Source organism: Chlorocebus sabaeus, chromosome 20, assembly GCF_047675955.1.
Source record: "Chlorocebus sabaeus isolate Y175 chromosome 20, mChlSab1.0.hap1, whole genome shotgun sequence".
Classification (NCBI taxonomy): Eukaryota; Metazoa; Chordata; class Mammalia; order Primates; family Cercopithecidae; genus Chlorocebus; species Chlorocebus sabaeus.
The window spans coordinates 118052098-118177127 of record NC_132923.1 but is presented as its reverse complement, the minus strand read 5'-3'; the positions used below and the strand labels follow the sequence as shown (position 1 = coordinate 118177127).

Sequence of the window (125030 nt, the reverse complement as noted above, 5' to 3'; positions counted from 1 at the left end):
CCCTCACCATCTGGTCCAGGGCCTGCCATCCTCTTGCTCATACCTGTGTGGCTGCCAAGGTGACCAACAGCCATGACAGACTTATGCAAAGTCCACGGGGGAGGGAGAGAGGGGTGAGCCATGGAAACAGCAAGCCAGGAGCTGCCCATTTGCCTTGGCATCTGCTTCCCCTGAGGTGCACGGAAAGGAAATGGGCATGTCAGCTAGAAGGGGCTGCCCTGAACATCCTTCTTCCCCCTGCCCTGTGGTTGGATGGGGGCTGGGGCACAGGGGGAGCCCCCAAGAGGGTCCTGATGCTAGGGACTGGGGGATACATCAGCTGCTGCCCCTGCCCCACCCTCTGATCTGTCTCTGTCTCTCTGCTTGCATATCTCTCCATTCGCTCCTGTCTCCTCCTGCCCCACCCACCATTCTCTCTCTCTCTGTTTCTCACCAGCACTCCATACTCCAGGACAAACCTGGGCTGCTAGAAACCCACCTCCAGTCTGGCTTATGATGGGGAGAGGGCGAGCATGCAGGGCCACCCCAGGAAAGGTCTGGGGGATGAGCAGTCCCTAAGCCAATCCACTTGGTTCAGAAGCACCTCGGAGGAGGGTTGCTGGGAAGGCCTCAAAGCCAGTTCTCAGAGGGCCCAGCCTCATCGGCACTCCTCACCCGACTCCTCTGAGACAAGAAGTCCAAGGAGTGGAGTGGTGTGGGCTCCTAAGACCTGAGGAAGGGACTCTGCTGTGGTTGGGGTACTCTTTTGCACTCAGGGATCCACTCAAGCCTCCTCACCAAACTTTGCTGAGTGATGGTGAGCAGGTTGCCTCTCAACCAGAAAAAGAGCTGGAGGTCTCAAATAACCACAAGCTCAATAAGAACCAACAGGGTAATAGTAACTAAAGTCTAAAGGAAAGGAAACAGCTTTTATGGAGCCTCTGCAACGCTTTCAAACATTACCGCATCTGCTCTCCAAAATGCTGTGAAGGATTTTTTATCCCCCTTGTACAGATGAAGAAACCAAAGCTCAGGGAGTTACGTGGCTTGTCTAAAGTCACTGGGAATTGACTCTTTTTTTCTTAAGAGAAAGGATCTTGCTCTCTTGCTCTGTTGCCCAAGCTGGAGTGCAGTGGCATGATCATGGCTCACTTAGCTTCAACCTCCTGGGCTCAAGAGATCTCTTGCCTCAGCTTCTCAAGTAGCTGGGAGCACAGTCACACACCAGCATGCCTGGCTAATTTTTAAACATTCCTTTTTGTAGAAGTGGGGTCTCGCTACATTGCCCAGGCTAGTCTGAAATTCCTACCCTCAAGTGATCTCCCTCCTTGGCCTCCCAATGCGCTGGGATTACAGGCAAGCACCACCGCGCCCGGCCTGAATTCACTTTCATGGAACTCCAGAGCTCTTAATCTTTCCATTGCATTAGTGTAAGCCAAGTGAAATTTAAGATTATAGCCAAAAGAGCAGATTGTCCAGAACAAGAGAGGTGATCATCCTGCCGTGTGATGTGGTGATCAGACCTCACGTGGGTGCATGACCTTAACAGTACTGCCTCGTGTTGACTGACCTGTTCCTAGCCACCAGGCCCAGCACTAAATCTGTTTTCATGTTTCAGATCATTCAATCCTCCTAACAACAAGGGATGAGTACTATCAACATTACGTCCCCATTTGACAGCAGGGTAGACTGAGGCCCAGAGAGGGGATGTGATTCAGCCAAGGTCACACAGCCTGGATCCCAGTTCAGGATGATTCCAGAATGTACTCCCTGGCATCACCAGAGCAGGTCACTAGGTAGACGAAGATCCAGAAACTATAACCCACAGAGAGTAGCTGAAGGAATAAAAGATGTTCAGCCTGGGAAGGAAGAGGCTTAGGGAGATCTTGATGGAAAGTAAAGGGCTGGGATGAGGGCGAGGGAGTAGTCCTATTCTTTGGGGCTCCTGAGGCCCCAGCCTGGCCCAAGGGACAGGGGACAAGCAGGCTTTGACTCCTCGAAGCTTCCCCACCTGTAAAATGGCCACAGGCACCCTCAAATGGTGATTAAATGAGGTAATATATCAAGCACCTGCTCAGTAAATGCTCACCAATAAATGATGCACTCCAGTGCTGATGGCCTCATGCCTGGCATGGTACTGGCAAGGGACCTCCAATTTTTTTTAATTTTTATTTTTGAGATGGAGTCTCACTCTGTCACCCAGGCTGGAGTGCAATGGCACGATTTCAGCTCACTGCAACCTCCGTCTCCCAGATTCAAGTGATTCTCCTGCCTCAGCCTCCTCTGTAGCTGGGATTATAGGTGCCCACCACCACGCCCGGTTAATTTTTGTATTTTTAGTAGACATGGGGTTTCACCGTGTCGGCCAGGCTGGTCTCGAACTCTCGACCTCAAGTGATCCTCCCACCTCAGCTTCCCAAAGTGCTGGGGTTACAGGTGTGCCCTCAATTTCAGCCCTAGTGAAAGGCTAGGGTCTATGACTCTCTGTGACTGTCAACTAAGACTCTAATCTGACTCACTGGGGTTTCAGTTCTGGCTCTGCCACTTGCTGCGTGGCCTCTTCTGGGCATTTCCCTCGCTGAGCCTCACTCTCCCTCCAGCGATGCCTGCCCCGATGCACATCCCGGAGCAGGTGCCCAATAGAACGTCAGCTCCCTCCAACCTCTATGGACCAGACGCTCAGGGAAAGAGGGCAGCTGCCTGGCCACTTAGGGCTGAGGGAAAGCATGGCAGAGGCCTGGAATAGCTTTTTGCTCTACCTTGGGTCCCTGAGGGGCATGTGGTACCTGCTCCATCATCCAAGGGGGCTGGCAGCCCCCCAGACACAGAAGGACAAGGCTGGCTGGTTGTGTTCAGAGCCATGACATCAGCAATGCCTCCTCCCACCTATGCACAGACCACCCAGAAGGATGGATCCCCATGAGGGACGAGGACAAGGGGGTTGATGGTATGGTCATCAGAAACAAGTTCTGTTCTTCTCTGTCCCTTACTAAGCAGGTCTCTCTTCACCTCTGTCAGCCTCAGTCCTCACCCGTGAAATGGGGCTAAAATACTATCTCACAGGCCGGGTGGTCCAAGGGAACTCGTAGGAACAATTGACCTATGAATAGGTGCTCATGTAAATCTGGCTTCTTGTCTTTCCTGTACACACCTATCTAGGATGAAGAAGTGTTGAGGTTGAAAATTAAAAGTTCACATTGATTGGGCACCTCGCCCCGGCAGGCCATGGGATGCAGCGTTTTGTTTTTAAGGATTTCATGTGGTCCTCAGCTCCCAGAGGAGTCTGAAGCTGGGAGGTCAAGGCACAGGAACCAGGGGCTAAGGATGGGATTTGAGCCCAGCGCCTGTCCAGCTCCAGGGCACCGTGCGGTGGTGGTTATGGCCAGGGGCTTAGGAGTCAGAGGTGTGGGACTGAAACCCAGTCTGCTCATTTCCTACAGGCATGTTAGTTACTTAACCCATCGGTGCCGCAGTTTCCTCCTCTGTAAAATGGAAGTAACAGCACCTACTTTATGAGATTGCCATGAGGATCCGAGGCCATGATGTCCGAAGCATTTAGCCCAATGCCTGGCACACAGCCTGTGTTCAAACAACGGTGGCTTTTGTTATTCACTAATCCGGCCCCTAAACAGAACACCCAGGAAATAAGATGATGAATTCGGGGAGATGAACTAGTGAAAATGAAAACTCTCTGCAGAGGGTGGGTCTGCCTCCTGCCGCTTCCCCTGACCCCACCCCCCCGGAGCTCTGGGTCAGCCTGGTGGCCTGCAGCCAGCACAGGTGGCCCCTCATTTCCTTAGAGGGCATGCTCCACTGGCGGCCCGTGGGACAGTGGTGGCAGGGACATCCGGCCTCAGTCAAATGGTTCATGCTCCAGGCCCTGGCCCTGGCCACAGCAGGGAAATGAAGGGGCTTCTTGGGCCACCGCAGACATAGGGACTTACTGTGGTGACCATGCAAAGAGGCCTCAGTTCCCCGAGCAGTCACTGGGCCCTCAAGAGCCATCAGCCCCAAGTCTAGGGGATGAGGGAGAGGAGCGAGAACAGGGTAAGCAACAGCTTTGACTCACCCCTAGTTCAAAAGGAGGCAAAGGCGGCAGGTTGGGGAGGGTTGGATAAAATAACAGTGGGCGAGGAGGAGCTTGGAAGTCAGGGGCCCAGTGGAGCAGGTGGCGAGGAGCATGGGCTATGGGCACCCACAGACCCGAGTGCAAGCCCCAGCCTTCATCCTAACCAGCTGCATGAGCTTGCGCTAATTATCCCGCCTCCGACCTCCATGGGTCCTCCCACAGTTACCTGGTAAGGTCACTGCCAAGGCTCTAAGCAACCAGGTAGGTAAAGCATTTAGTAATTAGCCAAGTCTGTCTCAGTGTGATCTTGAGCAAGTCACACCAACGGTTCAAACCCATTCACAGCCTGCCAGTCCCATGACTATAAATGCGGTTGCCACCCTTCCCTTCTGTACTCTAGCCTAGGGCACTCTGGGTATTGCCTATTGTCCCTGGAGGTGTCACTGTGGTTTACAAAACAGCCCCTTTTACATCATGGGCAGGTGGGGACAGGCCAGGTCACACGTTTCCGCCCCTCCACAAGTCACCTGGCCTGCATGGTGGCCCACAGCCCTGGGCTCAAGCTAAATGGCCACAGTGGCTCCTCTCAGTCATCGTTTGGCCAGCTGAGTGTCTTTCCAAGACAGCTCAGCACTAGCTGTGGACATCTGGGTGAAGGAGAGAGAACAGACTTTGGAATCAGACAGACCAGGGTTTATGTCTCAGCACTACCATACCCCCAGGAAGTCCCCTGACCTCTGTACCTAAATTTCCTTCTCTCCAAAATGGGAATGTGGCAGAATTTCCTTCCAAAGGCTGTTGTAAAGAAACATACCCTGGGACTTCGGCACACATATTCATCAGGGTCCTCCAGAGACACAGAACAGGAGCAAGACAGAGGTTTTAAGAATTGGCTCATGCGGCCGGGCGCGGTGGCTCAAGCCTGTAATCCCAGCACTTTGGGAGGCCGAGGCGGGTGGATCATGAGGTCAGGAGATCGAGACCATCCTGGCTAACATGGTGAAACCCCGTCTCTACTAAAAATACAAAAAAAAAAAAAACTAGCCGGGCGTGGTGGCGGGCGCCTGTAGTCCCAGCTACTCGGAGGCTGAGGCGGGAGAATGGCGTGAACCCGGGAGGCGGAGCTTGCAGTGAGCCGAGATCGTGCCACTGCACTCCAGCCTGGGCGACACAGCGAGACTCCGTCTAAAAAAAAAAAAGAATTGGCTCATGCGATCATGGAGGCTTACTAAGTCCAAAATCTGCACGGCAGCCCAGCAGGCTGGAGGCCCGGGGAAGAGCTGCAGCAATTCAGCGCGAGGGCAATCTTGCTGGCAGAATGCCTTCCTGCGTGGACAGCTCCTGCTTCACTCTATTAAGACCCTCAGCTGATGAGACCATGCCCACCCACAGGATGAAGGGTCATCTGCCTTGCTTTTTACTTTTAAAACTCCACTGATTTAAATGTTAATCTCATCCAAATACACCTTCACAGAAACACCCAGAATGTTTGACCGAATACCTGGGCACCATGCCCAGCCAAATTGACACATGAAATTAACCATCACAACACAGGATAGTGGTTCTTACAATGAAAATGGGTAAAGGGTAACTTTTTTTTTTTTTTTTTTTTTTTTTTTTTGAGGCAGAGTCTTGCTTTGTCACCCAGGCTGGAGTGCAGTGGTGTGATCTCAGCTCACCACAACCTCTGCTTCCCAGGTTCAAGTGATTCCCCTGCCTCAGCCTCCCCAAGTAGCTGGGATTACAGGTGCATACTGCCATGCCTGTTTTTTTTTTTTTTATTTTTAGTAGAGATAGGGTTTCACCATGTTGGCCAGGCTGGTCTCAAACTCCAGGCCTCAAGTGACCCGCCCATCTCAGCCTCCCATAGTGCTGGGATTACAGGCATCAGCCACCGCACCCAGCCTTATGGGTAATATTTTTGAATCATTATGTGTCTGGCACTATTCTAAGAATGTGTATGTATTAACTCATTCAATTCTCATGATGACCCATGGCAGGGGGAGGGGGCGCTTACCCTATCTTATGGATGAAGGGATAGAAGGTCAGAGAGGTTGCATAACTTTCTGGCAATCATCTGGCTGGGAGGCAGTGAGCCAGGATGTGAACCCAGCCCCACTGCCTCCAACAGACAATTTCAAACATCACCACCTTCTGTTCCTCCTGTCACACTGAGAGCACTGTGCCCGTGACCGGCTGACACACTGGCAATGCCACCAGATTTAAAAGATGTTGGCTGCCACCACCATCCCCTCCAGAAAGACCATCAACCTCTTTGATTAAGTAACAGGTATTTTATTGGGTGGCATCAGAGCAAATCCCATTGCCACCTCACAGTGTAGAACCAGTAGAATGGAGAACACTCCAGCCTGTGCCCCCCAGCCACCTGCCCTGGCCCCTCATGGGAAATGACACAGATCCTGGAAGGACACAGAACCCACAGCCAGCCCAGGTGGCACCGGCACCCACCCCCATCCATGAGCCGGTGGCACTTGGGGAACGGCCACACCAGCTCCAGGGGGGGTCCCATGCAGGCATCCTGGAGGAAGTCCCAACACTTTCACAGTGCCCTAAAAACCGTCCTTGAAAGTCATGCTTTATGGATCCCTGACCACTCAGAATCCAAGCAGGAGCATCTGTAGAAGGAATCGTGGTCACAGATTGGCTGTGTCAAAAAAAGAATGGGCCAGTGAGGGACTGGTCCACACAGAGCCACTCCCACGCAGAGGAGGAGGATTCTACAGGCAACGTCCTAAGCCCAGGCTGAGGAACCCAAGGCCAGGCCTCTGGGGGGTGGGAGAAGGGAGGGGCAATGTCTGCCTCGGCCTGTGTCACTATGGCATGGTGGTGGCTGAGCTCCTGCAGGGAAATCCCAGACCCTGAGACTGGCTCTAGGAGTGGAGGTCTCTAGAGGTAGGGCCTGAGGATCCGAGGGAAGGCTGACGTAGGACGAAGGCCCATCCAAGGTTTTCCAGCATCACGGCCCATCCCACGCCTTGGCAGGTGGCCTCCAGCGGCCCCCCAGCCCCGCCATGTGGCACAGACCAGGAATCACATGGGCCTTGGCCGAACACAGGCACCTGGAGAAAGGCATGCCGGCATCTAAGGTGTATGGCTGGGTACAGGGGCCTACTGGCCCAGGTGGGTCTGGGCAAAGATACAGTGAGGAAGGTAGACAGCCCAGACCAGAGAGGGTAAGGCCAGCTGGTGCCCCCTGTGCCCCACAGGTCAACCTGAGTTACACTTTACCCTGGACACCTGGAGGGGCAGGGATCAAGGCCAGGAGCCTCTGTGAGTGGTGAGGTTTGCCAAGGGGCCCAGCATGGTCTCCATTTCCCCAAAGAATCCCGAGAGCTGCTCCATCTCCTTCCCCCGGGTCCCTGAGCCACTGGGCCCAGTGGAGGGGAGAGGGAGAACCTGCCAGGCACCACCATCATACCTCCCACATGGCCAGTGGGATAAGGGGTAGTGGCCCTGTTTCTCCCTAGCACGGTCTCAAACCAGAGCCTGAGGCGTGGGAGAGGCCAGAATACGGTGGTAGGAAGGAGGTCAAGCCTGGATTCTAGAAAGGCAGCTGTGCATGAAGAAGGAGTGGAGGGGCTGGAGCGGGGTCTGTGCAGTGAGGTCGGCTGCCTGGACGGACAGACAGCAGGACGGTGGAGTCCGAGCAGGGCTCACTGCATGTACGCGTAGCTCCAGTCCCCCAGGGGCTTATGTGTCTCCTTGATGACCTGGGGCGACGTCCAGCGGAGGATGTAGTGTGGGCCCCCTGGCTTGTCATTGGTTCCTGCAGAAAAGACACTTCTGTTTTTCTCTGAAAAGACACAACAGCCTGGGCAGAAGGGGAAGGGAGGAGATGATGGAATCAATGGGCCAGCGGCGCGGGCAGATAGCAGCGGGCCTGCTGCCAAGCTTGGGGCATGCAGAAGAGCCAGAGGGATGGACAGGAGCCCCTGTCTCCAGTCTCCAGTCTGTGGGGAAGCCTCCGTTGTTCTCTCCACATCGCACCCAGCCTTGCATCCTTGCTGGGATGTTAGCATGTCTAAGAGGCAGGGTGCAGCATGGAGAGGGCACTGGACTGAGAGGCAGGGACCTGGCATGGTCGTGGGGTGCCATAAAAAGTACATGTCTAGCCTTCATCCCTGGTTCCTAGCCAGAGCTCCTAAAGCTCTTGGAATTTCCTGAGTGACGGGGGTTATTCATAACAAGCCCCTTCTAATCACACATGAGTTTATGCTAATGAGGGCTCTTGCAGGATGGCGCTGATTGGCAAAGGAACCAACCCTGTGATTAGAGGTTTGGAACCTTCCGCCCAGGGAGGGCAGAGGGGTTGGAGGTTGAGTCGACCCCGATGGCCAATGATTGACTCAATCGTGCCTGTGTAATGAAGCCTCCATAAAAACCTCAAAGGACAGGGCCAGGAGAGCTTCCAGATTGGTGAACACATCCACATGCCAAGGGGGTGGCACAGCCGGAACTCCAGAGTAACGGAGGTGCCCATGCTGGGGACACTTCCAGTCTTTGCCCTATGTGTCTGCGCGTCTGGCTGTTCATCTGTATCCTTTAAAATCCCCTCTGCAATACATGGGTAATAGTAAGTATGCTTCCTGTGGGTTCCGAATACATGGGTAATAGTAAGTAAGCTTCCCGTGGGTTCCGTGAGCCATTCTAAAAAAGTATCGACACTGAAGTGGGAACTTCTGATGTGTCACCAAGTCAGACAAGGTGTGGCTAACCTGGGGTCCCAGTACTTGCGATTGGCATCTGAAGTTGGGGAGTCAGTCTTATGGGACTGAGTTCTTAACCTGTGGGGTCTGCACTAACCCCAGGCAATTAGCATCAAGTTAAACTGTAGGATGCCCAGCCAGCATCCACCAAGAACTGGAGAACTGGTTGGTGTGGGAAACCCCAGCACGCCAGGGTTCAGCCCTGGCTCTGCCAGTCAGGAGCAGTCACCTTTGGCAAGCCAGTGCTCCTTCTGAGCCTCAGTTTCCCACTGTGAAGTAGAGCCGGTTGAACTTAAGGGACACTGGCTATGGTGCAGAAAACACGGTTGCTGGAGCCAAGGTTACAACCCCACCAGGGCCATGTGGTCTTGAGCCTCAGTTTCCTCCTCTGTAAAATGGGAAGAATAGACCCTTTGCTCACAAGTGCGCTGACAGGACCCTGAGCTAGCGCACTTGCTTGGCCCACAATCAGCGCTCAGTAAATGGTATCCTTCCTGTTACTCTGAAGCCCCTCGAGACACAGCACTGAGGGTCTCCCACCAGGAACTCAGCTCCCCTGTGGGAAGGGGGACCCACTCACCAGAGGCTCGGGCCCCGCCGAAGGGCTGCTGGCCCACCACCGAGCCAGTGGACTTGTCGTTGATGTAGAAGTTGCCAGCAGCATTCCTCAGCACCTTTGTGGCCTCCTGCACGACGTCCCTACAAAGCAGGGCAGTGGTGACAGAGCAACCAGCTCATCTCCCCTCCAGCCCCAGCTCCAGCCTCAACACCCCTGCTGCAGCCCACACTGGCTTTCCAGGCTCAGCACGAGGCCGAGTCAGGGATGAGGGATGCTGGCCAGCTGTTGGCTGTGGGCCTTCGGTCAGGTTACCCAGTCTCTGAACCCAGCTTCCTCCTCTGGGGAGGGGCTTGGCACGCCTCGTTGCAGGGCTACCATGAAGTTCAAGGGAGTGGCCTGTCCTGGTCCAATGTTCCTGTCCCTCAGGAGCAGGGGGTCCTCCAGCTCCCAGGCCCCCACCCTTCCTCCCTCTCCAAGCTCACCTCCACTCGCTCACAGAGGCAGACATGGGGGCAACCAGTGCCATGGAGGAAAGAAGAGGCGAAGCCTCAAGTTTAGCCTTATGGGACCCAGGTTCGAATCCTGCCTCTGCAGCCCCTGGCCTGCCCTGCTCTGCAGCATGGGACAATCGCCTCGCTCAGTGTAGCCCCACCAGATCCTGCAGAGCCGGTCAAAGGCACCAATTCCCGGCCCTGCCCCTAGAGGTTCAGATTCACTGGTCCCCAGTAGCACCCTGGCACTGGCACCACCAGTACTGGCAACAAAGAGCCTGATGCTGTGGGCCTATGTGGGGACCCCTGGCTGCCTGCCTGGGCTGAGGGGAGGGGACAGAGAGAAGGTAGTGGCGGCATTATTACTGGGAGCCATGTCCAGGAGGTGGGGATGGGGTGAGGGCCGACAGGGACAGGACACCCAGAGCACAGCACCAGGGCTGCAGCCTGGCCACTCACTTATCCTGGGAGAACACTGCCCCCGTGAGGCCATAACTGGTAGTGTTGTCAACCAACTGCAGCGTCTCCTTGTACTTGTCATCCGGGTAGACGTACACAGTCAGTACAGGCCCGAAGATCTCCTAGGAAAGAAGCCCCAGCGTCAGGCCCTCCACGGGGCCAGGGCCCTGAGCCCTCCCAGTGCCCCTGCTCTGAATCCCCTCTCCCCAGTCTCTGGGCCTCAGTCTACACTTCAGTGTCTGCAAGAAGGGTCAGGTGCCACCTCCTCCTGGGTTCCCTCCAGGACAGCAACGTGCCCAGCTCCCTGCCCTGTCCATCCCACTGCAAGCCGGCAAAAGATGCAAACATTTCCTGGCTCTCCCTGCCAAACCCACACCCGGAGAACAAAGGGTCCAGGTCCCAGAAGCTTCCAGCAGTAGCTGGCATGAAAGTTGCCCAGAGATACCATTCCCTCCAGAAGGGTTCATGGTTCCCTCTGCCACCAAGGGGCTGGGGGAAGATCTTCTCAGGCAGACTCCAGCCCTGCACTGCCAACTTGGGCAAGTGCCTTGACCTCAGTTTCTCATCTGTAAAATGGGAACAGTAACAACCACCTCATCTCAGCCAAGTGCACAGCCATGGCTGGTCCCACAGTAAGTCTATCAATGTCAGCCATTATAACTGCGGTGGCCGTGGCTGCTGTGGGCCGTGGAAGTGCTCAGACCCCGCCAGGGCCACGGACACAGCCCTGGATTTGGAGTCAGGCAGCCTGAGCTCAAAACCTGGTTCCCCCCTCTCCTGGTAGGAGGCATTCCCTTTTAGGGTCTCCCTTTAGGGCCTCATCTGTGAAACAGGAGAATGTCTCCAGGAGAACTGTGTGTGTGCTGTGCTCCGGTAGGACTGTCCTCCTCTGGACCCCAGGCTGCCCGCCCCAGTCACCTCCTTCATGATGGGCTCCTGAGGGTCCTTGCTTTCCACGATGCAGGGTTCCACAAAGTAGCCCACGGAGTCATCACACTTGCCCCCGGCCAGGATGGTGAGGCTGGGCGAGGAGCGCGCGTGCTCCAGCCACTTCTTGATACGGGCAAAGGACTGGGGTGGGCAGGGAGGGAGGTCAAAGAGGCTGGGAAGTCATCCCTGCGGTAGCCCCCACAGCACACTCACCCCGAAAAACCTGCACCTGAAGGGCCCAACTCCTGAAATAGGGGCAGTGGTGGGGGACACCAAGGGCAAAAGCCAGGGTCTGGCTGAGCCACAGCAGAGACAAGGACGGACACGCACTCTGTGTGTGTACACACGCATGTGTACGTGTGTTAGTACTACAGGGGCACTCCCATATAAACAGACACACATCAATCAATGCATATATAGGCATATGCATGGTCACATATCTCTTGAAGCATAAAAGGATCTGTATGCCTTCTACATGTACATGCGTGTGGCTGGACTTACTGACATACGCATGTGTGTGCTTATGTGCAAATGGATGTGCAAAAAGACCTACATGTGTAGCCACACAGAGCCCTATATGAACACATTCATGAGCACATGTGTACATGCACACATGCAAATGCTATTAGGAGCTCGCTGAGCCTGGTTCCAGGGTGGCCACGAGATGAGCTCTTCTTGGCTACGGCTGATTCTACCCTTTCTGAAACTGGAGGTGTATGTGCGGCTGCTGAGCTGCCTTGATCAAAGCAGTGGGGCTGGGTCATGCCCTGGGTCAGGGTCCCCCATATCTCTTCCTCCCTCTCCCACCCACTCCAGGGCTTGCCCCCCCCTCGCCCCAGGAATGCCCACTTCCCACCCCGTACCTTGGCATCAATCACTGCAGAGAAGAAGGTCCCAAAATCCTCTGCAGGCTGGAGGCATGGGAGGTGCCAGAAGAGATGAGCCGCTGCAGGCCGAGACAAAGGGAGCCCCCTCCCCACACACCCCAGCCCTGGCTGCAGAGGAGCCTCCCGGGGACCCAATCCCATCAGCCCCCCGCTGGGCCGCGGCAGGGGTGACAGTGCCACTCACGTCGCCCACTTTGATCCGACCGTGCTCCTCCAGCAGCCGCCCTTTGATCTGCGGCCACAGTGAGTGTGGCACGTAGAGACGCGAGCAGGCGGAACACTTCTGGCCGCCGTACTCGAAGGCTGAGCGCAGGGTCCCGCTCACCACACTGTCCACGTCGGCCGAGCAGTGCACAAAGTGGAAGTTCTTTCCGCCGCACTCTACAGGGGCCGGAGATGGGGAAATGACCAGGGGAGCCAGCTCCCCCAGCTGCCTAGGGACCCAAAGCACCACCTATGCCATCTATGGCCCGGGACCAACACGAGCACAGAGCAGACCAGAGCAGGAGCAGGCTCAGAGTGAGCGCTGGCCAACATCCCAGAGGGCCAGGCCTATTCTCCCACTCCACAGACGAGGAAACTGAGGCCCAGGGAGGGGTGAAGGGCATCAGAGGTGATCAGGTCCAACAGCCCCATTACACCAATGGGAAGACTGAAACTACCCAACACAACGGCAGACGACAGATGAGAACCCAAGGCCCCCGAAAGCCAGTCCATTCCCAGAAGTGGGCACAGCTTTTTGTGAGGTTCTCCTGAGCCCTTGTCCACGAGGGACAGGGGAGCCCACCCCATGTCGGCTGCCAGGGCTGGGCCCCTCCTCCTCACCCATGCTGGAAACCACTCCCCCATTTCCCCAGTGGGAGGGAGCTTCAGGCAGGTCACTTCACCCTCCTGGCCTCAGTTTCCTCCCCACGTGGGAAGCAGCAGCTAATAGCAGCTGGAAGCACTTAACAGCTGCCCAACTCTGGACGAAGTACTCTACGCTTGATCCGACCGAAGCCTCGCAACAACCTCCCATTACAATCCCCAATTTCAAGCCAAGAAAACTGAGGCACAGAGAGACGAAGTCACCTGCTCCAAGTTGGAAAGTGGTAGCCAATCGCCTCTCTCAGGGAGGCAGGGAAGGAGGCTCTGAGAGCAGAAAGCCACACAGCTGACCCTGAGGAACGTTCACCTTCCCTGACATCCCCATCTGAGCTCCCACTAGTCCAGGAACAGGGTCCAGACTCCCCGGTGGGCCCTACTTCACCCCAGAGAAACATGCTGAACCACCTGTCCCAGCTCTGCTGGTCACGTGCTAGCTGCAGCTCTTCCTCCCTCTATGTCTCAGCACATTCCCAAAATGTGCTCCACAAAACACTTGGTCCATGGGGTCTTTGCAGAAACGGGGTTCCATGGCCCAGTGAGTGTGGGAAACACTGCATGGCAGACCTTGCCCTTGAAGATGTGCCATGCATATTAGAGCAATCAAGGCTCTGAGAAGTTCTGCACGGGAGGAGCCCATTTTGCTTTAATACCACACATGCCAAATTTCCTTGACCATGAAACGGTTTCTTTGTGGGAAAATTTTAATATGCCAACAAGGTCCAGCCACGACTACTTCTCAGCCCGTATTCTCCTGCCAGCCTTCCTCCCTCCCTACTCAGGGGCCTTGCTTTGTTTCTTCAAATACAAGTTCATTCCCACTTCTGGTATCTGCATTTGCACTTGCCTCAGCTTAGAGCTGCACTGCCTGACACAGCAGCCACCAGCCACGAGTGGCTACTAAGATTTAACTTAATTAAAATGAAAGAAAACTAGATATGCAGTTCCTCAGTCACACAGGCCACCCTTCAAGGGCTCCATGGCCTCGTGTGGCTGGTGGCTGCATATTGGAGAGTGAAGGTCCTGGACGCATCCCTCATCACAAAAAGTTCCATTGGGCAGTGCTGGTGCCTGAAATGGTTCATCCACCTGACTCGAGGCTGGATCCCCTCTACCTCCCTCCTCTTTCATAATGGCCAGGGGAGGGGTCCTTGGGGCCACAGGGGAGGAGGAGGTGAGGCAGGCCTTACCTCCAGCCAGGCGTGGGAAGGTGCGGAACCGGTCCAGGTTCTGGGCTACCTGCTTCCACAGGTGTTTGAAGGTGCTGGAACCACAGGAGAAAGGGTGGGGATCAGGGAGCCAGGCCAGAGGAAGGGGGCAGAAAAGCCCAGGGAGGAACACTGTGGGGAGCAGCCCACAGTGGGAGGTGGGAGCAGGAGGTGGGAGCCAAGTCGGGGATGGCAGCTGGGAACAGGCTGCATTCCAAGACTACAGGGAAGGGGCAACAGGGGGCTAGGCAGCAAGATGGTGCAGAGGAGGTCCACGTTCTGCAGCCAGGAGGACACTCAGCACTGTGTGATCCTGGGTTCATTACTTAACCTCTCTGAGCCTCGAATTCTGCACCTCATCTGGGAAGCAGGGAGAACAATCCTGACCTGGCAGGGTTGTTTAGTGATGAGTGCAAGTGTAAGGTAAGTGCTTAAGACATGCTGGGCACACTGCAGGTACCTCGAAGGGGACAGATCCCGCTGTGGTCTGTGAAGGATCCCCGCCAAGCCCAGAGCCCAGGACTGAAAGGCCAAATCAAGCAGAGTCCTGGGAGAGGGAGCTCAGGCCCCACCCGAAGCTGCCACCCTGGAGGGCCTCGCCTCCTCCCCAGGCTCCAAGTGTGACCAACCTCAGCACCACAAAACAATAAAAATGCTAATCACCCGGGAGCCAGCGACACAGTAGCTAATACTAATTTATGGCCTTCCCACCTTTAAGCCCGCTGCTCATCAGAGCGTGGAGAATGGGGGCCAGGCCCGCTCCGCCCGCTGATAGGCGGGGAGCCCGGGGCCCATGGCTGGCGGAGCAAGTCTTTTGGAAAACGGCCCTTCTCAGCAGTTCTAACGCTGCCACCACCCACCCCCACCCCCGGCAAAGCTGCAGGGAAGGGGGTGGCAGAGCTTGGGGCCTGGAAGAGGAGGTAAGAAGGACCCCGAGCTGCAGACCCAGGTCTCTGGCTGCCTCCAGGCATGTCCACTCAGATAACACCTGAAGTGACCAACACAAGATTCATCTTCCCCCCGAGCCCGCTCGCCCTCCCAGGTGCCCATCTTGAACATTCTCGCTGATTACCCCCCTCATCCCCACACCCACACCCACCCCAACCCCAACCCCAACTCCAGGACAGGTGATGGCCCCTGTGCTTCCCTGCATCCTACTCACCTGAACCTGCCCCCTTCTCCACATCCCCCGTCTCTCCCCTGGTTCAAGCCCCCCCGCCCCCCGCCGGAGGTCGACAGCTCCTGGCTAGTCTCCTGCGTCAGGCCACAGAGAGATCATTGAGGATGAGGGTGCAAACACAGGGACCCAGAGGAGTCAGCAGGGAAAGGAAACAGGGTGGATCAGGTATGCAGAGAGCCACAGCGCACCCACTCCTCCAGCCAGTGGTGCCACCAGGAAATGCAAGATCAGAGCACCCAGATCCAGGGCACCAAGACAGGCCAAGATTTGGATTTATCTGTGAAATTGTCCCAATTATACAAACTCGGGCCATCACTGTTAGGAGTCAAAAAAAGTAGAGCCTCTTGCCAGAAACAATTTGGGGGCCATGATTTGCAATCTCTGCTGACACAGAACTCTGACTCAGCCACTCTCCCTGCTTGATACCTTCCATGGCTCCCATCACCTTCAGGATAAAGGCCAGACACCTTTGCAGACTCCTAAGTATCTTATGGTCACTGGACTAACCACCCCCGGCTGCCACCTCCAACCTGAGAGTTGGGACCTTGTCCCTGGTGTGTGCTCATCACTGGGCCTTAGTGTGAGCTCCAAATTACCTGCTCAGCCAGTGAGTGCATGCACGGTCGAGATCAGGTAGTGGCTTGCCTTCCCTACCTCAACTCGAACCATGCCCCGCCCTCACTCTCTTGCCCTGTCGCCCCCAAACTCCACACTCCAGCCACACAGGATCCGGCCATGCCCCAGAACACACGTTTTCGCCTTGACGACATCGTATGTGCTGTTCCCTCTCCCACCATATATATTCTTCTCCTGCCTCTTCCCCTCTGCCTGGCCAACTCCTCTGCTTAGATGCCACCTCCTCAAGAAGCCTTCCTGACTCCTCCAATTCATTCTGTGCTCCCCTGTGTCCTCCCCAGTAGCAGAGGTAGCACTGAACTCAATATCACCCACAGCCGTAGGGTGCACTTCCAGCCTGCGAAGCTCTTTCCTGTTCATTAACACGTTTAATCCTTGCAATGACTCTGCAAATTAAGGATAATCACTCCGTGTACAGATGAAGAAACGGAAGCGCACAGAGGTGAAGTGGCTCACTCACAGCCACACAGCAAGTAAAGGAGTAGGGTCAGTGTATGACCCTGGGTTCCCAGACAGCAAGTGACCAGGGTTGCCTGTGAACGCCCCCTAGCCACCCCAGCCTACACCATCCCCAGGGACTTACGACACACTGCCTGTGAAGTTGATGCCACAGAGGTGCTCTGAGCTGGTGACAGTGTCCCCAAATAGAGGCCCATCCGCTGGCACAAACTGGATGATGTTGGGGGGCAGGCCGGCCTCCCGGAGGACGCGGTAGACGGCATAGCTGGCCAGCATGGCGGTGTCACTGGGCTTCCACAGGACCACGTTGCCCTGCACGGGAGGTGTTCTGGTGATGCATGAGGATGGTGCCACCAGCCCCCAACCCCCACCCCCACCCTACAGCATGGTCGTCCCTCACCTGGAACCACCAGACCCTGTGCCAACCAGGACATCCCATACCGGACCCCACTCCTCCAAGGCGTCTGGCCCCGTCTCCAAAAGTCCCTGCCAAGGAGGCCATGGCACGGCCCGATCTACCCCATGCTCTGGCCAAGGCTCCCTTTCCCCAGCAGCCTGCACCAACCAGTCCTGCCATCACCTGGGCAGGTCTGTTCTTTGTGCTAGTCACTGAGTGCTCACTGGGCGCGGCAGGGCAAGTGTACACGGGCTCTCTCAGCACACATCCTGGGCCAGGCATGTGCAGCAGCCAGGCACGTGGATGCCTGGCCATGCACCGTGTTTGTCTTGCACAGATGCATGAGGATGTCCCCAGTACACACCCTGGCATCAGCATCCAGCGCCCCTGTCTGGGGCTCGGGGTTCCCGATGACTATGTGGACCTCTCCCGCCCAGGCTGTCTGGGAGCTGGGCTGAGTCTCCTCCATAGGCCAGGGACTTCATCCAGTAACAGCCACCCTCATTCCGATAATGGCAGAGGAGTGACTTGAATACCATCAACCCCGAGAGAGACTCTACATCCAAATCCTTCTCTGCTCCATCATTTATTTACTAGTCACTCAGTCTTGCCAAGTAAGTCACGGCTGCGTGTCTCAGTTTTGTCATCTGGCAAAGAGGCAGAGTCACAACTCCCTCTCGGAGCTGCTGAGAGGATGAAATGAGATCATCTCCATGCCGTGCTTGACAGCAGCAGGCACGTGGTGAGCACCGAAGGTCAGCGGTAATTGTCATCAACAGAGCCGCCAGCACTCAGCCAGCTCCGGGCCAGCCCTGCCTGCTGCTGGATGTGTCTCATTTGAGTCTCACAACCCAGTCACGGAGGCTTTCCTATTATTTCCACTTTGCAGATGAGGAAATTGTGCCTCAGAGAAATTGGGGGACTGCCAGGGTCTCCCAGGTAGAGAGGGACGATGCTGGGATTCAAACTGGGTCTCTGGTCCCAAAGGCTACCCACAGCCCCAAGCGGCCTCCACCTTCTGTGCCTCTCCCCGTGACTAGGCTGAGACTCAAGGGGCTCAGGGTGGTCTCTGTCTGTCTGTTGGGACCAGGAGGACAACCAGCTGCCGCTGTCCCAGCTCTGCCCACATCTCACCATCAGGGCTGGTGCCCCTGCCAGGTTGCCGCCTATTGCAGTGAAGTTAAAGGGCGAGATGGCCGCCACGAAGCCCTGGGGAAGGAGGCAGCAGTGAGCCCAAGCCCACGGCGTTGGGCTGCCCCGCGTGTCCGCCCACTGCCTCCTGCAGGTACCTCCAGACCCCGGTACACCGTGCTGTTGGTGCTCGGGGGGACGCTGATGGGCTGCTGCCCCTCCAGTTCCACCGCATACTTGGCATTGAACCGGAAGAAGTCAATGAGTTCCGCTGCAGCGTCAATCTCCGCTTGGATCACGGTCTTACCCTGCAAGGCAGAGGGCCAGGGGTCAGGAACAGCTAACAGCCTCCTGTCCATCCTCTTCTCACATCTGACCCTGTGCCCAACGCGAGCACTGAGCCAGGCCCCAGCAGGGACCAGGAAACATTTGGAGGGCTGACCAGGTCCCATCCCGGAGGCTGACAGGGAAAGGATTCTCAAGCCCTTGAGCCAGCACCTCCTGCAGCCGGCCCTCTGGGCTGGACGGGGATCAGCAGAATTGACTGATCCTCTGCAGCAGGCCAGGTACTTCCCATGCACTGTCTTCGTTTCATAGCAACTCTGAATGGTGGAGGATGGCAAAGGATCTATGGTCAAGCCTCAGACCAAATTCAGGATCAGAGCCTTCCAGACAGAAGGGCAGACTAGCATGAGCCGGAGACTGGCCACTGGAAAACCAGGACAGAGACTCAGTGTGTGGGAGGCGGATGGTTCCTTCTCCAGGAATGATGTTCGGCCTTGCTGGTTAGTTTGGGCCAAAAACCAAGAGGAGAGTGACTGTGATTCCCTTAAACCGTCCATTGTTACTAACAGCAAATGTGAGCTGCAGGGAAAAAAATCGTGTACAGCCAAGAACAGGGCTTTTCCAGATTGACGTGGCCCCCTCTTGGCACCCAAGGTCACTGGCAGGTGCATGACCTATTAGAGACACACAGCCCAGGAAGCTGAGCTAAGATGTGTACCTGGCTTCCTAGAAGTTCCTGAGTCTTAGGCCAAATACAGAGAGAGCCTAAACTGATCCTAGACTGCAATGTGCGGCTTCCCAGCAATGTGCGGCTCACCGGGAACACGCAGAGCCGGACACCCACCCCAGAGGGCTGCTGAGCCAATCTAAGAAGGCATTCAGCAGGATGAGGGGCTGCCATACCAGCTCTGTGCAGCAGAGGGGGTGCTCACCATGAGGCCCAGGGAGCAGGCGGTGGCAAATGCCTGATCCAGAAAGCAGCCTGGGTTCCGGCTCCTGCAATTTACCCTTCAGGAACCCAGGTTAGTTGGCAGCATAGGGCTCAGGTCCTGGAGGTGGTGAAATAACCCTTTCTCCCTCGGCTCCTGTCCCCCGCACACTCTGCCTGCTAGAGACACTCCTCACTCAACTTGCATTTAGCAGGGTGAGAAGCTGTCGTGCCAGCTCTGTGCAGAGAAAACCATTGATCAGGGGCTTGCTATGCCTCCTGAAAGGTATCATGCAAAGACAAGAAAAAGACTGAGAATGTCAAGACATGTTTACTATGTCCAAAAAGCTTGTAAAGGGGCAGTACCTAGGAACTCAATCTACTCCAGTGCAATCTGAGCTGTAACTGATGCAGGAACAACATGCTCTGGGGAAACAGGCAGGAATAGTCCTTTCGGCTGGAGAAGACTCAAGAAGCCTCACGGAGGGGGTGACATCCAGGCTGGACCAGGAGGTAAGAGTTCACTGAGCACGGAACAGACAGCAAGCATTCCAGGCAGGAGGACACAGTGGGCAGAGGCAGAGAGGATGTCTGCCGTGACCAGGGAGTCCTGCTAAGTCCCAGATGGCTACACCATGGGTGGGACCGCTTGGCAGGGAAGGGCAGGATAGCGGGCGAGCTGGACAGAGGTGGGCAGAAGGGCCCTGGATATGGGGCTCAGGTCTTGGGACTTGCCTCTCAGCGGTGGAGAGGTCTGGGTGGGTCGTAAGCCAGGAGTGACATCCTGGAGGTGTTGGAAAGACCACTGTGAGGGCGGCGAGGGGCTGCCAAGCTGGGAGGCAGGGAGACAGTGCAGGCCACCACCAGTCCAGGCAAAGCATGACGAAGCCTAGGAGCGAGGGCAGAGGGATGGAGGACAGGGGACATTTCCGAGGCAGGACACACGGGCTCTGCACAATAATTTGTGATCATCCATCCCAGCTCCTAGGCCTTGTCCCTTGAGGACATCTCTGGGTCCCCACAAGGGCTTGAGACCCAGAAGCGCTTCAGCTGATGTCTGCTGCCATGGGTGGGGCACGGCTGACTCCCAGCCCACCCCGCTCCACCCACCCGGACCCACCAGCACCTCACCTGTCCCACCATGGTCTTGGCGAGGATCTCAGCCCTGTGCGGCCCACTCAGCATGTCTGCCGCCTTCAGGAAGATCTGGGCCCGGTCTGCAATGGGCTTCAGGTCCCACTCTTTCCGGGCAGCCAGGGCAGCCTCGATGGCTTTGTTGAGCAGGCTCTAAAGGGAGAGGGAGAGGTTGGGAACTGCCGCCTGCAGCGGGAAGGGCCCTGGGGAGTGAGCGAGGGAGGAGAGAGCTGGAAGGCCACTCTCTTCCATGCAGGGACAATGCCTGTCTGCCTGGTCCCTCAGCCCCCTGCCATCACAACTGCCAACAGCGTCCCGTCAGAGCCTGTAGCGGTTGCCAGTCTGAAGCCTGAAGGGCCCGGCCAGGTTGGTCAGCTCTCTAAGGCCTTGGCGCTGAGTCCCACAGCTGTTAAACTGGCTCCACTTTCTCTCTGGTCTAATCAAAACCTCACCTTATTCTTGGGACCTGGTGGCCCTGAACCCACCATCCAGAAACTTGAGGTCAACTGGAGCCTGAGACATGGCTCTGCTGCTGGCCTCCAGACCCCAACTGCCCTCATCGCCACACAATGCCAGCTCCCGGACCCCCAGTCACCCCAGCCCCTCCTGCTGGCCCTTTCCAGTGCCAATTCTCGGCCTGGCTTTCCATCGATGGTGTCTCCAATTGCCCTGACTCAGCCTTCCAGAATCCACCTCCTCCCCAGTCCAAGATCTGCCCCACCACGGGCATGTCAGGGAACGTCTCGGCTCTGGCTGAGGCAGCTTGCATTTGGCTCAAGTTAACCTTTGCATGCCTGGCCCAGTCAAAGACATCACGCAGGGACTCCCTCAGTGCCAGCCACCCCCTGCCCACCTATCTACCATGGCCAAAGAAGGACACAGCAACTGATGCCCACCCCCATATCAGCAGTTGGCAGGGCAGGGCAGAGGCAGCAACCCTAACCTCCCGGTCACCAGCAGCAAGGGCTCACTCACCTTGTCTGCATAACAGAACTTGGCCACCTTGTGTCCATGGTTAAAAGGCTGAAAGGAGAGAGAAGTGAGGTCCCTGTCCAGGAGGGAGGTGCCAGGTAAGGATGGAGAGGGCCGGGCTCAGAGCTGGTTTTCCAGGAAAGTCCTGGACACGCCTGCTGTCCCTGGCCTGCTCCCATGAAGCCCTCCCCAGTGCCCAGGCCACAGGTTGCTCCCTATTAAGGGTGCTGGTGTACCCACTATACGATGAGTAAGACATGGCTCCTTCTCCGAAAGGCTCACCGTCCAGGAGAAAGGCATACACCACAGGGTCTTTCCAGGAAAGCACGGACCTTTGTGGTCAGGGAGACATCGGTTCGAATCCTGGCTCTGCCACCTACTAGCTGTGAGGCCCCAGGTAAGCTCGCTTCCTCCCCTAAGTCTCCTCATCTAGGAAATGCGGGCTGCCCTCCCTGTCTCTTAGCATGGACAGGAGAACCAAAGGGGATCATGGATGAAAATTCTTTGGTCCAGCATGAGGCTATGACCACGGGCAACATGACCAGGTGAGGTCAAAAAGAACGCACCGGTGTTGTGAAATGCTTGGGACTTCTGCCCTGCCCCGAAGCCATTATGGACAGAGCAATTGCTTCCTAAGCCCCAGATTTACTAATCTAAATAGGAAGATCCTCAACAAACATTTATAAACAGAACCTGGTGTTGGTTCAAACCGCACCATTTTGTAAGCTCCCCACTATTTTTCAGACCTTGGTCCAAGTAAAACATTTCATGGGAGCTCAGGTCATGAGAAACATCCGGCTCAGCCACCTGTGACCGCAAGGCGGACAAAGGCCCACCTAAAGAAACTTCCCTATCAGCCGGGCGCGGTGGCTCACGCCTGCAATCCCAGCATTTTGGGAGGCCGAGGCGGGCGGATCACAAGGTCAGGAGATTGAGACCATCCTGGCTAACACGGTGAAACCCCGTCTCTACTAAAAATACAAAAAATTAGCCGGGCGAGGTGGCGAGCGCCTGTAGTCCCAGCTACTTGGGAGGCTGAGGCAGGAGAACGGCATGAACCCGGGAGGCAGAGCTTACAGTGAGCCAAGATCTCGCCACTGCACTCCAGCCTGGGCGACAGAGCAAGACTGTCTCAAAAAAAAAGGAAGAAAAAAGAAACATCCCTATCATATCTTGCTGGGTAAAGGTATAAGGAACACCACGATGACATCCCACTGGAGGGGGCCAAACCGCCTGATCATAACAACATCTTATCAATATCCTGCCAGGCAGTAAGCCATACTGCCCAGACCCGTCCACGCATACCGATGAGTACCCCAGCCTGGAAGCAGCAGTGGGCCCTGGCATTAAGCTGGTCCCCCACTTCCTCAGGTTTCTGCAATATACGGTGTTGCTGCCTCAGCCGCCCTCTCTGTGTGTGTGTGTCTTTCTTTAACCCTCATCTTCCCTTCAAAACCTAATGCCTGGCAGTGGTGAATGCCAGCACGACCAACGGAGCAGGGAGAAATTTGACTTCTTTCCTTCCCAGGGCTGGCAAGAGAGTTTATATCACAACAGCTAACACTTTTGCTACCTATCCATCTTCTGGTGAGTTATTGGAGCTTTCCTGTCTAAAACAGTAGCCACGAGCCACATTTCACATGCTGGACAACCACACGTGGCTCGTGGCCGCTGGAACAGACAATGCAGATCTGGCACATTTCTGCCATCACTGGAGGAAATTCTATTAGCCAGTGCTGGTCTAGGCTTGAGTAGAAAGTGACCATTCTCCTTCACGTTAAACCTTGGCACAGTCACTGTGTATTCTGACCCTACCTGAGATTGGCCTGTGATGCTTAGGGGCTGAGAAGGTGGCTGCAACCTGGGCCCCAGTGGACTGCAGAGCCCCGTCAGCGCTATGTCCCAGCAAACATAGATCCTGCCCTCACACGCCCCAGTACCCCAAATGTCTGGTGCCACAGTGATCAGCACATGGCCAGAACCTCCAGCCAGGTCGGCGAGGCAATGTGGGAAATGAAAATTAGCAGTATCTACCCAGGGCCTTATCAGAATGCCGGAGCCTCACTGCCTGGAAAAATCCCAGCTGCCATGCGGCCTCGGACGCCCGGGGAGCTGCAGGTAAGGGCAGGCTCTAGGCAGTTACAGAGACAACCAGGGAGCTGGGCGGTGGGTGCTGCTGTCAGTTGGCACCTGCACACACACCCAGTGCAGACAGAGTGACCTGGCCAATGCCTGCAGACCCCAGGCCACGCTTAGACAGCTCCAGGCAGTCCTGACCCAGCGACAAGAGCTCCAGGACACCTCTGTGGTCAACTCCTGTCCCAGGCTGTCCTGGGAACCTTCAGACTGGGGGACCTGGGTCCTCCCGCTCAGTCACCCCTCCCCCTGCACACATCTGCCCAGGGTTTCAGCCAGACAGAGCTAGAATGTGCTTGCCCTGTTTGCAAAAGGCCTGACCTTTTACTCTCCTCCAAATCACAGACCTATGAGTTTCCTGGCCCATGTAAAGTGCCTGCCAGTTTCTGGAAGGATAAACTCCAAGCATGGGAGCTTCTTAGGCCAATGCCATCTGAGGAGCTCATGGCCTGGGGCCCAGCTTTTTGCCATTAGCTCCCAAATCCCTTTGGCAAGAAATCTGTGAGGAATAACAGAAGATGCTGTGTGGACCCCTCATGGCCTTTCTTGCCCAGACACAGGGTGCCGCTAGCAGCTGGATGCAGTGTGGGTGCCGTCCTTTGCTTTGGGAAGTTTTACTGGTCCACAGAATTCAAAATCTGGGGTTGGGAGGGGCACTATAAAGGCCTTGAAGTCAGAGCCCACACATTATAAGCTTACGAGCTGTCAGAGAAAGAGGTCACATATTCAGGGGAGGGGCTGAGCGCTGCCCACCCGCTGGACATACCGACACCTGGTACTGCACGTCCGATGTCCACACCTCCTCATCCCCCACCACGCATGGGATGGCTTCCGTCCGGCCCTTCAGGTCCTTCAAGGCCTGGGGAGAGGGACGAGAGCGGGTATGGTCACTGCCTTCCTCGCTTCCTCCCATCTAAAACCCCAAGGCAGAGTCCACAGACAGAGATGCCCAGGCTGACACAGAAATGAGATGGGGGCCAGGATGGGTCGGCGGCCATCAGAGAACATGTGCTCCCCTCAGGGGCAGCCGAACTCTGCTCCAGCCATTGTCACCCTGCAGGAAGGTGAGGTCTACCCATGACACAGAGATAAAAAAACTGCACCTGAAACTTATGTGAAATCTCATGATCTTTAAAATGCTGGCAATTAACTGGAAAACATGTTTAAGTATAAAACAACTGGGCTTATGACATCTGACCTGGCCTGAGAAGCCCCAAAGTAGCTCTAGGCTGCCACCCTGGTCCTCACAGCTGTTCCCACACTCCAGACCCACAGCCCTCCCAGGCTTCCTCCCAAGGCGGGGAGCAAGGGTAGAAGTGGGTGATGGCTGCAGGCACGGAGCACTAGCTCAGGGCTGCTGGACGTGGCCTCTGCTCCATGCCCTGCACCTCTCGGGTGCCCCCCCCCCACCCTCCCGTTACCTTTTGCAGGGCCTCTCGCTCAGGGCTGCCTTGCGTGAAGGCTAAGACGGGCTCGTTGGCCACCTTCAGGGAGGAGGTGTGCTTCCACCGCAGCCTGGGACACAAGGGCAGGGGACAGAGGCAGAGAGGTCAGTAGTGGCCCCATCACCAGACCCCGACCCCTCTACCTCCAACAGGGGGTCCTAGGTGGGTACCCAGGGCCTGAAATCCAATGCAACTAGAAAGTAGGGGCTCAAAAACCCACCTTGGGCTGGGCACGGTGGCTCAGCACTTTGGGAGACCGAGGTGGGCAAATCACTTGAGGTCAGGAGTTCAAGACCAGCCTGGCCAACATGGTGAAATTCTGTCTCTACTAAAAATACTTAAAACATTAGCAAGGTGTGGTGGCGTGTGTGCCTGTAGTCCCAACTACTCGGGAGGCTGAGGCAGGAGAATCGCTTGAACCCAGGAGGCAGAGGTTGCAGTGAGCCAAGATCATGCCACTGCACTCCAGCCTGGGTGAGAGAGCGAAAAACTCCGTCTCAAAACAAAAACCCACCTTGGGGGTCCACAACCCAAGGTTCAAGTCCCAGTCCCATGGTTGTGTGTCCTTGAGCCTGTGACTTGCCTCCTCTGAGCATGGTTCTACATCTATCAAGTAAAAATAATCGCACTGAACTCATGTGGTTGTTTGAAGTTTAAACACATAGATGCAAAACCATGTTTAAAGTATTTTGCACATGCAAAGTGTTATTCTCCCTTTCTTCTCCCACAAGGCAGGCTTTATCCTGAAAAGACCCAAATTCCTTCTCTTTCTAAGCTGAAAGGGCAGCACATTCCAGAACACAGTCTCCTCAGAATGTGAACCAGCTGAGATCCTCTTGGCACAAAGGGCTGAGAGCTCCGGGTGGGCAGGAATGTCCAAGATGTGGACCATGAACTTGGAGGGCTGCCCCGAGCTCAGCTCACGACCCAGGAGGGCTGGCCCTGGGGGTGAGGTGTCTGATTCCAGGGCACTGAGCCTCAAGAACTCCTTGCTCAAATCCACTGACCTCTTTCCACCACCCCCGACCACATCTGAGGGTCACAAGGTGGGAGGTCAGGTGGCTCAAAGCTAGGACGCTGGGGTCAGTCATTCCAGAGCTGGAGCCTCAGCTCTGCCACCTCCCAGCTGTGGGACTTCCCCTTCAGGCCTGTTTCCCCCTCTGTAAATGAGAAGAATCATGATGACAAAGTCAGCTAACGCCCAAAGGGCACTTGAAATTGACAAACTTCCCATCTACCGTGGCATCGGATGGGCCCCACCAGCCACCTCTCTACAGAAATAAGGTCATTTCGGTCCTAAAAGGAAAATGACTAGTTCAAGATCAAGAGTAGGAAAAACCTGCACTTGAGTCCAGAAGGCCCAGACATCATCTCTCTCGGGTGTCAATGACCCCAGACAACCCAGAACAGCTGGAGGTGCACAGGTGGGGCTCACTGGTCGGCACAATGAGGGACACAGCATGAGGCACCACAGGGCATCTCAGTAAGCTGCTGTTAGGAAACCCATGGGGTTTGGTAGGGTGACTTGAGGAGGGTTTCAGGAAGCCAGGGTGAGCTCTGGATTAGCTGCTGTCAGAAAGTGGGGGTGAGGCTGACTGGGAAAAAAGGAACATTTACCAAGATATTTGGTGCTTTGTGGGTGGCACAGAGATCTTGTTTTTGTCTGTGCTTAGACAAAAATCATGAAGAAGAGGCCGGGCACGGTGGCTCACACCTGTAATCAAAGCAGTTTGGGAGGCCAAGGTGAGCGGATCACTTGAGGTCAGGAGTTTGAGACCAGCCTGGCCAATATGGTAAAACCCCGTCTCTACGAAAACTACAAAAATTAGCTGGGCATAGTGGCCTGCTCCTGTACTCCCAGCTACTTGGGAGGCTGAGGCAGGAGAATCGCTTGAACCTGGGAGGCAGAGGTTGCAGTGAGCTGAGATCATGCCACCGCACTCCAGCCTGGATGACAGAGCGAGATTCCGTCTCAAGGAAAAAAAAAAAAAAAAAAAAAATCAGGAAGAGGGCTTATTGTGTCTCATCTGATTATAGTCTCAGAGGGACATGGCCTGAGGCTAGTGTTCTGAGATTGTTTATGCCCTATAGGAGACAGAATGGCCTGGCTATGAGTGTCAGGGGCCAGGAGTCTGGGGCTCAACAACCCAGCTGGGAAGGTCTGAAGGAAGGACACAAAACCAAGGGAGCATGGCCAGACCCTATGTTCATTCCGCAAGGTTGACTGATGACCTGCCGGGTCTCTGGTGTCATCTCAGACCCTGGAGATAAAGCAGTGACAGAGACAGCAAGGCCTCTGGCTGCACACAGGTGACCTTCAGTGTGAGGCCTGGTCAGGAAATAAGCAAGGTAACTGTCAGGCCTCTGAGCCCAAATCAAGCCATCGCATCCCCTGTGACTTGAAGGTATACGCCCAGATGGCCCGAAGTAACTGAAGAATCACAGAAGAAGTGCAAATGCCCTGCCCCACCTTAACCGATGACATTCCACCACAAAAGAAGTGAAAATGGCCGGTCCTTGTCTTAAGTGATGACGTTACCTTGTGAAAGTCCTTTTCCTGGCTCATCCTGACTCCAAAATCTCCCCCACTGAGCACCTTGTGACCCCCACTCCTGCCCATCAGAGAACAACCCCCCTTTGACTGTAATTTTCCATTACCTACCCAAATCCTATAAAACGGCGCCACCCTTATCTCCCTTCGCTGACTCTCTTTTCGGACTCAGCCCGCCTGCACCCAGGTGAAATAAACAGCCATGTTGCTCACGCAAAGCCTGTTTGGTGGTCTCTTCACACGGACGCGCATGACAGTAACCACAGATGGTGAGCATGGCAATGAGTAAACAACGGGGAGAATAGGGCTGCTTCAGCCACGGTGGTCAGGGAAGGCCTCTCTGAGGAGGTGACCCTGAGAGAGACTTAAAGGAGGCTTGAGAGGAGCTGAGAAGAGCATCCCAGGTAGAAGGAGGCAGAGGGAGGGGCTGAGGGGCCTGCATGGTTGAGGCAGAGGGAGAGGCAGGGGCAGGGGCCAAGATCCTGGCAGGTAAAGTGAGTACATGGGACCTTCTCTCCCTCCTCATCCACATCCACCCTGGGCCAGCAGCTCTGCACGCCCCACCCTCACTTTGCCTCCAGCAAAGTGAGCACAGAAGACCTTCTCTCCACTCCCCTCCCCTCCCCATCAACCTCCACCCTGAGCCGTAGCTGTGTACCCCCCCACCCCCACTCTGCCTCCCACTAGCTGTGTGACCTTGGGCAAGTCACTTGTCTTGAAGCCAGTTTCCTTCTGTAAAACACTGACACCCCCTCATGGGGTTACTATGGAGATCTGATAACGATAAATACATTAAATCTGCATTGCCCTCTCCCACCTACTGTCATGGGAAGAATGGAGAGGCAGCCGTGAGTCTCCACAGTCCCTCAGGAAGGGGCAAGGGGGTGTCAATCCCCTGGGACCATCTGGAAGCTTCTGACAGGCACCTCAGCTAAGCTCCTGACCATGTATTCCAGCAGCGCTCCAGGCCTCAACAGCACCACACCCACCAAAGGTGGTGAGCCAGATATCACCATCAACTCTTTCAGCCGAGAAGTGGAACTCTGTCCCAGTCTCCCTTTGGAGCCCAGGTCCTGGTGGACGGGAAAAGCACAGGACCCAGAAGCAGACAAATCTGGAAGCAAAGCTCACACCTGCTCCATGACCTCAGTGCATTCTTAGAAAGTCTGCGAGCCTCAGTTTCCTCACCTGGAAAATGGGGACAATACTACTGAAAAGAGAAAAATAGCTCAGAGCAGTGTGAGCTATGTGAAGTATGCAAAATGTTATGAGGCCCGGGGAGACACAAACACAGACCTGAGTCATGCCCTTTGCATCCACGCCCGGTGGCAATTATTTCAAGGCATTTTGTTTCTGACTAGCTGCCTCATCCATTAATTTTATGATCCTGGAAAGCGTCACACAAAGAACAACGCACAGCCAATCAGTAGCTTTTTTTTTTTTTTTTGATTCGGAGTCTCATTCTGCAGCCCAGGATGGAGTGCAATGGTGCCATCTCAGCTCACTGCAACCTCCGCCTCCCGGGTTCAAGCAATTCTCCTCCCCCAGCCTCCCGAGTAGCTGGGATTACAGGTGCCCACCACCACACCCAGCTCATTTTTGGTATTTTTAGTAGAGATTGAGTTTCACCAGGTTAGCCAGGCTGGTCTCGAACTCCTGACCTCAAGTGATCCACCCGCTTTGGCCTCCCAAAGTGCTGGGATTACAGGCGTGAACTTGGCCAGTAGCTTATATTGTTTTAATACAAATTTTTGGTAAATGACTTAGAAACTGCCTCTTTCCCCTGCACCTTAAAAAGCCCACTTGTTACTACAGTTAATCGGAGTGTATATTCAGGGTAACGTGAATCTATGCTCCCCGGTGGCCATCCTCAACTTCAGAGCCTGAATAAACTCTACTTAATCCTACTTTCTGAATCTCACTATTTAAGGTTGACGCAATGCACCTTGCAGGGTCATCAGGAGGATTAAAAGTGTTGGCCTTTCCTTACCCCTCCTGCTCTTGCTTTCCAAAGAAAACTGTAAAGGTCTCAGAATGCTATGTCACATGGGCTCCCAGATGCCCCCAAAAATCACAGCCTCAGGGGCTGGCCCAGGTACTGAGCAACTACTGGAGGAATCCACAGCACCATATTCCATCCCCAGGTTAAAACGTAGTAGGCAGGCTGCAGTGGTTCATGCCTGTAATCCCAGCACTTTGGGAGGCCGAGGTGGGCAGATCGCTTGAGGTCAGGAGCTCGAGACCAGTCTAGCCAACGTGGTGAAACCCCATCTGTACTAAAACCACACACACAAAAAAAAAATTAGCCAGATGTGGTGGCGCACACCTATACACCCAGCTACTCAGGAGGCTGAGGCAGGAGAATCACTTGAATCTGGGAGGTAGAGGTAGCAGTGAGCCCGATCATGCCACTGCACTCCAGCCTGGGCAACAGAGCAAGACTCCGTCTCAAAATGAATGAATGAATGAATGAATGAATGAACGTAGTAGCAGCCAGTTCTCCTTTCTCCATTCCCTCTCAGGAAACGTCAGAGATAGAGATCCTGTAGGCCTCTCTCCCCCTTCCACAGGGCAGAGACCCAGATGCCCACTGTGACCTCAGGATCACATGCCCCCATGGCTTTCTCTGTGCCTGGAAGTCTCCAAGCACCGGCCCAGCTGTCCATCCATCAGTCTGAGTGTGGCCTGGAGAACAGACACTAGTTCAAAGTTCAGCCTGAGTCAACTGCAGCTAAAAATAACCTAGGGACTCCCATCAATGTTTTCTTTTTTATTTTTATGTTTTCATTCATGAACCATTTTGGACTAACAGGAGTACTCATTCACTGGCTGCTAGGGTGAAGGCAGAGATGAATCAGTCACAGGACTTGGGGCCTCTATGAGGATCCATGAGGACCTTCTTGGCATTCCTCATCCATTCATGCATTTATGCAGTCAGTACACATTTATTCCACATGGCAAGGATGCAGAGATAAATCGGATCAGGTCAATAACAGCTCCCTCAATAATTCAGCATGCGTTTTCCAAGTACCCAGGAAGTGCCTGGCTCTGGGGGGCGGATATGGATCCAACTCAACCTTTCTCAGAGCAGCCCTCAATCTTCCCACTTAGGGAAAGTGGCACAAGACAGAGTCTGAATCTGACTCAGGTTTCCCTGAAAATCTGCAGTGCCCTTTCTGCTCGTGCCCTAGGCCTGAGACCTCGAGTTCGTCCCCCTCGAGGGGGACCAACTTGTAGACTTGTTGGTCTACAAGTGGGATCTGATCTGCGAAGGCCATGCACCATTTCACCTCCTGCACCGGAAGATGTCAGGGCTACAAGTGCTGGCATCTGATCCACGAAGGCCATGCACCATTTCACCTCCTGCGGCGGGAGACGTCAGGGCTGCAAGCACTGGGATCCAGTCCATGAAGGCCATGCACCATTTCACCTCCTGCGGCGGGAGATGTCAGGGTTACAAGTACTGAGATATGATCTACAAAGGCCATGCACCGTTTCACCTCCTGCACCAGATGTCAGGGTTGCAAGGAGCTGTAGGCCAGCCAATGCAGCTTCAGAAATCGACAGAGGGAAAAACTGGAAAGACACAGAGGGCCCGGCCTCCACCTTGTCCAAGACACCTGGTCCGAGGCACTATTCACTTTCACCTGGACTCATGCCATGCCAGTCCTGCTCCAGTCTCCAAGTCCTTCAAGTCCACACCGCAACCAAAGTTAACATGGAAATCTGATCATTAGAGAGATGGCGCAGTGGGGAGCTCAGTGAGAAACTACTCAGTGGCTTCTCATTTCTTCTAAAATAAAGACATCAGAATCCTTACCAAGGCCTCCAAATGTATTCCCCGTCACTCTGCCCCATTTGCTGCAACCCAGCCACCCCGGTCTTTTCTGGGGTCCCCTCAGCTTGAGATGGCCTCCATTGGTCCAACCTCACACAGCTGGAATGGGGCTCCTATCGGATCCTCTCATAGCTCTAGACTTTTCTGGAAGCACTAGTGACAAGCCTATTATAGAGCTCTGACTGACCACCTGTGTGCCCGCCAGTCCACAGGCTCCACACAGCCAGCCCGTACCCATTCCATTCACCACCAGGCACCCCAAGCCTAACACACGGACCGGCCACAGTAAGCACCTGAGAAATACAATCAATGTATGAGTGTCGGAGCTGACGCCAGGCCCCCAGGACTGGACTCCAAGGCCAGTGCTCTTCTGCTATCACCTGGGGCTGCACACAGGCCCCCTGGGTTCCCGAGTGGCTAGGGTGAGGGCTTGCCAAGGACAAGGAGAGGAGAAATTGAAAGGAAATTATCTTTGCTTCATTTAGCCTCCTGGATTGTCCAGCTGTTATCTGGAGCCTGATAAGGCTAATCCTCCGTATCACTGAGATAAAGGCAACACCAGGTGAGCAGAGAAAGTGCAGTGCCCAGAGCAGGGCCAGGAGGGAAAGAAAGGCCCGGCCGGGCACAGTGGCTCACACCTGTAATCCCAAAACTTTGGGAGGCCGAGGCGGGTGGATCACTTGAGGTCAGGAGTTGGAAACCAGCCTGGCCAACATGGTGAAACTTCGTCTCTACTAAAAATACAAAACTTAGCTGGGCATGGTGGCACGTGCCTGTAATCCCATCTACCTGGGAGGCTGAGGAAGAAGAATTGCTTGAATCCGGGAAGTAGAGGTTGGAGTGAGCCAAAATCATGTCACTGCACTCCAGCCTGGGCAACAGAGTGAGACGCTGTCTCAAAAAAAAAAAAAGAAAGGAAAACCCGACACCAGACGCCAGGGATGAACTGCTTCAGCCACTGCCCAGCAAACAGGCAATGTTTGTCAAGCACTTGCCACCACATGCCAAGCACTAACCTAAGTGAGACAGGATCACCTCACTGAATCCACCACACAAATGTATGAGGGAGGCATGACAGGTTGAGCATCGCTGATCCAAAAATCCAAAATCTGAAATACTCCAAAATCTGAAACTTTTCTGAGTACCAACATGACGCTCAAAGGAAATGCTCATTGGAGCATTTTGGACTTTGGAACTTGGGAGCAGGGATGCTCAACTGGTTCAGCAAATTCTCCAAAATCCAACAAAGTCCAATATACAAAACACTTTTGGCCGGGCCCAGTGGCTCATGCCTGTAATCCCAGCACTTTGGGATCCCCTGGGGTCCCCTCTGCTTGAGATGCCCTCCACTGGTCCAACCTCACACAGCTGGAATGGGGCTCCTATCGGATCCTCTCAGGCCAAGGAGGGCGGATCACTTGAGGTCAGGAATTCGAGACCAGCCTGGCCAACATGGCAAAACCCCACCTCTACTAAAAATACAAAAATTAGCTGGACGTGGTGGCGTGTGCCTGTTGTCTCAGCTACTTAGGAGGCTGAAGCAGGAAGATGGCTTGAGCCCAGGAGGAGAAGGCTGCAGTGAGCCAAGATCTTGCCATTATACTCCAGCCTGGGCGATAGCTCGAGACTCCGTCTCAAAAAAATAAAAACCCAAAAAACGAAACACTCTGTTCTCAAGCATTTCAGATGAGGGATATTCAACCATAGAATGATCTGTTTACAGATGAGGTTCTGAGTTACTCACTCCTGGCTCAGGTCACAGCTCATGAGTGACACAGCAGGATTTGAACCCAGGTCTTCCTTACTCAGGAGACTTACAGTATGGCTGAAGCACCTGCAACATCTCAGAGGCCCACGGTCAGGTGGGGTGATGGGACACGTTCATCCTCCTCACCATACAGCTAGAACCTCATTTCCACCTGAGGAAAGTAGCCACCCCAAGGTCGGCAGTGACTTGCCCAAGGTCACTCAGCTGTCCATTGGCACTGCAGCTCAGCCCAGGGCGTCTTCACTCCACGCCATGACCTCTGTCAGGAGAGGGAAGGTTTGGGGATTAAGGAGCCTGCAAGAAGGGGAGAAATCTCTTCCATCCCGAGGTGAGCAGGGTCAAAACCCTAATAGAAGGTCAGGCACGGTGGCTCATGCCTATAATCCCAGCACTCTGGGAGGCCAAGGCAGGAGGATCACTTCAGCCCAGGAGGTTGAGACCATCCTGGCTAACACGGTGAAACCCCATCTCTACAAAAAAAATACAAAAAGTAGCTGGGCATGGTGATGTGCGCCTGTAGTTCCAACTACTTGGGAGGCTGAGGTGGGAAGATGACCGAGCCCAGGAGGTTGAGGCTGCCGTAAGCTGAGATAGTGACACTGTACTCCAGTCTGGGCAACAGAGTGAGACCCTGTCTCCAAAACAACAACAATAATAATAACAGAAGGGGTTTGGCATCTGGGGTACTTAATTGGAATAAAGGGAAGAGACCGAGGACATCTGAGTTCCATACCTTCCCTCCTGCCACCATCCTTCACTGCTGGGACCCTGCCGTCTTGATATTCCTGATCGAAGATGATCATTCCAGGAAGCCCATTGGTGGGAGAGGGGATCATCATAACTGCAGCAGCATTTACTGAGTATTCCAGATGCTGGGCACTCCAAAGTGCTTTTCATGTGTGAGACCACTTAACCCACAGGGCAATGCTATGAGGTAACTACTACTGTCATCTTTATTTTCCATATGAGAACATAAAGGAGCCCAGAGAGGGTGAGTAACCTGCCCAGGGCCACAGAGCTGCCAAGAGTTGCAGCCAGGATCCAAGCCATGCTGTGTTCTCAGCCATCTCAACAGCAACTGTTCAACGCCTACTGTGTGCTGGGCCAGAGGCAGGCTGCTCCCGGGGTGCCACTGTCAAGCACTGCCTCAGTGGCGCTTTCACTACTTTAGAAGTGTGAAGATAATCACATGTTTTAATTATTCTTCCACTCAAATACTCACAGAGCACACATTCGGTACCAGGCACCCAGGAAACCACTGGTCGCATCACTGCTAATCCTTGCAGCCACCTGCTATGTGGCTGTTAATACATCCCCATTTTGCAGATGAGGATACTGAAGGGACAGAAGCTGCCTTGCCAAGGCCACAAAGCACTGGATGGGCTCACCGAGGTGGCCAGCAGCACATTCCAGGCCAAAGGCACTGCCCCAGCCACTGGTTGGAGGAGTTCAAGAGCAGAGAATGTCCAAGGAATGGTGGGAAATGCCAGCCACCGACCCAGGGCAAGCTGTGCCCATCCAAGGGCCGGGCAGACTGGGAAACGCATTGGGTGCTTTTGATATTTTGAAAATTAAACCATCAGGTAGCCTGAGAAGAGTACAAAATCACCTAGGATCACTGCAGGGGACACGGTAGTAGCCAATTCTGGCCCATAAGGCCCCTGATGTCAGATGGGGTGAGCAGGAGTCATGTCTGGGCTTGGCACAAGAAGGAAGGAACAGAAATGAACTCTTATAAGCCTACTACATGCCTGGGCTGGCTATTCATCTGTATCCTGCCTGTTTCCAAAGAGAACTGAGGACACCAATGGTAAAGCTGATTGAGAAAAGAACAGGAAGTCAGGGTTAAAGGAGAAAAGAGGCAGTCAGTTGGGAGGTGTTCACCAGCTCAAGGCCTTGGACAAGTTTTTCTTAATTTCCATGGGCCTCAGTTGTTAAATCTGTGAAATAGGGGTGGTAACCCCTACATCACAGGCTGCTGAGAGGCTGAGTAAAATAATCCACATGAAAAGTAAATGGCAGTCATTGTCATCAGCCGCCATCTCTGGGCCCACCTATGAAGGCCACATGCTTATGGTGATTGTCCTGAGGCCGGGCTGTGATAAATATCGGTTGACAAGCAAGGGCTCACATGACAAGTTCATTCATTCCCTAAATGTTTGCCAAGGGCTTACCAGGTGCCAGACACAGTTCCAGGGCCTGGGAATATACTGTAAGGCAGACAAGTGTATAAAGGGAAAAAACAAGCTACAATAAAGTACTGGCAGATGAGCTTGTTTCTATGAGTTTCTTTTTTTTTTAAAAAAAAAGCATATATATTCATGGAAAGTTAAAGGACATGAATCAAAATGTTAACAGTGGGTACCTCTGTGTGGTACAATTTAGGTGATTTTTCTATTTTTTTTGCCCTATCTGTAGTTTTCACAATTGACATGTATTAAACTAAAAGAAAACATGTATCAAGGGTATTTTTTAAAACTGGCAGAGATTCCTGGCACTCAAGGCAAAAAAAGAAAACACTAAGAAACATCTCCCATACCCATTCCTCAAAAGCAGTGGTTTTTCTCAGGACTAGAGTTTTACACATAGGACACTGAGGGATGTCACTGAAAACGCCGGGCAACTGTTTCCCCATAAATGCAGACACGGCACGCCACAGGTGTGCCCTAAATGTTCGTTGAGTACATGAACAAGTGATCGAATACCAAAGCTGTTCCTCTAGAGCAGTGGCTCTCAACCAGAGGTGATTTTTGTCCCCCAGGGAACATCTGGCAATGTCTGGGAACTTGCGTTTCCTGTTAGGGCCAGAACTTCTTTTGTAACTGTCAGGGCGGGGGGTGCCCCTGACATGGAGTGGGTAAAGGCCAAGGACACTGCTAAACATTCTACAGTGCACAGGACAGACTCCATAACAACAAAAATGTAGCCCCAAATGTGAATCGTGGTGAGGGTGAGAAATCCTGTCCAGGGCATGCGGCCAGCTGCTGCATCAAAGGAGTAACCTGAGCCCAGGGAAACGGTTGCGAAACGCTCTTTCTCTTTCCCCTCTCAGTTCAGGAGGCCTCATAATTCAGAGCATAAATCTGGATTTAGACCAACTGTAATTTCAGTCATATATCTCTGAATGGCAGATCATTTCCCATGATAATACAGGAATGAGACAGTACTTATCGGCTCGGTGTTAAGCCCGTGGTGCTTGATTGCTTGATAATTATTATTGTTATCATGGGCTTATCTTTTAGAATATGGATTGCTTTTTACTAGATATCGGAGGTTTTTTCTATGCATTTCTCCCCTATTAAGCTGAAAACTCCTCAAAGGCCCCACCCCATGTAAATTCCCTGGGTACTCCTCACCTCTAGGGTGTTTGGTAGAGCATCAGCTCACAGTAGGCACTCAGTATAACACTGGACTCTATCAGCCCCATCTTCCTGGGCCTCAGAGTGCAGGCAAGGCCTGCAAATGGCATCGCACAGGGAGTATGGCAAGTGTGGCCCCAGTCTCAGCCTAGAAGAGGAACTCTTCTGTCCCATGTCCTCTTTCTGCACCTTTTCCTATCCCCTCCTCACCCACAGAGGACACACAGCAGGGTTGAAACTCACTTGTGTTCAGGGCACCACCATGCCATCCCTTGGGGGAAGGGAGAGGGCCACTGATTAACTCAGAAAGGGCACAGCTCATCAGGAGAGAGACAGCCGCTAACAGCCCCGGAGGTCAAGCAAACAAAACTCAAATGGGAGGAGGTGCTGACCCACAGGTGGGCAGCCCCGCCAGACTAGGATCCCCTCTGGGGCAGGGTCTGTGTCCCACCCACCTCTCCAAACCTAGCCCCGAGTTGGAGGGGCTCTCTGAGAATATTTGTCACTGAGTGGGCAAGGATCCAGACACCCGGCTCCACAATGTCAGGGTTTGCAAATCTGGATTTGAAGGGCAGCTCCACCCCTGAACTGCTCCTGGTTTTCTTCATTATTTGGAATAATATCTGCCTCACAGGAGTGAGAAGTTTAAAAAGAGGTGATAATGATGATGATTATGGCGATAATCACAACCGGGCGCTGCCTTTGTGCCGGGTACTGTTCAGTGTACTCCTCGTGTAATAACCACTTAATCCTCATGGTAAGACACCTGCCAAGTGCCTGGCCAGCATTTGGTTCATTATAAGCACTCCATAAATATGATTATTCCACCTACAAGAAAAAAGGAGTCCCTCTTTTCTATCCAACATTTAACTTGAAAAAAAAAAAAAAGCGGGCGGCGGGGTGCGGGGGGAGCGGAAAAGAGAGAGGCAGAAATCCTGGTAGAAGGAGAGGAGGACTCGGGGAATCCGGGGCGGGATGGGGGCACTGAACGTGGGACGAGGGTGGGGAAGTGAGATGTGTGGTGTGCTAAAAAACAGACGTGCCCCTCGGGGGAAGCTCGCAAATTGTGAAGATACAGTATTAGGAGTGATACGAGTGACTACAGAGGTTACTTTCCGAGCGTGGGAACCGGCAGGGCCCCGAGGCACCCTACTCGGTCGCAGGATTCGGGAAGAGGGGTCCCCTCGCTAAAGCAAGGTGACTACCTGAGGGAGGAGGCTAAGGGATCTCAGTGGGAGAAAGGCCTGTGTGGGGGTCGGAGGGGAGCCCCTGAGGAACCCGGCGGTGACCGAAGCAGCTTGGGGGTACGGCATGGAGGGAGTGCAGCGCGGGGGACGCCCAGTGACTCCCAGGCTCCCGGGCCCCAGGCGCGCGCTCGGGCCGCCCCGGGCCCCGTGCTCACTCACCCGGCCCCGGTCCAGGGGCGGGACAGGAGGGCGCGGCGGAGCGCGGACGCCGGCAGCAGCATCTCTGGGTCGCAGCGGGGTTGTTCGCTTGCTGGGCCGCCCAGGCGCCGCTAGAATGCACAGCCCGTCCCGAGCGCACCACCTCGATCCGCGGGGGGAAACGGATCACGCCGGCTGTCCTCCGAGCTCGGGATCAGCCGAAGTTCCACTATATTTAGCTTCGGCTAATAAAAAGCATCTGTTCATGCCATAATAGGGGCATAACACAACACAGGGCAAGGGAACCCGAAAGCGAAGTCCTGAAATGCATGCGTTTTCCCCTCCTCTCGTTATGGTATGACCCGAGAGGGCGTGAACCCCTCCGACCAATCAGAGTGACACACCAAAGCTTCTGAACCAATCAACGGTGCAGTCCTGTTGCAGCCTTCCAAAGTGGAGCAGAGAGGGGCTGAATAGAGCCAATGAGATAACCGGAATGGGACACGTGCTGAAGCGGGGCGGAAGGACTCGCTGCGCCCGGCCCTCTGGTGTGCGCCCGGAGTCCGGTGGGCGTCAGACTGACTTCTTTCAGGCCGCCAGTGATTTGTGCGAGGCCGGAAACCTGTCCGCTACCAGACTCCTCGACCCCGCAGGGCCACAGCGCAGCCAGCTCCCTGCTGCTTCCCGGGGACTGCCCCTGGAATGAGCCTGCCTTCCAGCCTCATTGGCCAGGACCCAGCCACCCTCCACCTACCCGCCAGGCCCGGCGCTGGCCAGCTTCTTAGCTTTCTTGCAGATTACGATCAATGCAAGATAAAACCTGAGCTGGCCAACGCTTAGCTTTTCATTTTAAAGCGTTTGGCCGCAAAACCAGTTGTTCCTGAGCCTTTTACCCCCAAGTAAAAATGTCAGCTTTGCAAAATGTTGTGTGCTTGGTAAACACTGGAATGCTATTTAAAACTTGGATTCTGAAGTCTTCTCTGATGACGAGGTCTCAGGGACCCAATCTATTCCTAAAGTAATGTTACGTTTCCTTACTCTCTCTTCTAATTTGTTTATATTTCTTCCAGCAGCATGAACCGGGCACCTGCTTAGGAGTCAGTTCCGATGCTGATTCTGGTTCCTCAATAGGGCACTAGGCAGACTACAGATCCTTTCTGGGCCTCAGTTTCCTCATCTGTAAAACGGAGGTAATAATACCCAACTCACAATGCCTCCATGATCTTAGGCCACTTCTTTTTCTCCAGATTACACCATTTAAGATACTTTGGGAGAATTTAAACATTTAAATGAAGAGTCGGAGAGGGAAAAGTGCCAAGTATTAGGAATGGCAAAAAGCAACTTGGAATTGGTGGCGGCTATTTGTCTTTATCTTTGGAGAAGACCCTAGACAGGTGGGCTCAGTTCACATTAGGGCAATGTTGCCCTGAACGTGCCCATTAACAAGAAAAACTAGAACGTTGGATACTGTCAAATGCAGAGCCTGGGGAGGTGACCTCCTGTGGGCACGTTGGAGAGCCTGGAGAAATGGGGACTTTGTGGTTAAAAGGCCATCAGTTCCAAACCAGGCCAAGCCAGTTGCTGAGCCTGTGATGTCTCGGGTCCTCTCTTCCCCTTCAGTAAGATGTGTGTAATGATTCCTGCTTTATCATCTTCCAAAGCTTTTATTGTGAGCTACAAATGTAACAGGTGATAGGACATCCCCTATTTTATGGCTAATTAGCTAATGAGTTTGAGTGTTTCTGTGACCCTCAGTCCTCTTACCCCTCCCCCATCAGCAGATTCATCTTCTATTTAAAAACAAAAACATAATAAAAGCACCATCAGTTCTAAGACACTTCACTTTATTTAAAAGAAGCCAATATACAGGATATAAAGGGCATGATATTTACAACAATAAAGTAAACAGGTTGGTTTCCGGTAGGATCAGTAGTCTTTCCATGAGTATAAACCCCCCTTCCCTGTGATGCTAGACCCAGCTGGCAGACAACAGCAACGGTGGGGCAGGATGGAATCACGGGGTATAAAGTTTCCCTGGATGGGGCTAAAAATCAGGTAGATGCAGAAATGTCCACAAGGGGTCTTGCAGGGAAGGGCTTTGCCTCGTTTCTTTGAGGGCTTGGGAGGGAGGGGTCTTGGTGAGGGATTTGCCCAGAACTAACACACAGCCCACCCTGAGCCTGGAAATCATCCATTCATAGAAAATTCCCTTCCAGAGAAAATCTGGCTTTACCTGCACCCACCCAGCCCCCTCCAGACACCCCACTTCAGGAGAGAGCTCTTCCAGAGCCAGAGCTTGGTGTCTCAAGGGGGAAGACCCCTATCCTAGGAAACCCCCAGCACCCTGATCCCTCCGCCAGGACCCTGGGGGGAACACAGCAAGGACTGCAGCCCAGGCTTGGCCTGCAGTAGGCACAGCCAGGGCTGGGCTATGAGCATCTTATGCCATTTCCACTCCTACTCCAGCTGCCTGACCACCTGGGACCCACGAAGGCCCAGGCTCCAAGGAAGTCATGTACTCCCACTGTCACCCATGCTCTGCTGCCTCCCAACCCTCTCCCAGCGCAGCTGAGTTGGAAATGGATCTCAGCAGACCAGAGTCAGAATAACTAATCAGAGCCTACCCCCAGAGCCCAGCTTGTCCCCTCCCTAGTGTGCCTTGGCCCTTCCCCCACCCACCACACTTCTGAATTTCCTGCAGCCTACCCCAAGACTTCCAAGAAACTGAGGGGTCAGAGGAGAGGAGAATGGGGTGAAGTGGGACCTACAGTCTGCTGAAGCTGCTCATGGGTGTTAATGACCAAAAGTGAGGACAGAAGACGAGGCATGGGGAGGGGAATGGGTTCTATTCAATCCGGCAACAACATGCACCATTTGTCATCCACAGGAGAATGCTGGGCTACCACAACTGCCTACCCTAGATTAAAAAACCCTTCCTTTCATAAAAATAGATGAGAGTCTCTTGCTTTATAAATAGATTACATTTAGCTTAAGTTACATCTTATAATCTTCCCCCACCCCACCCCCTCTCCTCCCATTCCAAGCGTAAGTGGTTGAATTCTCCCTAGGTCATCTGAGTTCTACCCACAGAGTTAGTCCACGATGGATTTGGTCCTTCAGGGACCTCAAGACATTTTCTCAAGATAAGAAAGAAAATGTTGGCTTGCCAATAATTTTTTTCTCTGTTTGGAGTCTCAGAGGAGTGTGTGTGTGTGTGTGTGTGTGTGTGTGTGTGTATTTCACAACCAACCAGGGAGCCAAATGGATGCTAGTCTTCCTATCCCTCCCCAATCCTCTGTTTGTATAAAACCCCCAAAAATAGGAGACAGAGGGCAGCGCAGGAGAGCCCATCTGAGAACAATTCTAAAATACCAGTGTCAATATGACACTGGGCTTAGAAATAGAAAGTCAAGACTAAGTATTTACAGCTTTACAAAGGATGGACCAATTCGTCCCAGCTAGGACTGGTGCTGCCCCAGCGAGCTTTGGGCTCTTTCTTGGCAAGCTGTGGGCTCATGGTGAGGGGACAAGCACAGCCCACTGGCATTAACTGAAAAAAAGCATGTGGTGGAGAGGCAGGCAGTCAGGCAGGCCGGACCCCGGAACCAGCCCAGGAGGCAGGCCCATCACACTCTGGCTAACCCTCTCCCACCCACCTGCCCCAAGTCCTCACTCCCAAGAGGAGAGCAGATATTAAAAGCTAGCAAGAAGGGACTTTCAGGCCAGGATCTCTTTCTGGCTCCTGCCATTTTCAAACTCCCTAGAGTACCCTAGTTCTCTTTTTTTTTTTTTTTTTTTTTTTTTTTTTGAGACGGAGTCTTGCTCTGTAGCCCGGGCTGGAATGCAGTGGCCGGATCTCAGCTCACTGCAAGCTCCGCCTCCTGGGTTCACGCCATTCTCCTGCCTCAGCCTCCGGAGTAGCTGGGACTACAGGCGCCTGCCACCTCGCCCAGCTAGTTTTTTTTTTTTTTGTATTTTTAGTAGAGACGGGGTTTCACCGTGTTCGCCAGGATGGTCTCGATCTCCTGACCTCGTGATCCGCCCGTCTCGGCCTCCCTAAGTGCTGGGATTACAGGCGTGAGCCACCGCGCCCGGCCAAGTACCCTAGTTCTCAAAGACAAATGACCTATGTATACAAGGAGGAAAGTAAAAATAATACCGCCGGACACTGATCACCACAGTAACCTGTTACCCTCCAACACTAACACTGCTGCCTTACAGTCTTAATTCTTAAAGATACGTCTGTCACCCTCCCACCACCTTGGGGAACAAACCAGGGCTGGCTTCCACGCTGCCCACGAAACTCCCACACCACATTGTCCAACGCCTCCCTCAGCCCTGGACGGAGGAGACCCACGAGGGTGGATGTTTTCCTGCCCTCGTGGAAACGGAAAATCTTTTTAGCAGCTGAGGTTCAAGCCCAACTGGCTCTGAAAACCTTTGGTTAAAATAAAAATTCAACAACAATAACAACAAGAATCAGGTATGTTTGAACCCTGTAACCTTTAGAACAAGGGTCAGTGAGGAGGAGAGAGAAGGGCCGTCTCTCTTCCAAAACCATTGTCCCTCCAAGTACCTGCCAAAGGGAACTGTTTGGCTAACAAGAGATGCTGACTATGGAAGAGTCACAGCCAGACTGCCGCAGGGGACCTATGGGAGGTGCCCCCAGCAAAATAAAACAAAGGAAAAAACTCATGACGAAGGCCACCAAATCGTGATAAATTACATCACACGTAGTCACTAACACATTCTCACGCTCTCTCTCTCTACGTGTATCTATTATGTACAGTATTTTTAAGACTGTAACACAGGTGGGGGAAACAGAAAACAGAGAAGACCCTTAAAGGCCATGGACCTCTGGGGACCACAATCCCAGTCAAACCCAGAGCCCCCTCCTCTGCCTCCAGACGAGGCAGAGGGACCCAAGTTCTAGTCCTTGGGCACATTTTGCTACTTTTACCACTAGAGGGAGCTCCTGGGACAACAAAAAATTAAAATTGGCAACAGACCCACTGCAGTAGGTAAAAAAGGTTAAAAAATAATAATAAAGCAAAGCCTGCTCAGCTGGCTCCAAGCTGAGATTTGGAAGGGGGAGGGTCGCCATACAGTGCCCTTCAATGCAGGCCCAATCAAGCCATTCAAGTCTTGGGGGATACTGGCTCAGATCAACACCCTGACTGGCCAGTCAAGGGAATTGCTGAGAGAGACTTGCGTGTGTCCAGGAGCAGAAAGAGGATGGCCCTCACTCCAGCTCCTGCCCTGCCAGCAGCCCAGCAGGCCTCTCTCCTGCCAGTGGCCAAAAGCGGGCAACTGCCGGACAGTCCTAACCCAAGGCGGGTGGAAGGGAGCAGAGACCGGGCCTGGCCCCTTCAGACTTTCTCACAGAGAAATTACAGATCTCTAACCCTCTATTGTTGACTGGCGACGGAGGGAAGAACATCAAGTTATCAGGGCAATAAAAGACCCCCTTGCCCCCTGCCCTGAACCCGCAGAGGCCCCGAAGACAGCAAGCGGTCAGGCAGGCCAGTGCCTTGCGGGAACCCCGGCCTCCTGACCAACCTCAGCCAAACCCACGCTACCCAGTCAGTGCTGCAACACAGATCACCCTAACCCCGGCCTCCCTCCCAGCTCCAGGGGGAAGCCAGGAGCCCAGGAGAGGTCCTGCCTTCCACAATGATATAAGGCAAGCTGCTTTTGTTGTTTGTTTTGTTTTTTGCATAGTAGTTTAAACACAGTGAGGCTCCGCCTTCCCCTCACAGTGCCTTGTCCCTTCAACTTTGCCACTCGATCCCCCCAAAAAATTAAAATGTGTCTTCCTTCCCTTCCTTCCACCTTTCTCTCCTTCAGGGAGTGAGAAAATTGGGGTGGTCCCTACCCAGGCCCAGAAAGCTCACAGAGGCAAGCGGCTCCTTCCTGGGGGTTGGCAGAGCACCCCAAGCCCCAGGCCGGTCTGGGCTGGCTCAGGAGGAAGGGAGGGCGTAGCCCATGGCCAATCAGAGGAGCAGGTGGGACGGACGGCAGAAACCACATTACGCCACGGCCAGCCGGCCCGGCCCTCACCTTAAAGTTCTGTATAAAAACACCTGCTAGGAATAATTCTTTGGAGCTCAAAGTGGCTCAGCTTAAGGGAGAAGGCACAGTTAACACTGCAAAGTCCGCACAGAAGTCTGCATTTGTAATGTGGAGAACAATAGAAATTGACAGCACCATTCCTTGGGTGGGTGGGGGATGGAGACGGGGCACCCGTTGGTGGTGTGGAAGGAAGGAAGGAAGCAGCAGTCCCTCGGGGCCTCCAGAGAAGGGAGGGCAGAGAAAGTCTGTGTGGTGCGGCTTCGAACCCCACTCCAAGGGGCCTTCCTGGCCCCGTGAGGAGAGGTGGCAGGGCCCCATCACCAAGACCACCAGGCTGGCAGGGCCTCAGTCATCAGCTGACCATGGGCTCCACATCTGCCTCCCGCTCGAACTCATCCTGGATCTCATCTGTACTTCCTGAGTCGCTGCTGGCCACGGAGCTGGGGGACGGTGAATTCCTGAGAAGCACAAGAGAGTGGGGAAATTCAGAGAGCAGCCCTGGGCCTCTGAAGGGTCAAGGAGTGGGAAGGCTGAGTTGCCACTTCTATAAGATCTACCCTTAGAGGAGCCTTGCCCTGAGCTCCTGCCTCACTCAGCTATCCTTAAGATCCTTTAAGCTCACGAGGTAACCCCCTGCACCGCCCCCTGCTTGGTCTGGCTGTGTTGACTTCTCTAGGAAGAAAACCCCTTGGGAGCTGGACCGTGGATCAAGTTTGACTGTTACCCTCCAAGCACTTAACCCAGGTCTGGGCACATAGTAGGTGCTCAGTAAACCCTGGATGACTCAGCACTCAAAAGGAGGCCATGCAGGATATGGTTAACATCACTGGGCTGCAGTTATGATTCTATCTCAGATGAGCTGGGGGTGGGGGAGCTTAGGCAAACTGTTTAACCTGCCTAAGTGTCTGCTCTTCTGTCTGAATAATGGAGATAACCACAGTGGGTTCTGTGGGTTCAAGGAGTTAAAGGTCTGAAAGGCAAGGCCACGGCCCTGCACACAGATCTGCTCCCCACAGGGCTGTCCCTCCCTCTCATACAGTAATGCAGCAAAACGAGGAAAACAACCAAAATGTATTTGTGCTGTGTGGCAGGCATTCTCTGCATATTAGCTCATTCTCAGCATGGCTGTCCCCCGACAAGGCTGTGTGTCCTTGAAGGCAGGGGCTCTGCCTTGTGTGCCATGCCTGACACATGTCAGTCTCCTGGGGACAGGACCTGGGTTGGAAGAAGATGATATGGTTTGGCTGTGTTCCCACCCAGATCTCATCTGGAATTGTAGTTTCCATAATCCCCACATGTCATGAGAGGGACCAGTTAGAGATAATTGAATCATGGCGGCGGTTTCCCCCATCCTGTTCTCGCGATAGTGAGTTAGTTCTCATGAGATCTGACAGTTTTATAAGGGGGTTTCCCCTTTGCTAGGCACTCATTCTCTCCCCTGATGCCCTGTGAAGAGGTGCCTTCTGCCATGATTATAAGTTTCCTGAGGCCTCCCCAGCTGTGTGGAACAGTGAGTCAATTAAACCTCTTTCCTTTATAAATTACCCAGTCTCAGGCATTTTTTTTTTTTTTTTTTTTTTGAGATGGCGTCTTGCTATGTTGCCTAAGGTAGCCTTGAACTCCTGGGTTCAAGTGATCCTCCCACCTCAGCCTCCCAAAGTGCTGGGATTACAGGTATAAGCCACCACGCTGAGACTCAGGCAGTTCGTTATAGCACCATGAGAACAGACTAACAGATGGCAAAGGAAGGGAAATCACTTCCTGTGAACTGCTCCCCAGCTCAGCAGAAAATGGGGCTTCAGCTCCTCAAGGGCGAGGGCTGTACTCACCGGCCCCACCGTCTTGCACAGAGCAGGCCTTTGACAAGTATCTATTGAATCAACAAGGGGCAGGGTGGTGGTGGGACTTGCATGAGGTTAGATATGTAAGGCATCTGGCACATAGGTGTGCTAATAGTCACTGGATGTATGTATGGATGGATGGATGGACGGACAGACAGACAGAGAGATAGGTTGGGAGTATGAAACATGGCCGAGTTGCAGCCTTGGGAATTTCCCTCCAAGGACGCCATAGCTGAATCCCCTGGGAGGACAGGCGGGTACCTGTCTGCGGAGCCTTTGATGAGCCGGCGGCAGGTCTCCATCTGCACGTCCAGTCCTCGCTTCATGCTGCACATCTCCATGTACTCATGCAGGTGTCGGTTCATGTCACTCTTGGCTGTGGCCAGCTCCAGCTGGGAGGAACCAATGAGGAAGAAGGGTGAGGGCAAGTCATCCTCGTGGCAGAAGCCTCAGCAACCTCCCCTCCTGGATTCCTCAGGGAAGGTGCCATCGAGTCCACCACTGGACACCACATCATCAGGACTCGGCCTCTGGACATCAACCTCCCCCACCCTCTGCTCTCTGCACATGGGTCCACGTCCCCTAGAACTCCTTCTGGCCAAAGGGGAATGGTTGCTTAGCAACCCCAGCAGCAGCCTGGCTCTGATGTGCCCCACCCGGTTCTGAGAACTCGGCATCTCTGGGTCCCTTTATCCAGACCTGATTACAAAAATCCTGAAGGCTTTTTCATGTTTCTGACTCTTGTCCTCTATCAAGTGATACTTCCTCTAGGGAAGGAGCTGGGCTTCCCTTTCTCCTGCACAATAGCAATGACTGTCATTTATAGAAGTGATCACGTGCACAGCCTCTGGAGCCAGAGAGAACTGTACTTCAATGCTGCTTCCTGGCTGCAAGGCCTTGGGCAAGTCACTTGGTCTCTTCCAACCTCATCTCCTCCTCTGTAAAAGGAGTGCATGGTGCCTACTGCATAGGGTAGAGGTAAGGATACCAGGTGTACTTAGCACCTTGCGTCACTCACTATCACTCCAATGTCAGCTCTGTGGTTATTATGGGATCGTCTTCTCAGCTACATATATTCTTTTTAATTCTCTGAGACAGGCAAGGATCACCACCCCCATTTGACAGATTAGGAAACTGAGGCCCTAAGAAATATGTTAGTCGCCCCTGAGGCCTCCTGACTCCCAATCCTATGCCTGTCCCACTCTACCAGCCCCTGCCCATGACACATGGGCATTTGGTTGCCAGGATCTCAACCACGTGGACCTCAGGAGAGCCTCACAAGTGGGCTCCACGTCCCGAGCCCTCACCTCGATCTGACCTATCGTTTCCTGGTACTCCTTGTCTCTCGTCTTGAAGAAGGATTCGGTCTCGTGGATCAAGTTGCCCAAGTTTTCCTCTTGCTGGGGAAATAGAACAAAGAGGACAGTTTATTTTATTTATTGATTTATTTTTGAGACGGAGTCTTGCTCTGTCACCCAGGCTGGAGTGCAGAGTACAATCTCGGCTCACTACAACCTCTGCTTCCTGAATTCAAGTGATTCTCCTGCCTTAGCCTCCCGAGTAGCTGGGATTACAGGTGCACACCACCAGGCCTGGCTAATTTTTATATTTTTAGTAGAGATGGGGTGTCGCCATGTTGGCCAGGCTGGTCTCGAACTCCCGACCTCAGGTGATCCGCCCGCCTCGGCCTCCCAAAGTGCTGGGATTACAGGCGTGAGCCACTGCGCCTGGCCCAAAGGGGATAGTTTAGCTGGGTGGTGGGGGCTGTAGAAAAATAACAGGGATGAGGGACCATTGAAAGGAGGTGCCCCCCAGGTCCCTAGTCCTGGCCTTTGGGAAGCCAGGCGCCGGGCTCACCTCGCCCTGCAGGTCGATGGTCGGATTGCAGTTGGTGAAATCCTCCCAGAGCAGCAGGGTGTCTTCATTCTCTTCCCACGTCAGGCTGTCACAGTCATCGTCAAAGTCAAAGGTCTCCCGCCTGTGGGGGTGACACCAGAGGGCATGACTGAACAGAAACCAGGCTCCAGGGACCCACACAGGGGACAGAAAGGGGCAGCTGCCCAATAGGTACACACCTTCAAGGCTGTCCTCAGAAAAGACAGGGGTAGCAGCCAAAGGCGACATTCGCCGTATCCAAAAGGAGTTTAACTCTTTTAAAATGCAGAATGTATTTATGTATCATTTGTACAATTAAAAATGTGTATTTTTTTTAATGTCAGGCTTTAATTAATTGGGACTAAAGATATTTTCCTCCAAGTCCAATCTTGCAATTTTCCTCATTCATTTAACAGCTATTTCTTGAGCCCCTAGTTTGAGTGAGATGCTCAATATAATATCGTCTTCTCTGCAATTTGGGAAGGTTGGTATTATTCCTATTTTACAGATGAAGAAATGGTGGCTCAGAAAGGATAACTCAACTGTCTAAAGTCACACAGCTAGCATGTAGCAGAAACAGGCTAGAATGCCGAATGTTTCCTACAGCTTTTTCCTCCCCATCAAAACACTCCCCAAGCACCCGTTAGGTGCTGGGCACTGGACCAGCCACTAAGCATGCAGTAAAATGCAACGCCCTCAAAACAATTCCACCTCAAAACAATCCCATGAGGTAAGCATAACTATCATTCCCATTTCACAGGTGAGAAAACAGGCTCAGAGGGATTGAGTGGCCTTCTAGAACAATACATGCTGGAAATGAGATTTGAATTCAAAGCCTGGGAGATGTCAAGACCTCCCTATTGGCCAGAACCAGAAGTAGGTTGACCAACCATGCAGGTTTGACTGGGACTAAGGGGTTCCCAAGATGCATTGGTTACCCCAACTGGAGGAGACCTAAAGATCAGCTCATCCAACATACCCCTCTTTCCAAGGGGAAGGCTAAGTCTGCAGGAGTGAAATCACTTGACCCAGTGCATCGGTAGCACACGACAGTGTGGACCCTGCCCTCCCAGGGCTCTCCCCATTGCCCGCCCTCCCTCAACTCCTTCCTGGATCCTCCGGGGCAATGAGTGTTCCCAATGGACTGGGTTGGAGACTGGGCAGGTCCCAAGAAGGCTGTCTGGTAAAAAGCTGCCTCGAGCGCCCCCTGGAGTCAGGCAGGGCTGGCTCCCCTCCAAAAGCCATTCCCACAGGAGTCCATAGGTGGCTCCCCGAGTCCAGGGTCCTGAGCTGGGGGGCGGGTGCTGGAGAGGGCCGTGTGGCCAGGAGCCGCCAGGGTCCAGCCCTCACTGCATCACATACTCGATTCCTGACTTCACTTCCTTCCCAGCGTCTGGGATCTGAAGGAAACCCCAGCCGAGGGACAGGAAGCTGGAAAGGACAGAAAGACGGGCAAGAGAAGGAACTCGGAAGAGACCCCCACTTCACAAATCTGCAAGGTGGGGCTGAGGAGGAGCCTTGGCCCTGCCAGGGGAGAGCTGCACGTTCCCGCTCTTCTTCTTGATCTGAAGCCCAAACAACCGACTTGGATCAAAACAAAACACGGCTGCATTACTCAAACACTTCATCAGATCTGGCCAGGGGCAGCCTGGCTAGGTAGGTCCTGCCCACAGCTGGTGGAGATGTCCACGGGAAAGGCCCAGGGCCCCGCCTGTGGTGGGGTCAGGGTGACCTACACAGAACTGCAGAATGGGGATGGGGGTGATCAAAGTGATCAGAGGGTTCATTGTTTGTTTTAACTTAGGTAACTTCACAACCAGCTAAATCTAATTCCATAGTGAACCCAATTCAGCTCTATCAACACTGAGGCGCCCGTTCCTGCAGCCAGTCTCGCCTGACTTGGATCTGAATGCTGTTTCCACACACTGGAGCCTTTGCCCACGGGGCCTCCTGGCTTCCACTCTGATCTGTCTCCTTTTGTAGCTCACCCCATTCCTGGTCAGCTTAACAATGCCCTGGGGACTTTACAAAAGCAGGGACAATAATTTCTTCAGAGAAGCCCTTTAATTTAACCACGTGGACCCAGCCTGGGGTCTCCAGGGCATACAGTCCTGTCTTAGGCTCAGAAATGCCCAGGGCAATGTTCAAAAAACCTAGTTCCAACCAGTGGTTCTTTCCAAAAGCCCCTATTGGCCGGGTGCAGTGGCTCATGCCTGTAATTCCAGGACTTTGGGAGGTCAAGGTGGGCGGATCACTTGAGGCCAGGAGTTTGAGACTAGCCTGGGCAACATGGTAAAACCCCATCTCTACTAAAAAAGTACAAAAAAAAAAAAAATTAGCTGAGTGTGTTGGTGTGTACCTATAGTCTCAGCTACTTCGGAGACTGAGGCAGGAGAATTGCTTGAACCCAGGAGGTAGAAGCTGCAGTGAGCTGAGATCGCACCACCACACTCCAGCCTGGGTGACACAGCAAGGCTCCGTCTCAAAAAAAAAAAAAAAAAAAGCTCCTCTTGGCAGGCAGCAAAAGATGAGAAATGAGATGGGGGGTATCAAAAGAGGAATCAAGAATCTAGGGGTCTCCTTATCACCCTTAAATAGCAAACCCCCAACATACAGTTCCCATCTCAGTTCTGTTTCAAAGGAATGGCAGGTCCAGGAAGTATCAGGCAAAAGAGTTCCTGTCCCCACCCAGTTCCAACCCTGCCCCTGCCTCCTGTCTACCTTAAAAGTCAGCCTACAATAGGGACAGAAGAGAGAATTCTCTTCCGAGTGTGGCATGGGGGGCAAAGCACTGGACCAAGAGTTGGCAGCCTAGCTCTGTCCTAACTCCACATGTGCCCCTCTGAGGGGCCGGGTGGAGTGAGCTCTGGACCCTGGAATTCTGAGCCAGCCTCAGAGCTCTGCAGGAAGGTTAGGAGAGCCCATGCCCCTAGCTTTTGAAACAAGTGATGTCAAAGGCATCTGCTAGAAGGAATATGCCCTTTCTAGGGGGGTTCGGAAGGCGGCAGAGCCTCCCAGGCTCTGATTGGTAGCATTTGCCAATTTCCCGCAATAGCAAATTTTAAGGTACTAACATGACATCACTGAGCCTGGAGTGGGTATAGCAGCTTCTAAGAGCTGGCACCAGCAGGTTTGCCCACCACTGACCATACCCAGCCCAGACCCTGCCACCACCCCCAGCAGCATTTCCTACTGAGAGTGCACTAGTGTGGGAGGCGGCCTGGCTCTGAATCTCAGCTCAGCCACATACTAGCTGAGCGGTGTTGCCCAAATCCCTTCTCCTCTCAGAGTCTCAGTTTCCCTGTCTACAAAAGGGGAGTGATACCCCATCTCCTAGGTTGGGCATCTGGAGTCAGCAAAGTGACATTTGTGGGGCCCCCTCCAAGTGAACGTCAGGAGCCATTTCTGCAAGCCATGTGGTCAACATAGCCAGCCCACCAAGGGCAAACTAGTGCAGGTGGGTCTGGCTAAGGTCTGCTCAAGAATGGCCCACAGGCTAGGTGAGGTGACTCTTGCCTGTAATCCCAGCACTTTGGGAGGCTAAAGTAGGCAGATCACTTGGGGTCAGGAGTTCGAGACCAGCCTGGCCAACATGGTGAAACCCTGACTCTACTAAAAATGCAAAAATTAGCCAGGCATCATGGTGCATGCCTGTGATCCCAGCTACTTGGGAGGTTGAGGCAGGAGAAACACTGGAACCCAGGAGGCAGAAGCTACAGTGAGCCAAGATCTTGCCACTATACTCCAGTCTGGGTGACACAATGAGACTCTGTCTCAAAAAGAAAAAAAAAAAGAAAGAAAGAAAGAAAAGAAAAGAAAAATAGCCTACAAATAAGACCACATCTGCCATTGCCCTTTCTGGGTTCATGACATCCTTAGACACAGACATGTTTACACATGACCAGGGAGGGGACAGCCCAGCCCCTGTATCTCATGGGCAAGAACACCCCTTCTCCCACCGCTTTTTTGGAGGAAGTTTTCAAAGGAAAGACAGGAGAATGGCAGACGGGGAACATAAAGGATGCTGGTGAATGGAAGAGTATGCGCCTGTCCAGATTCAGCAGCTGCCATCCAGCCCTGTTAAACTGTGCCCCAGGTTCAGCACTGCCTGACCTCTTTAAGCTTCCAAGAGAGGCTGAACATATGAAATTTCCCAAATTACAAATGTTGAAATGAATCTTGGCTGGGTGCAGTGGTTTACCCCTGTAAGCCCAGCACTTTGGGAGGCCGAGGCGGGAGCATCGCTTGAGCTCAGGAATTTGAGATCAGCCTGGGCAACACGGTAAGACCCTGTCTCTACAAAAAAATTTTAAAATTAGCTGGGCATGGTGGCACATGCCTGTGGTCCCAACTATTTGGGAGGCTGAGATGAAAGGATCCCTAAACCCAAGAGGTTGAGGCTGCAGTGAGCTGTGATCATGCTGCCGCCCTCCAGCCTCCAGCCTGGGTGACAAAGCGAGACCCTGACTAAAAAAAAAAAAAAAAAAAAAAAAGGAAATGAATCCAAATTCTTCCAGTGCTGCGGGCTACTCTCAGCCCAAGCCTCCCATTCACTGCCCCTGCCCAAGCAATCCGGGGAAACGGAGAGTGTGCGGGCCACGGGGATACTCACAGCTGGTTAAACATGCGCTTCATCTCATCGGTGATGTTCATGGAGCCGACCTCGTCGTCCGAGAACCGGTTCACCTCCCCGTCCTGCTCGGAGATGTCATCATCGGAAGCCACCTTACGTTCTTTCTTTTTGGGGACCACCTGAACCAGAAAGGAAGCAATCAAGGTAACTGGGGGGCTCAGCTAGGATGGAGGGGAGGGGTGAACTGGGAAGGGAGCCGGCATCTCACAGGATGATGAGCGTGACTGGGGCCGGCCAGTGCCAGGAAAGGTGCAGGTCCTCTAAGAAGCAGGCGGCATTAGCAGGAAGCGTGAGGTGGGATACATGCAGGGGGACACAGACGGGCTGGACTCTTCCCTGCCCTGGGCGGCCTGGTGGGTGCGCCGGCTCAGCTCGCCCTTTTACCACAGAAGCAACTCCACAGTTTGGAGAGAGGAGCAGGCCAGACCAGGACACAGAGTCACCTGGGATATCTCAGAGCCAGCCAGAGAGACGGAGAACCCCTGACAAAGGCCATACGGCCCCATGCTGCCCAGAGCCCTCCTGCTCACATGCAAAGGCAAAGGACAGGCGGCCCAAGGTTCACCAAAAGCTTCCACTCCAAGCAGACAAGCCACGAGCAAACGAAGGCTGCATTGGCCTCCCCTGCTTCCCGGCAGAGGGACAGCAAGAAGGCATGGAGGTGGAGAGAGGGCCCAGGGAGGCCCGGATCTGGCCCAGCGACGTCAGAGTCACACACACAGAGCGACAACACACCGTATTGCCCTGGGCTCAAGCAAAAGCCAAACCACAACCCGAAACTCAAGAAGCAGCCTTTGGAGAATGACATGTGCCTCATTCGGCTGGACTGGCCCCCCAAGCCCTCTCCAGAAGACAGCCTCACTGGCGCTAACCTGATCGCCGTCTCTCGGGGGCACCCACACTTGCACGTTAGGTCGGGGGGGTATCGAGAGCCTCTTTGGGGGGGAATGAAACATAGTCAAAGGCCAACAGCTCCCCTTCTGAACTCTAAGGTCCCTCTACCAGAGCTCAGGCCAGCTCCCCCAGTTCTCCCCATAACCTGGCCAGGGTTCCCCAACCATGGGGATGATGCCCAGTCCGAGCACCCAGAGGAAGGAGCAGGAAGTAGGGCAGTGGGTACAGTGTAGGCTGGTGGACCAAGCCCTGGAGGGGCAGGAGACTGATTTCTGCCACTTCCTTCCTTGAGCACAGCGCATCACCCTCCGGGCCTCGGTCTCCCCAGCCACAGGATGAAGCAGTCAGACGAGCCTATGAGTTCGTGGGTGCCTGATTCTACATTTACCTGGGGAGGCCACAGGGTCCGGTAGTGCTACCTCTCGGGGAAGGGGAGGGAGTGAGTGGGATGTGGAGGGAAACAGGGGTTGGCTGGGCAGGGCTGGAGGCCAGGGCTGCTCCGGGAGAGCGGGGGGTTGGCTGGTGAGCAGGGCAGCCCTAGTCACCTGGAAGATCTTGGACACGTCTTCCGAGTTCCGCTGCTGTGCGACATCGCACAGCTTGGCCGTGATATCGATTCGGCGGCAGATGTCCATGTCCACCTTCATGGCCTTTTCTTGGATCTTTGTGTCCAGGTCTGTCATGGGCTGCAGGGAGGACAGCAGGGTTTACATGAGCGAGGGATGGAGCAAGCCTGGGGGGCTGGGCATAGAGGTGGGGAGACCCCTAGGTGTCAGCAGGGGTGGTGCGGGGAGGCCTCCAGAGTCCGAGGGTGCCTTAGGCTTTTCCGTGGAGTGGAGGGCTGCGGCGCTGCTCAGGGTGGGAGGGGTCGGGGCCTTGGGAGTCGGGGGCCAGTGTGACACGGTGTGTGCTGCTCTCCCTAAGGGCTGGAAGGCATCCTCCCAGCAGACACAGGATCCATGTTTACTTTGTTAGTGCAAAGGAAAAAGAAAGCCAAACTCCCGCTGGAGAAAGAGAGCCCTTCTTTTCCCGCCCGCACACCCCGCCTGTCCCCGACACAGGCAGCTCTCTCTCTCGGATGCCTCCCACGACCAGCAGTGGGAGTCACTGAGGAGACAGGGTGGATCCCCTTGGACACAAGCGAGAGGGAGCCCAGTGGCCTCCAACTAGGGTCCTGGGAGGCTTCTACCAACCTCACCCAGCTTCACGTCCCTCCACACCAGGAGCCACGCCAGGCTCAGTCACCCATGTTCTGGCCCCTTCTGCCTTCTGGTGGGGTCTCCCCCTGTACTGCCCACTGTTGGAAGGAGGAGACCTGGGTCCCCAGCAGCAAGAAGCCCTTTGCGGCCAACAGCTCCCCCCACCCACAATACTCAGAGGGGCCCCGGATTGTCAAAAAGACACGCACGCCGGCCTTTCCTGACCTCACGGAGCAACCCTGCCGAAGGCCGCTGGGCCTGCGAGTCTCTCGGGCCCGCACAGACCAGACGGCACCCGGCCCAACCTGCCAGACACCCCGCTGCGCCCAGACACCAAGGCCTGCCCTCATCAAGGCGAGCTGGGAAGGAGTGGGAGCAAACACACACAGACCATCAGGGGAGCCCGGGGCAGGGCGGGATGGGTTAAGCGGCAGATTAATGCATCTCTACTCAGACCAAGGGAAGCAGAAGTGGGGAGGGGGCGGGAGGAGGGTGCCTGGTCTCCGATGCATCCAATGCATCCGTCATCCTCACAGTCAAACACAGCCAGCCAGGATTCTAACTAGAAGCCGAGCTCCAGAGCCTCGGAGGGAATGAAGCATTTTGCATGATGGGTGTGGGGGAGGTCATGACACCCAGGGGCGGCGGGCGGCACTTACGTCACTCATAAGCCCCTTAAACACCACCAGCTCGGCCTTGAGCCGCTCGATCTTCTCGTTCATCTCCTCCTGGATGGCATCAGCCTCCTGTGCTGCCTGCGGGGACGGAGATGGGGAGGCTTCAGAGGGGCCAGGTCCTCTGGGGATAGGAGGGTCTGGACACCTGAGTCCAGAGCCCTAGGCACCCGATGTCCACCCCAGCTGGGCACCTGCATGCCAGGGAAGGGGCGCCAAGGACCTCATCCTGCCTGGTTTCCCACTGAACACTGCTGACTGCTTAAAACACTTTCCGAAGGATTATCTATTACGTGGGAAAATCCATGGCAGGTATTAAAAGAGCAGGTTAATTAACAAGCAATCCTATTACATGAAAAATACGAGATCAATCCGTGTGAAATTGCCAATATTGGGCCATCTCTGCTTTCAAAAATGACAATGTCATGTGTGTCGATCTAACATGCATCTAAAGAGCGTGGGTGTGCGTCTGCAGACAAGATCGGAAGGTCACACGCCAGTTTTTCAACTGTGGAGGGGTGGAATTGGAGATCATTTGTATTTTCTTTGTGCTTTTCTATAGCTTCCACATATTTGACCATGAACCCATTAAATGTATAAAGAAAAAAGCACTTTTGTTATAAAAGAAAGGGAGACATTCAAACTTTTCCTTCTACCCACTGGCAATTATCTTAATCTGTCTCTTTCTTAGACGAGAAATGCTTTCAGATCAGAACACAATTTCTAGACATTTTTGGAAGAACTTTTCATGCCTTCTCATGGGGTTGCTACTTTTGTTCCCATTTGACAGAGAGGAAAATAGAGGCTGAGAAGATGAAGTTTGCTGCTCAGGTTACACCACAGGCGGGGGAGTTGCAGAGCCCAGAATGCAGAGATTCCAGCTAGAGCGGCACGGGGAATGTTTCCAAATGCCCACCACAGAGAGCCTGCTCAGGCTGGGAGCCCACCTGTGACATGCCCACCTGCCCTCTCCAAGGCCTTCAGCCCCAACCAAGGGCACCCTTCTTGCTTGGGGGCTTACAGACCACCTAGTCCAAGCCTCAGGTGGGGAGACGGTGACTGGTGAGAAGGGTCGCTGGTCCCAGCTCTTACAGCAGCTGGGACTTGCACCCTGGGACCCAGACCCAGGCTTCTCAACCCCTGCATCAGAGCTCGTGTGCAACACTGTGCCGGTCCATTCCTAGCTTCCAAGCAGAGGAAATGGAAGAGATCTCTTGGCTCCATAAAGGAGAGACTGAGGCAGTAGGAGGTAACAGAGTAGGGGCTGTGCAAGAATTTCCTGGCTTTGCCACATGAAGACTGTGCCCCTTGGCCACAAGGCTCTCTGGCATGCCTCTCCTGGTCGGGATGTCTGAGGGCTCTTACCTCCTGCAGCGTGTCCACCATGGTCTGAAGGTTCATGCGCTTGGCGAGCTCCTCCTCCCATCTGCAAAAGCCAAGAGGAACAGGTGGTCAGAAGGTGAGCTCCCTGTGCCAGTCCAGCCCTCAGACACAACCCCAACACCCACCCGGGGCCTATCTTGAGGTGGGCAAGGAAGGTGCATTGGGGCATCCATCCCTCCCTGCCCTCTGGGAGCTCCCAGCCTAGGGGAGGTGGTGTGAGGGGACAGCCAGGCTGATGTATAACCAGAGTACCAGGTGGTGGTGACAAGTGCCACATTAAGGCATGAGCCCAGGACTTCGTGAAGAGAGAGGTGGGAGGGACCACCACCTGCCTGCATGCAAACTGTAAAGTGCTGTGCAAGCACTGCCTGCTGCTGCTTCTGCTGTTGCTGCAAGATGCAGTAGCAAAGCTAGTCCTTAGAAGCCAGGCTGCAGCCAGCTCCACTCTCAGGATCTTCTTTGCACCCATTGTGCTAAGCATTGCGATGCCCTACAGCCTCCCTAAACCAACACAGAAAGCTCCTATGTCAGTGTTATCATTCCATTTTACAGTTGTGGAAACCGAGGCTCGGAGAGGTTAAATAAACGTCTTGCCCAAAGACACACAGCGAGTCAGTGGGTGGGGCTGGAATTCAAACCCAGGTTTGTTTTATTACATTAAAACAAAACTCAATAAATACAGTTCCCACTGATTTAGCGTTTACTATGTGCCAGGCCCTGTTGTTCCAAGGGCTTCCACACCACTACTTTCACATGCATACTGCCCAAAGCTGAACAGGAAAAGCAGGAGGGGAGAAGGCAGAGGACGGTTCAGCGGACCCCCCTGCCCTTAACCGCAGGAAGGGGTGGGAGCACTTCCCTGGGGCTGGATGATAATACCAATTCCAGAACCACCTTCGCTGAGACTTACTTTGTACCAGGCACTGTTCTACATGAAGTTAATTCAATCCTCATAACCCTGGCGTAGGTACCATCATTATCCCCAGGTGCAGAAAGCAAGGCCCAGAGGCACAAGCTGAGCCCAAGGCCAGGGTGAGATAGTGTGGAGCTAGGACTGAAACCCAGATGGGGAGGCTCCAGACTGGTTGCTCAGAATCCCCTTGCGGAGCTCCTCATAGACCCAGGAACTGTCAAAGCCTGAAGGCCCTAACCCAGCTCCTCCAACAGAGTTCCTCCCTCCCTGGAGGCAGTTGGGGGCAGGTTCTTTCCCTATTGGGATGTCTGTCCATCCTGGGACAGACAGAGGAGCTTCTCTCCTTCCTCACCCGACTGCTACCCTCCCTACATGGCCTCGGAGCAGGGCAGTCTGGAACCCTTTTAGGATGCTGTCGGGGCCAGCTAAAAATAGGCCAGAGGGGAGGGAGGGGTGGAGAGCCGGTTACGTCACCGGCTTTTGGAAACAAGAGAAAACGGATAGTGTTTGCACACACAGAGGAAAATTCCTCCTCTCTCCCACAGGAGACAGCCCCAGCCAGGGCTCCTGGAGGACACACACTCTCTCCCTCTCCCTCTTTTCTCCGGCCTTTCCCAGCCCTAGCGTTAGCTGCTAGGCTGAGATCTGCGTGGGTTCCAGGGTCCAGACCTGGAGGGCAAGGGATTCCTGCCAGAGCTAGAGGGCACAGAGGAAGCTAAGAGGGGGCAGGGAGGGAACCTAAGGGCCTAATCCAGCCGGGACCATCTTACTGAACCTCCCCCATCATTGTACAAATGGGGAAACTGAGGTCGCATGGTCAAGCCACTTACCCAGATAACCCAGTATATCAGGAGCAAGGCTAGGAGTCCAGTCCCAGGCCATCTCTCACCAAGAAGAGCAGGCCCCATGTTGGGGACAGGAATCACAATGGGGGGAAAGTTCCCAGGCCACTCCACCCCTGCCCAGGAGCACAAGGCATCTGGGGCCTCCCTCGGGGGTGAAGGCTGGAGCACAGGTCCCAAGCTGAATCATCTCTCCTGGCCACGCTGCTCAGAGTGGGGAAGGCGACTCAATTCCAAAGCCACTGAGCAGGGCAGGTGCAAAGGCCAGCCCCAGCGTGGCTCTGGCTGCAGCCTGGTGTCTAGAGCCAGCCCTCTAACACATCTTGCAGCAAGAACAGGAGTAGCAAAGAAGGGCACAAAAAATAAAGAATGACATGGCTCCTCCCTTGGATGCAGGCACCCAGGGGCACCTCCCTGACACTCCCCATTCCCCAGAGGGGCCCTTTGGAATGAGGCCCAGCACCCCTCACTTCTCCTTTGAGCAACCATCTCATGAGGAAGGTGAGGCGGGGCCAATAGACCCCTTGTACAGATGGAGAAAATGAGGACCGGAGAGGGAATGAGACTTGCCCCAAATCCACCCAAGGTGACAGCGGGAGCCCAGACCTTTGGCTCTCCAGACACAATAACAGCAACAGCACCAGCAACCATTAACTGGGGGGTACGGTCTGGGTGCCACACACCCGGCTCACTGCCTTGGACACACATCACTGGCTTTAATGTGAATTATTAACCCTCCTGGGGAAAGAATTTCTAACTAAGCCTATCTTGCAGATGAGGGAGCTGAGGTTCAAAGAGGTAACGTAACTTGTCTAAGGTCACACAGCTAGCAAGCAGGGAGCTGGGACTCAAAGCTAGTCCAGTCTCTAAAGCAGCGAGTCTCAGCCTAGAAGGTGCACACCAATCACCCAGGCATCTTATTACCATGCAGATCCTGGTTCAGCAGGCGAGGGCTGGGGCAGACAGCTCCCTAGTGATGCTCGGCTACAGATGGCACTGAGTGGCCAGGCTCTGAAGACCACACAACCCAGCCCCTCCACCTCTCCTCTCCCCTCCTGCCCTGAGTTCTGCCCCACCCCCTCCACCCTACCACATCTCAATCATGTTTCCTGAGCTGCACACACCACACCCCCAGGATGAACTTGCACAAATGATTTCATGGGCTTTTTATTTCCAAAGCCAGACTGGGTTGGCAGCCGGCTGGCCTGCTCCCAGGAGGTTGAGGACAGACCCCGTATGTGGACAGCAGCTGGCTTGACTGAAGAGCCTGTCGTCCGCCCTGACATCCCTCCCGGCAGTGGTGGAGAAAACCTGGCTCAGCCAGCTCCAGTGTTGACAATGCAGAAAAGCTCTGTCCTTGGACCGTTCTGAGGACTGGCGTGAAGGGCCAGGGGGGCGATGTGCTTCTTATGGCACTCCAGACACCCGCGTTCCCTCCCCACCCACCCAGAGCCAGGGAGCACTCAGCTTAACTGAGAACTGGTCAACCAAGTTGCTGGCACGGAGATTTCAACACCTGCTTCCCAAGCACAACCCTCCCTCTTCCCTGGGTCTGCCCACAAGAGTAAGGTTTCAGTGGGGAGGGTGTTTCAGGCAGAGGAACCAACAGAAACAAAGAGGGCAGCAGGAAGGGACAGGCTAGGCGCTGTCTGCCACCAAGAGACGGGTGCACCTACTTTGAGTCAGAGGTTTGCGGATATCATTTCCTTTCAGCCTGCGCAAACCCCGTTTTCAGCCCCAGCCCACGGCTGAGTAAACGACTTGCCCAAAGACTGCCTAGGAAATGGCAGCACCTGGATTCGAATCCAGGTCTGGCAGAATCCTACACCCGGGCCCTTTAAGGCTGAGAGGAAGGAAGGCTGGAGTGAACATAAAGAGATCACTTTGAGGGTACAAGGGCCAGTTTCCTCGAGTCTCCCTCAGCAGTCCAGGAGCTGTTCTGTTGGCTGGGGAGGGGTCCTTTCTGGTCTTTTGAAGACTCTAGGATATTGACTGGCCTGTCACTGGAGGAAAATGAGGTGACAAACACATCCCAGTGTTCTCTGAGGGGCAGGGCCTTTCCATAGATCCCCTCCATCATACTGCACATGCACTGGGCTGGAAAGCTACTCTGTCCCCACTTTACAGGTAGGAAAATGAAGACCTAGGGCCTATGGACAACTCCAGCCACAGCCAACATGGCTTGAATCACTGAGAGCCGCCCCTGCCCACCCTGACTCGGCAGCGCATAAAACTTCTAAATCTTTCTCTCTTCTAGTGCTGGATGAGAGAAGAGACGTGTATTGACTACCTTCTCGATGGTGTCCACCATGTTAGGTACTCATACCTCCCTCTATAAAATCCTGCTGAGCCCTCCCCTGGGGATCGTCCCCATGTTGCAGATGAGGCTCGGAGGTCAGGTAACTCATTTCCCCTCTTCCTCTCTCCTCCGCAGCCTCCTGAAACCCTAGCCATTCTCCCAGGTTTGTCTCAAATGTCACCTCTTCCCTAAGCCTCGCATCCACGTCCACTGTTTGCCCCACAGCTGAAGGCAGCGGAGGCCCCAGGATCTCCTCTTCCCCAGTGGCATGGTCGTGGGATCCCACGGCACACAGCTCTCGCCCAAAGGAGCCAGTCCCATGATGCCAGGGCCAGTGATGGCTCCACCGGGCGGTCACCACCACTTCCACCTTCCCCACCACCACTGGGGACTGGTACTTATCTCGGGAGGTCTCAGGCACAGAGATGGGGGCAAGGAGGAAGCAAGAGGCAAGGCCCCTGGCCTAGGTGGGAAAACAGGCACAGGAGCCAGGTCTCAAGTGGGGGTCCAGTCCTTCTGCAGGCCCAGAGATCTGGTTATGATCATTCCTGTGCTTGCTGCTGTATCCCTGTACCTAAAACTGGCTGGGCACTTGCTAAGGAGTCAGACATTTATTGAATGGATTGGTTGGATGGATGGATGGATGGATGGATGGATGGATGGATGGATACATGGATAGACGGATGGATGATTGAATGAATCCAAAGCTGCACTTACTCCTCAGTGCCCTAATGGCCCTCGCCTCCAGCCAGAGCTCCTTTCCCCCAGAGCATCCTTAGCCTGAACCATCCCAGCCCAGGGGGCTCACGGGAGGCAAATTCCCAGCACAGCCCCTGCACTCAGCTTCATCCATTCGGCTCCAGAGCCTCTCCTGGGAGAGGCCAGGCCAGGCCAGGGGGAGGGATGGCCAGGGCAGGAAGCAGGCAGGAGAAGGAGAAACCTTCCCTTTCCCACTTCCCACAGCCCTGGGCCAGGGAGGGGAGGCAGGGATGTCAGGACAAAGAGTGCAGGGAGAGGAAATGACTCCACAAAAGCACACAGCAGCTGAGATCGGGGGCCTTGGCCACCATCTTAGCAGAACAAGCACTCTCTGGGGCTGGTGGCCAGGAGGGGGAGGTGGCAGCACCACCCCAGCCAGATGTGGTCTCTTCGCATTCCTGAGGAGCCATCACTGGAACCACGTGAGGGACGAGAAGTCTCTGCTGGCCACTGGGGAAAGGGGGTGGGCAGATTCTATGCCGGTCCCCACCCCCACCCCACTCAGGGTCAGTGCCTCCCCCTCCCCCGTCAGCTCAAGATGACACACAGACCTGCAGGAAAGGGACTGACAAGCCTGCCCTACAGAGGGGCGGAAACCCAAGCTGAAGTCACCAGCAGAGGGGCTGACTCACAGATTTTTCACTTCCTGTGCAGTCAGGGAAAGAGGCTGGAGGCTCCCGCTCAGGAGGAAAGTGGGTGCGGGTCCAGCAAAACAATGAAGGCTCCAGGGACGAACCTGGGGCTCCTGGAGTGAGCATCCCAAGACTCCAGGGCAGCAAGAGAAGGGTCCAAATTCTGCCCCATCGCTTCCCAGTTGCGTGATCTTGAGCAAGTCAGTTACCTTCTCTGGGCCTCAGTTGTCCCCTGTGTGAGTCGGGAAGCCAGCCACCCACTTTTGAAGGTGGCTGTGAGAACTACAGGAAGGGGACGGTGCGGGTGAAAGCACCCCTGGCACCCAGCAGACCACGGGTATTCAGCAGCTCCATGCGAACTGCACAGCGCGTGGCCGCCTCCCACCTCCAGAGTTGGGAGGGAGGTGTAGAAACGGCCCACCCCTTGCGGGCAGACGAGTGGCAGGCACGCCTCGGCCGACTCACTCAGGTGAGGCTGGGCTGGAGCCCTCAGTAGAAGACTTCATTCTGGGCCAAGCGTGGGCCTGGCCTCTGGCAGAGGGCAGGTGGGGGCAGACAGCAGCTTTCTTCCCAGGGGGTGGAGGGCTGGCACCCTCTCAGCTCCACCCTGGCCTCAGGGAGCTCACCCCACTGTAGCAGGGCTGGGTGCAGGTGGCCAGGGGCGTGCTGGAGCCTGGCGGCTCAGACCACGGGAGATTTTGCCTGGCTGAGTGCCCCTCAGCTCTGAGCTGCCCCAGCTCCTGTGTTTGCCCACCTGCAGATGCACACAGGCATCCCAGCATGGACAGTGCCTCGCCTCAGGCCTCACAACAGAGCCAGGGCCAAGCCTGGGGGCCCCAACCGGCTGTTCTTCTCCAAAATAATATCTGAGCTGGAGGAAGAGGTTGCAAGCACAGTGGCAGACCACAGGAGCCCTTTCTTCAAATGCAGTTTCACAGAAGCGGATGGGTTGGGAAGACCAGAGAAGGCTCCCCGGTGGGGTCACGGCTGCGCGCCCCCAACAGCCCCCACTTGCTTCTGCTGAGCCCTTCTAGAGAACCTGAAAACCACAACTGAGTCAACTTCCTCCTTGCACACCATCCCCCTCTAATACCACAGACAATTCATATTTAAGGCAGAAAAAAAATCCGATAAGGGAGTGGGAGTGGGGCAGCACTGGGAATACAATGTGGAAATCCCGCCACTGCTGCTAACACAGGGCTCACCTCCCGGGAAGCTCAGCACTGATGCACATGTGGACGCGTTGCCTCCTGACTTCCTCTCCCACGTGGCACACTGCAAGCCTGTCTTCTCCCCCGAAAATGGACAGCCAATAAGCTCAAGCCCCTGTGTGTGGAAGAGGCCCCCTCCTGCCTACCCTAAGCCCCACCCCCCCACGACACCTGTCACCACCTCTTGTGGCCTCCCAGCTCCCATCTCCATGGAGCCCCTGATCCCCAGGAAAGGCTGCCTCGCAGACATGCCCATCAGAGCCCGGCTGCCCAGCTGTACTCCGCTGCTCTCGGAAGGAAAGACAAATTAAATGCCAACTGATCGTCTCCACGGAGGAGGTATTAATTTAATGTGAACACTTAACCAGGGCGGCCGATTCCATTACAGGCGGGCAGTAATGGCCCGGGCAGGACCGAGCACAGGCTGCACGCTGGGGATGGGGGCCAGGTTTGAGAAGCCGCTAATCAAGTGTGCCCCAGCACACTGCCACCCACACAGACACACAAAGCTGCTTTCAACCAGAAACAGCAGCCTCCTCCAGGGATCCCAGCAGGCCAGGTCTGTGCAAGGCTGCTCAGGGGAGAGGCAGAGGGGTCTGACATCCACAGGGAAGTTCCCTGTGGAAGAGAGGGTACTGGGCTAGGAAGCAGGAGGTCCTGGTTCACGTCCTGGCTGTGTTGCTAATTCGCTGCCTGACCCTGAGCAAGTCCTTTTTCTGCCCTGGGCCTCAGTCTCCCCATCTGTAATAGGATCTCCCAAAATCCCTCTGGACATGATATTTGCAGTGCTATTTGCACACCCTGGATAGGGCCCTTCCTTGGAGTCCAGAAGAGGTGACAGCTTCAGGGACACTAACTCCATCCAGAGTTATCCTGAGTGCTATCAGGGCTCTGACAGGCTGCACTCAACAGCAGGCACCCGCTGGGTGCCCTCTCCCAGAAGAAGCAGCAGCGCGGTGTGGGAGCAAGCATTCATTCGTTTGCCCCTCACTCATTCATTCCATAAACAGTTCCTGAGGGCTTGCCACGAGCCCCGCAGGCCTTAGAGGGTCAAAGGTTGTGGGCATTTCTGCAGACCTCTCTAGGAAGGGTAGGTGAGCTGAGAAAGTCATCTGCCTCTGTGTGATCCCCTGAGGGCCTGCCTACCTCAAGCTAGGAGCCTCAGTCTCCACCTCTGTAAAATGGGGATAGCAATCCCACCTCGTAGGGCTCATGGATGGATCAGGAGAGGCTCAAGTGAGGCACACAGGCGCCCTTGAGAGATGATGCCCATGCTCTTCACTGGTGTCACCCTGGCTCTACCTGCCTGGGGGAGGGAGGGGCAAATGGGTGGGTGAAAGTCTGGGCCCCCTAAGCAAGGACACTTCTCCATCCTGTCCTGGCCCTCTGGGGACCCAGGAGCAACTGAGAGAGGTGGTGCTGAAATCGAGTTGCTAAGGAGTTTTCCCAGCAAGGAGGTGAAAGTGAGTCCCATCGCCAGGCAGAGGGAATGAGCTGTGTGGGGTCATCACATTCCCCCCACCTGACATTCCCCCAACTTGTTTCCTGGTGACCAATGGGGCCCTTTGCAGAAAAGGTAGCTGGCCTCTGGGCTGTCTGCGGTGAGCCATCAGGACTTGAGAGAGGTGAGTGGGAGAGAACGGCAAGCCCCTAAGTGGGCTCCGGCCCCCAGCCACACACTCCTTCAGGCAACGAGGCAGCAGCCTTGTGCAGGAAGTCCTGAAGCTAGTCCTGCCTCTGCCCCAGCTGGCTGCATGATCTGGGGCAAGTCCCTTCCCCTCCTCTGGCACCAGTTTCCCGTCAGTAATGCAATGATGTCAAACTGGATGAATTCTAAGGGCCCACCCATCCAAGCCAGAAAACAACTTCCATGATCCCTGGACAAGCACCCTACACTGACCACAAAGCCACCTGACAAACCACAAATGCTCAAAAGCCAGCTGGGATGCCAGTCCTTGCGTTCCAACCAGTGTGTGTAGTGGAGAGGGGAGCAGGGGCTCTGGAGACAGAGGGTCCTGGGATCCAATCCCAGCTATCCATCTTGCAGTTCTGTGACCCTAAGCAAGCTATGACCCTCTCTGGGCCTTGGTAATATCGCCCAGCTCTGAGGGGTTTTGCCCGCATTCCGTGGAATAGCATATGAAAAGTGCCCAGAACAGTGCCTGGTCTACCACGAGCATGCCATTGGTGTCATCATCCTCATCCTCGTGACCTCCCAATTACAGCTGCTCAGAGAGGCGGGGAGAGGCTGGGAGAATGCGCTAGGACCACACTGTAAGGGAGGAGTCAGACTTGAACCCAGGGCCATCTGACCCCAGAGCCACTGTCTGCATAACAGCCATGTTGTTGATGGTCATAATAATGAGCTAGACGCTGCCTTCACCTGGCTGGGTGGCTGGCACTGCACGGGGACGGAGTGGCAGAAGGAAAGAAGCCAGATGCTAATGCCACAGAATCCCCATGCCAGCAAAACCCATTGAAAGCCCTGTTTTTGCCCTCCACACCCCATAGACGTACCCCAGAAACTAACGGGCATGCCCAGCCCTTTGAGGTCTGTCCTAACAAAGGCCACGATGGCAGCAGGTGGGTCCAGGGCAGGAGAGCCCAGCTGGTCTCATGGCACCTTCCAACACACACAAGGCATTTAAGGGTGTTCACCCAGGCCAGCTGTTGGCTTTTTTGGGCAACGTGGGGCCCAGGGAACCCCCGGGTCACCTGCCCCAATGCCAATCTGAGGTTTCAGTTGTTTTCTGAGGTGCCTGTTCAATTCCCCTATGTCTATATTTGCTCAGATTCCCAGCATCACTCCCACTTGGTATCGCTTATCGAAAACAGCTTTGGAGAGGCTGAACATGGGGGCTCATGGCTGTAATCCCAACACTCTGGGAGGCCGAGGCAGGAGGATCATTTGAGGCCAGGAGTTCAACACCAGCCTGAACAACATATTGAGATCCCATCCCTACAAAAAAATTTTTAAAATTAGCCAGGCATGGTGGCACGCACCTGTAGTCCTAGCTACTTGGGAGGCTGAGGTTGGAGGATCCCTTGAGCCTAGTAGTTTGAGGTTGCAGTGAGCTAGGATCAGGCCACTGCACTCCATCCTGGGTGACAGAGTGAGACTCTGTCTCAAAAACAAACAAAAAACACCTTTGGAGAAACTGCAGCTCTGTGGACACTCACAATCCCACGCAGCATGCTGGCCAGTGCCCTCCTCCCACTGCTTCTGTCCAGAAACTACACCCAGGTGGGCACTCCCCCCACCCCTAAAAAACCAGGCCACTCCAAGGAGGAAATTGTCTCAACCAGCATCTCACAGGGAGGAAAAATCTGCATCGTAAATTGCAGGCCACCATGAAGTTTCTGGAGCACCACTGCCAACCTCTTCCAGGCTTGGGCACCCCTTCATCATCTCCTCCAGGGAGCTTTCCATGACTTCCCCGGAATAAGTCACTATGCCCATTTTGATGTTCCCAGTCCTGAACTCACACCTTCAGTACTGGCACCCAGGGGCTGTAAATTTTCACTTCCCTGTCTCTCTCATCAGACTCCACTCTTCTACAAGAAGGGAAGAATTTGCATTTATTGTAAAATGCTGATTAGGTGCTAATCATTTGACTCCCACAATCTCTAATTCTCACCACAGTTCTGCGAGCCGGATGTTATCATTCCCACTATACACGCTCAGGTGAAATGACTTGCTCAAGGTCAAATCCAGGTCCGTATGGTTCCCAAGCCTCTCTATGGTTTGACAGTGTCTCGTCGGCTCCATAAGTCCCACTCCCTGCCCACACCCCAGCACATCACTTCAAAAATGCCCCCGGATTACAATGCCAGGGTCAGACGCACAGATGTGTACACACGGGGTCACAGTCACTGACCCAGAAAAAAAGTCACTTTGCCCATATACTTATTTCTCAGCGCCAGAGAACCCAGGTGCAGGAAGGCCTCGGCACACCACCACCTCCACTGCCAAGGTGATGAGCTGGGGCCGGCACGTGGTGAGCGAGAAAGGCGCCAAGCTCTGGAGCTGGATGGAACAAGGTTCAAATCCCAATGGTACCAACCACACGCTCCTGGGCAAGTGATTCCAATCCCTGAGCCTCCCCATTTGGTCATCATAAAGATCCCGCCGCCTCTGGAGGCTGCTACAGTTTGTGAAAAGGAGGGTATACACAGGCTCCGAATAAATGGAGGCTCTCGTCCCTTCTCTGCCTTCCCTGTCACTAGCTCCAGGGTCTGAGAGAGCAGCGCCCTTATTGCTGTGGTCTGGAAAATGTTCTGTTTCTTTCTGGCTCCACTGCGCTATGGAAATCATGGGGTTGCGGGGAGGTTGCAGCTTGCCATCCGGCCCCCAGGCACTGAATGCACAGATCTCACCCCTGGCCCCACTAGACTAGGATGCCAGGAGCGGCAGAGGGTCTGCACTTCTGAGCCGTGTGCCTTTGGGCCAAGTACTTAACCACCTGTGCTCCAGGTCCCCTAGCTTTGAGCAGGGGCTAACGGAAGCACCTGCCTTGCCAGGTTGTTGTAGTAGATGAGTCAACACACATTTCACACTTAGCACAGTGCCCTGCTCCCAGTAAATGCCCCATAGATGGAGGCTATGATTAGTCATGGAACACGGCCTTTCTGCTGCCCTCCCTGCCATGGAAAATGGTAACTCAGCTGGAGGGCAGTTCCTCTGGGTAGACTGGCCAAGGCCCCAGGGACAAGGCAGGGTACCTGGGTGCCAAACCAGCCTCCTCTGCTACCAGTGCCCGGCAACACACGGGCTGTCAAGACACACAGGAGGACATCCCATCTCCCTTGTGTCCAATTCGGCACCACATCCCAGTGCCTGGCACAAGATCTGGCACTGAGAGAGCCTTCGTGAGCAAGGATTGGGTGTTTCTGGAGACACCCAGTCCTGGCAGCCCGGAATATTTCCCACAGCCCAACTCAGGCTGGCTACCGGCTTACATTTCATCTTCTTCCCCCAGGACAGAATCAACAAACATTTCCCAAGTGCTTACCCAGGAGCCAAGTGCTGGGGACACAGAAGTGGATTAAGAGAATTCTCTTCTCACTGAGAGAGGGGAGGCGAGTTCCGGAGCTCTCGCCGGGGCAGGACCTCTGGCTCCTGCAGCCTCAGATCCTCAATCCCTTCAACCCAAGAAGCGTGGGAAGATCTGGGCACTGGCTGCCCTGTGCCAGGCAAGCGGGGATGGAAGGGAATGCTCGCCCTGGGCCAGGGGGCATCTTCCTCTACCCATGAGTGAAGGGCCCCATCCAAGTTTCCACTGCCCATTTGTACCCAGGGGCAGGAGGGAGGAAACCAAGCATCCACCATCACACTGAAAACATCGGTTCCCTCCATGGGGGACGTGGGTGACTGGGGATTATGGGGTAGAACTGTCACTCTGTCCCCTCTGTATCTTTTCTTAATACACATAAGAGGCCAGGCACGGTGGCTCACGCCTGTAATCCCAGCACTTTGGGAGACCGAGGCAGGTGGATCACTTGAGCCCAGGAGTTCAAGACCAGCCTGGGCAATATGGTGAAACCCCATCTCTACAAAAAATACGAAAAATTTAGCCAGGTAGCCAGGTGTGGTGGCACCGCTTGTAGTCCCAGATACTCAGGAGGCGGAGGTGGGAGAATTGCTTGAGCCCAGGACCTCAAGGCTGCAGCGAGCCAAGATTGCACCACTGCACTCCAGCCTGGGTGACAGAGCAAGACCCTGCCTCAAAAATAAATAAATAAATAAACCATACAACACACCATCTTAACCATCTTTACAGTGGCATTAAGTGCATTTGCACTGCTGTGCAACCATTACCTCCATCCGTCTCCAAAACTCTTCCATCTTGCAAAACTGAAACCGTACCTGTTAAGCAGCAGCACCCCATACCCCTCTCCCAACAGCCCCTGGCAACCACCCTTCTACTTTCTGTCTCTGTGGATTCGACTCCTGGGTACTTTGTATAAATAGAATCAGATAGTATTTGTCCTTCTGTGAATGGCTTATTTCTCTTCTTTCTTTTTCTTTCTTTCTTTTCTTTTTTTTTTTTTTTTTTTTTTTGAGACAGGGTCTCACTCTGTTGCCCAGGCTGGAGGGCAGTGGTACAATCACAGCTCACTGCACCTCCACCTCCTGGGCCCAAGCAATCCTCCTGCCTCCGCCTCTGGAGTAGCTGGGACTATAGGCATGAGCCACCACACCCAATTCATTTAAAAAATTATTTTTTGTGGAGACGGGGTTTCACCATGCTGTCCAGTGGGTCTTAAACTCCTGGGCTCAAGCAATTCTCCCACCTTGGCCCCCCAAAGTATTGGGATGACAGGCGTGAGCCACCGTGCCTGGCCTGGCTGATTTCATTTAGCATAAATCGTTCATCCATGTTGTAGTGTGTGTCAGAATTTCCCCTCCTTCTGTATCTTTTTAAGTTTGAATGATGTCATATATACCTGCTCAAAACATCAAAACCACTTAAATTTTTAAAAGACAAAAATACCTGCTCATGTTACCCTTGCTTTAAATTGCATGAGTGTTTACAATGATTACACAAGACATAGAAAAGAAAAAAACAGGTAAGCCAGATAAAACCAATGTAAAACCCACCCAAATGAATCCCCCTCCCTGAGACAATTACAGTTAACATCGGCTGTAGATCCTTCCCAACTTTTTCTTATGAGATTTTCTCTTCTTATGAGATTGTTTTTTAACGACAATGGGATGCGACCATATGTGGTTTTCAAAGGTGTTTTTTCCACCTAACAATATACGGCAACATCCTCCCGAGCAGGTGACACAGCGGGTGGCTGCAGGGCCAGTGGTTTGATGGGTTCTCTGCTGTCACCGCAGAGTCCTTGCAATCTAAACAAGACCGTGAACACCTTCATGCCCTCACATTTGCATACGTGTCCAGGTATCCCTCTGGGATACCCAGATTGGGCTTCCGGATCAAGTGCGCAGATGTGGAAAGAGCTTTTGTGCCCCTCTAAAGAGCCATGTGTGACGAGCTGGAGAGAACGCTCTCCGGCATTCTCTACCACAGGCTCCCAGTTGCCCAGGGAGCCAAGGAAAAGCAGGGTCCTGGGTCCTTACTCTAGCTCCTGCAGCAACAATGTTTTGTGCCTTAGTTTCCTCATTAGTCAAAATATTGCCTTCGTCTACCTTCCCCAAGGAGCGAGGGTTGGGAGATCAGGCTCATCTGAGAAATGGGCCAGACACTTCTTCTCCAAAAGGGTAGAGAGAGGTCTCACCTGGTGGGTGATAAGTCCTGGAGAACAAGGCCACGTGCTAGGGTAGAGTAAGGCTGAATAGCATCCCCACCACACCTCCAGCCCCCCTGTGCCAAGCTCCATCACACCTCCAAGGCATGTGCTGCACTCTCTGCCCAACAGGTTCTACACCCCTTCCCCTTTGTCATTTTCCTCTCTCTCTCCCTTACCTGATGTGACTTCATGACCCAGCTTATAACCCCCTCCAGGAGGCTGCCCCTGACTCCTTGGTCAGGGTCAAGTGCCACTCTTCTGAACTGCAAAGCCTCTGGGCCACTTGGTACTGAGGTATCTGATCCCCTGCTGGTCTCCTCTACTTAACTCGTCTTTCTTTTCTCTCTCCCTCTGTCTTTTTTTTTTTTTTTTGAGATAAGATCTCGCTGTGTGCCCAGACTAGAGTGCAGGGGCGCAACAAAGGCTCTCTGCAGCCTCGAACTCCTAGGCTGAAGGGATCCTCCTGCCTTAGCCTCCCAAGTAGCTGGGATTACAGGTGCACGCCACCACACCTGGCTAATTTTTCTGTTTTTTTGTAGAGACGAGGTCTCACTATGTTGCCCAGATTGGTCTCAAACTCCTGGGCTGAAGCGATCCTCTCGCCTCAGACTCCCAAAGTGCTGGCATTACAGGTGTGAGCCACTGTGCCCGGCCCTCATGTCTTTCAAGATCAGGCCCATCTCTGGGTCACAAATTCAACTCCAGTGCCCAGCACAGAGGCTGGCACAAGGAGGGCCCGTATATATTCACTGGATTAAAAAGGCCCAGTAAGTGTCATCTCCAGGACCTTCTCTAGGAGATCCAATCTAGGCCAGTGCAACCCTGTCGCCTTAGACGTGGCCTCCCTGCCAGCCCCTCCCTGCCAGCCTCAGTTTCCCCAAAAACCTCCACAGTCCAGGCCAACTCTGCTACTCTCTTCTCTGCACCTTGAAGCCTGGGCCTACCTTGCATGGGGCAGATGATGGGAAAGTTGGTATCCACGGCTCTCCATCCCCGGGACATTGTCTTTCTGCCTAGGCTTGGCCAAGCCCCCAGGGACCCTCCACCCCATCCCCATCCCCAGTGTCTGCCGGCTCTCAGTCTCCAGGGCTCCAGCTCTTGCTTAAGTGGAAGCCAGAAGGGGGTCTGGGCAGCAGGTCTGGGCACTCAGGTCAAGAGGCAGGAGGCCCAGAGGGTCTGTGCTCAGGAGAGTGTGAGAGGCCCCCCGGCCCAGGGATATGTTTACAGCTTTGAGAAAAACAGCAACTCCCAAGGCTATTTTGGAAACCTAATATGTACTTTGGGTCTCTCCACTGTTTATTCCAAGTGACTGTGCTGCCCTGGAGGTAAATGTAGGGCACCTCAGGGTAATCTCCCGCATACTTACTCACCCGCAGCCGCCCTGGAGCCAGCTGCCTGGGAACCCAGATTCTCCTTATCATGTGCAGCCTGAAAAAAATGAGGGGCTGGCAGCCAGGCAGAGCCCACCAGGCGAGAGTCAGCACACCTCGGTTGAAAGCAAGGCTCTGCGGCCTTAAGCCAAGTCACTTCCCTAGGGCTCAGTCTCCTCACCTGTAAAATGGGTGAGAATGACCCCACTTGGATTAAATGAGGATGGGCAAACACAAACTGGCTCCAGGTGTGGCCAAAAAAAAAAGCACAGAACACAGGATCCTAGGACATCAGACGGGGACATCCAGGTTATTCATAAATGAGAAGTCTGAAGCTCAGAGGTGGGATGTGATATGTCCAAGGTCCCACCCAGGCAGTGGCTGGCTCAGTGCAACTCCAGAGACTAGGAGCTGCCTGCCATGCGGCTGGTAAGGGGAGAACATTCTAGAGCAATCTCCAGGAGGGAGGAGGGAAGAGTGACAAGGACCCAGCCAACAAAAGACATGTGGGGCTTGTGCAACCAAGGATGGGTGACAGGGCAACGGCCACCTGTCTGTGCAGCGCCATCATCGTCCTCACTGGTCGGGAAGGGGCAGGTTCCAGCGCAGCTGAGACAGGTAATTAGACTGCAAACACGCGCACAAAAGAATTAGTGACTAAATCCAGCTCAAGGGGATGGACTCATTACTTAATCCCAGGCTCCTGTCATCACGGCTGGCCCTGGCATTCCACCTGATGTGAACCAGTGGGGAGTGCAGAGGCAGGGCACCAGGCAACCCCACAACACACGAACGAGAGTGTTCCTCCCACCGACCCATGGGGCTGGAGAGAGAAGTCAGTCCCCTTAAGATGGGAGGGGGAATGAAATGGAGCAAAGCCTCCCAGGGACCCTTCTGTGACTGCAAAGCCCCTCGGAGGGCATCTTTATTGGAGCTTGTCATCTCCTCACCCCCATTCTGCTGATGGGGAAACTGAGGCTTACCAAGGCACAGTGACTCACCCAGGGTCACATAATCATAACAGCATTATGAAGGCTCCCATTGGCCTGGCCCAGCCCCCACTGGGGGGGCCAGAGCCTTGGGGCCCTCAGATAGATGGAGGGTCCTCCGAGGGGAATCCCCCAAGTGCTGCCCAGATACTGCCGGGCACCCCACACAGGGGAGGCAGCCCCAGCTATGCAAAAAAACCGGCAGCAGCACAGCCTCTCTTCACAACTCCAACCCAGCGGGGGGCTCTCTTCCCCCTGAGATTTGGGCCTCCAGCCACAGGATTCCCAGCCAGGACTCAGCAAAAAGCCAAAAAGGAGATGGTCCAGGCCAGCGCAGCAAGAAGGAGCCAGCCTGGGGCAAAGCGGGAGGCCATTTGCAGCCGTCCCCTGCCCCTTATCCCAAAACGCTTTGACATCAGGCAGAGCTGGGATTGGTGTCCAACTCAGCCGCTCCCCAGCTGGTGATCTGCTAAAGCGACTTTACCTCTCTGAGCCTCAGTTTCCTCATCTGTAAAATGGGAATAACAACAGTACCTACACCTCCCTGGATGGTGAAGACCCCACAAGATCATAAACACCAGTGCTTCACATTATTTTGCTCCTCTTAGCGAGCAAGCCCCACCTCTAGCTGCTGGGAAGGCTGAGAGGGAGGCTGCTGGGAGGGCTGCTGCAGCATCCAGGGCCCCGGGCTTGGCTAAGCTGCGCCATGCTTCCCCTTAGAGGCTTTGCCTCTGGGTTCCCTCTCCCATGCTGGGACTGGGGAACTGTCTGGTATCCAGAGTGACCAAGTGCCCAGCACATAGTAGGCCCTCAACCGGTACTGACTGGATGAATGAGCTTGTGAGCTGGAGTCACAGTGCATAGCCACCAGCACAGTGCATAGCCACCAGCTGGGGGAAGCCCAGCTCTGCCTGTGCTGACTTACTGTGTGGCTTTAAGCCCATCCCTGCACCTCTCTAGACCTTCTGCACAAGGAAACTCCGACCACATCAGGGACGCAGACTCCCCCACCTCGCAGCTAAGGAGACCCTGCAGGGAGCGTGGCCAGAGGACAGCCTGCCCAGTGGGGAGCCCCTTCCCAACTGGCCTGGCCCCCCAGGGACAGACAGCAGGGTCCGCGCCCACCCCTGCAGGCCCTCAAAGGCAGTAGGCAGTCTCCTCCTGGTGACTTTGCCTTGGGACAGATGGGATACAGTGTGGTATCTGTCAGGCCAGATGGCCTGGTTGGCCCCAGGGGCTGGGACACCAGCTGGGAGTCCAGCCCTGGCAGGCAACACTGCTTAACCCCTTCTTGTCCCAGCCAGAGGAGCCAGTGTCCCCCTGGCAACTTCATCACTGCTGGACACTCAGGCCTCCTGTCCTCTCCCCTTGGAGGTGAGGGGCCTCCCTGGCACCTCTACGGCCAAAAGGGAGCCTGGGAGGCTGTGGGAGAAAGGAAGCCACAAGCTGGGTGGGAGCGGAGGAGGTGCCACTGCTTGGCCCTGAGGGCAGCCCAGGACCGCCAGGAATCTGCCAACCCAGGGAACCAGCAGGCAGGAGCACTGATTCCAGGCCAGGGAGCCCTCTGGGCCCACACGGGGCTGGCTGTTCTGCTTCCAGGACATCTGTCTGCGTCAGGGACCACCAGGCCAAGAGGCCACCAGCCACCTTTATCAAGCCCCTGCCCAAACCATAGAAACAGCATTGCTGCATAAAGGAGGACATCCAACTCAGACAGGCTGGCTGAATGGCTGTGGATGTGTTGCTCAACCTCTCTGGGCCTCAGTTTCCCCGTCAGGAAAGATGGGACCAGAGTGATCCCTGGGATCCAGGCCACTTCTGGCTCAGAGGGCTCCATGACTCCTGAAAAAGGAATGTGCCTCCCTCCCAGAAACTTGTGGGATCCTACAGGGAGCCACCAGATCTTTTCTACAGGAAGTTTGTGTCTCAACTTGTATCTGAGTCAAGGCACAGTCTCTCAGGAAATGGAGAAAAGGGAGACTGTAGGTGGGAAGAGGGTACGCAGCAAAATAATGGTGTTGCCTTGAGAACCACCAGGGAATTGATGTCCAACCACTTTCCTCCTCTGTGAAAGGCTAAACAAAGGGGGAAAGGCAGCAGTAGGGATCATGGTTAGACACCAGGAAGCACTTCCCTGGAAAAGGCCATGAGGACACTGGGCGGCCTGTCTCAGAAAGGGCTCTGGAGTGTGCTTCCTAGGCAGTAAGATCTTCAGGCAGGATTTGCAATGGTCCTAGCCCCAAGATGAGGAAGGAACAGATGACCTCTGGAGACCCCTGGAGGAAAACAAGCCAGTGTTCAGTAGGGTAAAGTAAACAGGGCCTTGGAGTCTCTCCCCTCAGGGGCTCAGCCAACCTGCTGTTCCAGACGCGGGAGGGTGTCATCTCAGGGCAGAGCATGGCCAAGCTTGGCCCCAGTGTGGGGCCTGCATGCTGGTTCAGTAGACACCTCTGGAAATCTCTCAGAACAGAGTCTGCCAGCAACTCCCAAAAAGCCAAGAACACATCAAAACAGCAGAGGAGGGAAGAGCTAGGTAAGGGGGCTGCCGGCCAGGAGTGAGAGCTGTCTGTTGACACAGTGGAGAAGCAGAAACATGGGGCTGGACCTACAGACCTGACTTTGAGCCCTAGCTCCGCCACTTGCCATGCAACTTGGGGCAAGTCACTGTCCCTCTCTGACATAAGGGAAAGAAAAGATCTAACCAATCTCTAAGGACTCTTCCAGCCTTGATTTAACAGTCACTTGGCAAGCTCCCCAGATTCCGCAAACTCCTAGTTCAGGCAGCATCATCCCCAAAGCCCAAGCGTAGGGCCTGAGCACAGTGGCCCAGAAAAGGATAGATGGATAGACAGACTGATGGACGGATGGACGGATGGATGGTTGGATGGATGGACAGACGGACGGACAGATGGATGGAATAATGAATGATCAAGTAGGGTAATCCTGGCAAAGAAGAGCAGAAGGTCCTAGGTGTCCCCTGGGATGACTCCTTACACCCTCCCACAAGGCCTCCCTGGAATCATCTGCCAGTGATACAGACCCTCCAGTATCCAATTCCCTTCTTTAACTTGTACGTACATGTGCAAATACCTACATGTGCAGATACAAATACGTAACATGTGCTCAAAGCAGTGACCCAACTCTGAATCCTGACAAGAGAAAGCTCCAGGTCCCCCGCAAAACCCATGAGGTTTATCTGCTCCAGTCTGATTCTAGGGTATCTTGGCTTTTAGAATTCCTCTTCCAAAGCTGGGTGCAACACGAGACTCTAGTGGTGGAACCCAGTGGTGATCTTGGAAGCCAGAGACCTGAGGTCACGGGCTCACTCTGCCGCTTTCTAGCTTTGATAAGGAACAAGTCATTTTACCTGGCACGACTCAGTTTTCTCATCTGTACAATGGACATACCCACAGCCACCTTGCTGGAGTGGTGCGATGTTCCAGAGAACACATGTGTGAGGCTTCAAACACTGCAGTGGGTAGACAGGGTGCTCTTGGGAAGTGAGCAAGATGGCTATAGAATTATGAGATCCTGGCTCCCTTCTTAGAGGGGCTGAGCAGAAGCCAAGCCTTCCAAGGCTTCTCTGTTTGGGCCCTGCAATCCCTTCCACCTCGTTTCCCACCTTGGGGGGTGATGTGCTTGGGCTTAAACCGGGCAGAAGCTACAAAGCAGCCTTTGTCTCACAGATGAAACCCTAAACCAGCTGCCCTGACGTCAACCCTGGAAAAACAATGCCAAGCCAGCCTTCAACGTCACTCCTCTGCCAAGGTCTGAGAGTGGGCCCTTCACCCACAAGGCCTCGCAAGGCAGTCTATGAAAACACAGAAACCATCTACCCATCGCCTACGGAGGCCCAGAAGGAGGAACAGCTGCCTTTCTGCTGCTGGGCGCAGGGCAGGGTTTGAACCCCTGTCTTTCAACTCCCGTATCTCAGCGTGCCAGAATGAGCTCGCGTGTGTGGCAGAGAGTACTTTCGGTAACAGTCTGCAAGAGGCAGGTTCGAATCCTGGTCCTGGCCCTACCTCATAGTGAGACCTCAGACCAGCAATGTGACCCCCTGAGGTTGCTTCCAAATCCACACAAGGGGGAGGCTGAGACAGTCCACGATCCCCAGGGAGGCGGGGACAGGAAAGACTACCCCATTCATGTCCACATTCCATCAGGCCCTCCTAGGAGCCACAGGCTCCAGGCGACACCCTGCGCTGGACACAGCCTTGAATGCCAGGTCTTGCCTTCCCGGTCACCCTGTGTTGACAGTCTGCTCGAGAAGAGAGGGGACATGACCTCCTCTTCGCTGCCCAGGCAGCTCTACTGGGGAGAGGAAGTGCTCAGAACACAAAAGGCCAGTCTTCAGCCAAAGGGGGAGGGAGCAGGCAGTTCTCACTATGCCCCGTTTTCCTTTTGTATGAGATGGGATGGAATGATGAGACCCACAGGGTGTTGGTGAGCCTGGCCCAGGAAAGGCTGCCCTGTCTCCTCATCTCCGGGGTAAGCCCTGGAGCTGGAAGGCTTGAGAACTTTGCCTAGAATGTTGGAGTTGGGTGAACCATAGAGGCTGATCCTTCATTCCCCACAAAAGCTATGTTTCCAGAGCTCCTCGTCTGGGGATGTGGCCTGACAAATAGTACTTTGGGATTTGCACATATTTTTATATGTACAAATTGGGGCCTGGGGGCTGGTGGGAACCAGGCCAGGGCAGGAGGGAGGGAGCGGTAACAGCTGAGGGGCCAGCGGCACACTTAGCACTCTGCAGGCAACATCAAATCCTTGCAACCTCATCAGCTAAGACTGTCATCCCCATTTTACAGATGAGAGAACTGAGGCTCAGAGCAGTAACACAACTCCAAGCAGTGTCACCTCAGAGCCAGAGCTCCCACCCAAGAGAAGGCCCAAATCACGGGCCAACAGGAAACACGAAGCAAGAGCAAATGAAGCAATTTCTTTTTAATTCCCCACAATTGAATTATGCCTTAGGGCTCAGAAAAAGAATAACTTACAAGTTGGAGGTCCCTCAACTTGGCACCAGGTTAATTCTGGCTCTGCCAGCAGTAGCTTGCTGAGTTCAACCCTTCAGTCTCCAAGTCAGATGAGTCCTGATGTTTTATTTTATATTATTATTATTTTTTATTATTGAGATGGAGTCTCATTCTGTCGCCCAGGCTGGAGTACAGTGGCAAGATCTTGGCTCACCGCAACCTCCACCTCACAGGTTCAAGACATTCTCCTGCCTCTGCCTCCCAAGTAGCTGGGATAACAGGCGCGTGCCACCACACCCGGCAAATTTTAAGTCCTAATGTTTTAAATCCTAATATTTTCTTTAAAGGCAAGTGTGAAACCAACTGCAATGTAATATCAAGACTCGGCCAGGCATGGTGGCTCATGTCTGTAATCCCAGCACTTTGGGAGGCCAAGGCAGAAGGATCACTTGAGGCCAGGAGTTCAAGACCAGCCCTGGCAACATAGCAAGACCCTTATCTCAACAAAAATTATTTTTTTTAAAAAAATTAGCGGGTGTAGTGGTGTGTGCCTATAGTCCTAGCTCCTTGGGAGGCCAAGGCAGGAGGATTGCTTGTGCCCAAAACAAGAAAGAAAGAAGGAGAGGAAAGGAGAGCAAGACAGAAAATGAGAGCCAAGAAGAGCATGAGGAGGGAGGAGGGGACAAGACAGGGAAGAAGCAAGCACAGGACAGGCCAAGTTCTGGCAGTGCCAGGCTCAAGCCCAGGAACCAGGAGCAGCTCCACACTGTGTCCTGCATAGCAGCTCAACTCCAGGCTCTTGTACAAGCTGTCCTTTCTATCTGGAGCACCCTTTCTCCTTCTCTTCCACTCTTACTGAACCTTCCAAAAACAACCTAGGTGATGTCACCTCCAGGAAGCCTTCCTTGACTGGCTCTAAACTGGCTTGGGTACCTTTCAGAATCCCTGGGTTTGGGGCACCCCAGGGCTCACCAGTGTCCCACCCAGACCTCCAAGACTCTCTGGTCCTGACTTTGCAACAAGCTTTCCCTAAAGCTTCCACTACCACCCCCCAAGATGGCCTTCTGCCTATTACCACAGTGGGTCAGGAGCAAAAAAGGGGTGCCAGTGGGCCCTGGGAAGATGGGCTGACCCTATACAGAGAGGAGTCTGTCTGCTGGGGAATTTCACAAGGTCTACTTAGACCAGTAGCTCTTCCCCTCCCCCAAGAGAGCAAACAGGCGGCAGCGAGCCAAGAACCGTCTTAAATAACCCAAGTAATAAAGATGGCCAATTAAGAGGGCGGAAGGCGCTGTCTCCACTGCAGGGGCCTCTCTCCATCGAGCAGCAGATGAGCAGGGTCTGTGTGAACACACATCCCAGAGTCGGAGCACGCAGGCCAGAGAGCGCTGAGCAAGCATCTCAGAGACAGGCCCCACCCACAGCACGGCCACGTGGAGGGGCTCCTGCCAGGGCAAAGGCCCAAATGCCATTCGATTCCTGCCCAGCTCCTCTCCCCAGAACCCCCAGCCTTATTTAGTGATTTTTGCCACGGCAGCCGGAATCAGAGCACCATCATCGCACTTGCCTTCCATGCAACGTAACCATTCCCACTTTCCAGATAAGAAACAGAGGCTCAGAGAGGCAGAGTGACTCTCCCGAGGTCTCAGAGCTGACAGGCAGCAGAAATATATGCTGCAGGTTCCTCTCTTCCCAACTTTTGGGTTCCACATAAACCTTCTCCCCTAAGCTGTCTAACATAGCAGGTTTCTGTCCAACATCCCATCCCAGGATCCAGGGGAGGTGTGAATGTAAAGGCAAGAGAGGACAAGGCATTGCATGGAGCTTCACAGAGCTTCAGGCTGCGCGGGAAGTTGGAAAAGAAACCGCAGAGCAGGTAGAGCTCAGGACTCCCAAGGATTTAGTCCCTACAGACACTCCACTTGCCAGTTTTCAAAGTGCTCCACAGGTATCATTTTAGACAGTCTTCCAAACAGCCTCATGAGGTCAGATTTATTACTCCCATTTCATAGAAGTGAAAACTGAGGCTCAAGCAGGAAAGCTGCTTACAATGGGCATGGCCCTTTCTGGTACTGCACAGGTTTAAGGTTGGAACTGGAGCCTGACTTTCTGGGGTCAGATCTGGGCTTGCCACTTTCTTTTTTTGTTGTTGTTTTTCTGTTTTTTGTTTTTTGAGATGGAGTTTCACTCTGTCGCCCAGGCTGGAGTGCACTGGTGAGATCTTGGCTCACTGCAACCTCCACCCTCCAAGTTCCAGTGATTCTCCTGCCTCAGGGTCCTGAGTAGCTGGGATTACAGGCGCCTGCCACCTCGCCTGGCTAATTTTTTAAATTTTTTTGTAAAGACGGGGTTTCACCATCTTGACCAGGCTGGTCTTGAACTCCTGACCTCATGATCCACCTGCCTCAGCCTCCCAAAGTGCCGGGATCACAGGCGTGAGCCACCATACCCAGCCTGGGCTTGCCACTTTCAAGGTGTCTTGGTCCAGTTCCCTCCCCCGTCTCTGTGGCTCAGTTTTAGCATCTCTAAAATGGGCTAAGGACAGTACTCAACTCACAGGGTTATTAGAGCTTCCATGAATTAAATGTTTGCAAACCGCTTTGAATGAAGCCTGGCAAAGAGTAAATGCTGTATAAATATTAATGAAATTCATTAACTAATACATGTTTATTGTGCTCCTACTATCCACAAGCACTGTTGGAGAAGGTACTGGGCACATGCTGTTATCACGTGATGCTGCCACATGGCATGACACATTTGTCTATGTCCCCAGATTCTGAGTTATCGAGGGCAGGGGCCTGACCCATGGTGGGTGTTCAGCCACTGTTCTGAGAACACCACCTCTTTGGCTCCTCAGACATCCACACCCGGCAGTCTCATCTTCCCCAACAAGAGGCGTCAAATGATTGTAACAACTTCCCTGTTCCCTGGCAAAGTTCACAGCACTGACTGAAAGCAAAAGCTAGGGAGACTCCAGCCCAGGGCGGAGGCGAGCTCCCAAATAGCCACCAGAGCGCCCAAGGCCCTCTGCTGCTGGTGATCCGTGGATGAGAACCTCTGGCTGGCTGCTGCCCTGAGGACACTCAAGGGCCGGGCAAGATAAATAGAGCATTAATTCAGAGTCTGAGATCCACAGCCTGCCCCAGCTTTGCTAGATGACATTTCACAGAAGTGAAAACTGAGGCTCACAGCAGGAAAGCGGCTTGCAATGGGCATGGCCCTTTCTGGGTACAGCACAGGATAAAGGTTGGATCTGGAGCCTGACTTTCAAGTTACTTCTCCTCTCTGAGCCTCAGTTTCCATCCTGCAGTGCCACCACCGGGTTTAAATGAGACCCCATGGAAATCCCCAGACAGGTCATAATATGTGTTCCCTGTTCCCCAACTCTTCCCCTGCCAGCCCTGCCAGCCCCCAGTGAGACCTTCTCCAAAGAGCAGGGGCCTGGACAGGCCTGCTACAGTGGCCCGGGAGCCTCATCTGCCTGCTACTGCCAGTGATTCATTTGCTTTCTCAAGAAATAATTACTGTAAAGTGACAGCAGGGAATCTTCCCAGTGCAGCAGCCGCCTCCTGTTCTGCCACCCGCCGTGGCAATATTGTGACAGGTGCTGGGGAGACCCCGTGCCTCCTGCCTGCCTCCTCACCCAGAGCCAGCCTTCGCCAACCTCCAGGGACACGGGACAAGGCCACCTCCTGGGAGGAGCACTGACCTTGGGGTCCAGAGAACCAGATGGACTCATGGCGAGATCTGGGACAGATGTCTTCACCTCTCTGAACCTCTTATTTGTAAAATGGGCATAATCACTTCCCACCTCTTGGGACTGCTCTCATAATTATCACTGCACCTAGCACAAAGTAGGTGCTCAATAAACAGAAGCATTAAGCCATATTGATTTATTTTCCAACCCTTTTGCAAAATGTTTTCCTACTGCACTGTTTGAATTGATTTTTACCTCCACCCTGGGAAGCAGAACTTGTAGGAAGCCACACCCCCATTTTAGAGAGCAACAAACTGAGATGCAAGCAATTAAATGGCACGCACGGAACTGTGCTACGTTACAGAGAGAATGCAGTCTTCACAGGGTTGCTGAGCAAGCCCACTTTCCCACTGTCCCCATTCCCAGGTGGGCATAGTGAAGACCAGACCACACTGCAGGCAAACCCAGAGCAGAACCTGGGCTCCACGGACCCTCGAGAGAACCAGGCATTGCCATTTGCCACGTTTACTGTTGGGTGACAAGTACCCTCTCTTGTACCAGATCTAGAATGAGAAACCACATCCTGCCCAGGAAGCCATGCGCCCGGTGCCCAGTGTGGGTGGGAGGATACTCCCCCGGTGGGCAGGCGGCGGCAACGTCACAAACCTTTAGCAGCCTCCCATCTGGCCTGGAATTTTCTAAGCACCTCACAGTCTGGCAATGCTCAAAGGGCTGTGCAACCCACAGATGCTGCCAGCAAAGGGCACGGGACACCCTCTCCCGGTTTCCAGCTTGGTTCTCAACCTCTGCCCACCCCACAGGGCCAGCGCAGCTCAGCCTCTGTAGGGCACCCACTCGCTGCCCTGTGAAATCATTCTGAACTTGACCATTTACACGTGCTGTGCTGTAGCTAGGTGAGCCCATCTACTTCTTCCACAACCTCTAGACACAGAGCTTTAGCATCCCTGTTTTACAGATGAAGAAACTGAGGCTCGAGAGGCAGTGACTAGCCCAAGCTCACTCAGCTTTTAACTGCTGCCCTGGGGCCCCAGCACCCAGCACTGCCAGGCTTGGGGGTTCATTCAAACTTTGAACTTTGGCCCAGACCTTCTGATTCCAAGTGCAGGCCATCCCCTCCACAAGCAGCCGAATCCCTGGACGTGGTCTATGTCGTCCGTCTCCTGTCTCATCCTCCTGGAGGCCTACTAGCTCACGGCAGCCAGACACAGAGGCCTCCCTGCTGCATGAGTATTTACTCAGCATGGACCTTGGCCAGGTCCTGGCTGGGCTCTGCCAGTGGCAGATGAAGCCAGAGCTGCAGCCGGCCCCCACAGAGCTTCCAGTCGATGCAGGCGCAGACACATGCCAGGTAGTTACAGCTCCGGGTGTGGAGGGCTGTGATGTGGGAGGTGGTGGGCGCTCAGGACCGCCTGACGACAGAAAGTCAGGAAAAGGCAACACATCCCTAATCCTGAGTACAGGGACGTGGCAGGGCTGCCTCCTCCCCATCCCGGGGCTTCAGCCATCCGCGACATAGGAAATAAATGGAACGCCAGCCGGCTTTCACCTCTCAATGCGATCAAAAGCCAGGACTGCAAATGCAAAGCCCACAGCCTCCGGTGTCACTGACACATGGCACAGTTTAAATCAATTCTCCTGGAAGGCAACGCATCTCGTTGCAGCAAAGGGCGTGTTCAAATTCCGGGTCTACCCTTCTGTGTCCTTCAAACACAGTCATGTGTGGGGACGTGAGCTACAGGACTGAACGGAGAGCCTGGTGTGTGCATCTGCATGTGTGTGTGATTGTGTGTGCATGTACATGTGTGTGAGACTGTGCATACACGTGGGGGGAAGGGGGACCCAGGGGCCCCGCATCCGGTCTCGTTTGCCAAGGCAAAGCCCCGCCTCGCATTCCTCTGAGAAGGAATCTTCAGCGTCAGCTGTCTCCCTGCTTCCTTTTCTTTTCTGGGACCTTATTCTCCTCCCTCTAGCTTGAGGCTCTGAGAATCGCTCCCAAATTTGTCCCCAGTGAGAATGCCAACCCAGCCAAGGGATTCTGTAATATAGTTCTCAAGAGACCCGAGGCGCTAGATGGAGGGGTTTGTGTGTTTCTCTTAAAGGAAGTTGGGAGAAAGGGCTGGGGGATGGCGAGAGATTTCCGGAGGCACAAATCAACGGCTAAGAGTAGGTCAAACAGGCTTCTTAGATGCTGGACAAAGAAGCAGCCCTTTCCCTCCACCCCCAACACCACCTCTGGCGCCTCCGTGGGACAGAGAGAGCGGCAACGTGCCCTGAAATGGACTTGTTAGGCAGTCAGGGCCATGCTGAGAAATCCTTGTAAATTAAAGGAACAGACTTTGCCAGGGGAAGGGGGCTGGGCTGGGGTGGGGGTAGGCATGCCCAAAACCTGCCAAGCCCCAGGTACCTTAACACCAGACCTCATTTGTTCCTTCTCAATCCCTGGGAGAGCAACAAGATGACCCCTCTTTTACAGAAGACAAAGCGGGGAGCTCCACGGGCAGCTTGGAGTGACCAAGCCACTTGCCCACGTTCACACAGACAGTGGCAGAGCCAGGATGTGAAACCCTGTTCCACCATCGAAGGCTGCCTCACTGGAAAATCAGAAATCAAGAATCCGTATCGGTGCCATCTTCAGAAATAACGAAAGTGTCAATGGGAGTGGCAGGGAACAAAGCCCTCAGCTTTCTATTCCAGGGCAGCATTCGAGCTTTGGGACATTCAGGGGCCAGCACCCACCTGCTTGAGGGCCCCCCTGGGGTGTGACGAGAACGGGCAGGGGACACTCCAGCTGACCCACCCACCATCCCTTTTTGGAGTCCTTCATTCCGGCCGACAGCCCAGCCCCTTCCGGCTCACAGTCAGAAATAGCTGTGACAAAAGTCCCTCCCATCCCAGAAAGTGGCTTTTTAAAAAAATGTTTCAAACAGACACACAAAAAGATGGAAAGAACATAACAAAGCCTCGACTGCGGGAAGATGATGCGGGCAACACGTCGAGGTGGGGAGGCCAGCTCTGCGCAGCAGATGGAAGATCTGCCCAGTTCGGCACAGAGGGCCAGCCCCCTCTGGGCCTTGGTTTCCCCACCTTTAAAATGAAAGCACTCAGCTGAATCAGCAGTTTCTTTCTTTTCAAAAACTGTAGAACACTTTTTAAAATGGAATCTTTTTCGGACAATCTGGGAGTCAGAGAAGCATGGAGTTACGATGGGCAACATGGGTCAAATCTCAGGTACTCAGCCTCCCACTGTCCCCGAAGTCTCCCAAGGCGCCCTGCTATGGACTCCAGGGCTCTAAAGAGCCCACTTGAAAACCACCAGGCTGAATGATCACAGTGATCTCTCCAGGCTCCCAAACCACCCTCCAATCACCCCAGGCACCAGGAAAAAAGAAACCTAGCCTCCAGGCTGACTTCAACTGGGGGGCGCATACACTCAGCCCCTCGCATGGGAAGGAACAAGGCCAGCCAGCTGCAAATCACACTGGGCCTGAGGGGGCCAGGATGGCTGGACAGGCTTCTGGACAGGGGCACCAGGCCCCCAAAAGAGTCGCCCTGTCTGACAGGCAGCTAGGCCAGCACTACCATGCTGGGCAACTTCCTCCAGCACAGGGCAACTTCCTCTACCAGCCCAGAGCAACTTTGCAGCAGCTGCCAGGCTGGAGGGACCTTTTTCTTGACAACCTGAAAGCTTTCCCACGTCCTTCCTTGGAGCCAATGAAGAGAGGGGACACGGTTGAACCAGTTAAGCCGGGGGATGGGATGACCAGTACTGCCCATGCCTGGAGCCTGGACCCTAGTCATCTGGGGCAGAGACAAGAGAGGGAAGGGGGAGCCCAGAACAGAGAAAGGCTTCAGCGAACACACTGTGGTCTCCAGAGGCAGAAACATCAGCCACGACGCGAGCCTCTTGGAGTCACAGACCTCAAGTAGAGAGCGAGCTGAGAGAGCTCACCTACAGGAACTCCTGCATGTAAAGGTGGAGGATCTGAGGCCCAGAGAGGGCAGCGGTTGGCCAGAGGTCACACAGCACCCAGTGGCAGAGCTGGACCTAAAGTCCAGGTCTCCTGGATGCCAACTCAGGGAACTCTCCACTGTTGAGTTCAGATAAACTCAGTGGGAATCTCCAGGGAAAAGCCCCCAGCTTGCAAAGTCAGAACAGGATATTTTAGTGGCCCTGGGTGGTGACAGAGTAGAGATGTTTGTTTTGGTTTCCAAATCAACGCTTGACAATCTTGTCCTCATTGCGGCTTCAGCGACCACATTTCCCACGTGGTAAAGACCTGGTTGGGCCAAGGGAAAACCAAAGCAGTGGTGACTGGGGCCAGGGCCCAGGCACCCCAGGCCAGGGTCTCTGGTTTGGGTTGGTGTTTCCAAAGCACGGTTCGTGGACCACTGATGGCACATGAGATGACGCTAGGTGGTATACGGTTGACGTTTTAAATTTAAAATATATTGAATGCCTGGGTGGATTCATAAACAAAATATGGGCTACACTACAGAGGAATATTTTTTGCTATAAAAAGGAACAGCCTACGAATACATGCTACAACATGGATGAACTTCAAAAAAACATTCTCTAACTGAAAAAAGCCAAACACAAAGACTACAGAGTGTATGATTCTATTTCTATGAAATGTCCGGAAAAGGCCAATTTCTAGAAAGACAGCAGGTCCGTGATTACCTGGGCTGGTCTTGGAATGGGAATTTTCTGTAAATGGACATGAAGGATCTTTTTGGGGGGTGATGCAATGCTCTAAAACGGAATTGTGGTAATGACTGCACAACTCTGTGAATTTGACTTGTACACTTAAAATGGGCAGCTTTTGTGATGTGTAAGTTGTACCTCAATGAAGTTGTTAAAATATTTTATGTAAGCAATAGCACAGGTGGTAGTACGTGGACGTGGCCAGAAATCATGAAGGTGGAACTCAACAAGCCTCCGGCTTGAAGATCGCTGAGTTTCACATCCCAAATTGTCCTTTGGGGAAGCAAGTGGGGGTCTCTGGAGCTGCAGGTTCCTCCAGGTGGACCAGGAGAAACCCTGGAACCTTTCCCTTCTGGGTTAGGCTCCTTCTGGGTGTCACTGCTTGGAGTTCTGTGATAGACATCCTAGGATGATTTAAAACCCTTTGTGGCCACAACAGTACAGGCAGACACCTGGGTCTCATCCCTTAGATGGTGACTTCTCTTATGGCCAGGTGATCAGAAGCGGGCTGGGAGCTCAAACTCAGATTTATATATTGCCAAGGCTGGGAAGACCCTTTGAGATCATCTAGCCCAGTGGTTTTTCAAATTTTTAAAAAATGTTTATCAAATGTCTGCCCTCCTTCCCAAAGAAAATTCTTAGGAGGTACCCAAAACATACTATTAACAAGTTAGGGTGTTAGTGGAACCCAGTGAGTTAATATTAAGAACTTAAAGGTGAGTGAGCACATTTTTATCACTGTATTAATGTCTTAATGTTATTTTAAATGATCATTTTTATTAGATATTCAAGGAACCCCAAAGCATCTCTAAGAAAGCCTGGGGTTTCAAGGACTACAATTCTAGCCCACCTACCTCACTTCACAGATGGGGAAACTGAGGCTCCAGGAAAGGAGTATACTTGCTTTGGAAAAATTCAACGTAAGTCTTGAGTCAACTTCAGAAACAACATGGAAGAAGAGGTGTGCGCGCATCCCAGAAGGGCGGGAAGAGAGACGCCCGCACTCCACCTGTCTCAGCAGCACCGCCTCATTCCAGGCCAGCACCAGAAGCTGACATCACACCCCACACCCTGGGTGCAACTTGAATAGAGCATTGCTCAATGCCAACCCATCTCCCTCCAAGACTGGGCACGGTTTTCCCATCCCCTTAGTAGCCAGGTCCAAAAAGCATACACACAATAAAACAAACATAACACAAGCCTGAGGCATGACGACACGATCAACAGTGGCAGACAGGAGGGCCCGGCCCATCCCTCCCCAGTTTCACCATCGAGAGCAAGTGCCTGTTTCCCTAGCCTGCCCCAGTGACATTGACCATGAGGGGCGGAGAGGTGGCCTCTATGTGGCAAAGCACCAGGTGGGCCATTCTCAAGTACCTCCAGAGAAAGAGGTAACCCAGGAGAGAAGCCCAGCTCCCAGTGGAGTGTAAGACCTACCCCCAGGAAGCTAGGCGCTGCATGAGAGAGCTTGAGGACCCTCAGCGTTTCTACTCCCCGCTAGCTTGACAAAGTGCCTATCATCTTCAGTAACATCAGCTTGATTTACTTTATGCCTTCCGAAGAGCATCACCGTCCTGCTCTCCCCTCAAGCAACTGTGGGCAGATTTTATTATTCCCATTTCTCTGATGAGCAAACAGGATTTCAAGTGGTTTGATAATCTCACCAGCAGGTATAAGGCTGGCATTTGAATCCTACCCAGTTGCTAGCCTGTCCAATGGGAGAATAAGGAAGGAGACCTATGCCCAGCTCCCTGGGCAGACCTTCAGAGATGGAAGGAAGGGTCCTTCTCAGTACATCCTCCAAGCCCTGGAGTTCAGAGCCAATAACTCCCAGTGGAAGGCTGCCCGTGCCTGGAACAGCGACTGCCAGGGCCAGAGGGCCCCTCCCCCAGCCGGGTATGAGATGCCAAAGACAGACCCCTCTACCCTTATGGGAAGAGGAGGAGGATAGGAGACCCCTCTCCTCTCATCAGAAAGCCAAGCAGACAGTATTGTTGGCCAGACTGCGGGCAGGAAGCAATGACAGTTTCCCAGCTGGGGAATCTGAGCTGGGCAGGAATGCACTGGCCAGTCCTGCAGAGTCTGGACCCCAGTTCTAGCCAGAGATGGTGGTCTCAGTCCATTCAATGTCCAGTCTCCAGCCCAACATTATCTTCTCCTGGGGATTTTTAAGGCTGAGTTTGTTAGGGCTCAATAAACCATGAAACTCAGGGAGTGGGGAGAAGAGGGATGAAAGGAGGCATTTTATAAAAGCTTGTGAGCAGTCTGCTATAGTTGTGGTTATCCAACCCAGCAAGCTGGACGTTACAGAGCTGGAGCAAGACGGCAGACACTGGCCCCAGGGGGCAGGGGCAGATCCATCCATTTTCAAACACATGATCTCATTTAATTCAAGAAATAAAAAGGCAGTGGGTTGGTTAGAGTTTTTCTTTTCATCTGTTGAGGGAGGGGAGCCTACTTCCTACTTCCTTGGGAAAAAATACCTATGCTAGGAGACAGACTAGCCAGGAGTGGTTAAAATCTCTGATTGAAATCCTGGTTTCACAACTCCTTCGCCACGCCACCTTAGGCAAGTCACTTAGCATTTCTGCACCTCGGTTTCCCCATCTATAAGATGAGGATAAGTCTGCCTTACACGCTGTATTGTGCTGAGAATTAAATGAGATCACATAAAACACAGATAGTTATTATGTCACCTAGAAAACAATGTGCCTAACCAGTGACGGCATCGAGGTGGCCCCCACGGTAGCCAGCGCCCACCCCCATCCTGGGATCTAGATAATTGGGCCTTCCTGGCATGTGTAAGGCACTCTGCAAACACAGCTTCCAGCCCACCTGCCAAGACCAGCTGCCCGCCCGGCCCCCGTCCCGCACACGCATTCCGCGGCAGCCTGGACCTGGGCGCCCCCTCCCAGGGCGGCGGGGGAGGGGCGGCCACTCACCTCCGCTTGTACTCGTCTCGCTCGCGCTTCACCTTGGCCAGCACGTTGTAGAGCGCGCGGATCTCCGGCGTGATGGTGTCGATCTGCACGCCTACGCCGTCGGGGTGCACCCAAGACACGCCGGGGCCCTGCACTGTCTCCACGCCGCCGCCGCCCGTGCGCCGCACCTGCGTGTAGCTCCAGATGGTCCCGGGCAGGCGGCCGTAGTGCTGCGGGTGCGAGCCGCCGCCGGGGGGCAGGCCGCCCAGGGCCACGGCATTGGCGTTGACGCCGGCCGCCGCGCCGCTGCCGAGGCCGTGCCCGCCGCCGGGCGCCGGGGGCCGCAGCAGCTCGGGCCCGGTCTGCACGGCCTGCTCGCGGGAGAAGGTCTTGTAGCGCAGCCGCCGCTCGCGCTCGCTCTGCTGCTGCTCCAGCTGCTTCTCCAGCAGCCGGTTGCGCCGCTCCAGCTCGTGCACCTTGGCCAGGAAGCAGCGGAAGCGCACGTTGAGCCCCTTCAGGAGGTGGATGTTGGAGCCCAGGTCGTCCCGCAGCGCCGCCGTCACCGGCGACGGACCCGGCCCGGCCCCGCCGCCGCCGCCGCCCCCGCCAGGGCAGCCCCCGCCGCCGCCGCCCGGCGGGCAGCCGAAGGCCAAGGCCATCTCCCCGAACAGCAGCGAGTTCACCATGCGCCGGCTGCGCGGCTCAGGGCCCCGGGCCCGCGGCTCCAGGTGCGGCTCCAGCTCCGGGCAGGGCTCCCGGCGCGGCCGGGCCAGGGTGGGCGCGGGCTCCAGCGCGGCCGGCCGGGTGGTTCCAGATGCGCGCCAGATGCGGCCTCCGCAGCGACGGCGGGACGGATGGCCCCGGATGCGGGCGCCGAGGCGAGAGAGGGCACTCGGGCGCTCCTCAGGATGCGGTAGAGGCCGCGGTATCTGCGCGGGGCCAGAAGGGTCGCGGGTCGCACCGCCCGGGCTGTCAGAGACGCTGTGGAGGGGCCGCGGCAGCCGCACGCAGAGGACTCTCGGCCGGCACTGCCCACTCTGCGGCGGGCCCCGCCCACTGCAGACACTGGCCCCGCCCTCGCCGCGGCCCCGCCCACCCCTCCTCCCTCTGCGGCGTTCCCCGAGCCAGAGGCTCCGCCCCACGAGGCCCGCAGCGCCGGGCCCCACCCACAGACCATTGGCTCCGCCCACCGCCGGGTTCTCCCGCTTTCGCCGCAGCGTAGACTCCGCCCAGCTCCCCGGCGGGGCCACGCCCTCTCCTGCGTCTGGTCCTGCCTCCCCGCCGGGTGCCGATTCTCTGCTGGGGGACCTGGACCGCAGAGCCGCACCAGGGACCGAGTTAGCTGGAACCGCCGCAGAGCCAGCCGGGCCTCTTAAAGGGGCCAGCAGCCTCGGCAACGCTTGCTTTCCACTTTTTAGGGCGCTGCTCTCCCTCGTCGCCTGCCGAGAGGGCTCCGTTTCTCTGTCCTCTCCGCCCCGAATGCCCCTGGCCCCAAATTCCTTCGGATGTGGGCGACCGCGGCTGGAAGAGCTGGGGGATCACAGTATCCGAAGGTGCACCGGCGCCCCACCCCCACTCCAGCCTGGGGAGGCCCAGATCGACCTTACGGGGATAAGGCGGCGCCTAGGCCGGCACGTCCTTCACGCTGCGGACCCACGGGTGGGCTCCTCGGACGCTAGCTGCGGGCCTCGTCCTCCCGAGATCAACCCGGGCACCGCCAAGCCCGCCGGTTCCCCCGCCCACTGAGGCGCCGAGCAGCATGGGGGTTGGGGAGGCTGAGCAAGACCCTCCCGGGATGACACCCACAAACTCGGCCTGGGCCTGGCCTCCACTGAGCTGCTGAGCACCTCCCCACCACCCACACCCACACGCTGAGATGAAGTTGACCCCGAGAGCTGGGGATTCATTTCACAGACTTGGGGCTTAGCGGGCAGCCTGGGGCAGACCAAGGCAACCCGAGGACCCATTCATTCATTCGTTCATTCAATCAAATGTTTTCACACCTACCACGTTAAAGGCCAAGTTCTCCAGTCTCTGTTGTCTCCTGAATCATGTTGCAAACATCAGTATATGTCAGACACCATACTTATTTATTATCCCCATTTTACAGAGAAGGTCACTGAGACGTTAAGTAGCCGCAGTGGTCCAAAGTGCATACTCTAACGGGCCTTCCACAAAGCTGGCCTCGTGTCCATTCCCGCATTTGGTCCTCACCGCAAACCTCAGAGGGGAGGTGACCCCCACCTGTGAACGCCTGTGGCTTGTATTGTATGCACTTAACCAGATATGTGGCATGTTTCAGATTCTTCCGACTGAATTTTTTAAATTGCAATTTAATTTTTGTCTTGTTATTAACTTTTGTGTTTGTTTTGTCTCTTTGTATGTAAACTTGAGGACAGGCACACTGTCTTACATGGACAATGCCTTGGTGTTGTTGGTGACAAAGGAGACACGGGCTTGCCCTGGAGTGATGTGGCTATGATGTTAGTCTGCTGTGTTTTTGATTTTGCCATAAAAGCAAACCCTCCCCATAGTTCCTTCCCTCAACCGCAGTTCCTTGCTTCCTGCCAACACGGACTCACCTTAAACACCCAGCTCTGAAACTCACCCATCTAGAAACCTTTCTCTGCTTAACCCAACCCAGTCTGGACACTGCCCTTTACTCTTCATTCTCTCATCTCTTGAGGATGTTCTTGTTTATCTAACCTAAAGAATCAAAACTCCTTTGCCTTGAAGCAGAGGTTCATGGACCCCCAAGAAGACTGAGGATAGAATTCTGGGGAGTTCATGACACAGGGGTGGACAAAAGTTTTATCTTTATCCTCACTAATCTCTAAATGGTTTTTTTGTTTGTTTGTTTGTTTGTTTGTTTGTTTGTTTGTTCGGGACAGAGTTTCACTCTTGTTGCCCAGGTTAGAGTGCAACGGTGCGATCTTGGCTCATCACAACCTCCACCTCAGGGGTTCAAGCGATTCTCCTGCCTCAGCCTCACAAGTAGCTGGAATTACAGGCATGCGCCACCATGCCTGGCTAATTTTTTGTGTTTTTAGTAGAGATGGGGGTTTCTCTATGCTGGTCAAGCTGGTCTCGAACTCCCGACCTCAGGTGATCCACCCACCTCGACCTTCCGAAGTGCTGGGATCACAGACGTGAGCCACCGTGCCCGTCCAATGGTTTTCAACATATCCTTTGATTATGAATGTAGACAGCAAGTAGATGTCCCTGTGATTTTGTCACTAGTAGAAATCACAGGTATTTACATAACACACTACAGTTACTGTAAACATCTCAAGATATCATCTAAGCTACCAGAACTGTGAAATTAAAGTCATATTAGATCCACCACTAAATCTTATTTAATATATTAGTAAAGGAGAACATATATCACTATATGACAAATTGATAATACTTTGATATCTATTTTAGTAAACTGATTTTTCATTGTAATCCTAGTGCCTTTGTAAAAAATTATTCTGAGAAGGGGTCCACAGGCTCCACCCAATGCCTGAGTGGTCCCATGGAAGACAAAGGGTTAAGAAGTCACACCTGAGGAGTGGCTCCCTGCAACCTCTTCCAGGAAGGATCTGTCCTGCCAACAAAGTTGCCCTGGAATTGGGGTGTGAAGCCCTCCTGGGGGGTGGGGGCAGCCCTGCCCTGGGCCCTGGAGATATTCAGACTTTCCATGATGACTTGTGGAGCACCTGCTCTAGCACAGATCCTGCATTAAATGCAGAGGAAGGAGCTAAAGGGGTTCCAGGGGAGCTGATGGAGACAACTAAAAAAGACCATCCTGAGGAATGGGAGGGGGTGCAGGGATAGGGGAAAGGAGATGGTCAAGCAGAGCCCAGAAGATCTGAAGGAACTGAGGGAAGTGGTAGCTGGACCTGAGAGGGTTTTCAGCTGAGCCCTAGAAACACGATACGTACAAACAAAATGGCTAGAAAATAGTTCCGTGACCACATAGGAGTAAAGGCGAGATGCTGCGTGTCTTGACTTGGTGGGTAAAATGTGAGGCGAGGTTAACCTAACAGTCCTCCAGCTAGGGTGACCAACCATCCCAATTTATCAGGGACTGAGAAGGTTTATGTTGATGCTAAAACCTGGAAAGTAAATCTGAACGAGCAAATCAGAACGAATGTGTCACCCTACTTCCAGCCCCTATCAATCTGGAGGCATCTGAGGCCAGAAGTCTTGTAGCTCAGGATGCAGCCAGCCCAAGGCTCTTGTTTTGGGGACCAGAAAACTGAGGACCACAGAGAGGTAAGGACTAACCCAGGTCACCCGAATAATTGGTAGCAAAGCCTGGTCTAGAATTCTGGTCCCATTCCCTTTCCAATGGTAGGTCCTCCCTGGCCCAGACAATGAATCCAGTGGTTTCCTCCCCTTAACCCTGGATGCTGGCAGGCTGGCTCCCCCATTCGAGATCCAAAGGGGGCTAAAGATGGGTCCTCAAAGCAGGGGGAGGGTTCCAACAGACAAAGGAACATCCCTGAGGGTCAGGCCAACCTCCTCTCACTAAACAAGGATAATTAGGTTTTGTTTTTTGGCAAGGTACCTCCTCCTGACCCTCAAAGTCACAGCGGTGTGTCTAGCCTGCCCAGACTCTTTTTGGAGGCAAGAGGAGAGAGTGGGGAAAAGTGGGCTTTTAAAACAAGAGATTGGCTAAGGTTTATATCTGTGATCTAGCAAGTCACTTTACCTCTCTGAGGCTCTATTTCCTCATCAGGGAAATGGGCATAGCTACTCTCAATGAAAGGTTGCTGAATGAATGAATAAAAGAATTAAGAAATGAATGAACAAATGACTTTTATTCTTCCTGCCCCACTCCCCAGCCATTTCACCTGCTAACGACTCCTCATCCTTCAGGTCCCAGCCTCAAGCACGGAACCTTCTCTTCTCAGAAACTTCTCTTCTCGGAACCTTCTCTTCTCAGAACTTCTCTTCTCAGAACCTTCTCAAGTACCTGCCAGGTCTGGGTGGAAGGTGCTTCCTCCAGGCTCTGCCAGCACTGCCCACCCTGTGGCAGGCCCCAAGTATACTCGCTTGTCATTGCTGGATTTCTCGTCTGCATCTCCACCCCTTCTAGCCCAGCCTTCTAACACTTGCTAACCCATATTCTCCATTAGAGCAGAAACACTTGATCAGATTCACCCTGGAACCCACATCCTGGCATGGAACCTGGCACATAATAGGTGCTCAATGAAGATGAGTTCAGGTGAACAAATGAATGAACCGTTAGTTACTAGAGAAATTCCTGTAAAGTGGATCATGGCTGCTTAGGAAATGTTATATTTGCAGAATGTAATTGCATTTCTTTATTTTACAACTTTATTGAGGAATATTTTACATATTATATAATTCACCCATGTCAATTGTTTTTAGTAAATTTACCAAGTTATGCAAACAACACTATAAACCAGTTTTAGAATATTTCATCAACCCCACTTCTACTCCCTGCCCCAGACAACCCCTAATCTACGATCTGTCTCTATAGAGTTGCCTTTTCTACATATGTCAGATAAATAACATTCTACAAGATGTGATCCATGTCTTTGAGGTTTGTCCATGTGGTAGCATGTATCAGTAGTTTGTTCCTCTTTATTAATGATCTCTTTTTAAATTTCAATAGTTTTAATTTTTCCTTTTCTGTACTCAGTTCTTCATCTGGAAATAAGACTATAGGACTATCTGACCTGGGGCCAGGTGCAGTGGCTCACACCTGTAATCCCAACACTTTGGGAGGCCAAAGCGAGCAGGTCACTTGAGACCAGGAGTTTGAGACCAGCCTGGCCAAGGACTTAACACCGTCTCTACTAAAAATGCAAAAATAAATAGCTGGGCATGGTGGCATGTGCCTGTAGTCCCAGCTACTCAGGAGGCTGAGGAACGAGAATCACTTGAACCCCCAGAGGCCAAGATTGCACCACTACACTCCAGTCCAGCCTGGGTGAGAGTGAGACCTCGTCTCAAAAAAAAATAATAATAATAATAATAATATCTGACCTGGTGCAGTGGCTCACACCTGTAATCCCAGGATTTTGGGAGGCCGAAGTGGGAGGATCGCTTGAGCACAGGAGTTCGAGTCTAGCCTGGGCAATGTAGTGAGACCCCATCTCTTAAAAAAAAAAAAAAAAAAAAAGGCCGGGCGCGGTGGCTCAAGCCTGTAATCCCAGCACTTTGGGAGGCCGAGACGGGCGGATCACGAGGTCAGGAGATCGAGACCATCCTGGCTAACATGGTGAAACCCCATCTCTACTAAAAAAAAAAAAATTACAAAAAACTAGCCGGGCGAGGTGGCGGGTGCGAGGTGGTAGTCCCAGCTACTTGGGAGGCTGAGGCAGGAGAATGGCATAAACCCGGGAGGCGGAGCTTGCAGTGAGTTGAGATCCGGCCACTGCACTCCAGCCTGGGCAGCAGAGCGAGACTCTGCCTCAAAAAAAAAAAAAAAAAAATCACTTAAAAAAAAATTAGCTGAGCATGGTGGCACATGCCTGTGGTCCTAGTTACTTGGGAAGCTGAGGTGGGAGGCTCATGTGAGCCTGGGAAGTAGAGCCTTCAGTGAGCTGTAATCTCGCCACTGCACTTCAGCCTGGGTGACAGAGTGAGACTGTCTTCAAAAAAAAAAAAAAAAAGAAGGAAAAAAAAAAAAGCGGTGATTGTAAGGTTAAGTGAGTTCATACATGGAAAGTCAATATGTTCAATAAATATTCAATCAATGCCAGCAATGCTCAATACATGTGAACTATTATCATTTTTTAACTTTGCTTAAGTAAATGTGGAAAGCCCATAAAATGTATAAAGAGGCAGGAAAAAACAGACATCTCACACCCAGTGGCCCTCTGGCACCAAAGTTCAGTCCTGCTGCCATGGAGAATAAACTGCTCCCCACTCCCCGCATCCCCTGTCCCCACCCCCAGGCTGCAGTTTCCAGAACATTCCTATCAAGTCTCTTCATGGTGGAATTAAAGAGAACAGTAAAACATGACGGTGCAGAGGATAGGGAGTGGCTGTGAGTCCACATGATGCTGCAGGTGAGATTTCAGCAGCACAGGCGAATTCCTGAGATGTCCCATCTCTCCTCCCAAAAAACAATGACAACAGCTAAGAAAAAAAAAAGGTTGGCAAAAAGGGTGACTCTTGCTGGTTTTGGCAGTGGCGGCTCATTGCCGGGCCTCAGCCTTCACAGGCACCTCAGGGCTTATGAGCGGCTTAAGCTGCTTGTTGCCTCAACAATTATTATGAGTGGGTTTTTCTTCCTCGAAAAGGGTGTGGACTTTGCCAAAGTCAGGGCATTGGAGTGTCCCCCTGGCTGCCCTGACAGCACTGATCCTGGTCAGCAGCCCTGGGGGAGCCCTGGTTGCCTTTGGCACCTTCTCCAGGCCACCCTGTGGAGGCAGCTTGGGCGGCCCCATCTGTTCTTGCCGTGTGGTAGTGTGGTCAGGTGCAGGGGACGAGGGCCAGGCTCCATCAATTATTAACAGAGTGCTTTTGTGCAAGTCACTCAAAAGCTCTGTGCCTTGGTTTCCCCTCTGTAAAATGGGAAGGTAGACATCCGTAGGTCTGCTGGGAGGATCAAAAAAGAAGTCCACAGGTATGACACATTTGGAGCAATGCCTGGCACGTATTAGGCACCAGCTATTACAACCCAATGCTCCTTGAATCCCTGGTATGTGCCAGGCACTGTTTGAGTGGTGGTTTGAGTTCTGTGTGACAGATGATCAATGCCGGGGTTTGCAGAGGCCTTATCAGGGCCACACTTAATCACTCTAGGGGGAGCCATGGGCCTGGCATGGGTCCCTTGCCTTCAGACCTTATTCCCTCATTCCCATATGATGGACATCTGTTGAACACCTCCTGCAGCCGACTTTCTCACTAAAACTGTATATGTTAAGAAGACCTGCTTACTGATGGGGGAACTGAGGCTCACAGGGGAGAAAAGGCTTCTCCAAGAACACACATTCATGGCATAGCTGAGCTTTGAATCCAGCTTTGAATTCCAAGGCCAGCCCCTCTCCTGCTCTGACTGTAGCTCCTCCCACAACAACTCAAAGGTAGAACATTAAACATGGACTGGAGGAACATGCTCTTGAAATGACGTCTGCCAACCTGGTTCACTGTGTCGGTGGAAACCTCCAAACGAGTGGAAGGGAGCATAGAGAAGAGAGGGACAGGAGCACCATCGGCAATCCCAGAGCCAGGCAGAGAAGCAACACCACACACTCATGCCCCTGGGTCTTTGCACCTGCTGGCTTCTCCTCCAAGACACCATCTCCCTCATCACTGGCCGGCCCTTACTTATGGGCCAGGTCTTAGCTTTGGGAGCCCTTCTCCTTCTCTTTTGTTGTCTTGTTCTGACTTTGCATAAAGGTGCGTATATAGGTAAAGTGCACAAATACTAATCGTAGAGCTCTATGAACTCCTACATATGTACCCCTGATGAACTCACCGGGTCATTTCCCACACACCAGAAGGTCCCCTCATGCTCCCTCTCAGTTGATACCTCCCAAAGGTAATCAGGTGCTGACTTTTCTTTCCCCAGATTCCTTTCTAGGCTGTTCTAGAACTTCATTAAGTGGAATCATACCGTCTAGTTTTGGCCTCTTTTGTTCAACCCTACGTGTATGAGATTCATCCATTTAGTTGTGTGTTGTTTTGCTCTTTTTCCTTGCTGCATAGAGTTAGATGGTGTGAGCATCACCATTTATTTATCCATTCTACTGCAGATTTGGGCTGTTTCTTAATTTGAGGATACTAGGAGTCAAGCTGGAACCTTCTCACATACATCTTTTGGTGAACACAGTATTTGTTCTTCTTGGGACTCGCCCCAGGGGCAGGATTGCTGTGTCACAGGGGACGCGCGTGTTTAACAATGGCAAATACTGCCAAACAGATTTTCAAGTAGCCATACAATTTTACTTCCCCATTAGCAATGCATGAGGATTCTGATTGCTCCACCTCCCAGCTAACATTTAATATTAAAGTCAGTCCCTTTTATGTTAGACTTTCTGATGAGGGTAAGGGCAGCACTTCCTCTTAGAAGCTACCTCACACCCCCTAACCCAGGGTCAGGGCCTCCTGTTCTTCTCCATTGTAAGCATCCATTTCTCTGTAGCATTTCCACCAGTTTGCTGTCTTCCCCATCTCAGGAAGGGAGGGCTCTTTGAGGGAGGGAAGGACACTATCTGCCCGACTCACAGTTCCTTCCAGAGGAAGAAGCCAGACCCTGTGGCCCCAGCCCCAAGCACCCTCCTTCTGACTCTTCTCCCTACAGCCAAAAGTCCTGCCCTGAGAACACAGTACCCCTGTCTTTGATGTACCCTAATTAATTAATTTTTTTTTTTTTTTTTTAGTCAGTCTCACTCATTCTGTCACCCAGGCTGGAGTGCAATGGTATAACCTCGGCTCACCGCACCCTCCGCCTCCCTGGTCCAAACAATTCTCACGCCTCCCAAGTAGCTGGGACTACAGGTGTGCACCACCATGCCCAGCTACATTTTGTATTTTTAGTAGAGATGGGATTTTGCCATGTTGGCCAGGCTGGTCTTGTACTCCTGACCTCAAGTGATCCACCTGCCTCGGCCTCCCAAAGTGCTGGGATTACAGGCGTGAACCACAGTGCCTGGCCCCTAATTAATTTAAAGCCAAATGCTTAACAAGACAACTTCTTCCAGAGGCCTCTCCCAGCCTCAGTTTCCCCAACTGTAAAATAGGAAGGGCACCTCTGCCCCTTAGGTTTTTGGTGAGGGCTAAACGAAATGCTATCCAGGTCCTTGGAAGGATGCCTGGTAGAGGGCAAGTGCCACATCAGGGTGGCTCTCTGAGGCCACTCCAGAGCCTGCAGCCCTCTCTCAGCAGAGATGGCCTCTCCTGCCTCATTCTTATCATCATGGAAAAGCACTGTAAAGTGCCCAACAGTATGAATTGATGCATCTACTATCTCTGCCCAAAGAGATGGCTCCCTGACCTCAGGAACCAACACCCCTGAGCACCTTCTCACTGCTCCACACACCGTGTCTCATTCATCCTCACCTCACCTTGTTCAGATCAGTTCTAACGGCAGTGGTTTATGGAGCACCTAGACATCAGATCGAGGCTTCACGTGCATCATTTCATTCCATCCTAACCTCATCAATTTCAGGAAGGCTCATCATTCCCATGTTACACGTGGAGACACTGAGGCTTGGAGAGGAGAAGGTCACTGGCCAAGGGAAGATTCCAGGGCCTGAACATCATAGGTCCAAAATAGTAAGCCAGGTCCTGCCTAAAGACTGCAATGTCCACACCAGACTCAGGGCAACGGACGACTCCACAGCTGAGTGCAGGACCAGGATAAGTGGGTTGTTGCCAGGGAGACCCTGGGAGTTCCAGAAACCCCAGGGTAAAGGAGGACAAGGGCATCCTTGCCCCGGGGGGCCCCTCCTGTCTTCTCCATCGGCTTGCTGAAGGCGAGCCTGGTAAATCCCCACTTGCCTCATCTCTGACTGCTGGTTTACAAATGACTCTCTCACGTGTCAGGGAAAACCCTCTGAGGGAAGCAGGGCAGGTCTCCTGAAGCTTCATCATCTTATTTCTGCTGAAACAGATGTCGCAGCAATGGAGACACCTCTTGGGAGGTGACCAAAAGGAAAGGTTGACTCAAAAGGCCTTCTTCCCGGAGGACTGTCCCGTCCAACGCTATGAAAAGGAGGAATGCGGCTGAGCTCATCCCAGCCCCACGACAGGAATGTCTCCCTCATTGTCCTTAACACAACTTCAAAATTACTTGCCAGCCAGAAGTCACTGTGTCAGCCTGGTGACATCCCTGGCGGCTGATTTGTAACTGCAGAGGCTTCCGCCGGTGGGAGGCTTCCTTGGTCTACACCTGTCCAGCACTTTCCAGCCCTACCCAGAACAGATTATGGGAATCTCTAAGTGCCACCAACAGGAGATTGACTAAATAAGTCATGGCACATCCATACCATCTAATTCGCGGGGCCATCCAGCAGGATAAAACACATCTATATTTATTGGTGTAGAAAGAGTTCCTCCACTTATCTTTAAAGTAAGAAGGCATGCTGTAAAACACAGAACGACCATTTTTAAAACTGTGTGTGTTTTATGTCTGTGAGTTGTCTAAGTTTATATAGTGGAGGCCGGGCGCGGTGGCTCACGCCTGTAATCCCAGCACTTTGGGAGGCTTAGGTGTGTGGATTAAGAAGTCAGGAGATCAAGACCATCCTGGCCAACATGGTGAAACCCCGTTTCTACTAAAAATACAAAAAATTAGCCGGGCGTGGTGGCGGACGCCTGTAGTTCCAGCTACTCGGGAGGCTGAGGCAGGAGAATGGCGTGAACCTGGGAGGCGGAGCTTGCAGTGAGGCGAGATCGCACCACTGCACTCTAGCCTGGGCGACAGAGTGAGACTCCCGTCGCAAAAAAAAAAACAAAAAACACACACACACACACACAAATATATATATAGTGGAAAAAAATCAGTAAGGACATCCCACAAGGTCAGCAGATGTTTTTTTACTTTTTCAAATGCCCTATGTGTTTTTTGAACTAATGAAGATGACAATACTTAGAAGGCTCTGTGATAGACACAATGATAGGCACCTTACCAGCTTTCTCACAGGTAATCCTCGCATTAAGACGATGGAGGGAGGTAAAATTCTTTCCCTAGTTTACACTTTTATTGGAGAAAAAAATGGAAAAGCTATTTGCACTTTGTAAAAAAAACACGTTGGTTGGATATGACTGCATCAAAGGTACTAGGCCAAGTGGGAAATCTAAAGATGTTTGGGAGTGGCCCTTGACTTCAAGAAGTTTCCAGCCCCAGGTGTCTAAATAACAAGAATACCTGTTCACATTTGGTAAGTGGACCAATGGAGGAACCGGAGATGTGTTATGAGAACACAGAACAAGACATGGCTTTGGGGGCAATGAAACCTGTATTTATTGGGCAGCTACTATGTGCCTACTGCTCTGAGAACTTTAAGCACATTTTGGGCTCACAATAGCCTTCGAGGTTAGTGTAACTTCCACCTTTGTACCCTTGAGGAAATGCAAGCTCCTGGCTTTTTCCAGAGCTATGAAACTAGTAGTAGTGGAGATGGGATTCAAACTTCTGTCTCCAAAGCTGATGCCGTCTCTCCTGCCCTCACCATTCCCAAAATCCCTGGGGATATATTGAGGACAAAGCAGCTTTCGAGGCCAACCTTGCTTCATGTTTCAACAGCAGGAGAGGAAAAAGAAGGCAATTCTCTCTCCAAGCCTCAGTTTTCCCACCTTTAAATTGGGGGTACTCATACCTACTTCATAGGGTTGGTGTGAGGATTAAAGGAGAAATCCAAGTTATTGCAGGGCAGATGCAGTAGAGATAATCCTGAGCTTAAAGCACCTGGATAATATGCCTGGCTCAGGGGGAGTGTTTGGTGACATAGAAGCTGTATGGGTTCTAGAATCAGGCCGCATGGGTTCTGAGAACCCGGGGAGGCTTCCTGGAGGAGGTAGCTTTGAACTGGGTCTTGCAGGTGGTAGAGTTAGGACACCCCTTGGGGACCCTACACTTTGTAGCAACCCCTCTGCTTAGACCAGATGCAGCAAAGAATCATTTATGGAGCTTCTACCCAGTGCTTAAGACATACAATCCTAACTGTGACCCTGTGAGGTGGCTGTCACTGTACTCATGTTTTAGATAGGGAAACTGAGGCTCAAAATACTAAGAAACGTATCTAGGGTAGTGGCGTGAAGGTTGACGCCAGGCCCATCTGACCACCAAACCTGTGCCACTCATACAGTAAAAACCTGGTCCCCAAAGGTTAGAGCTGGTCCCACTCCCCACATGACCTCATCCCATTTCACAGCCTGGGCTCAATCCAGCTTTCTGCCTTACTTGCTGTGTTACCTTAGAAAATGTACCCCAATTCTCTGATCCTTGGTTTCCTTATCTGAAAAAGAGACAAATGGACCAAGGGAATCCTTAAGTAAGAGTCCTTACTTAGAAGACTTTCTGTGAAGAAGATTAAACAAGATACTATATCTGATGTGCTCAGCACAGCCCCTGGAATATTTTAAATACCCAACAGTTGATAGCTACTCTGTTATTCGACACGGTTTGGCTCTGTGTCCCCACTTAAATCTCATGTCAAATTGTAATCCCCATGTGTTGCAGAAGGGACGTGGTGGGAGGTGATCAGATCATGGGGGCAGACTTCCACCTTGCTGTTCTCACTGTTCTTGTGAGTTCTCACGAGATCTGGTTGTTTAAAAATGTGTAGCACTCTCTGTTTTGCTCTCTCTCTCCTGCCGCCATGTGAAGGTGTGCTTGCTTCCCCTTTGCCCTTCTGCCTTGATTGTAAGTTTCCTGAGGCCTCCCCAGCCATGCCTCCTGTACAGCCTGTGGAACTGTGAGTCAATTATACCTCTTTTCTTTATAAATTACCTGGTAGCAGGTAGTTCTTTACAGCAGTGTGAGAATGGACTGATACTGACTGTTTCAATTATTATTAAGGCGAATAGTATCTATTAAGCAGGCATCACAATTTCAAGTGCCGACAGAGGGTGAGCAGACAACACAAATCTATGAATAGGGCAGTGGGCAATAATAGGGCATGGTGGGGTCTGTGGCAAATTGGAGTGTGCATGCCTTTGCTTAAAAGCACTCTGTGATAGAATTAAAAAATAAATATTTGATCTTTTTCTCTGGTTTCTAGTTTTCAGCAGAGTTTCTGAGTTTCTCGGAATTTACTGTACTTTGTTTGCTAGTGAGGGGACTCCCAGAGAGCTTCAGGATGGGGGCTAGTCACCAAAAAGACCAAGCCATGATTAGAGGGTTGAAACTTTCAGCACCACCACCCATCTCTGGGAAGAGGAGAGGAGCTGGAGATGGAATTCAATCACCCATGGCCATAGATTTTAATCAATCATGCCTAAATAATGGAACCTCCATAAAAACCCCTAAACAATGGGGTTCAGAGAGCATCTGGGTTGGTAAACACATGGAAGTGCTGGGTGGGAGGGTAGGGGGTCTGGAGAGGACATAGAAGCTCTGCATCCCTCCCCTAGTACCTTCCATCTGGCTGTTCCGGAGTTGTGCCCTTTGTAACAAGCCAGCAAACATAAGTGAAGTGTTTTCCTAAATTCTGCAAGTCATGCAAGTAAAATATTGAGCCTGAGGAGGGGTCATGAGAACTCTCAATTTACAGCCAATTGGTCAGAAGTCTGGGTGACCTCCTGGGATCAGTGTCTGAAATCAGGCCGTTCTGTGGGACTGAGCTCTTCACTTGTGTAGTCCGCACTCATTCCAAGTAGTTACTGTCGGAATTGAATTGAATTATTGGACACTCAGTTGGTGTCAGAGAATTGCAGAATACGTGTGAAAACAAAAAACCCCCACAGTTTAGTGTCAGCTTAAAAAGACAGCACATGGCCAAACTAAAAATAGTAATAATATTTGAAAGTACAGGCTGGGTGCAGTGGCTCGTACTTGTAATCCCAGCACTTCAGGAGGCCAAGGTGGGATGACTGCTTGAGTCCAGGAGTTGACCAGCCTGCGCAACATGGTAAGACCCTGTCCCTACAACAAATTTAAAAATTAGTCAGGCATGGTGGTGTACACCCATAGTTCTAGCTACTCAGGAGGCTGAGGTGGGAGGATCTCTTGAATCCAAGAGGTGAAGGCTGAAGTGAGCTATGATCATGCCACTGCACTCCAGCCTGGGCGATAGAGCAAGACCCTGTCTCAAAACAAAACAAAACAAAACAAAAAACAGCACAGTGTCAAGTGACTGAAGGAGGCCCGGGGTGAATCTTGAGGGGCCAGCCATGCTTGGCTGGTGGTTACCCCAATGTCTGCTAGGTGACAGTTCACTGAGCCAGTTGATAAAGTACTGTACTTGTTTCTGTCTGTGTTATCACATGTAATAAATCCCAGAAGCTGTTTATAAGTATTTAACCATACAAGTCAAACAAAAAATATCTAAGGACCAGATCTGGCCTCCAGGCAGTGCGTTTACTACCCCTGAGTTAGGTACTTCCTCCCAGAATGAGAGCACCTGGCATGCTGCAATCACCTGGGTACCAGGAGTTAAGAATCTCATCGAGTAAGAGCTGGCAGAATTGGAACAGGACCGGAAGAACTCATCTGGTCCATGCGCATACGCTATTATCATTCCCGTTTCTCAGATGAGGCCACTGAGGCCCGGAACACCAGAAGGCATCACGTCATTGGGACCATAAAATTCCCAACAGCCTGACTCTTTTGTCCCATCTTCTTCACAAGCCTCATGAAGCCCCCCAACAAGCTGGTGTCTAGAAAAGGCAGGCGGGGTTGCGAGGCTATCTCAGTCGGCTTTTATGTTCTTGATTCTCCCTTGTTGCGATTTCAGTTATTATTTTAGTGATGCTTTTCAAAAATACTCCAAGGCCTTCAGGCATTAATGTCTCATCAACCTGGATTCATCATAATTGTGATTACTGTCTTCTTAAGAATAATAATTCTCTGCACCGGCCATCAACTTGTCAGTGTGGAAGCTCAAAACCCTTAGCAGAGGTTGACTTATGCCCCAGAGGCTGATCAGAGACAGCAATTTTCTCCCCAGATATTCAGCAACCTTGATTAGAACTCAGGGCGCCATGCAGCCACCAGCGGTCTCCAGTATTAGAGCCAGGCTCATCTCTAAGCACTGGATGACATCACATCAGTGCTGCCTACCACCGTGGATCCCAGGATGATTTGAGGCCATACAAGGCAAAGCATTGAATAAACATTGGCGTACATAAAGAGATAACCTCTCATTCATTCCTTTCCCATTTTTTCCCCCAGATTTCAACAAGAAGAAAGTCTCAGTCTTGTTTTCATCCGTCCTTGACACCTCTCTATTCCTCTCCAACAAAAAAAGAACAGGCCCCAGGCTCAGATGAGAGGCCTGTCGAGAATTTAATAATGTAAATTTGCATTTATCTTTTTTTTTTTTTTTTTTTTTGGAGTCGGAGTCTCACTCTGTTGCCCAGGCTGGAGTGCAGTAGTGCGAACTTGGCTCCCTGAAACCTCTGCCTCCCGGGTTCAAGCGATTCTCCTGCCTCGGCCTCCTGAGTAGCTAGGATTACAGGCACGTGCCACCATGCCCAGCTAATTTTTGTATTTTTAGTAGAGACGAGGTTTCACTGTGTTGGCCAGGCTTATCTCAAACTCCCAACCTCAGGTGATCTGCCCGCTTCAGCCTCCCAGAGTGCTGGAATTACAGGCGTGAGCCATCGCAGCCTGCCTATCATAGTTACATGGCCATCTTGTATCTATGTTAAGTGATGTTGGTATGATAAAAATTTCCTTTTCAAAGGAATTATTTAAGTAAGTGAAAGGTGAATCTAAAAAATATATATATAATAGTGTAGGTCACGGGTCAGCAAACTATGAACCAAGGGTCAAATCTGGCCAACTACCTGTTTATGCACCGTTCACAAACTAAGAATGGATTCTATGGTCAGACACGGTGGCTCATGGCTGTAATCCCAGCACTTTGGGAGGCCAAGGCAGGTGGATCATGAGGTGAAGAGATCAAGACCATCCTGGCCAACATGGTGAAACCCCGTCTCTACTAAAAATACAAAAATTACTTGGCGTGGTGGTGGTCACCTGTAGTCCCACCTACTTGGGAGGCTGAGGCAGGAGAATTGCTTGAACCTGGGAGGTAGAGGTTGCAGTAAGCCAAGATCGTGCCACTGCACTCCAGCCTGGTGACAGAGTGAGACTCCGCCTCAAAAAAAAAAAAAAAAATGGATTTTACATTTTTTAATGGCTGGAACAAAGATCAAAGGAAGAATGCTATTTTGTGGGAGTCAGGCATGGTGACTCACACCTATAATCCCAGCACTTTGGAAGGCTGAGGCAGGAGGATAGCTTGAGGCCTGGGATTCAAGACCAGCCTTGGCAATGTAGCAAGACACCATTGCTACAAACAATTTAAAAATTAGTTGGGCATGGTGGAGTACATCTGTGGTCCCAGCTACCTGGGGGGCTGAGGTGGGAGGATTGCTTGAGCCCAGGAGGTTGAGGTTACAGTGAGTTATGAGCACACCACCACACTTCAGCTTGGGTGACATAGCAAGACCCTGTCTCTAAAAATAATAATATTTTGTGGTAGTGGCAAATATATGAAGTTCAAATTTCAGTATCCATCAATAAAGTTTAATTGGCACACATCCAGGTTCATTCATTTACATCTTGTGTAAGGCTCCTTTCCTGCTACAATGGCACAGTTGAGTAGTTGCAACAGACGATGGACTGCAAAGTCTAAAATATTTATTATTTAATCCTTTATGGAAAGAGTTTGCCACCTCCTGGTGGAGGTGGTTGGCTGATATGGCAAAGATCTTGGTGATATGGCAGAGATCCAGTGAACTCCTCACTGGAACTCTGGGAGATTGTCATCATTTATTTCCATCCAGTTTATAGATCAGGAGGAAACTAAAGCTCAGAGAGGTTCAGTGGCTTACCCATGGTCACACAGCTAGTCAGCAGCAAGCAGGGATTTGAACCCAAGTCAGATGTGAAAGCATTGGGGGATACACAGGGCTAAAGATAACATATGCTTTGCTGAGCTTTCCACAATTTCCACCCCCTCCGTTTTGCATGTCCCCCAAACACTTCCTTCTCTCTCTCTCTATTTTTATTTTTTAAGAGATGGATATCTCGCTATATTGTCCAGGCTGGATTTGAAGTCCTAGGCTCAAAAGATCCCCCCACCTCATCCTCTCAAGTGGCCGGGACTGCAGCCCTTCCCCTTTCTCCCTCCCTCTATGGGAGGAAGCTGTGGATTCATCATTTCCTAATAATATGGCTCATCTCCCCAAGCTCAGGACAGGCCCTTGGGGAGGGAACTGTGTCTTATACAAAGTTCACACACTTTAGCAGGACAGGAGAGGCCCTCCGTGGCTTAAGCCTGGTCTCCAGCCTCACCTCACCTCTCCCTTGCTTATGTTTGATGCTCCAGCGACCCTGAATTGTAACTCCCAAACCCATCCCCAAGTAATACCACTACCAGTTACAACTTCCCAAGCCTATTGTGCTAGCTCAGAATTCCACCTTTACACAGGCTGTTCCTTCTGCTGAAAACCTCCCCTGCCTCTGTTGTAGCTAACTCCTATTCATCCTTCAAAGCCTCAATCAGGCATCAGTATGGAAACCACTGTGCACTCCAATCTCACTCCTAACAGAGAAGATCCGTCCCCCGTGCTGCCTCCGTGTCTCCCGTTATTGATAAGGCCATAGAACGGGCAGCTTAGACTGCAAGTTTTGGAGCCAAACAGCCTGGGTTCCAATCTGGCTCCTCCTAGTTCTAACTGTGTGTTCTTAGACAAGCGACTGAGCCTCTCTTTGCCTCAGCTGCTTCATCTGTAAAATGGGTGCAGTGACAGTAGATTGTGCCTAGGATCAGTGTTAGGACTGAATGAGATAACACACGTGAAACCCCTGCACATAATAAGTGCTCGATACAATTTTGCTGTTTTACTGCACTGTATTTGTAATTGTCAGTTTCTTCCGCCTCCCACACACCCTGCAACTGATCTATTGGGGGTTCTGTGGTACTGGAGACTGGCTTTTGCCTAAGGGGACAACTCCCCAGTGCCTAATGCAGTGTCAGATCTGGGCTAGATACTCAGTAAAGGTAAGTTCCCTCCCATCTTTTTCCTCCTTACCTCCACCCTACCCCCGCTCCCAGCTGAATCAAACAAACGGAGTCCAAGCAAACTTGTACTAGTCTGCCCAAGTACAAGTCTGCTTTCTCACGGGGGTCCCAGGGCCATGCCAGGAGCTGCCCCTGCAGTGTCCCTTCCAGTCCCTTGAAAATCAGAGGACAGGCCAGATGCCATGGCTCACATATGTAATCCTAGCACTTTGGGAGGTTGAGGCAGGGGGATCACTTGAGGTCAGAAGTTTGAGACCAGCCTGGCCAATATGGTGAAACGCCGCGGTACTAAAACTACACACACACACACACACACACACACACAAATCAGGGGTGGTAGTGGGTGCCTGTAATCCCAGCTGTTCGGGAGGCTCAGGCAGGAGAATTGCTTGAACCCAGAAGGCAGAGGTGACGGTGAGCCAAGATCATGCCACTGCACTCCAGCCTGGGCTTCAGAGCAAGACTCCATCTCAAAAAATAAAAATAAATAAAAAAATAAAGGAAAGGAAAGAAAGAAAGAGAGAGAGAGAGAGGAAGGGAGGAAAGGAAATCGGAGAAGAGTACCCTATAAATGCTGGTTTATGAGCCAGGAAACAGACTAAGAGGCTTGCCTCGTTCCTGAGTCAGTGGGACCTCAAAGGAGGCCACAGCAGTATCCTTGTTCCCGGTCCAGCCCCAGTCTCCTGTGAGTGGGCTTCCCCGCTAAACATAAATCTGTTTAAAAGAAAAAAACAAACAAACAAAAAAATCCAGCCAAAGATATGCCTGAATGGTGTCCTCCCAGCTGCACTGGGGGCCAAGGTAGCAGGAGGCAGAGCAAGGCCAAGCCTCCCCTGTCAAACCAGAGTCCCCATCTGTCTAAATGGAAAGGAGGGGGGTCAGCTGCAAAGCAGGGCTGAAAGGCCAGGTATAACACCTTCGTAGAGCTCGGGCCATGGGTTCAAATGTGAACCTCACAACTTAATAGCTGTATAACCTTGGGCAAGACACTTCACCTCTCTGAGCCTCAGTAAAATGGGAATGGTAGCATCCTGTCTTATAGAATGGCCGTGAGGATGAACAAGCACCGGAAAGTGCTTTGCACACAGAGCCAGGCACAAAGTACTGTCATCCGCCCTTCCCTGCAGCTTCACCTTCTGCAGTTTTGGTTACCCCTGGTCAACAGTGGCCTGAACACAGGTGAATATGTACAGCACAATAAGAGTTGTTGAGGGAAAGAGAAAGATCACATTTATGTAACTTTTATCACGGGATATGGTTATAATTGTTTTCTTTTATTTTTATGGTTGTTAATATCTTACTGTGCCTAATTTATAAATTAAACTTTATCATAGGTATGTATGTATAGAAAAAACACAGTATATATAGGGTTTAGTACTATCTGCAGTTTCCACTGGGGGTCTTGGAATGTAGCCCTGTCAGATAAGGAGGACAATTGTAAATCTTTACTTCACCCAGCTCTTTTATTTATTTATTTATTTATTTATTTATTTATTTATTTATTGAGAAAAGACCTCTGTCTGTCTCCCAGGCTGGAGTGCAGTGGTGTGATCATGGCTTACTACAACCTCGACCTCCCAGACTCAAGCGATCCTCCCACCTCAGCCTCCCCAGTCGCTGGGACTACAGGCTCACGCTACCAGGCCAGGCTAATTTTTGTATTTTTTTTAGAGATAGAGTTTTGCTATGTTGCCTAGGCTGGTCTCAAACTCCTGGGCTCAAGTAATCTGCCGGCTTCAGCCTCCCAAAGTGCTAGGATTACAGGCATGAGCCACCGTGCCCGGCCAACCCAGCCCTTATCTTCAGTGTAGGCACTTCCACTGACTCACGGTAATCCTTGGGACCCCGTCTTTCCTTCTCTAGGCCTCAGCTACTTCAGGGTAAGTCATTCCTTATACTCGCCTCCTCAGGGTGGAGAATAGAAAGACCAGGCTTGTGGGACACACTGGGAGCAAGATGTGGATGGGCCAGCAGGGGTCATGAGACTCATCTGGCCCCCACAGGACCATAATCACAACTAGTGCTTGGGAGCACTGCCTAAGCCAGGGTGACCCCAAAAGCTGATCTGATACAAGGCTTCATGTACCTGAATATGTCGCTTACTGGGGTCAGAAGTTTGAGGTCAGAAGTTTGAGACCAGCCTGGCCAATATGGTGAAACCCCCAATATGGTGAAACTGGGGAGGTGATCCCAGAAAACCTGTGAAGGGGGTGAAGAAGTAAGACAGAAAAAGGAAGGCAGCCAGCCACCTCCGAGTACAGCTAGTGTTCATTCCTTCCCAATGGGGGGATCCTGGGAGCCACTGGAGAACATGAGCCAAGGGGTCTGACGTCTTCTTACACCAACTCCCGTTTGCCATTTAATAGAGGGCTGCTATCTACATATGTGTTGGAGGAGTGTTAATTCCCCATCGCTTTATTCCTGCGGAAGCAGCATGAGAAAGTCCCAGGCAAAAAGTGGGAGGGGCCGGCAACTGGAAATGGGGCACGCGCTGTGGCCAATGAAGGTGAGGGACAGTGGAGGCACCCACTGCACCTGCTCCAAGCTCCTACTGTGTTCCAGGCACTCAGGCACCATCCACACGATTTCTCACTTAATCCCCCCAACAACCTTGAAAGATGGACATCACTATCTCCTCTCTTTTTATTTATTTATTTTTATTTTTATTTTTTCTTATTTTTTTTCTCTCCTCTCTTTTTAAAGCAGCTTTATTGGCCGGGCGCGGTGGCTCACACCTGTAGTCCCAGCACTGCGAGGCTGAGGCAGGCATATCACCTGAGGTCATGAGTTGGAGACCAGCCTGGCCAACATGGTGAAACCTCATCTCTATTAAAATAAATTAACCAGGGGTAGTGGCGCATGCCTGTAATCCCAGTTACTCAGGAGGCTGAGGCAGGAGAATCACTTGAATCTGGGAGGTGGAGGTTGTAGTGAGCCAAGGTCATACCATTGCACTCCAGCCTGGGAGACAGAGCAAGACTCTGTCTCAAAAACAAAAAATAAAAAACAGGGAGCCACGGTGGCTCAAGCCAGTTGTCCTGGTGCATAAGGAGGTGATGCTACATGTTCGAGGCCAACCTAGGCAACATTTAAAAAAAAAAAAAAAAACTCTCATTCATTAAAAAAAAAAAAAACTGCTTTATTAAGGTATGATTTACATACCACAAAATTCTCCCATTTTAAGTGTACAATTAAACTTTTGTTAGTCTATTTGCAGAGTTGGGCCACCGTCGCCACAATCTAATATTAGAACATTGCCCGTTTACAGTCAGTCCCCATTTTCCCACCACGGACACCTCCCACCAGCCCTAGGCACTCATCAACTTCCAATTTCACTAATTTCACTATGTCCTGTCTCCATACGTCTATCTATTCTGGACAGTTTATATACATAGAGTCATACTGTGTTAGTCTGTTTTTGCTATGCTATAGAGGAATATCTGCAACTGGGTAATTTATCAAGAAAAAAGGTTTAATTGGCTCATGGTTATTCAGGCTGTACAGGAAGAACAGTACCAGCATCTACTTCTGGTGAGGGTCTCAAGAAGCTTCCATCACGGTGGAGGCAAAGAAAGAAGATGTGAGCCACGTGGTAAGAACGGGAGTGAGAGAGGGAGTAACAGGGCTGGGGGTGGTTGATGCCACTCTTAAACAACCAGATCTCAAGTGAACTCACTGAGCAAAAACTCACTCATCACCAAAGGGATGGAACTAAGCCATTCATGAGGGATCCATGCCCACAATCCAAACACCTTCCACCAGGCCCCACCTCCAACACTGGGGTTTACTATTCAACATGAGATTTGGAGAGGACAAACATCCACACCATATCACATACAATATAGGGTCTTTTGTGACTGGCTTCTTTCCCCTAGCATAATGCTTTTGAGATTCATGCACGTCGTAAATGTTTCAACACTTCATTCTTTTTTATTGCTAAGTAGTATTCCATCATATGGATGCACCACAGTATGTCTATCCCTTCATCCATTGATGGAAATTTGAATTGTTCCCACTCTCTGGCTATTGTGAATTAGCCAACATGCTATGGACGTTCACATATGAGTATTTGTGTGGACATCTGTTTTCACTTTCCTTGAGCAGACTTAGGAGTGGAACTGCCTGATCGTATAGTAGCTCTGTTTACTATTTTCAGAAAACACTTTTTCAAAACTACTGCACCTTTTGGCATTCCCACCACAAGGGATGAATGCTCCAATTCTTGACCACTTTGCCAACACCTGTTATTATCTGTCTTTCTCGTGTAGCCGTCCTGGTGGGTGTGAAGTGGTATCTCACTGTGGTTTTGATTTGCATTTCCCTAAGTATGCAAAGCACTAAGCATGTGGAGCAGCTTTCCGTGTGAAAATCTTCTTTGGAGATGACTGTTCAAATCCTTTGTCCATTTTGTAATTGGGTGATGTGTCTTTTTTACCATCTCCCTTTTACACAGAGCAGCTTGTGGGGACCAAGCAGCCTGACCCCTGGGCACTGCCCTACCCCAAGCTGTCTCCAGATCCCCGTTTGACCTGACTGCCTGGGGGCAGGGTTAAATGCTGGATGGGAGTCAAACTTTTGGTTCTTTGGAAACAGGGGTTGGGAGATTCCACATTACTCCTGCTTTCAGAGGCCTGTGATTACCAGAGAAGTCCCAGAGAAATGCACTTTCCTTCAGCCTGCTCCCCTCGCCCAGATAAGCCTGCACCTCTTCTAGAAGGAGGGACCAGGTCCCAGCCCAGGCCCATCCTGCCAGGTGCTCTGAGTTTGCAGACGTGTGTCGTGGACCACGTGGCTCCTTCAACCTCCTGCCCCCTCCCGCCCAGCCCTCCACTTGGGAGCATGGCCTGCTTTCTCCCGACCTCAGGCCTTGGCTCTGCTTCCTAGCTACTATTCTCGGCTCTTCTCTACAGTGCAATGATTGCACTAATGGCCCTGTGGGTAACACCCCTGCTGGGCTGACCCAGCTCTCCTCTAGAAGTCATCAGTCAGTCCTCTCAATGGACATTGTCTTAGCACCTGCTTGGTGCAGGATCCCGGGGACATGGAGAGAACAGGACAGTCTGTGCCCCTGACATAGCCCCAGCCTGGTGGAGGAGGCAGAACCATCAATGGTTGAGGGCAATGAAGTTTTGTGGGAGGAATATTAGGCATGAAAAGTCTGTTGGAAAACTGTGGGGTGAGGGGTAGGAGGCAGAAGTGAAGCCAGTTTCATGGACGGCCTCACTGTTGGAGGGTCAGTGTGGGAAAGGGCTTTCCAGGCAGAGGGAACAGCAAGACCATGGCAGAGAGGTGCAGAATATGTTTAGGGAAAGGCAGGTTGCTCTGAGTTGTTGAGTCATAAAAGGAAGGAGTGGGGACCTAGTAGGGCTGGGGTCACAGAGGTTCTTGAATGCCATGCAAAGGAGTTTGGAGCAGGGGGAGCAAATGAGGGATTTAAGCAGGAAAGCGGCTGTTCAAATCTGTAGTCTGGAAAAATACAGCTATGCGGATGAGTTTCTATTTATTTATTTATTTTATTTGTTTATTTTGAGACGGTATCTCACTCTGTTGCCCAAGCTGGAGTGCAGTGGCCTGATCTCGGCTCACAGCTGGGATTACAGGCGGCTGCCACCATGCCCGGCTAATTTTTGTATTTTTAGTAGAGACAGGGTTTCACCATGTTGGTCAGGCTGATCTCGAACTGCTGACCTTAAGTGATCCACCCGCCTCAGCCTCCCAAAGTGATGGGATTACAGGTGTGAGCCACCAAGCCCAGCACAGTTTCTCTTTAAATGCAGACCTCTGCTGCTCCCTGGGGTCTCTCATGCTGTCAGATAATTCCACTACATTTCCCAATCCACTCACACTCCTACTCTCTTAAATGACCATTTCACACCTTCCCTCTCCCATAGCTCTGACACCTCCTCCCCATCCTCCTTCTTAGCTAATGACCTTCGTTGCTACTTATGAAGAAGAGAAGCAAACAGAAGAGACAGCCCACACCCATCCATCACCTCATTCCCAACCTACGTGACTCTGTGCTCTGTGGTTCCTTCTGTTGCTATGAGTGAACTCTCCCACTCTTACCTGACCAATTCCTCCCCTTGTGTATTGGACCCCTTCAGCTAAGAAGGACATCAATCAGCTGGCCCCTGTCTGCTAGGTCATTCTCCTCGCCATACACATCTCTACCTTATGATATGGTTTTGCTTTGTCCCCATCCAAATCTCATCTTGAATTGTAGTTCCCATAATCCCCATGTATCATGAGAGGGACCCAGTGGGAGATAATTAAATCATGGGGGCAGTTACCTCCATGCTGTTCTCATGATAGTGAGTGAGTTCTCGAGAGATCTGATGGTTTTATAAGAAGCTTCCCTGACTTTGCTCTGCACTTCTCTTTCCTGCTGCCATGTGAAGAAGGATGTGTTTGCTTCCCCTTCCACCATGATTGTAAGTTTCCTGAGGCCTCCCCAGCCCTGCAGAACCGTGAGCCAATTAAACCTCTTTTCTTTTTTTTTTTTTTTTTTTTTTTTGAGACGGAGTCTTGCTCTGTCGCCCAGGCTGGAGTGCAGTGGCCGGATCTCAGCTCACTGCAAGCTCTGCCTCCTGGATTCAGGCCATTCTCCTGCCTCAGCCTCCCGTAAACCTCTTTTCTTTAGAAATTACCTAGTCTCAGGTATTTCTTCATAGCAGCATGAGAACAGACTAATACTCTTACCTTAAGGTAATTTCTCAATCCTTGCTTTTTTTTTTTTTTTTTTTTTTTTTTTTTGACCCTACATGTCCCTCCAGGTACTAGCTCATTTCTCTGATCATTTTCACAGCATAATTTTACAAAAGAGTTGTGAATTTTTCTCCAGTCACATTCAAATTAAAGAATCAGTTAAAAGATAATGAAACTGAACATGAAACAAGAGACTGTAAAATGCTCATGAAGATTTGAAAAGAACCCAATACAATTTTTAGAAATGAAAAATATATTAATTGCAATTTAAAAATCAGTGGCTAGATTAAAAAGCAGATGATATAGGGTCAAAAAGATAATGGAGAAAATGGAAGATAGATCGGAAGAAACTGTCCAGAATGCAGCACAGAGACAAAATTATAAACTATGAAAAAGAGATTAGAGACATAGAGGACAGAGTGGGAAGATCTAACATGTATCTCATTGAAGTTTCAGAAGGAAATGAGTGTGGTAGGATTAAAAATTCAGAAAGTTTCAGAGAAAATGAATGTGGTAGGATTAAAAATCCCCTCCCTCCAGATATCCATGTCCTAATCACTGCAACCTGTGAATGTTACCTTTTGCAGCAAAACAGGGAAGGGGATCTTTGCAGATGTGATTTAAGTTAAGGGTCATAAGATGGGGAGATTAGCTTGGGTCATCTGGGTAGACCTTAAAGGCAATCATATGAGTCCTCATAAGTGAGAGATAGGGACTCAATAACACACAGAAAAGAGGTCTGTATGAAGACAGAACAGGGAGAGATTTGAAAATGCTGCCCTTGAAGATTGAAATGCAGCTGCCATCAACTAAGAAATGTTGACAGTCATCAGAAGCAGGAAGAGTCAAGGAATAAATTTGCCCCTATAGCCTCCAAAGAAAGCATGGCTCTGTCAACATCTTGATTTCAACCCAATAATTTTGATCTAGTACTTCTGGCCTTCAGAACAACGAAAGAATACATTTCTGTTTTAAGCCACCAAGTTTGCGGAAATTTGTTACAGCAACCACAGGGAACTAATACAATGGGAGAGAAGCTATAAGCAAAAGAATGATAGCTTAAAAATGTACAGAAATTGATGAAAGACATAATTGTCAGATTCAAGAAGTGCAGGAAGTAAAGAGCAAGATGACAGTTTAAAGCCACATCTAAATATAATATAATGAACCTGCAGGAGCGTGTGGTCAAAAATGAAACATAGACCAGGCATGATGGCTTATGCCTGTAATACCAGCACTTTTGTAGGCTGAGGCAGGAGGATTGCTTGAACCCAGGAGTTAAAGACCAGCCTAGGCAATATAGGGAGACCCCATCTCTACAGAAAAGTTTAAAAATTTTTGGTTTTTAACTACATGGTGATGCATGCCTGTAGTCCCAGCTGCTTGGGAGGCTGAGGCAAGAGGATTGCTTGAACCTGGAAGGTTGAGGCTGCAGTGAGCCATGATCACATGACTGCACCCCAGCCTTGGTGACAGAGTGAGACAAGAGAGGAAGGAAGGAAGGAAGGAAGGAAGGAAGGAAGGAAGGAAGGAAGGAAGGAAGGAAGGAAGGAAGGAAGGAAAAAAGAAGGAAAGAAGGAAGAGAAAGAGAAAGAAAGAAAGAAAGAAAGAAAGAAAGAAAGAAAGAAAGAGAGAGAGAGAGAGAGGGAAAGGAAAGGAAAGGAAAGGAAAGGAAAGGAAAGGAAAGGAAAGGAAAGGAAAGGAAAGGAAAGGAAAGTCAAGTCAGAGAGACAAAGAACAGATTACCAACAAAGTAACAGGGATTAGTGGGCAGCTGACTTTTCAACAGTAACAACTGTAGCCAGAAGACAGTGGAACAATATTTGGAAGGGCTAATAGAAAATAACAGTCTAGAGGGGTGGTTCCAAGATGGCTGAATAGGAACAGCTCCAGGCTACAGCTCCCAGCATAGCGACACAGAAGATGGGTGATTATTGCATTTCCAACTGAAGTACTGGGTTCATCTCACTGGGGCATGTCAGACAGTGGGTGCAGGACAGTGGCTGCAGTCCACTGAGTGAGAGCTGAAGCAGGGTGAGGCATCACCTCACCCGGGAAGCACAAGGGGTAAGGGAATTCCCTTTCCTAGCCAAAGAAAACCGTGACACACAGCACTTGGAAAATCAGGTCACTCCCACCCTAATACTGTGCTTTTCCAAGGGTCTTAGCAAACGGCACACCAGGAGATTATATCCTGTGCCTGGCTTGGAGGGTCCCACACCCACGGAGCCTCCCTCATTGCTAGCACAGCAGTCTGAGATCTAACCGCAAGGCAGCAGCGAGACTGGGGGAGGGGCGCCTGCCATTGCTGAGGCTTGAGTAGGTAAACAAAGTGGCCAGGAAGCTCGAACTGGGTGGAGCCCACCATAGCTCAAGGAGACCTGCCTGCCTCTGTAGACTCCACCTCTGGGGACAGGGCATAGTCAAACAAAAGGCAGCAGAAACCTTTGCAGATTTAAATGTACCTGCCTGACAGCTTTGAAGAGAGTAGTGGTTCTCTCAGCACAGAGTTTGAGATCTGAGAACAGACAGACTGCCTCCTGAAGTGGGTCCCTGACCCCTGAGTAACCTAACTGAGAAGCATCCCCCAGTAGGGGCAGACTGACACCTCACAGGGCCAGGTACCCCTCTGAGATGAAACTTCCAGAGGAACGATCAGGCAGCAACATTTGCTGTTCAGCAATATTCACTCTTCTGCAGCCTCCGCTGCTGACACCCAGGCAAACAGGGTATGGAGTGGACCTCCAGCAAACTCCAACAGACCTATAGCTGAGGGTCCTGACTGTTAGAAGGAAAACTAACAAACGGAAAGGACATCCACACCAAAACCCCATCTGTATGTCACCATCATCAAAGACCAAAGGTAGATAAACCACAAAGATGGAGAAAAAACAGAGCAGAAAAGCTAAAAATTCTAAAAATCAGAGCACCTCTCCCCCTCCAAGGGAATGCAGCTCCTTGCCACAATGGAACAAAGCTGGACAGAGAATGACTTTGACGAGCTGAGAGAAGAAGGCTTCAGATGATCAAACTTCTCCAAGCTAAAGAAGGAAGTTCGAACCCATCACAAGGAAGCTAAAAACTTTGAAAAAAGATTAGACAAATGGCTAACCAGAATAATCAATGTAGAGAAGTCCTCAAATGACCTGACAGAGTTGAAAACCATGGCACGAGAGCTATGTGACAAATGCACAAGCTTTAGTAACTGATTCGATCAACTGGAAGAAAGGGTATCAGTGATTGAAGATCAAATGAATCAAATGAAGTGAGAAGAGAAGTTTAGAGAAAAAAGAGTAAAAAGAAATGAACAAAGTCTCCAAGAAATATGGGACTATGTGAAAAGACCAAATCTATGTCTGATTGGTGTACCTGAAAGTGACGGGGAGAATGCAACCAAGTTGGAAAACACTCTGCAGGATATAATCCAGGAGAACTTCCCCAACCTAGCAAGGCATGCCAGCATTCAAATTCAGGAAATACAGAGAATGCCACAAAGATACTCATCGAGAAGAGCAACTCCAAGACACATAATTGTCAGATTCACCAAAGTTGAAACAAAGGAAAAAATGTTAAGGGCAGCCAGAGAGAAAGGTCAGGTTACCCCCAAAGAGACGCCCATCAGACTAACAGTGGATCTCTCAGCAGAAACTCTACAAGCCAGAAGAGAGTGGGGGCCAATATTCAACATTCTTAAAGAAAAGAATTTTCAACCCAGAATTTCATATCCAGCCAAACTAAGTTTCATAAGTGGAGGAGATATAAAATGCTTTACAGACAAGCAAATGCTGAGAGATTTTGTCACCACCAGGCCTGCCCTACAAGAGCTCCTGAAGGAAGCACTAAACATGGCAAGGAACAACCAGTACCAGCCACTGCAAAAACATGCCAAAATGTAAAGACCATCGATGCAAGGAAGAAACTGCATCAACTAATGAGCAAAATAATCAGCTAACATCATAATGACAGGATAAAATTCACATAACAATATTAACCTTAAATGTAAATGGGCTAAATGCTCCAATTAAAAGACACACACTGGCAAATTGGATAAAGAGTCAAGTGTGCTGTATTCAGGAAACCCATCTCACATGCAGAGACAAACATAGGCTCAAAATAAAGGGATGGAGGAAGATCTACCAAGCAAATGCAAAATAAAAAAGGCAGGGGTTGCAATCCTAGTCTCTGATAAAACAGACTTTAAACCAACGAAGATCAAAAGAGACAAAGAAGGCCATTACATAATGGTAAAGGGATCAATTCAACAAGAAGAGCTAACTATCCTAAATATATATGCACCCAATACAGGAACACCCAGATTCATAAAGCAAGTCCTTAGACACTTACAAAGAGACTTAGACTCCCACACAATCATAATGGGCGACCTTAACACCACACTGTCAACATTAGACAGATCAACAAGACAGAAAGTTAACAAGGATATCCAGGAATTGAACTCAGTTCAGCACCAAGTGGATCTAATGGACATCTACAGAACTCTCCACCTCAAATCAACAGAATATACATTCTTCTCAGCACCACATCACACTGATTCCAAAATTGACCACATAGTTGGAAGTAAAGCACTCCTCAGCAAATGTAAAAGAACAGAAATTATAACAAACCGTCTCTCAGACCACAGTGCAATCAAACTGGAACTCAGGATTAAGAAACTCACTCAAAACCGCTCAACTACGTGGAAACTGAACAACTTGCTCCTGAATGACTACTGGGTATATAACAAAATGAAGTCAGAAATAAAGATGTTCTTTGAAACCAATGAGAACAAAGATACAACATACCAGAATCTCTGGGACACATTTAAGCAATGTGTAGAGAGAAATTTATAGCACTAAATGCCCACAAGAGAAAGCAGGAAAGATCTAAAATTGACACCCTAACATCACAATTAAAAGAACTAGCGAAGCAAGAGCAAACACATTCAAAAGCTAGCAGAAGGCAAGAAGTAACAGATCAGAGCAGAACTGAAGGAGATAGAGACACAAAAAAACCTTCAAAAAATCCATGAATCCAGGAGCTAGTTTTTTGAAAAGATCAACAAAATTGATAGACCACTAGCAGGACTAATAAAGAAGAGAGAAGAGAGTAGAATCAAATAGATGCAATAAAAAAATGATAAAGGGGATATCACCACCAATCCCACAGAAATACAAACTACCATCAGAGAATACTATAAACACTTCTATGCAAATAAACTAGAAAACGTAGAAGAAATGGATAAATTCCTGGATACATACACTCTCCCAAGACTAAACCAGGAAGAAGTTGAATCCCTGAATAGACCAATAACAGGCTCTGAAATTGAGGCAATGATTAGTGGTCTACCAACCAAAAAAGTCCAGGACCAGATGGATTCACAGCCGAATTCTACCAGAGGTGCAAGGAGGAGCTGGTACCATTTCTTCCGAAACTATTCCAATCAATAGAAAAAGAATGAATCCTCCCTAACTCATTTTATGAGGCCAACATCATCCTGATACCAAAGCCTGGCAGAGACACAACAAAAAAAGAGAATTTTAGACCAATATCCCTGATGAACATAGATGCAAAAATCCTCAGTAAAATACTGGCAAACTGAATCCAGCAGCATATCAAAAAGCTTACCCACCATGATAAAGTGGGCCTCATCCCTGGGATGCAAGACTGGTTCAACATACTCAAATCAATAAACATAACCCAGCATATAAACAGAACCAAAGACAAAAACCACACAATTATCTCATTAGATGCAGAAAAGGCCTTTGACAAAATTCAACAGCCCTTCATGCTAAAAACTCTCAATAAATTCAGTACTGATGGAATGTATCTCAAAATAATAAGAGCTATTTATGACAAACCCACAGCCAATATCATACTGAATGGGCAAAAACTGGAAGCATTCCCTTTGAAAACTGGCACAAGACAGGAATGCCCTCTCTCACCACTCCTATTCAACATAGTGTTGGAAGTTCTGGCCAGGGCAATCAGGTAAGAGAAAGAAATAAAGGGTATTCAGTTAGGAAAAGAGGAAGTCAAATTGTCCCTGTTTGCAGATGACATGATTGTGTATTTAGAAAACCCCATCGTCTTAGCCCAAAATCTCCTTAAGCTGATAAGCAGCCCTTCAGCAAAGTCTCAGGATACAAAATCAATATGCAAAAATCACAAGCATTCTTATACACCAATAACAGACAGAGCCAAATCATGAGTGAACTTCCATTCACAATTGCTTCAAATATAATAAAATACCTAGGAATCCAGCTTACAAGGGATTTGAAGGACCTCTTCAAGGAGAACTACAAACCACTGCTCAATTAAATAAAAGAGGACACAAACAAATGGAAGAACATTCCATGCTCATGGATAGGAAGAATCAATATCGTGAAAATGGCCATACTGCCCAAGGTAATTTATAGATTCAATGCCATCCCCATTAAGCTACCAATTACTTTCTTCACAGAATTGGAAAAAACTACCTTAAAGTTCATATGGAACCAAAAAAGAGCCCGCATTGCCAAGACAATCTTAAGCCAAAAGAACAAAGCTGGAGGCATCATGTTACCTACTTCAAACTATACTATAAGGCTACAGTAACCAAAACAGCATGGTACTGGTACCAAAACAGAAATATAGACCAATGGAACAGAACAGAGCCCTCAGAAATGATACCACACATCTACAGCCATCTGATCTTTGACAAACCTGACAAAAACAAGAAATGGGGAAAGGATTCCCTATTTAATAAATGGTGCTGGGAAAACTGGCTAGTCATATGTAGAAAGCTGAAACTGGATCCCTTCCTTACACCTTATACAAAAATTAATTCAAGATGGATTAGAGACTTAAATGTTAGACCTAAAACCATAAAAACCCTAGAAGAAAACCTAGGCAATACCATTCAGGACATAGGCATGGGCAAGGACTTCATGTCTAAAACACCAAAAGCAATGGCAACAAAAGCCAAAATTGACAAATGGGATCTAATTACAATAAAGAGCTTCTACACAGCAAAAGAAACTACCATCAGAGTGAACAGGCAACCTACAGAATGGGAGAAAATTTTTGCAATCTACTCATCTGACAAAGGGCTAATATCCAGAACCTACAAAGAACTCAAACAAATTTACAAGAAAAAAACAACCCCATCAAAAAGTGGACAAAGGATACGAACAGACACTTCTCAAAAGAAGACATTTATGTGGCCAACAGACACATGAAAAAATGCTCATCATCAGTAGCTATCAGATAAATGCAAATCAAAACCACAATGAGATACCATCTCACACCAGTTAGAATGGCGATCATTAAAAAGTCAGGAAACAATAGGTGCTGGAGAGAATGTGGAGAAATAGGAACGCTTTTACACTGTAAACTAGTTCAACCATTGTGGAAGACAGTGTGGCGATTCCTCAAGGATCTAGAACTAAAAATACCATTTGACCCAGCCATCCCATGATTGGGTATATACCCAAAGGATTATAAATCATGCTGCTATAAAGATACATGCACATGTATGTTTATTGCGGCACTATTCACAATAGCAAATACTTGGAACCAACCCAAATGTCCATCAATGACAGACTGGATTAAGAAAATGTGGCACATATACACCATGGAATACTATGCAGTCATAAAAAAGGATGAGTTCATGTCCTTTGTAGGGACATGGATACAGCTGGAAACCATCATTCTCAGCAAACAATCGCAAGAACAGAAAACCAAACACCGCATGTTCTCACTCATAGGTGGGAATTGAACAATGAGAACACTTGGACACAGGAAGGGGAACATCACACGCCGGGGCCTGTTGTGGGGTGGCGGGGGGGGGGGGGGAGGGATAGCATTAGGAGATATACCTAATGTAAGTGTTGAGTTAATGGGTGCAGCACACCAACATGGCACATGTATACATATGTAACAAACCTGCACGTTGTACACATGTACCCTAGAACTTAAAGTGTAATAAAAAATAAATAAATGTTTTTTAAAAAAGAAAACAGTCTAGAATTATGTACCCAGCAAAACTATCTCTCAAGAACAAGGACAAAATGTTCAAACAAAGCAATGTTGAGTGTGTTGGCCACCAACAAACCTTCATCAAAGGAGTTTATTAGATATACCTCAGGAGGAAGGAAAATGATCCCAGAGGTAAGGTCTAAAATGCAAGATAAAACAAGAAGAGGAAAAAAGAGGCAAACAGATAGTAACTATTAGTAAATATTAACTATAAAAATAGTATCTGTACAAATTAATTTATTATTCAATGCAGCTCCAAATTAAACCCCAACAAGGTGTTCATGGCATATGACAATCTGTTTCTATAATTTAGAAGCAAAGGGTCAAAAAGAGCCAAGACATTCCTGAAGAAGAATAACAAGGAGTAGGGCTTGGTCTACTAGGTCTCAACACAACATAAAGTGATAATTGAGATTTGCTTTAAAGCACTAGTAGTCAAGATAGTGTGGAATTGGCTTGGGGATAGACACATAGACGGTGAATGAGACTAGAGAGGCCAGAAGTAGACTCAAGAATAAATGAAAATATGATCTGTAGATGACATGGTTTTGCAAAATAATGTAAAAGATGAACAATTCAATAAACATGGCTTATGTAGTTACTTATCCATATGGAAAAAAACTGAAATTGTATCCTTCTCTATACAAAATCATTTCCAGATGGATTGAAGTCTTAAATGCACAAGGCAAAACTTTTAGAAGAAAATAAAGGAAAACTACTTCTGTGACCTCAGGGGAAGGAGGAATTTCTTTTAAAAGACACAAAATCACAAATCATAAAGGAAAGCATCAACAAATTCTACTACATTAAAAATAAGAACTTCGGTCAGGTGTGGTGGCTGACGCCTATAATCCTGGCACTTTGGGAGGCTGAGGCAGGCGGATCACAAGGTCAGGAGATTGAGACCAGCCTGGCTAACACGGTGGAAACCCGTCTCTACTAAAAACACAGAAAATTAGGCGGGCATGGTGGCACACACCTGTAGTCCCAGCTACTCGGGAGGCTGAAGCTGGAGAATTGCTTGAACCTACGAGGCAGAGGTTGCAGTGAGCCGAGATCACACCACGGCACTCCAGCCTGGTGACAGAGTGAGACTCCATCTCACCACCCTCCCCCAAAAGGGAACTTCTGTTCACATACACAAAAACACCATCTGGAAAATGAAAAGACAAGTCACAGGTCAGGAAATGATACTTAGGATGCATATAATTTACCTAAGATTAGGATCCAAATATATAAAAGGCTCCTGAAGAATCAATACAAGAAAAGAAACACTAAAGAAAAAGGACTAAAAACATAGTCAGGCCGTGTGAAGACAAGGAAACAAGTATTGCCAATAAACATGAAAAGATGCCCAAGCTCATTAGAAATTAGGGAAATGCAAGTTTAAGGCCTCTGTTTTATGCCAATTTACACCCACCAAGTTGGCAAAAATGTTAAAGTCTGGCAACCTGAAGTGTTGTAAGGGCTGTGGAACAATGCAAGCTCTTATGTATTGGGGGAGAGTAAATTCATATAAACATTTTGGAAAGCAACATGATATTGTCCGGTCAAGTTCAAATGCACATAGCTTCCTATCCAGAATTTCCATTTCTGTGTACAGACTCTTACACATGCATATCAAGAGATGTAATAGATATTGATGAGAGCAATCCTATGTCCATCAAGAGGAGAATGGATCCATAATCTGTGGTTTATTAATACAGTACAGGGCCAGGCACAGTTGTTCATGCCTGTAATCCCAGCACTTTGGAAGGTGGAGGTAGAAGGATTATTTAAGGCCAGGAGTTTGAGACCCGCCTGAGCAACATAGCAAGACGTCATCTTCACAAAATATTTCAAAAATTACCCAGGCATGGTGGCACATACCTGTAGTCCTAGCTACTCAGGAGGCTGAGGCAGGAAGATTGCTTGAACCCAGGAGTTCCAGGCTGCAGTGAGCTATGATCACACCACTGCACTCCAGCCCAGCTGACAGAGTAGACCCTGTCTCTAAATGAACAAACAAAAATACAATAAACTACGTTATGGCAGCGAAAATGAATGAATCACAGCTATACTCAACAACACAGATGAATAATGTGTAGCAAAAACACACACGCTGCAAGAAAACACATATGGTTCAAATTTTCCAATTTCCAGTGAAAAAAATGCATATGTTACATATGAGACTATTTCTCCAAAGTTCAAAGGCATGCAAAACTAGACAATATATTGTTCAGAAATGCAACCATCTGTGAGGAATGAGTAAAGAAAAAGGCAAAGAAATAATAAACATAAAAATCAAGGCAATCATTACCTCTGGATGAGAGGGAGAGGAGAGCTTGAGGAAGTCATGGGGGAAGATTTCACAAACTTATAATGTCGGCTGTCCGAAGTTGAATCGCGGGTACATGGATTTATTATTATTATTATCATCATTATTTATATGTCACACATATGATATGTTTTACATAGATGGATGTTCTTAATTTTATCAAGGAAGTGATTGTGGGATGACAGCCAATAATGATATCATTATTTCATTGTGAGTGTTGATATACTTGGTATTTGCAGAAAAAGCAGGGACTAGTAGGGAGAAGCGAATGAGGGTCTCGGGGTGATGGTTGCTTCTGATGCATGTTTGGGTCACATGGATGGTGGTTGTTATTAATATGCTGTGCGCAGTGGACTGAAGAAGCAGAGTGAAGAAAGTTAGATGGAGACT

General features: G+C 51.8%; 2 protein-coding genes across 5 annotated transcripts; both read right to left on the bottom strand.

The window, feature by feature from the left end:
• Window positions 1–6327: 6327 nt before the first annotated feature.
• ALDH4A1 (aldehyde dehydrogenase 4 family member A1) lies at window positions 6328–38070 on the bottom strand. Of its 3 annotated transcripts, none has more exons than XM_037988735.2 (16): window positions 37799–37925; window positions 26494–26590; window positions 24853–24946; window positions 24198–24290; window positions 21299–21346; window positions 20321–20476; window positions 18135–18284; window positions 17980–18054; window positions 16573–16760; window positions 14156–14229; window positions 12286–12482; window positions 12078–12125; window positions 11203–11355; window positions 10285–10406; window positions 9356–9474; window positions 6328–7835 (listed from the first exon to the last, which is right to left on the bottom strand). In XM_037988735.2, the coding sequence occupies exons 6-16, from the start codon at window positions 20372–20374 to the stop codon at window positions 7723–7725; spliced, it is 1293 nt and encodes a 430-aa protein (XP_037844663.2). In that variant the 5' UTR covers window positions 20375–20476; window positions 21299–21346; window positions 24198–24290; window positions 24853–24946; window positions 26494–26590; window positions 37799–37925; the 3' UTR covers window positions 6328–7722. The 3 variants fall into 3 exon arrangements, 2 of the variants coding, with proteins under 2 accessions (XP_037844663.2, XP_007978474.3); XR_494486.3 differs by lacking the exon at window positions 26494–26590 and adding an exon at window positions 9005–9163 and having other exon boundaries at window positions 7728–7835; window positions 37799–38070; XM_007980283.3 differs by lacking the exon at window positions 26494–26590 and having other exon boundaries at window positions 37799–38065.
• A 1534-nt stretch (window positions 38071–39604) lies between these two features.
• IFFO2 (intermediate filament family orphan 2) lies at window positions 39605–89977 on the bottom strand. Of its 2 annotated transcripts, XM_007980281.3 has the most exons (9): window positions 88959–89977; window positions 56331–56391; window positions 54951–55046; window positions 53638–53778; window positions 52178–52317; window positions 47548–47668; window positions 46998–47090; window positions 45952–46082; window positions 39605–44307 (listed from the first exon to the last, which is right to left on the bottom strand). In XM_007980281.3, the coding sequence occupies exons 1-9, from the start codon at window positions 89621–89623 to the stop codon at window positions 44202–44204; spliced, it is 1554 nt and encodes a 517-aa protein (XP_007978472.1). In that variant the 5' UTR covers window positions 89624–89977; the 3' UTR covers window positions 39605–44201. The 2 variants fall into 2 exon arrangements, with proteins under 2 accessions (XP_007978472.1, XP_007978473.2); XM_007980282.3 differs by lacking the exon at window positions 53638–53778.
• Between the last annotated feature and the right edge of the window lie 35053 nt (window positions 89978–125030).

Coding starts and splice junctions, on each gene's coding strand:
- ALDH4A1 (XM_007980283.3), bottom strand. CDS start 37,860: ATGCTGCTGCCGGCGTCCGCGCTCCGCCGCGCCCTCCTGTCCCGCCCC. Junction 20,477..21,298: donor AGTTCTGTTATGCAGACAAG/GTGAGTGAGCCC, acceptor CTCTCCCTTTAG/AGCCTGCTCAACAAAGCCAT. Junction 12,126..12,285: donor GTCGGATCAAAGTGGGCGAC/GTGAGTGGCACT, acceptor CCATGCCTCCAG/CCTGCAGAGGATTTTGGGAC.
- IFFO2 (XM_007980281.3), bottom strand. CDS start 89,623: ATGGTGAACTCGCTGCTGTTCGGGGAGATGGCCTTGGCCTTCGGCTGC. Junction 55,047..56,330: donor TGGTGGACACGCTGCAGGAG/GTAAGAGCCCTC, acceptor CCGTCCCCGCAG/GCAGCACAGGAGGCTGATGC. Junction 46,083..46,997: donor AAACGATAGGTCAGATCGAG/GTGAGGGCTCGG, acceptor GGTTCCTCCCAG/CTGGAGCTGGCCACAGCCAA.